The sequence below is a fragment of the Salmo salar genome, chromosome ssa11 (assembly GCF_905237065.1).
Source record: "Salmo salar chromosome ssa11, Ssal_v3.1, whole genome shotgun sequence".
In the NCBI taxonomy this organism is placed as follows: Eukaryota; Metazoa; Chordata; class Actinopteri; order Salmoniformes; family Salmonidae; genus Salmo; species Salmo salar.
This window is the reverse complement of record NC_059452.1, coordinates 69,961,276-70,068,800: the sequence shown is the minus strand read 5'-3', so window position 1 is coordinate 70,068,800 and position 107,525 is coordinate 69,961,276. Positions and strand designations below refer to the sequence as shown.

General features: G+C 43.0%; 2 protein-coding genes and 1 long non-coding RNA gene across 5 annotated transcripts; 2 read left to right on the top strand and 1 right to left on the bottom strand.

The window, feature by feature from the left end:
* The first annotated feature begins 17,271 nt into the window (after positions 1-17,271).
* Positions 17,272-41,016, top strand: LOC106563014 (substance-P receptor). The gene is made up of 7 exons (XM_014128185.2): positions 17,272-17,993; positions 18,197-18,372; positions 27,610-27,810; positions 39,729-39,879; positions 40,283-40,488; positions 40,606-40,708; positions 40,791-41,016. The coding sequence occupies exons 1-7, from the start codon at positions 17,763-17,765 to the stop codon at positions 40,998-41,000; spliced, it is 1,278 nt and encodes a 425-aa protein (XP_013983660.1). The 5' UTR covers positions 17,272-17,762; the 3' UTR covers positions 41,001-41,016.
* Positions 41,017-51,351: 10,335 nt separating this feature from the next.
* On the top strand, positions 51,352-70,240 carry LOC123725256 (uncharacterized). The gene is made up of 3 exons (XR_006757759.1): positions 51,352-52,309; positions 68,318-68,359; positions 68,457-70,240. It is a non-coding gene; the product is annotated as an uncharacterized lncRNA (long non-coding RNA).
* A 1,398-nt stretch (positions 70,241-71,638) lies between these two features.
* Positions 71,639-107,302, bottom strand: sr-bi (scavenger receptor class B type I). 3 transcript variants are annotated; one of them, XR_006757489.1, is made up of 14 exons: positions 106,893-107,301; positions 100,728-100,888; positions 97,945-98,086; positions 97,618-97,821; positions 96,078-96,173; positions 95,124-95,239; positions 94,658-94,824; positions 91,032-91,150; positions 79,164-79,237; positions 78,900-78,951; positions 78,410-78,556; positions 77,351-77,394; positions 76,469-76,527; positions 71,639-75,418 (listed from the first exon to the last, which is right to left on the bottom strand). XR_006757489.1 is itself a non-coding variant. In NM_001123612.1 (12 exon segments), coding segments are annotated over 12 exon segments (1,485 nt in total). In that variant the 5' UTR covers positions 107,007-107,286; the 3' UTR covers positions 75,239-75,325.
* Between the last annotated feature and the right edge of the window lie 223 nt (positions 107,303-107,525).

Here is a 107,525-nt window from a genome sequence, read left to right as displayed (position 1 = left end):
CACACATTCAAATGCAGACACTCAAACATGAACAGACACACAGATGGCTTGGTTTTTCATGTCTGATGAGAGGGCGAGATATGGAGAGGGCATACAATTGAAAGCATCGCAATACACAAACACAAACACACACACCAGAGAGGAGACAGATTAGACACAGTTTTGTATTCCACATCACATCTAGTCGGAGCTGGAGCTGGAGTGAGTAGTCGTGCTGTACTTCGCTCCGCAGGTAATATTACATTACATTTCATTTCATTACATTACATTACAACACGACTACATTACAACGGAACGATTTGATTAGTGTAATGTTAGCTAGCTACATAGTTGTCTTTGCTGTCTTTGTATCAAAGATAAAGGTGTAGATTAGAGAAACTTTCGAGGTTAGCTAGCCAGCTATATTCGTTCGCAGTGACGTCATTTTCCAAACAAAGTCAACTAGCTAGCCAACTTTACCAACTAGCAGTACTGTAGAAACTTAATACATAACAACGGAACGATTTCATTAGTGTAATGTTAGCTAGCTACATAGTTGTCTTTGCTGTCTCTGTATCAAAGATAAAGGTGTAGTTTAGAGAAACTATCAAGGTTAACTAGCCAGCTATATTCGTTCGCAGCGACGCCGTTTTCCAAACAAAGTCAACACCACAGCCACTGCTAGCTAGCCAACTTTACCAACTAGCAGTACTGTAGAAACTAAAAAAAAATGCATGAAATGAAATGTATGAAATGTATGCATTCACTACTGTAAGTCGCTCTGGATAAGAGCGTCTGCTAAATGACTAAAATGTAAATACATTACAACAGAATGATTTGATTAGTGTAATGTTAGCTAGCTACATAGTTGTCTTTGTATCAAAGATAAAGGTGCAGTACAGAGAAACTATCGAGGTTAGCTAGCCAGCTACATTTTCAAACAAAGTCAACAACGCAGCCACTGCTAGCTAGCCAACTTTACCAGCTAGCAGTACTGTATTATTTTAGTCAATAAGATTTTTGCAACGTAAGCTTAACTTTCTGAACATTCGAGATGTGTAGTCCACTTGTGTAGCTAGCAGGACTGACTTTGTGTTAGCTAGCCAATGTTTAATTACTTTTGCGTTATGAAAGGAACTAGACACGGACATGAATGATCCATTGGTAGTTTGTTGTAACCAAGTATTGGTGCTAACCGTGTGTTATTGGATGCTAGCATGCTAGTTAGCTACGGCGTCATAGGACACGGTGCACTGGGTGGGTTTCACGGAAGAATACTGTACCAAGTTATCTAGCTGAATAAACTAAGTTTGAGCCTATTCCTGGAAACATTGAACCACTGTAGTTTACATCAATTATAATTTCTAAAGTGGAAGTTGGAAGAGTTAAATTTGAGTGTTTCAGTGAAAGGTTAGTGAGGGAGGCCCTGCTCTCTAGCTTCCCCAGTTGTTTAGTTCATTTTCATTCCAATCTCCTATGCATTAGCGTAGCCTCTTCTGTAGCCTGTCAACTATGTGTCTGTCTATCCCTGTTCTCTCCTCTCTGCACAGGCCATACAAACGCTTCACACCGCGTGGCTGCTGCCACTCAAACCTGGTGGTCCCAGCGCGCACGACCCACGTGGAGCTCCAGGTCTCCGGCAGCCTCTGGAACTGCCGGTCTGCGGCCAACAAGGCAGAGTTCATCTCAGCCTATGCTACCCTCCAGTCCCTCGACTTCTTGGCGCTGACGGAAACACGGATTACCACAGAAAACACTGCTACTCCTACTGCTCTCTCCTCGTCTGACCACGTGTTCTCGCATACCCCGAGAGCATCTGGTCAGTGGAGTGGTGGCACTGGAATCCTCATCTCTCCCAAGTGGACATTCTCTCTTTCTCCCCTGACCCATCTGTCTATCTCCTCCTTTGAATTCCATGCGGTCACAGTCACTAGCCCATTCAAGCTTAACATCCTTATCATTTATCGCCCTCCAGGTTCCCTTGGAGAGTTCATCAATGAGCTTGACGCCTTGATAAGTTCCTTTCCTGAGGATGGCTCACCCCTCACAGTTCTGGGTGACTTTAACCTCCCAACGTCTACCTTTGACTCATTTCTCTCTGCCTCCTTCTTTCCACTCCTCTCCTCTTTTGACCTCACCCTCTCATCGTCCCCCCCTACTCACAAGGCAGGCAATACGCTTGACCTCATCTTCACTAGATGCTGTTCTTCTACTAATCTCACTGCAACTCCCCTCCAAGTCTCCGACCACTACCTTGTATCCTTTCCCTCTCGCTCTCCTCCAACACTACTCACTCTGCCCCTACTCAGATGGTATTGCGCCGTCGCAACCTTCGCTCTCTCTCTCCCGCTACTCTCTCCTCTTCCATCCTATCATCTCTTCCCTCTGCTCAATCCTTCTCCAACCAATCTCCTGATTCTGCCTCCTCAACCCTCCTCTCCTCCCTTTCTGCATCCTTTGACTCTCTATGTCCCCTATCCTCCCGGCCGGCTCGGTCCTCCCCTCCTGCTACGTGGCTTGACGACTCATTGCAAGCTCACAGAACAGGGCTCCGGGCAGCCAAGCGGAAATGGAGGAAAACTAGCCTCCTGCGGACCTGGCAACTTTTCACTTCCTCCTCTCTACATTTTCTTCCTCTGTTTCTGCTGCTAAAGCCCCTTTCTACCGCTCTAAATTCCAAGCATCTGCCTCTAACCCTAGGAAGCTCTTTGCCACCTTGTCCTCCCTCCTGAATCCTCCTCCCCCACCCCCCCCTCCTCCCTCTCTGCGGATGACTTCGTCAACCATTTTGAAAAGAAGGTTGACGACATTTGATCCTCGTTTGTTAAGTCAAATGACACCGCTGGTCCTGCTCACATTGCCCTACCCTATGCTTTGACCTCTTTCTCCCCTCTCTCTCCAGATGAAATCTTGCGACTTGTGACGGCCGGCCGCCCAACACCGTGCCCGCTTGACCCTATCCCCTCCTCTCTTCTCCAGACCATTTCCGGAGACCTTCTCCCTTACCTCACCTCGCTCATCAACTCATCCTTGACCGCTGGCTACGTCCCTTCCGTCTTCAAGAGAGCGAGAGTTGCACCCCTTCTCAAAAAACCTACACTCGATCCCTCCGATGTCAACAACTACAGACCAGTATCCCTTCTTTCTTTTCTCTCCAAAACTCTTGAGCGTGCCGTCCTTGGCCAGCTCTCTTGCTATCTCTCTCAGAATGACCTTCTTGATCCAAATCAGTCAGGTTTCAAGACTGGTCATTCAACTGAGACTGCTCTTCTCTGTGTCACGGAGGCTCTCCGCACTGCTAAAGCTAACTGTCTCTCCTCTGCTCTCATCCTTCTAGACCTATCTGCTGCCTTTGATACTATGAACCATCAGATCCTCCTCTCCACCCTCTCCGGGTTGGGCATCTCCGACGCGGCTCACTCTTGGATTGCGTCCTACCTGACAGGTCGCTCCTACCAGGTGGCGTGGCGAGAATCTGTCTCCGCACCACGTGCTCTCACCACTGGTGTCCCCCAGGGCTCTGTTCTAGGCCCTCTCCTATTCTCGCTATACACCAAGTCACTTGGCTCTGTCATATCCTCACATGGCCTCTCCTATCATTGCTACGCAGACGACACACAATTAATCTTCTCCTTTCCCCCTTCTGATAACCAGGTGGTGAATCGCATCTCTGCATGTCTGGCAGACATCAGTGTGGATGAAAGATCACCACCTCAAGCTGAACCTCGGCAAGACGGAGCTGCTCTTCCTCCCGGGGAAGGACTGCCCGTTCCATGATCTCGCCATCACGGTTGACAACTCCATTGTGTCCTCCTCCCAGAGTGCTAAGAGCCTTGGCGTGACTCTGGACAACACCCTGTCCTTCTCCGCTAACATCAAGGCGGTGCCCAAAATCTTTAGGTTCATGCTTTACAACATTCGCAGAGTACGACCCTGCCTTACACAGGAAGCGGCGCAGGTCCTAATCCAGGCACTTGTCATCTCCCGTCTGGATTACTGCAACTCGCTGCTGGCTGGGCTCCCTGCCTGTGCCATTAAACCCCTACAACTCTTCCAGAACGCCGCAGCCCGTCTGGTGTTCAACCTTCCCAAGTTCTCTCACATCACCCTGCTCCTCCGCACACTCCACTGGCTTCCAGTTGAAGCTCGCATCTGCTACAAGACCATGGTGCTTGCCTACGGAGCTGTGAGGAGAACGGCACCTCTGTACCTTCAGGCTCTGATCAGTCCCTACACCCAAACAAGGGCACTGCGTTCATCCACCTCTGGCCTGCTGACCCCCCTACCTCTGTGGAAACACAGTTCCCGCTCAGCCTAGTCAAAACTGTTCGCTGCTCTGGCACCCCAATGGTGGAACAAGCTCCCTCACGACGCCAGGACAGCGGAGTCAATCACCACCTTCCGGAGACACCTGAAACCCCACCTCTTTAAGGAATACCTGGGATAGGATAAAGTAATCCTTCTAACCCTCCCCCCCAAAAAAGATATAGATGTACTATTGTAAAGTGGTTGTTCCACTGGATATCATAAGGTGAATGCACCAATTTGTAAGTCGCTCTAGATAAGAGCGTCTGCTAAATGACGTATATATAAAATGTAAATATGGACAGCATATACAGTACCAGTGAAAAATGTGGACACACTTACTAATTCCAGGGTTTTTCTTTATTTGTACTATTTTCTACATTGTAGAATAATAGTGAAGACATCAAAACTATGAAATAACACATTGAATCATGTAGTAACCAAAAAAAGTGTTAAACAAATCCAAATATATTTTGTATTTGAGATTCTTCAAATAGCCACCCTTTGCCTTGACAGCTTTGCAAACTCTTGGTATTCTCTCAACCAGCTTCATGAGGTAGTCACCTGGAATGCATTTAAATGAAAAGGTATACCTTCTTAAATGATAATTTGTGGAATTACTTTCCTTCTTAAAACATTTTAGGGCTAGGGGGCAGTATTCGGAAATTCGGATGAATGACGTGCCCAAAGTAAACTGCCTGTTACTCAGGCCCAGAAGCTAGGATATGCATATAATTGGTAGTATTGGACAGAAAACACTCTGAAGTTTCTAAAACTGGTAAAATAATGTCTGTGAGTATAACAGAACTGATATGGCAGGCGAAAACCCGAGGTGAATCCATCTGGAATCACAGCCTATTCAAATGCTTGTTTATGGGAGATTCAAAGGAATTACCTCCCAGATTGTAGTTCCTATGGCTTCCACTAGATGTCAACAGTCTTTAGAAAGGGTTTCAGGCTTTAAAAAAAAAAGACTTAGTAATTGTAGTTTTTCAAGGTGGCTCTCATTTTGGACTGTAGTCTTGTGGCGCTTGTGGATGAAGGCGCGCACTTTGTTATTTATCTCCGGAATTGAACATACTACATTCCGTCTTAAATTTGATCGTTTATTTACATATTAGGGTACCTGAGGATTGATTAGAAATGTTGTTTAACTTGTTTGGATGAAGTTTATTGGTAACTTTTGGGATTCCTTTGTATGCACGTTGAACGAGTGGAACGGGTGGATTACTGAATCAAACGCGCCAACTAAACTGACTTTTTTGGGATATAAAGAAGGATTTTATCGAACAAAACAACCATTTGTTGTGTAGCTGGGACCCTTGGGATTGCAAACAGAGGAAAATCTTCAAAGGTAAGTGATTTATTTTATTGCTATTTCTGACTTTTGTGACGCCTCTGCTGGTTTGGAAAATGTTTTAATTATTTTGTGTGTGGGGCGCTGTCCTCAGATAATCGCATGGTATGCTTTTCCCGTAAAGCCTTTTTGAAATCTGACAACACGGTTGGATTAACAAGAAGTTAAGCTTTTAAATAATGTAAGACACTTGTATTTTCATGAATGTTACGCTTGAATTTTGCGCTCTGCAAATTCACCTGATGTTGTTGAGGTGGGACGCTAGCACTCAACCTATCCCTTGAGCCAATCAGTTGTGTTGTGACAAGGTAGGGGTGGTATACAGAAGATATCCCTATTTGGTAAAAGACCAAGTCCATATTATGGCAAGAACAGCTCAAATAAGCAAAGAGAAATGACAGTCCTTAAGACATGAAGGTCAGTCAATACGGAAAATGTCAAGAACTTTAAAAGTTTATTTTAAGTGCAGTCGCAAAAACCATCAAGCGCTATGATGAAACTGTCTCTCATGAGGACAGCCACAGGAAAGGAAGACCCAGAGTTTTCGCTGCTGCAGAGGATAAGTTCATTAGAGTTACCAGCCTCAGAAATCAGCAATTAAATACACCTCAAATTACAGCCCAAATAAACGCATCACAGAGATCAAGTAACAGACACATCTCAACATCAACTGTTCAGAGGAGACTGTGAATCAGGCTTTCATGGTTGAATTGCTGCAAAGAAACCACTACTAAAGGACACCAATAATACGAAGAGACTTGCTTGGGCCAAGGAACACGAGCAATGGACATTAGACCGGTGGAAATCTGTAATTTTGCCTGATGGTTCCAACCACCATGTCTATGTGAGACGCAGAGTAGGTGAATGGATGATCTCCCCATGTGTGATTCCCACCGTGAAGCATGGAGGAGGTGGTGTGGGGGTGCTTTGCTGGTGACACCATCTGTGATTTATTTAGAATTCAAGGCACACATAACCAGCATGGCTACCACAGCATTATGCAGTGATACGCCATCCCATCTGGTTTGTGCTTAGTGGGACTAAAATTTGTTTTCCAACAGGACAATGACCCAAAGTTAGGGCTATTTGACCAAGAAGGAGAGTGATGGACTGCTGCATCAGATGACCTGGCCTCCACAATTACCGACCTCAACCCAATTGAGATGGTTTTGGATGAGTTGACCGCAGAGTGAAGGAAAAGCAGCCAACAAGTGCTCAGCATATGTGTGAACTCCTTCAAGACTGTTGGAAATGCATTCCAGGTGACTACCTCATGAAGCTGGTTGAGAGAATGCCAAGAGTGTACAAAGCTGTAATCAAGGCAAAGGGTGGCTACTTTGAAGAATCTCAAATATAAAATATATTTTGATTTGTTTAACACATCTTTGGTTATTACATGATTCCATATGTGTTTTTTTTTATAGTTTTGATGTCTTAACTATTATTCTACAATGCAGAAAATAGTAAAAATAAAGAAAAACTCTTGAATGAGTACCAGACCCCTTGAGTTTTTCCACATCTTGTTATATTACAGCCTTATTCTAAAATGGAATGAATACTTTTTTCCCCTCATCAATCTACACACAATACCCCATAATGACAAATGAAAACAGAGCAAAAACCAAGCCCTGAGGTCGAAGGAATTGTCCGTAGAGCTGCAAGACAGGATTGTGTCAAGGCACAGATCTGGGGAAGGGAACCAAAAAAAATCTGCCGCATTGAAGGCCCCCAAGGACACAGTGGCCTCCATCATTCTTAATTGGAAGAAGTTTAGAACCACCAAGACTTTTCCGAGAGCTGGCCGCCCGGTCAAACGGAGCAATCGGGAGCCTTGTTCAGGGAGGTGACCAAGAACCTGATGGTCACTGACAGAGCTCCAGAGTTCCTCTGTGGAGATGGGAAAACCATCTCTGAAGCATTCCACCAATCAGACCTTTACGGTAGAGTGCCCAGACGGAAGCCATTCCTCAGTAAAAGACACATGACAGCCTGCTTGGAGTTTTCCAAAAGGCACCTAAAGGACTCAGACCATGAGAAACAAGATTCTCTGGTCTGATGAAACCAAGATTGAACTGTTTGGCCTGAATGCCAAACGTCACGTCTGGAGGAAACCTGGCACCATCCCTACGGAGAAGCATGGTGGTGACAGCATCATGCTGTGAGGATGTATTTCAGTGTCTGGGACTGGGAGACTAGTCAGGATCAAGGGAAAGATGAACAGAGCAAAGTACATAGAGATCCTTGATGAAAACAAGCTCCAGAGCTCTCAGGATCTCAGTCTGGGGGCGAAGGTTCACCTTCCAACATGACAACGACCCTAAGCACACAGCCAAGACAACGCAGGAATTGCTTCGGGACAATGTCCTTGAGTGGCCCACCCAGAGCTGGGACTTAAATCCGATCGAGCATCTCTGGAGAGACCTAAAAATAGCTGTGTAGCGACACTCCCCATCCAACCTGACAGAGCTTGAGAGGATCTGCAGAGAAGAATGGGAGAGACTCCCCAAATGCAGGTGTGCCAAGCTTGTAGCGTCATACCCAGAAGACTCAAGGTTGTAATCGCTGCCAAAGGTGCTTCAACAAAGTACTGAATAAAGGGTCTGAATACTTATGTAAATGTGATATTTAAACAAATCATTTAAACCACTTGAGAATAAGTCTGTAACATAACAAAATGTGGAAAAAGTTAAGGGGTCTGAATACTTTCCAAATGCACTGTATACAGTTGAAGTCGGAAGTTGACATACACCTTAGCCAAATACATTTAAACTCAGTTTTTCACAATTCCTGACAATTAATCCTAGTAAAGATTCCCTGTCTTAGGTCAGTTAGGATCACCACTTTATTTTAAGAATGTGAAATTTCAATATAACAGTAGAGAGAATTATTTATTTCAGCTTCTATTCAGCTTTCATCACATTCCCAGTGGGTCAGAAGTTTACATACATTCAATCAGTATTTGGTATCATGGCCTTTAAATTGTTTAACTTGGGTCAAACAATTTGGGTAGCCTTCCACAAGTTTCCCACAATAAGTTGGGTGAATTCTGGCCCATTCCTCCTGACAGAGCTGGTGTAGCTGAGCCAGGTTTGTAGGCCTCCTTGCTCGCACACGCTTTTTCAGTTTTTCCCACAAATTTTCTATAGGATTGTGGTCAGGGCTTTGTGACAGCCACTCCAATACCTTAACTTTGTTGTCCTTAAGCCATTTTGCCACAACTTTGGAAGTATACTTGGGGTCATTGTCCATTTGGAAGACCCATTTGCGACAAAGCTTTAACTTCCTGACTGATGTCTTGAGATGTTGCTTCAATATATCCACGTAATTTTCCTCCCTCATGATGCCATCTATTTTGTGAAGTGCACTAATCCCTCCTGCAGCAAAGCACCCCCACAACATGATGCTGCCACCCCCGTGCTTCACGGTTGGGATGGTGTTCTTCGGCTTGCAAGCTTCCCCCTTTTTCCTCCAAACATAACGATGGTCATTATGACCAAACAGTTCTAGTTTTGTTTCATCAGACCAGAGGACAGAGGACCTGTTCACCGGACGTGCTACCTGTCCCAGACCTGTTGTCCCAGACCTGCTGGAACCCTGACCTATTCACCGGACGTGCTACCTGTCCCAGACCTGCTGTTTTCAACTCTCTAGAGACAGCAGGAGCGGTAGAGATACTCTCAAAGATCGGCTATGAAAAAGCCAACTGACACTTACTCTTGTGTTACTGACTTGTTGCACCCTCGACAACTACTATGATTATTATTATTTGACAATGCTGGTCATTTATGAACATTTGAACATCTAGGCCATGTGCTGTTATAATCTCCACCCAGCACAGCCAGAAGAGGACTGGCCACCCCTCATAGCCTGGTTCCTCTCAAGGTTTCTTCCTAGGTTTTGGCCTTTCTAGGGAGTTTTTCCTAGCCACCGTGCTTCTACACCTGCATTGCTTGCTGTTTGGGGTTTTAGGCTGGGTTTCTGTATAGCACTTTGAGATATCAGCTGATGTAAGAAGGGCTATATAAATAAATTTGATTTGATTTGACATTTCTCCAAAAAGTACGATCTTTGTCCTCATGTGCAGTTCCAAACTGTAGTCTGGCTTTTTTAGGGCGTTTTTGGAGCAGTGGCTTCTTCCTTGCTGATTGGCCTTTCAGGTTTTGTCAATATACAGTGGGGGGAAAAAGTACTTGATCCCCTGCTGATTTTGTACGTTTGCCCACTGATAAAGAAAGGATCAGTCTATAATTTTAATGGTAGGTTTATTTGAACAGTGAGAGAATAACAAAAAAAAATCCAGAAAAACGCATGTCTAAAATGTTATCAATTGATTTGCATTTTAATGAGGGAAATAAATATTTGACCCCCTCTCAATCAGAAAGATTTCTGGCTCTCAGATGTCTTTTATACAGGTAACGAGCTGAGATTAGGAGCACACTGTTAAAGGGAGTGCTCCTAACTGCAGCTTGTTAACTGTAAAAAAGACATCTGTCCACAGAAGCAATCAATCAATCAGATTCCAAACTCTCCACCATGGCCAAGACCAAAGAGCTCTCCAAGGATGTCAGGGACAAGATTGTAGACCTACACAAGGCTGGAATGGGCTACAAGACCATCGCCACGCAGCTTGGTGAGAAGGTGACAACATTTGGTGCGATTATTCGCAAATGGAAGAAACACAAAAGAACTGTCAATATCCCTCGGCCTGGGGCTCCATGCAAGATCTCACCTCGTGGGGTTGCAATGATCATGAGAATGGTGAGGAATCAGCCCAGAACTACACGGGAGGATCTTGTCAATGATCTCAAGGCAGCTGGGACCATAGTCACCAAGAAAACAATTGGTAATACACTACGCCGTGAAGGACTGAAATCCTGCAGCGCCCGCAAGGTCCCCCTGCTCAAGAATACATATACATGCCCGTCTGAAGTTTGCCAATGAACATCTGAATGATTCAGAGGACAACTGGTGCAAGTGTTGTGGTCAGATGAGACCAAAATGGAGCTCTTTGTCATCAACTCAACTTGCCGTGTTTGGAGGAGGAGGAATGCTGCCTATGACCCCAAGAACAGCATCCCCACCGTCAAACATGGAGGTGGAAACGTTATGCTTTGGGGGTGTTTTTCTGCTAAGGGGACAGGACAACTTCACTGCATCAAAGGGACAATGGACGGGGCCATGTACCGTCAAATCTTGGGTGAGAACATCCTTCCCTCAGCCTGGCTCATTGAAAATGGGTCATGGATAGGTATTCCAGCATGACAATGACCCAAAACACACGGCCAAGGCAACAAAGGAGTGACTCAAGAAGGAGCACATTAAGGTCCTGGAGTGGCCTAGCCAGTCTCCAGACCTTAATCCCATAGAAAATCTGTGGAGGGAGCTGAAGGTTCGAGTTGCCAAATGTCAGCCTCGAAACCTTAATGACTTGGAGAAGATCTGCAAAGAGGAGTGGGACAAAATCCCTCCTGAGATGTGTGCAAACCTGGTGGCTAACTACAAGAAACGTCTGACCTCTGTGATTGCCAACAAGGGTTTTGCCACCAAGTACTAAGTCATGTTTTGCAGAGGGGTCAAATACTTATTTCCCTCATTAAAATGCAAATCATTTTATAACATTTTGACATGCGTTTTTCTGGATTTTTTGGTTGTTATTCTGTCTCTCACTGTTCAAATAAACCTACCATTAAAATTATAGACTGATAATTTCTTTGTCAGTGGGCAAATGTCCAAAATCAACAGGGGATCAAATACTTTTTTCCCCCACTGTAAGACTTGTTTTACTGTGGATATAGATACCTTTGTACCTGTTTCCTCCAGCATCTTCACAAGGTCCATTGCTGTTGTTCTGGGATTGATTAGCACTATTCGGCACTAAAGTACATTCATCACCAGGAGACAGAACGCGTCTCCTTCCTGAGAGGTATGACCGCTGCATGGTCCCATGGTGTTTATACTTGCGTACTATTGTTTGTACAGATGAACGTGGTACCTTCAGTCATTTGGAAATTGCTCCCAAGGATGAACCAGACTTGTGGAGGTCAACAATTTCTGATTTCTTTAGATTTTCCCATGATGTCAAGCAAAGCGGCACTGAGTTTGAAGGTAGGCCTTGAAAAACATCCACAGGTACACCTCCAATTAACTCAGATGATGTCAATTAGCCTATCAGAAGCTTCTAAAGCCATGACATAATTTTCTGGAATTGTCCATGCTGTTTAAAGGCACAGTCAGCTTAGTGTATGTAAACGTCTTACCCACTGGAATTGTGATACAGTGAATTATAAGTGAAATAATCTGTCTGTAAACAATTGTTGGAGAATTACTTGTGTCACGCACAAAGTAGATGTCCTAACCAACTTGCCAAAACTATAGTTTGTTAAGAAGAAATTAGTGAAGTGGTTGAAAAACGAGTTTTAATGACTCCAACCTAAGTGCATGTAAACTTCCGACTTCAACTGTATATACTGAGTGTACAAAAAACAGTTTTACAACTTTAAGGACACCTGCTCTTTCCATGACATAGACTGACCAGGTGGATCCAGGTGAAAGGTATGATCCCTTATTGATGTCACCTGTTAAATCAACTTCAATCAGAATCATTGTAGATGAATGAGAGGAGACAGGTTAAAGAAGGATTTTTAAGCCTTGAGACCTTTGAGACACGGATTGTGTATGTGTCATTCAGAGGGTGAATGGTATTCTTTTGAACTTAAATACATGAACTGGGGTATTTAGGGTACTATACAGGTGGAGATCATTGAACAGAACATGGCTATATCAAGAACTACATTTTGACTAAAATGCAGATAGAACCTTCTAGTCCCAAACTCTCGAACTGTTTGGAACTATTGGAGGGATGCGACACCATTCTTCCACATGAAATTCCATTGTTTGGTGCTTTGTTGATGGTGGTGAAAAACGCTGCCTCGGACTCATCTCCAGAATCCCCCAAAAGTGTTCAATTAGGTTGAGATCTGGTGACTGAGACACACGCACACACACACACACACACACACACACACACACACACACACACACACACACACACACACACACACACACACACACACACACACACACACACACACACACACACACACACACACACACACACACACCTCCCACTTTCAAGAGCCTTTCTGTGTGTTTGTGCTAGTGTGTGTGTGCAAACACAAATCTACTTATGTACTTTATATCTATGTATTACTTGATTCTCTGATTGAGCAATCGTTGTTGTGTCTATGTCTTAATCTCACTCACTACAAGAGCAAAATTCTCATTTTGCCTGCACATATCCAATCAATCTTCTCAGGACAAGATTTTATTGCGTTCTCATTCCCTCCTTCTCTCTCTCTCTCAACCCTTTTTTTCTATTTCTCCAGCTCTTAAATGTAATTACCTATGTGTGACTGGGAGGCTGAGAGACTAACCTAAGGTTCCAGGTACTTAGTCTTTCACTCCACTTCTTCATCTTTCTTTCTCACATTCATCTTTCTTTCTCACTCCCTCCATCGCTCTTTTGTACATTCAGATTTGGAGAACTGTGTGCCAAGGGTTTGTCTGGAGGATGAAATATTTGTTTTAATCTATCCCACATCTCTGGAAGAGGAGATGGGTTATCTTTGTAACTTTCTATTACTTCTCTTTCCCCCTCCACTTGTTTATCCCTCCTCGTCTCCATTATTCCCCTCACGCCCACTCCCCTCCTCCACTTCCTTTCACTTCCCATCCCTCTCTCTCCTCTACTCTCCCCATCCCTCTCTCCTTTCCTCTCTTGAGGTGGATTGTGTTGTTGTTCTGAGTAGTACTAGGTGACATGTGAAATTGGCTTCCATTCCCCTGTTGTCCATTCTGATGACAAACCTGTCTGGTCAGAAAGAGAGAGAAAGGGAGAGAGAGAAGGTTTGAGGGAGAGAGAGAGTGGGTGGGTGGGTTAAGAAGAGAGAAATGGATGACAGAGAGATAGGAAATGGCGATGGAGAGTGAGCAGCAAGAGGAAGAGAGCAGATAGACAGAGAGAGAAAGAGAGAGACAGAATAGAGTAAAGTAATAGTAATGTCTTGTAAAATAGGCTTTAAATCGCTCCAGCCTTGAGATCCGGACAACACAATATTTATAGCGGGAACTCACACAGACCACTCTCCCTAATGATGCTCCCTCTCTCTGGTAGAGTGGGAGAGAGGGATGGAGGGAGGAGGAGAGATAAATGAAGGTAAATAGGGAGACTGAGGAGGAAGGGAGAGAGGAAATGAAGAGAAATACTTGAAATAGTAGACTGAACTCCAGACTTCTGACAGCAGGCCCGGGCATTGATCACGACGAGCGGAGAAGGGATTATTTTATTTTAGAGCAGGGGACCCCAATTACATTAAGCCGTGTGTCACGACTTCCGCCGAAGTCGGCTCCTCTCCTTGTTCGGGCGGCGTTCGGCGGTCGACGTCACCGGCTTTCTTGCCTTCGCCGCTCCATTTTTCATGTATCCATTTGTTTTGTCTTGTTCCCTGCACACCTGGTTTTCATTCGCCAATCAATCTACATGTATTTATTCCTCTGTTCCCCATCATGTCTTTGTGAAAGATTGTTTGTGTTACGTGTTTATTGTTGACGCGCCAGACTGGTCTGTTTTTTCCGTGGTATTTCACAACGATTTTTATTGTTAAACATAATTCTTGTGACTGTTTTGCGCGTTTTGCACTTTTGCCTCAATAAAGTGTGCGCCTGTTCACAAATCTCTGCTCTCCTGCACCTGACTTCGCTACCAGTACGCACACACCTGACAGAATCTTACACCTACCATGGAGTCAGCAGGAGCAGGTACCCCGGTCAGAGGAGTCGAGGAGCGTGTCCAGGAACACGCAGCAATGCTGCATCATCTCGGTGCCATGATGGATCGCGTTGTCCAGACCATGGACAGCTGGGAGAGACAGGAAGTCTCTCCAGCGCCTCGACCAGTGCAACCGGGGTTATCTCTACTCGTCCCGTCCAGGTTCCAGCTCCAGTGGGATGCGTCTCTCCCTTTCCAGGAAGTATGATGGGACGGCCGCACAGTGCCAGGGGTTCCTTTTACAACTGGACCTCTACCTGGCCACCGTTCACCCAGCTCCCTCAGGAAGGGAGAGAGTATCCGCCCTCGTCTCATGCCTCTCAGGGAGAGCACTGGTGTGGACAAACGCCATGTAGGGAGAGGGAGATGTGGCGTTGGACCACTTTGAGGAGTTCACCCGTCTTTCACCATCCGCCCGAAGGTAGAGCGGCGGAGGAACGACTCTTCCATTTGAGGCAGGGGACGAGGAGCGCACAGGATTTCGCGCTGGAGTTCCGGACCTTGGCCGCTGGAGCAGGATGGAACGACAGGGCCCTCATCGACCACTATGGATGCAGCCTGCGTGAGGATGTCCGACGGGAGTTGGCCTGCAGGGATGCCACCATCACCTTTGACCAACTGGTGGATCTGTCCATCCGGTTGGATAACCTGCTGGTCATCCGTGGACGTCCTGAGGGGGCTCTGTCGGTTCCATCTCCCAGCACTCCCGCTCCGATGCCCATGGAGTTGGGAGGGGCTGCGCGTAGGGAGGCTGGAGGAGGGGCCTTCACGTGCACCATCTGTGGCCGCAGAGGGCACACTGCCGGTCGGTGCCAGGTTGGTCTCTCTGGGAGTCGAGGCAGCAGGCAGGGCACTCTGGCGTCACCCCAGGTGAGTCTGCACCACTAGACGATGCTATGGAAAACATATGTCTCTGAATCCCTGCGTCAGGGGTACATTCGGTCCTCCACTTCACCTGCCTCCTCGAGTTTCTTTTTTGTGAAGAAGAATGGGGGTCTGCACCCGTGCATTGACTATAGAGGTCTCAATCAAATCACGGTGAGGTACAGTTACCCGCTACCTCTTATCGCCACGGCGATTGAGTCAATGCACGGGGAGCGCTTCTTCACTAAACTGAATCTCAGGAGTGCGTACAATCTGGTGCGTATCCGGGAGGGAGACGAGTGGAAGACGGCGTTTAGTACCACCTCAGGGCATTATGAGTACCTCGTCATGCCGTACGGGTTGATGAATGCTCCATTAGTCTTCCAATCCTTCGTAGACGAGATTTTCAGGGACCTGCACGGGCAGGGTGTAGTGGTGTATATCAATGACATTCTGATATACTCCGCTACACGCGCCGAGCATGTGTCCTTGGTGCGCAAGGTACTTGGACGACTGTTGGAGCATGACCTGTATGTCAAGGCTGAGAAATGCCTGTTCTTTCAGCAGGCCGTCTCCTTCCTAGGGTATCGCATTTCCACATCAGGGGTGGAGATGGAGAGTGACCACATAGCAGCCGTGCGTAATTGGCCGACTCCCACCACGGTAAAGGAGGTGCAGCGATTTTTAGGGTTTGCCAATTACTACTGGATGGAGATTTATCCAGGGTTTTGGTCAGGTGGCTGCTCCCATTACCTCACTGCTGAAGGGGGGTCCTGTACGCCTGCAGTGGTCGGCTCCATTTTTCATGTATCCATTTGTTTTGTCTTGTTCCCTGCACACCTGGTTTTCATTCCCCAATCTACATGTATTTATTCCTTTGTTCCCCATCATGTCTTTGTGAAAGATTGTTTGTGTTACGTGTTTATTGTTGACGCGCAATACTGGTCTGTTTTTTCCATGGTATTTCACGAAGATGTTTGTTGTTAAACATAATTATTTTGACTGTTTTGCACGTTTTGCACTTTTACCTCAATAAAGTGTGCGCCTGTTCACAAATCTCTGCTCTCCTGCACCTGACTTCGCTACCAGTACGCACACCATTGGCACCGTGGGACGCTTTTTCATTGAGCAGATGGTCGGGGGGCTGGAATATAGTTATATATAATTAGTACACTGCAAATTGACTGCAAGAATCCAAAACAGATATAGTATTTGACAAAAACAAAATCATTTCAAACATTGGTTACATTGGGATACGATCACATATGTCTCTTTATTTATGTGTGGGAATACTTTAGAACAGATTTCGTAAATTAAAATCACTTTGAGCTGATTTCCTTATGACTTTGCAGTATTTCATTTCCAACAACGACAATTATAAAAAATATATACATTCATTGTTTTTGCTCAGAAAACTTGGGGGGCCGTGGCCCGCCTATTGGGGAATCCTGAGGGTTGAGATGCAGCCTGGATCGACGTGTCAGGAAGAGAGAGTCATTTAAATGCAAAAATATAGAAGGTCTATGAGCCTGCTATGATGGCAGACCCACTCAGAGGACCATATTTGATATAGATGCAGAAAACATTACTTCCAGAGGGAGAGAGACTTCAATCAACACTTGAATAAATACATAAATACAGTACATAAACTATTATAATACATGCACTTCACCTTAAACGTACGCCTTGCCGTATGTGTGTGTGTGTGTGTGTGTGTGTGTGTGTGTGTGTGTGTGTGTGTGTGTGTGTGTGTGTGTGTGTGTGTGTGTGTGTGTGTGTGTGTGTGTGTGTGTGTGTGTGTGTGTGGGGGGTGGGGGGCATTACGCGCGTGCGTATGTGGCTCAAGTGTGTGTGTGTGTGTGTGTGTGTGTGTGTGCGGCATGGGCATGGCATGCGCCTTCAAATGCTTGGCATTGTGATGGACTCACGAGATTACGTAGTGTTAGTCCTTCCCAGCCCGCGCGCGGAGAGAAAACATTGACACCAGGTTCAGGCCTACCGTTGACGTCAAATTTAACACGAATACAGAGAACGAAGACCATTTCACCGGTAACTCTGATTCCGAGAATTTCGTGTGGATTTGGGAGAGAGAAGTGCGTACACTTGACCAGTGACCCAGGCAACAGAAGAAAGTAACTGCATGACTGCTAAGATATTATCCCAGATCAACATTTCAATCACTTTCTTTTGTCTTTTTTTCTGTCACAGTCAAAATATTTTCGGTGTTTATAACCCTCGGCATTTTTTTTTACATCAGAGCAGTAAAGATTTTTTTTTTTTGTGAAACAACAATCAAAAATTGATTTTTTTTATCACACTAAATTGAGCAACTGGAAATATCTAAACTTATTATTAAATATAATATTTATTATTTTAGCATATAATATCTGGATTCTTACTCTTTCAACATCAAAGCTCTGACATCCGAAAATGGACTTGCTGTTGAACATGACGGATTACTACCCTTCCGTTAACGCCACTAACGGCTCCGGTTTGAACGAAACAGAAGACTATAACCAGTTTGTGCAGCCGGTGTGGCAGATCGCTCTTTGGGCAGTCGCCTACTGCAGCATGGTGTGCGTTTCCATGATCGGTAACCTGGTGGTCATCTGGATCATCCTCGCGCACAAACGCATGAGGACCGTGACCAACTACTTCCTGGTAAACAAACACATCTTATTCAAATCTAAAGAAGGAGATGGCTTTTTTTAATTTTAATTTTAATTATATATATTTGTATTTTAAATTAATGTGTGTGTGTTTGTCTGTTTGTCTGTGTGTCTCTCTCTCGCTGTGTGTGTGTGTCTGTCTGTCTCCCTCTCTCTCCATCTGTCTGTTTGATCCCTCTCTTCCTCTCCTCCCAGGTGAACCTAGCCTTTGCAGAGGCGTCCATGTCTGCCTTCAACACAGTGATAAACTTTGCCTACAGTGTCCATAACGAGTGGTACTTTGGTGTGGGCTACTGTCGCTTCCATAACTTCTTCCCCATCGCAGCTGTCTTCGCCAGCATATACTCCATGACCGCCATAGCACTGGACAGGTGAGCAGTGTGTGTGTGTGTGTGTTTGTTGTCACTGGAATGTAGTCCATGACCACATGACCGCAATAGCTCGGAACAGGTGAGAAACCCTATATACTGTGTGTGTACATGCGCGTGCATGCTTTTGTGAGTGTGTGTGCGTGTATGACCATGCCACAGCCAGCTACAGTAAAGCTTACATAACATGTACGGTTCCTTCAGAAAGTATTCATACCCCTTCACTTATTCCACATTTTGTTGTTACAGCCTGAACTCAACAGTTTTTCTCACCCATCTACACACACTACAGTCAAAACATGTTTTTAGAATTATAGCAAGTTTATAGAAAATGAAATACAGAAATATCTAATTTACATAAGTATTCACACCCCTGAGTCATTACTTTGTAGAAGCAACTTTGGCAGTGATTACAGCTGTGAGTCTTTCTGGGTAAATCTCTAAGAGCTTTCCACACCTGGATTGTGCAACATTTGCTCATTATTCGTAAAAAAAATCTTCAAGCACTGTCAAATTGGTTGTTGATATTTGCTAGACCCCCATTTTCAGCTCTTGCCATAGATTTTCAAGTAGATGTAGGTAAACACTGTAACTCAGCCACTCAGGAACATTCACTGGTAAGCAACTCCAGTGTAAATTTTACCTTGTGTTTTAGGTTATTGTCCTGCTGAAAGGTGAATTAATCTCCGTGTCTGGTGGAAAGCAGACTGAACCAGGTTTTCCTCCAGGATTTTGCCTGTGCTTAGCTCCATTCTGTTCATTTTCTATCCTGAAAGACTCCCCAGTGCTTAACGATTACAACCATACCCATAACATGATGCAGCCATCACTATGCTTGAAAATATGGAAAGTGATACTCAGTGTGTAGCCTAGCGGTTAAGCACATTGGGCCAGTAACCGAAAGGTTGCTGGTTTGTATCCCCGAGCCGGCAAGGTGGAAAAATCTTCCGTTCTGCTCTTGAGCGAAGCAGTTAACCCCCAACCAGAGGTGGGTGTTGATGATGTTGATTAAGGCAGCCCCCTGCACCTCTCTGATTCAGAGGGGTTGGGTTAAATGCGGAAGACACATTTTGGTTGAATGCATTCAGTTGTGCAACTGACTAGGTATTCCCTTTCTCAGTAATATATTTTACTGGATCTACCCCAAACATAACACTTTGTATTCAGGACACATGTTAACTGCTTTGCCACATTGCAGTATTACTTACAGGTCTGGACAATCACACTTTTCCCCCATCCCTAGGAAACACACCTGATTTAAACTAATTGCATTTTTAATTGAAGATCATGATTATTTGAGTCAGGTGTCTTAGCTGGGACAGGGGCAAAAGTGTGACACCAATCAGGCCCCTGAGGACTAGGTTATTGTGGAGTAACTACAATGTTGTTGATCCATCCTCAGTTTTCTCCTATCACAGCCATAAAACTCTGTAACTGTTTTAAAGTCACCATTGGCCTCATGGTGAAATCCCTGAGCCGTTTCCTTCCTCTCAGGCAACTGAGATAAGAAGGATGCCTGTATCTTTATAGTGACTGGGTGTATTGATCAGGGGTTGGAACCGGTTCAAGGAACAGAAACAAAACCGGGAATGAAAGTGGTCCACACTGTTCTGGAACAGAAACGTTATTTTAAAAGCATGGAAAATGGTTAATAACATTATAAACAAAAAACGTAACAAAGTCAACATGCAAAGCCCTCACTGTCCCTCAGAAACGCATTACAGCATCTGCCAGCCAGTTGAAAATATTTGCCAGTGTGTGTGCGTGTTTAGGCTACTTGCCCCACCCCATTTCGAAGGCTGCTGTACTGACGTTACCAAAGGCTACTGTACTGACGTTTGAAGCATGAAAGATAGGAGAGAGATTTTTAATTAGCTAGAGAAGAATGGATTAACTTTTTTCCATGCTACCTAAGGACACTTTAGGCTTAGTTATCACGTTTCACGTTGGATTTATTAACTATAAAAAGGTAATTAGCCAGAAAGCTTGTGAGCTGGCAAGCTCAAAGGACATTCAAAGTTCCTTCATAGAAGCCGCTCATCGTAGGTATAATTCTGTGGACCCAATTCAGATAATGCATGTCATAACAAGATGTCTACCGCTTCAAGCCTGCTCCTAAACCTTCTCTCCCTCTCTCCTTCTCTAAACAACTAGCTTGCCTGCTCTATCCGCACTGATTGGTGATGTAAATTAATGAGCTAAATGTAAAAAAAAAATGATTTCACAGGTTAAAAAGGAACAGAAAGGAACGATGTCAACGGGTACTTTTTTGGGGTTCGAACCGGTTCGGAACCTTTGCTGGTCGGCACAGTGGAACGGATCAAAAATAATAGTGGTTCTGTTCAGAATGAAACAATTGGAAAATAATTTTGATTCCAAACCCTGGTATTGATATAGCATCCAAAGTTGAATTAATAACTTCACCATGCTTAAAGGGATATACAATGTCTGCTTTTTTTTTGTACCCATCTACCAGTCGTTGCCCTTCTTTGCGAGACGACATTGGAAAACTTCTCTGGTCCTTGTGGTTGAATCTGTGTTGAAATTCGCTGCTCGACTGAGGGACCTTACAGATAATTTTTACTCCTGAACTTATTTAGGCTTGCCATAACAAAGGGGTAACAAAGAGGTAACAAAGGGGTTGAATACTATTTTGTATTAATTTGTACAAATTTAGAAAAATATGATTTTACTTTGACATTATGGAGGATTGTGTTTAGGCCAGTCACAAAAACATCTACATTTAATCAACACAGCAAAATGTGGATATGAATACTTTCTGAAGGCAACATGAGTCATAAATCCCCTCTATACTCTTCAGCATTGGCTTCATAAAAAAAATAATATATATATATATTTAACCTTTAATTAACCAGGGAGGCCAGTTGAGAAAAAGTTCTCATTTACAACTGCGACCTGGCCAAGATAAAGCAAAGCAGTGTGACAAAAACAACCCGAAGTTACACATAAACAAACGTACAGTCAATAACACAATAGAAAAATCGATGTACAGTGTGTGCAAATGTAGAAGAATAGAGTGGTAAGGCAAAAATAGGCCATAGAGGCGAAATAATTACAATTTAGTATTAACACTGGAGTGATAGATGTGCAGATGATGATGTGCAAGTAGAGATACTGGGGTGCAAAAGAGCAAGAGGATAATTAACAGTATGGGGGTGAGGTAGTTGGGTGTGCAATTTACAGATTGGCTGTGTACAGGTACAGTGATCGGTAAGCTGCTCTGACAGCTGATGCTTAAAGTTAGAGAGGGAGATATAAAACCACAGGATTAGCTTTTGACTTGTCAAGTCAAATGAAACTTTATTTGTCACGTGCCGAATACAACAAGTGAAACTTACAAGCCCTTAACCAACAGTGCAGTTCAAGAAGAGTTTAACAAATATTTACCAAATAAACTAAAGTAAAAAAATGTAATAAATAGAAAGTTACACAATAACATAACAATAACTTAGGCTATATACAGGGGGTACCGGTACTGAGTCAGTGTTTTGGGGTACAGGTTAGTTGAGGTCATTTGTACATGTAGGTTGGGGTGAAGTGACTATGGATAGATAATAAACAGCAAGTAGCAGCAGGGGGTGTCAATGTAAATAGTCTGGTGGCCATTTGATTAATTGTTCAGCAGTCTTATGGCTTGGGGGTAGAAGCTGTTAAGGAGCCTTTTGGTCCAAGACTTGGCGCTCCGGAACCGCTTGCTGTGCGGGAGCAGAGAAAACAGTCTATGACTTGGGTGACTGGAGTACCTGACAATTTTATGGTCTTTCCTCTGACACCGCCTATTATATAGGTCCAGGATGCCAGGAAGCTTGGCCCCAGTGATGTACTGGGCTGTACGCACTACCTTCTGTAGCGCCTTACAGTCAGATGCCATACCAGGTGGTGATGCAACCGGTCAGGATGCTCTCGATGGTGCAGCTGTAGAACTTTTTGAGGATCTGGGGACCCAAGCCAAAATCTTTTCAGTCTCCTGAAGGGGAAAAGGTTTTGTCGTGCCCTCTTCATGACTGTCTTGGTATGTTTGGACCATGATAGTTCGTTGGTGATGTGGACACCAAGGAACTTGAAACTCTCTACCCGCTCCACTACAGCCCCGTCAATGTTAATGGGGGCCTATTCGGCTCGCATTTTCCTGTAGTCCACGATCAGCTCCTTTGTCTTGCTCACATTGAGGGAGAGGTTGTTGTCCTGGCACCACATTGCCAGTTCTCTGACCTCCTCCCTATAGGCTGTCTTGTCGGTGATCAGGCCTACCACTTTTGTGTCATCAGCAAACTTAATGATGGTGTTGGAGTCGTGTTTGGCCACGTAATCGTGGGTGAACAGAGAGTACAGGAGGGGACTAAGTACACACCCATGAGGGGCCCCAGTGTTGAGGATCAGCGTGGCAGACAGAGCGGCCCGTCAGGAAGTCCAGGATCCAGTTGCAGAGGGAGGTGTTTAGTCCCAGGGTTCTTAGCTTAGTGATGAGCTTCGTGGGCACTATGGTGTTGAACGCTGAGCTGTAGTCAATGAACAGCATTCTCACATATGTGTTCCTTTTGTCCAGTTGGGAAAGGGCAGTGTAGAGTTCGATTGAGATTGCGTCATCTGTGGATCTGTTGGGGATAGGGTATCTAGGAGGATGCTGTTGGTGTGAGCCATGACCAGCCTCTCAAAGCACTTCATTGCTACCGACGTGAGTGCTACGGGGCGGTAATCATTTAGGCAGGTTACCTTTGCTTCCTTGGGCACAGGGACTATGGTGGTCTGCTTGAAACATGTAGGTATTACAGACTCGGTCAGGGAGAGGTTGAAAATGTCAGTGAAAACACTTGACAGTTGGTCCGTGCATGCTTTGAGCACACATCCTGGTAATCCGTCTGGCCCCGCGGCTTTGTGAATGTTGACTTGTTTAAAGGTCTTGTCAGTCACAACTCAAGTGGGTGTTGTGTGTGTGTATATACTGTATGTGTTTGAAATGTGTGTGTATGAGCAACCTTTTCCTCGAGATCCATTCTCCAACCCTGCTTCTCTCTCACATACTGTCATCAGTATGTCGCCACAGCATAAGTGTGTGTGAGCAGCCTTTTCCTTCAGATCATCCCTGCTCCCCTCTTCTCCATCCCTCCTTCTCTCCATCCCTTGTTCTGGGTTCACTGTCAGAACAGAGATTCCCCCTCTCATTAGTCTGTTACCACAATGTCAGAACAATCTGAACATTCCAGCATTATTGAAGTAGTCAGCTTTCAGCTCTCTCTCTCTCTCTCTCTTTCTCACACACATACACACACGACAGAGAGAGAGAGAGAGAGCGAGAGAGAGAGAGAGAGAAAGCAGCCTTTGCCCCAGTTGATGCTCACACAGAGTGCCCAGCAAACCGGGAACATTCTCAGAACATTACCTAAGATTCCCCTTAAGTTCCAGTTAGGGTTTGAGCTAACATTAGGATGATAACATCCCACAAACATTCAACATTTTTTGGGGATTACCAAATCTTTTTTTTAGAATTAAAAGTTGGAAACGAAATATCCTTAGAATTTTCTCCTGACATTCACTAAAATGCTGGTCACAATCATCTGTAAAAACTACCACAGAACATTCCCCTAAGGTTCTTATTAGGTTGCCAGGGAACGTAATAACAAAACGTTCCGGTAATGTTCTTAGAACATATTGCCGCAACAAAATGTGGGAGCAATAGAAGTGTTTCCGAGGAAACATTACAGGAACATTCTGCTAATATTGATGGATACGTTATTCAAAACACCCATAACAACAAGCAGGGAATATTCCTACAATGGTCTCATAAAGTTATAGTGTGACATTATGACATGATGGTTCTAATATCGTTCCCTGAGCATACATCAGAAATTAAGTAATAGAAGTTATTCCAAAAAAGAAAAATCCTGGTATATTCAGCTAATGTTCATGGAGATATTACTACTACCACTTTTAACAACAAACAAGAAACATTCCTACATTATAAAGTATTTTGTAAGGTTTGACAATCCATAATTGTTCTAAAAACATACTTCAACGAAAAGGAACATTGCTTAAACGTTCTTCTAATATTGAAGTGTAGTGCCAGACTTTTAAACAAATGGCATTTCAATCTTCTCACATCATTATATTGTATTAGGGTATTATCCAAAAATAGCTACAGCTTTTTTTTTTTAAGAATAGTATTCAAGTATATTTGAACCTGTGATCTGCCATCTTCAAGCCGTCGGCTACTTAATCTACTGCGCCACCAGGATCATAATGTTTCTGGTGGATATCCCTTTGCACTGAAATCCTTCAATTATGATCTAAACTATGGCTATACAGTATGCCTTAGTGCATATGCACATGTATGTACATCTCACTGAAATCTCCCAGGCAATAATTGAACATGATTTGTGAAATCAAGTTTGTAGGGAAAATAAAAGTCAAAACAACTTTACAGTATATAAAGAAGACGAGTAAATAATAATAGATACTTCTTTTTCTAGATTGAGTTATTCTCTCTTCAACAACCTGGAAGTCAGAGTAAAGGTGCAAACAGCTTTATATTTGTCTTAGTCCAATCCCAGTAGCGCAGTGGCTTTATTCCAGGGATACCATTCCAAAGTACTACGCTATTATACAATAAATGTATAATACATTGTCATGGGACTAACTGATGAAAGAAACCTCCGTGGCCTGTTCAAAATGTAACGTTATCATTCTGGAAAACATAGGAATAACATTCTAAGAACATTGAGGGACTGTTTTGTGCACCCTGATACAAATGCTGTAAGAATGTCATCACAACTGGACAGATTCAGTGTTTTGGGAACCTAACATATATCTCTTGTAATGTACCCACACTGTTCCCACAACCTAATGAAATGTTCCTGGGAATCTTTAAAGAAGTCAGAACAGCTGTTCTGTCAACATTCTTGCAACATCAAAGGAATGTTTTGTGCACCCTGATAGAAACATTAGCTGAATGTCAGCACAACAGGACAGGTTTAGGTTCCCAAAACACTATCTCTTGTCATATCCCCACAATGTTCCCACAACCTAAAGAAATGTTTTAGGAACTTTTTAAAGAACATAAAAAAATGTGTTCTGGGAACATTCTTTTAACATCACGTGAGTGTTTTTTTTGCACGCTAAAAGAAACATTGTATAATCATCCCCACAACTGTACAGTTTTTGTGTTTTGGGAACATATATTTAGTGATATCCCCACAATGTTCCCATCAGACTGTTCGTAAAACCTAATAAAACATTCTGGGAACCTTGAAAGAACAGACGAAATGTGTTCTGGGTACTTTCTTAACAACGTCAGGCAAATATTTTATACAAACATTGTATAATCATCAGCGCACCTGGACAGTTTTTGTGTTATGAGAACCACTATTGGGCTGTGGTTCACAGAGGGTGGTGCAGTCAGCCCAAAGCATCACCGGGGTGCACACTGCCTGTCCTCCAGGACATCTACAGCACCTGGTGTCACAGGAAGGCCAAGAAGATCACCAAGAACCTCAGCCAACCGAGCCACGGCCTGTTCACCCCACTACCGTCTAGAAGGCGGAGACAGTACAGGTACATCAAAGCTGGAACCGAGAGACTGAGAGGCCATCAGACTGGTTAAACAGTCACCACTAGCCTTAGTCACTGTCACTGCACCTTAGAGACTGCTGCCCTATGTACATAGAGTCTTTGAACACTGGACACTTTAATAATGTTTACATATTGTTTTACCCACTTTATATGTATATACTGTATTCTAGTCATGGCTCATCCTATATAACTACTGCTGTACACACCTTTTTTATTCCAATACTGTCCATACTGTCTATACACAACATTATATGTATATGTACACTACAGTTCAAAAGTTTGGGGTCATTTAGAAAAGAACACAGACACTGGACAGAGAAACTCTGCCTAGAAGGCCAGCATCCTGGAGTTGCCTCTACACCATTGACACTGAGACTGGTGTTTTGCGGGTACTGGTGTGGGTGAATGGATGATCCCCGCATGTGTATTTCCCACTGTAAAGCATGGAGGAGGAGGTGTTATGGTGTTATGGTGCTTTGCTGGTGACACTATCTGTGATTTATTTAGAATTCAAGGCACACTTAACCAGCATGGCTGCCACAGCATTCTGCAACAATATGCCATCCCATCTGGTTTGGCTTATCATTTGTTTTTCAACAGGACAATGACCCAAAACACCACCAGGCTGTGTAACGGCTATTTTACCAAGAATGAGAGTGATTGAGTGCTTTCATCAGATGACCTGGGCTCCACAATCCCCCAAACTCAACCAAATTGAGATGGCTTGGGATGAGTCGGACCGCAGAGTGAAGGAAAAGCAGCCAACAAGTGCTCAGAATATGTGGGAACTCCTTCAAGACTGTTGGAAAAGCATTCCAGGTGATGCTGGTTGAGAGAATGCCAAGATTGTGCAAAGCTGTCATCAAGGCAAAGGGTGGCTATTTGAAGAATCTCAGATATAAAACATATTTGGATTTGTTAACACTTTTTTAGCTAATACATGATTTCAGATGTGTTATTTCATAGTTTTGATGTCTATTATTATTATTATTATGATGTATATTATTCTACAATGTAGAAAATAGTAAAAATAAAGAAAAACCCTTGAATGAGTAGGTGATCTAAAACTTTTGACCATAGTGTATGTATATATATTTACATTCCAGTCTCTGACATTGCACGTTCTGATATTAATTCATTATATTTTTCTGTTTTATGTGTATATTGTTTTATAAAAGTTTTGCTAGGTATGACTGCACTGTTGGAGCTAGAAACACAAGAATTTTGCTGCACCTGTGATAACATCTGTAAGTCTGTGCACGCAACCAATAGACTTTGATTTGATTTGCCGCAACCTTGCAAATGTTCTGGGACCTTTAACAGAACCAATTTTGTTTTGCTGGGTGTTTACAAGAGTTGTGTCTGAGGATGATCGATTTTACCTCAACAGGCAGAGGGAAGAAGGGAGAGGAGGATAGAGAGGGAGGTAGGGATAGAGAAAGGCAGGGAGAAAATGAGAATGAAATTGGAAGGGGCAATAATCAAGCGCCTAGAGGGGAGGGGAGGAGAAGAAGAGTGGAGCGGATGGGAGGAGAGGAAGAAGGGGTAGAAAGGATGGAAGGATGAAGGTGGAAAGGATGAAGGAGAGGAAGGGTCTGCATGTGTGTGTGTTACTGATCACTATGTGTGTGTGTGTATGTGTGTTTGTTCCAGATACATGGCTATCATCCACCCATTGAGGCAGAGGTTGTCTTCGACAGAGACCCGTGTAGTGATCGGAGTGATCTGGGTGTTAGCTCTGCTGTTGGCCTTCCCACAGTACTACTACTCAACTACTGAACAGCTACCTGGTAGGACTGTCTGCTACATCCAATGGCCCGAATACACCAACACAACCATGAACTTCATGAAGATGTGAGTACTGACACACACACAAAGGAGTGTGTTTAATGGAAGCATTAGACATTAGAGAATAAACTGCATCATTTTCTGTCTGTAAAATCTGATTTAGTACTCACCTCCTTTTTCTGTCTTTGAGCTAAGGGTGATCCCACACCATGATAGCCCCAAAAAAACTTCAGGGGAAGGAAGTATGTTTAACATGCTTTTTACATTTATTTCACAAACCATATTTAAGAACATCATGATGAAAGTGGCCATTTTAGGTCCTTTTTAGACCTATACGTGCCTCCTGTAAGATCCTATGATGTGGGAACCGTACATGATACATATATCTTGGTGTCATTATACTCCTTATAGTGTGTTCTAATATATGGAGTATGTGTAGATTCTGAAATATAACTACTCACATTCATTTATTCAACATAAAACAAGTATTATTAATACACTATATCAAAAGTACCTCTTTTGATTTAGCTCATTTTTAGACATTGTTTCGAACAATATACCCTTCAAACACATCACATTTCCAGAGTGGGCTCTCTGGTACTTTTGAAGAAATTATACATTTTATACATACAAATTGGCATTATTAGGTCATTAACCAATCACAGCCCTCCTGTAGGATTGCAAATTCAGCAAATCACCAGCAGATGGAGTTCCCTTTGAATCAATTTTCCCATTCACTGTGTTGGTGGTGTGCTTTAGAGTATATTGTTTAAAACAATATATCTAAAAATGAACAAAATCAAAAAGGTACTTTTGAGATATTAATATTCATGTGTTTATTTATTTTAATTTTTATCAATACATGCTCTATATTTTAGAGCACACTATAAGTAGTATAATGACACCAAGATGTTGTCTGTATCATGTACTTTTCACAGATCATTGGGTCTTACAGGGGGCATGTAAAGGTCAAAGAAAGGCCTAAAATTGCCACTTTCATCATGATTTTACGGTAAAAAACCATATCAAACATCCTTCCTCCCAATGCAGCTTCTGTGTGAGAATTGCCAGAACAATCTGAGATACCCAAAAATATTTTCAGCCCATTCTGGAATGGAATCACCCACAAATGTCATTTTATTTGATAATCCCTAACATCATATAGTGCAACCAACCGTAGAAGGCGATTTTCAACTACATAACATGATTTCTGTCCATATGTCATGATATGACATCAACGCCTAAACTGTAGTGGACCCTCCAATTCAGCAGAAAGAAAAACAAATCTCCCACAAATGTTCACAAATTTCACCTCTATCCGCTGTCATGACAGGGGATGATTTTCACTGTCATATGGTTAGGGCCCTGTGTGGCTCTGGATCCGGATTTGGATTTTTTCATAGCGCTAAAGGTCCCGAAGCTTCTGCGCATGTCTTTATTCTATACTTTAGACACTGCTATAATCGTAGAGAACAGGCTACTCTGGCAAATGGTTCTCGTTTCATAAAGTCAGATCAAAGTTGAATCAATGTCTGCACGATCACATAATGATAGTATTCTACCGAACAGAATATAAAAGCATAGTATAACGTTACTGGAAGACAAAAACACCACCACATTTTTCTCTCATATGGCCAAAACTCAACTGCGTGCCACTAGGCAAAAGACACAGGTGGGCTACGCTACAGTTTGTTAACACCCTATGCTATAAAATTCTCTCACTGTACATCATTGAAAACAACACTGTAAGCCCTATGACTCAATAAGATATATATGCAGATCCCTGTTAAACTGATTGAGATCAAATGGTTGATGCTGCAAGGCTGTTTCACCGGTAAAACTTGAAGAATTGTCATTCATGATTGACAGTGAGAAATGTGAAGGGAAAGGAGACCAACAAAATGTGAGTGTAAAGTACAGGTATTAAGAAACATGTGCAGAACGTGATCCCCATATGCACAGAAGCTTTGGGACCTTCTGCGTTTGGAAAAAAAAGTTGGATCCGCAGCCACAGCCTTTAGTTAATCATGTCACATGACCTGTATTTTAAGCCTTTTCCAAATGAGAATTAGATTAAAAAAAATATAAGCAATTGTCTGAGGATGTTGCTGGACCATCTGATATAAAAATAAAAGGGGACAGTTTGATGAAAAAGCTTTAAATAATGGTTCAAATCCAGGTTATGTGACACGATTGGCCAAAACGCAGTGCCCTTCATATGGCATAACCACTAATATAAAATGGTATATAATAAAAACATGTATTTGTTCTTACAAATAAAGGTGCATATGCATGTTTTTCTAAAAACTCCATGACAACCTTTGAACGGAGAGTTAAAAGCCACTTTGTTTCAATTATGCCTGTTTTCAGTCCCTAGGCCACCGAGACTTTATGGTTGCGGTCGTAAATTCACTCTGGCTATCTACTCCGATTTCAGCGCACTCTCGTCTAAGTGTGCCAGAAATCAGAATAACTGGTTAATTTACAAATGAGCAACACCCTTTGAATATGACTGGTGTCGGTAAACGTCTGCAAAAAAACGTAGATAAATTGTTTGCCAGTAGCACAGTTACAGTCACCAGCTCTCTAGATAACATGAAAACAGCCTAACCAGCTTTGCTAGTGTGAGTAAAATGGTCAGAGAAAGGTATTCTCTCATTTGTGTCAGGAAGTAGCTAGCAAGCTAGCCAACTTTAGCCAATTATCTTGGGTGTTTGACTGCATTTGTCAGGTCAGAACGCTCGGATCAACCCTACTCCTTGGCCAGAGCTGAACGTTCCGAGGGCGAAATGCTCTGAATTTAAGAAAAGACAATCTGACAATGCTCTGACTTTACAAACACCCAGAGCGCACTCTGAGCGCACTCTGGCACTCCAGAATGAATTTATGAACACCCCTATGTCAATTAATTTGCATAGCCAGGTAAACAGAAGAGGGGACAGGATAACTTGCAGTGGCAGACTTACTGAGAGGCAGTTTAGGATAATTTACATGACACATTATCAACTTCGATAGCTGTTTACATTTTTTTTTAAATTATTTATGAAATTATTTATATTTATAACATTCCACCGATGAGGCAACTGGAGAGCGATTTGGTCATTTAACTGCAGGAAAGGTGTCTTCCTGCTTGCTTATTGGATAATGTTTTGTAGCTGGTTTGCTAAATAGCTTTCTAGCAAGCTATGCTCAGGGGTGGAAGTTGGCCAGAAACCTCAGTGCTCCTATCTCCTCTGTGCTTGGGGCTACAAACAAATGGGAAAATGCATGCAATAGCCTCTATCCCTAGCCAGTTCATGCAGGATCAGCTGCTAGATAATAATAATAGATTTTATTTTAAGTGCTTTTCACAACACCCAAAGTCACTTTACATACACCAGAAAATCAGCAGGATAAAAATCAATACAATCACATATTAAAATAAGCAAGTATATAAAAGTCCACAGAACATAAGGACAGACTAACCAGGGAAGTGAACTAGACAGAGGATAAAAGCTAAGACAACAGAGAATCCAGGTAAGTCCGTGTGAACAGGTGTGTCTAGTGTGGACACTGAATATGTGTATGGATTGTGAGGTTCTGACATGGACAGGGAGAGAGAGTTCCAGATCTGAGGAGCTGCACAGCTAAAAGCCCGGTCTCCCATGGAGCGGAGCCTGACGCGAGGGATGGCAAGGAGGCCAGTGTCAGAGGAGCTGACGGCATATGTTAGTCAAGAGTGTAGGGTAATCTGCAACAAAATGTTTGAACAACAATATTATGCATTTACCTGTATTTAAATAAGGTTTCTAAATGAAGGAGACGGCGTACCCCTTTCCTACTGTCAAATGACTAAATCGCCCTCTAGTGGCCACATGGGTGGAATGTTATTAATATTTTTTATAATTAATAAACATTATTTTAAAAAACCTTCCTAAAATCCGGTGTTTCCGGTCAAACAGTTTTGTTATATTTCAGTCTTCTGTGATGTGTATATAATGTGTAATATTGGGATGCAATATTAAGCCCATAACCATGTGTGTGAGGTGGATACTTTGGTTTTATAGTAGATTTGTTTAAGACTACCAAGAAACACTCTGTATGACCCTGATTTCGCCCTCTGATTTCTAAGCCTTGAGACAATTGAGACATGAATTGTGTATGTGTGCCATTCAGAGGGTGAATAGGCAAGACAAAAGATTTAAGTGCCGTTGACCGGGGGTATGGTAGTAGGTGATAGGTGCACTGGTTTGTGTCAAGAACTGCAGCACTGCTGAGTTTTTCACGCTGAATAGTTTCCCGTGTGTATCAATCTATCAAATGTATTTATAGAGCCCTCTTTAAACAGCAGTTGTCACAAAGTACCTATACAGAAAACGATCCTAAAACCCCAGAGAGCAAGCAATGCAAAGGCACGGTGGCTAGGAAAAACTCCCTAGAAAGGCAGGAACCTAGGAAGAAACCTAGAGAGGAACCAGGCTCTGAGGGGTGGCCAGTTCTCTTCTTGCTGTGCCGGGTGGAGATTATAAGTGGTCATGGCCATTTAGGCCAGACCGTTCTTCAAGATGTTTAAACTGAGTATTTAGAGGTTGAGCTGAGTATTTAGAGGTTGAGACAGCATGTGCAGGGGGAGGACAGCCAGGAATAGTCATGCCTGGTAGTCCTGAGGCATGGTCCTAGGGCTCAGATCCTCTGGGAAGGAGAGAGAGAGCAAGAGAGAGATGGGAGAATTGGTGGGAGCATACCTAAGATCACACAGGACATCAGATAAGACAGGAGAATTACACCAGATATTGCAGACTGACCCTAGCCCCCTGGCACATAGACTATTGAAGCATAGATACAGGAGACTGAGACAAGGAGGAGTCAGGGGACACTGTGGCTCGTCCAAATGTACCCCGGACAGGGACAACCAGGCAGGATATAACGCCACCCACTTTGACAAAGCACAGCCCCCACACCACTAAAGGGATATCAACAGACCAAATGTCATGGTCCCTCCCTGTATGCAAGCTATTCATTCATTAAAAAAATATATATATATATGTGTGTGTATAAACTTTTTTCAGGACCCTGTCTTCCAAAGATGATTAGTAAAAATCCAAATAACTTCACAGATCTTCATTGTAAACGGTTTAAACTCTGTTTCCCATGCTTGTTCAATGAACCATAAACAATTAATGAACATGCACCTGTGGAACGGTCGTTAAGACACTAACAGCTTACAGACAGTAGGCAATTAAGGTCACAGGTATGAAAACTTAGTACACTAAAGAGACCTTTCTACTGACTCTGAAAAACACCAAAAGAAAGATGCCCAGGGTCCCTGCTCATCTGTGTGAACGTGCCTTAGGCATGCTGTAAGGAGGCATGAGGACTGCAGATGTGGCCAGGGCAATAAATTGCAATGTCCGTACTGTGAGACACCTAAGACAGCGCTACAGGGAGACAGGATGGACAGCTGATCGTCCTTGCAGTGGCAGACCACATGTAACAACATCTGCACAGGATGGGTACATCCGAACATCACACCTGCAGGACAGGTACAGGATGGCAACAGCAACTGCCCGAGTTACACCAGGAACGCACAATCCCTCCATCAGTGCTCAGACTGTCCTCAATAGGCTGAGAGAGGCTGGACTGAGGGCTTGTAGGCCTGTTGTAAGGCAGGTCCTCACCAGACATCACCGGCAACAACATCGCCTATGGGCACAAACCCACCGTCGCTGGACCAGACAGGACTGGCAAAAAGTGCTCTTCACTGATGAGTCATGGTTTTGTCTCACCAGGGGTGATGGTCGGATTCGCTTTTATAATCGAAGGAATGAGTGTTACACCGAGGCCTGTACTCTGGAGCGGGATCGATTTGGAGGTGGAGGGTCCGTCATGGTCTGGGGCGATGTGTCACAGCATCATTGGACTGAGCTTGTTGTCATTGAAGGCAATCTCAACACTGTGCGTTACAGGGAAGACATCCTACTCCCTCATGTGGTACCCTTCCTGCAGGCTCATCCTAACATGACCCTCCAGCATGTCAATGCCACCAGCCATACTGATCATTCTGTGCGTGATTTCCTGCAAGACAGGAATGTCAGTGTTCTGCCATGGCCAGCGAAGAGCCCGGATCTCAATCCTATTGAGCACGTCTGGGACCTGTTGGATTGGAGGGTGAGGGCCATTCCCCCCAGAAATGTCCGGGAACTTGCAGGTGCCTTGGTGGAAGAGTGGGGTAACATCTTCCACCTGGCAAAGACCTGGCAAATCTGGTGCAGTCCATGAGGAGGAGATGCACTGCAGTACTTAATGCAGCTGGTGGCCACACCAGATACTGACTGTTACTTTTTATTTTGACCCCCCTTTTTCAGGGACACATTATTCAATTTCTGTTAGTCACATGTCTGTGGAACTTGTTCAGTTTACGTCTCAGTTGTTGAATCTTGTTATGTTCATACAAATATTTACACGTTACGTTTTCTGAAACAAACGCAGTTGACAGTGAGAGGACATGTATTTTTTTGCTGAGTTTATATATGCACTACTGGTCAAAAGTTTTTCTTTATTTTTTACTATTTTCTACATTGTAGAATAATAGTGAAGACATCAAAACTACGAAATAACACCTATGGAATCATGTAGTAACCAAAAAAGTGGTAAACATCAAAATATATTTTACATTTGAGATTCTTCAAATAGCCACCCTTTGCCTTGTGGTAGCCTACCACTTCTGGGCTGAGCCGTAGTTGCTCCTAGATGTTTCCACTTCACAATAGCAGGACTTACAGTTGATTGGGGCAGCTCTAGCAGGGCAGAAATTTTACAAACTGACTTGTTGGACGTTGAAAGTATTGGACGTTGAAAGTCACTGAGCTCTTCAGTAAGGCCATTCTACTGTCAATGTTTGTCTATGGAGATTGCATGGCTGTGTGGTTGGTTTTATACACCTGTCAGCAAAAGATGTGGCTGAAATAGCCAAATCCACTAATTTGAAGGTATCTCTACATACTTTTGTAAAAACATTTTCTGTTTTTAATGTACTTTCTTTTTCTTTTCTCTGCCCCGCTCTGAAAGAGACTAATTGCTGCAGCTTCATTTCTATGAAATACTTTTTTGCAATCACATTTGCAATTGTTTATACTATCAAAAGAAAAACTTTGATTACATTATAATTAACATGAACAATATGTACAGTCGTGGCCAAAAGTTTTGAGAATGACACAAATATTAATTTCCACAAAGTTTGCTGCTTCAGTGTCTTTAGATATTTTTGTCAGATGTTACTATGGAATACTGAAGTATAATTACAAGCATTTCGTAAGTGTCAAAGGCTTTTATTGACAATTACATGAAGTTGATGCAGAGTCAATATTTGCAGTATTGACCCTTCTCTTTCAAGACCTCTGCAATCCACCCTGGCATGCTGTCAATTAACTTCTGGGCCACATCCTGACTGATGGCAGCCCATTCTTGCATAATCAATGCTTGGAGTCTGTCAGAATTTGTGGGTTTATGTTTGTCCACCCGCCTCTTGAGGATTGACCACAAGTTCTCAATGGGATTAAGGTCTGGGGAGTTTCCTGGCCATGGACCCAAAATATTGATGCTTTGTTCCCCGAGCCACTTAGTTATCACTTTTGCCTTATGGCAAGGTGCTCCATCATGCTGGAAAAGGCATTGTTCATCACCAAACTGTTTCTGGATGGTTGAGAGAAGTTGCTCTCGGAGGATGTGTTGGTACCATTCTTTATTCATGGCTGTGTTCTTAGGGAAAATTGTGAGTGAGCCCACTCCCTTGGCTGAGAAGCAACCCCACACATGAATGGTCTCAGGAAGCTTTACTGTTGGCATGACACAGGACTGATGGTAGTGCTCGCCTTGTCTTCTCCGGACAAGCTTTTTTCCGGATGCCCCGAACAATCGGAAAGGGGATTCATCAGAGAAAATGACTTTACCCCCTAATGCCAATATATACTGCTCAAAAAATAAAGGGAACACTTAAACAACACATCCTAGATCTGAATGAAAGAAATAATCTTATTAAATACTTTTTTCTTTACCTAGTTGAATGTGCTGACAACAAAATCACACAAAAATAATCAATGGAAATCCAATTTATCAACCCATGGAGGTCTGGATTTGGAGTCACACTCAAAATTAAAGTGGAAAACCACACTACAGGCTGATCCAACTTTGATGTAATGTCCTTAAAACAAGTCAAAATGAGGCTCAGTAGTGTGTGTGGCCTCCATGTGCCTGTATGACCTCCCTACAACGCCTGGGCATGCTCCTGATGAGGTGGCGGATAGCCTCCTGAGGGATCTCCTCCCAGACCTGGACTAAAGCATCCGCCAACTCCTGGACAGTCTGTGGTGCAACGTGGCGTTGGTGGATGGAGCGAGACATGATGTCCCAGATGTGCTCAATTGGATTCAGGTCTGGGGAACGGGCGGGCCAGTCCATAGCATCAATGCCTTCCTCTTGCAGGAACTGCTGACACATTCCAGCCACATGAGGTCTAGCATTGTCTTGCATTAGGAGGAACCCAGGGCCAACCGCACCAGCATATGGTCTCACAAGGGGTCTGAGGATCTCATCTCGGTACCTAATGGCAGTCAGGCTACCTCTGGCGAGCACATGGAGGGCTGTGCGGCCCCCCAAGGAAATGCCACCCCACACCATGACTGACCCACCGCCAAACCGGTCATGCTGGAGGATGTTGCAGGCAGCAGAACGTTCTCCACGGCGTCTCCAGACTCTGTCACGTCTGTCACGTGCTCAGTGTGAACCTGCTTTCATCTGTGAAGAGCACAGGGCGCCAGTGGCGAATTTGGCAATCTTGGGTGTTCTCTGGCAAATGCCAAACGTCCTGCACGGTGTTGGGCTGTAAGCACAAGCCCCACCTGTGGACGTCGGGCCCTCATACCACCCTCATGGAGTCTGTTTCTGACCGTTTGAGCAGACACATGCACATTTGTGGCCTGCTGGAGGTCATTTTGCAGGGCTCTGGCAGTGCTTCTCCTGCTCCTCCTTGCACAAAGGCGGAGGTAGCGGTCCTGCTGCTGGGTTGTTGCCCTCCTACGGCCTCCTCCACGTCTCCTGATGTACTGGCCTGTCTCCTGGTAGCGCCTCCATGCTCTGGACACTACGCTGACAGACACAGCAAACCTTCTTGCCACAGCTCGCATTGATGTGCCATCCTGGATGAGCTGCACTACCTGAGCAACTTGTGTGGGTTGTAGACTCCGTCTCATGCTACCACTAGAGTGAAAGCACCGCCAGCATTCAAAAGTGACCAAAACATCAGCCAGGAAGCATAGGAACTGAGAAGTGGTCTGTGGTCCCCACCTGCAGAACCACTCCTTTATTGGGGGTGTCTTGCTAATTGCCTATAATTTCCACCTGTTGTCTATTCCATTTGCACAACAGCATGTGAAATGTATTGTCAATCATTGTTGCTTCCTAAGTGGACAGTTTGGTTTCACAGAAGTGTGATTGACTTGGAGTTACATTGTGTTGTTTAAGTGTTCCCTTTATTTTTTTGAGCAGTGTATATAATAACTAAAATAAAAGTGAAGGACTGGGGTAAACCCTGTACCTTTTGCAGAATATCAGTCTGTCCCTGATGTTTTTCCTGGAGAGAAGTGGCTTTTTTGCTGCCCTTCTTGACACCAGGCCATCCTCCAAAAGTCTTCGCCTCACTGTGCGTGCAGATGCGCTCACACCTGCCTGCTGCCATTCCTGAGCAAGCTCTGTGGTGGTGCCCCGATCCCGCAGCTGAATCAACTTTAGGAGACGGTCCTGGCGCTTGCTGGACTTTCTTGGGCGCCCTGAAGCCTTCTTCACAACAATTGAACCGCTCTCCTTGAAGTTCTTGATGATCCGATAAATGGTTGATTTAGGTGCAATCTTACTGGCAGCAATATCCTTGCCTGTGAAGCCCTTTTGTGCAAAGCAATAATGACGGCACGTGTTTCCTTGCAGGTAACCATGGTTGACAGATGAAAAACAATGATTCCAAGCACCACCCTCCTTTTGAAGCTTCCAGTCTGTTATTCGAACTCAATTAGCATGACCGAGTGATCTGCAGCCTTGTCCTCGTCAACACTCACACCTGTGTTAACGAGAGAATCACTGACATGATGTCAGCTGGTCCTTTTGTGGCAGGGCTGAAATGCAGTGGAAATGTTTTTGGGGGATTCAGTTCATTTGCATGGCGAAGAGGGACTTTGCAATTAATTGCAATTCATCTGATCACTCTTCATAACATTCTGGAGTATATGCAAATTGCCATCATACAAACTGAGGCAGCAGACTTTGTGAAAATGTATATTTGTGTCATTCTCAAAACTTTTGGCCACGACTGTACATACTGTATGTATGGAAATAAATTATTGATCTATTATAAATTATTATTTGTCTGTATGGATTCATTAACCTTTTTGGAGGCCTTTTTGTCAACAATGTGGCCAGGCAAAACAACCCTCCCTCTCCATTTCCAACTTTTAAGCTCCCCACAGATTTTGCTGCTGAACCAACCTGCTGAAGCAAGACAGAATGAAAGTGATGAGCTGAGCAGGTGGGAGAGTTGGAGGGTTTTAGTCATGTAACATGCACTCTTATCCAGAGTGACTTAGAGGAGCAATTAGGGAATTCAAACAAGCAACCTTTCAGTTACTGGTCCAACACTCTCAACCACTAGGCTACCATTAGTTCATAGACAACACTTGTGTGAATATAAAAATGTATTTAAATGTTAATTCATTAACTTTACATTTTTTCACTCGAAAAACCTTATTTCTCAATTGCCCAAGAACCAGAAAGTGGTCTGTTTAGCTATGAAAAAATTCTTCATCCAGAATTTACTCTACTAATTACCTGACGTTATTGATTTAATAGTTCTTAAACACATACACATGTGCATGTGGATGCACATGGTCCTGGCTTTTTCCTAGTTGTCTCGGGCCGGGATTCAATCCGATTGCAGGTTATAGGCATTTCCACTTCTAAAGGAAATGTTCCGGCGTTCGTGGACATCCCATTCACGGTAATGCTTATGTCGGCTCAATCGGAAATTGCCTTTAGAAGCCGCAATGCCTGTAACCCGCGATCGGATTGAATCCCGGCCTCACTCTTTTCACAGTTCTCTCTTTCTCTGTCCCCACTTTTTTTTGCCTCTCTCTCTCACTTGTTCTTGCTGTTTTTCTCGCCTTCCACCTGCCCTCCCTCTCTCAGTGTGTGTGTGTGTGTGTGTGTGTGTGTGTGTGTGTGTGTGTGTGTGTGTGTGTGTGTGTGTGTGTGTGTGTGTGTGTGTTATTTAGTATCTCCATTAGTCTCAGGTGTTGAAGGGATTGAAGTCATTGAAGTTAGGGGCAAGGAGATGACACATCCTCATTTTCTTTCCTCCTTCCTCTTCCGCGTGACCTTTCCCCCTTCCTCTTCCTCATTACCTTGCCTCCTTCCTCTTCCTCTTCCCTACGCCTCTCCTCTCCTGCTCTCAGTTAATTGATTTCATGCATCTTTCAGTGAGTCTCGCTACTCCCTGAAGCAAGACTGATAATCAATCAGCAGACAGTGTGTGTGTGTGTGTGTGTGTGTGTGTGTGTGTGTGTGTGTGTGTGTGTGTGTGTGTGTGTGTGTGTGTGTGTGTGTGTGTGTGTGTGTGTGTGTGTGTGTGTGTGTGTGTGTGTGTGTGTGTGTCTACAGGCGGACGCAGAGATAAGGAAGCAATTCAAGAACTCTGTGTTCTACTAGACTACATCTGAGGGACATTTCTGTCCGACAATCTCATTTGTGTGTGTGTGTAATAATTTGGTGTGCATTATTACGCATGTGTGAATTGGAAACGTTTTTGCATATTCCACTCTCCCTGAGACACCCTCGGAGATTGTGGTCATGGCCAGGGTCTGCCAATATCAATGGCGACACTGGAGAAATTAGGGTTAAGTGCCTTGCTCAAGGGCACTTCGACAGATTTGTGTGTGTGTCTAACTTAGTCTCTATGTGTGCAGGTACTATTTGTCTGTGGTGTTGCTGTACTATTTCCTGCCGCTGTGCATTATGGGATGTGCCTACCTGGTGGTGGGCTTGTCCCTGTGGGCGGGGACTATCCCTGGAGACTCCACCCACCGCTACCGAGAACAGCTCATCGCCAAACGCAAGGTACACACACAATCAACCACACAGACATAACACACTTATGTACACACACACTCATGCAGCCATACACACACACACACACACACACACACACACACACACACACACACACACACACACACACACACACACACACACACACACACACACACACACACACACAAGTAAGCATGACACAGCAGGGAACCTCTTAAGTAGATATTCTTAGGCAAATTACTAAACTGCTTTCTTCTCTCTCTCGCTATTTCTCCCTCCCTTTCTCTCTCTCCCTCCCCTCTCTCGGTAGTGAAGATGATGATCGTGCGTGATTGACGTACGCCCACACGCACACAGCAGGGAACCTCTTAAATTAATATTCTGAGGCAAATCCCTACATTTCTTTCAACTCTCTACCTCCCTCTCTCAGGTAGTGAAGATGATGATCGTGGTGGTGTGTACGTTTGCAGTGTGCTGGCTGCCGTACCACATCTACTTCCTGCTCCAGCATTTCCACCCTGACCCCATGCAGCTGTTTGAGTGGCGCTACATCCAACAGGTGTACCTGGCTGTCATGTGGCTGGCCATGAGCTCCACCATGTACAACCCTATCATCTACTGCTGTCTCAACGACAGGTGGGTTTACGTACATACACAGACATGCACACACCGTTCTGTGGGTGGCACTGAACTGGTCCCGTTTGTCTCTTTGTTCCTCTGTCTGTCTCTATACGTATATGTATCTCTCTCTAGGTTCAGAGCAGGCTTTCAGCAGGTGTTCTGTTGGTGTCCGTGTGTTCCTGCAGGCTCCTACGAGGGACTGGAACTCAAGTCCACCAGCTACCTACAAACTCAGGTGTGTGTGTGTTACAAGTCTGTCTACTTTGTATATGCATGAATGTGTGTATAAACTTTGCCTCCTTTATCTCGGTTTCCAGGTGAGTGTGTACCGAGCCAGCCGGACGGAGACCAGTGTGTCGATGGTTCTGCAGCCCACTGAGGAGGAGTGCTGTGGGGCCGAGCTGCCAGCTAGCCCCCCTATCAGCCAGACCACTCTGGAGCTCACCTCCATGGACTCACAATCAGCCCCAGACACCCCCGACAGCCCTGTTTTTTTGCGGCAGACACAACATGGATTAGTAGCTTAATAAACACCTAACTGGACTAGTGTCTGAAACATTTCTGTAGGTATATGTGCATTAGTACAGTACCAACTAGTTCACTGAGAAGTATTAAACAGGACTAGCGTCTAGAGCGCTTCTGTCGGCAGACATGGGTTTTTGTGGACTACGACCCGTAGTTCTATTATCCTTGTCTAGTATACCAGGCCAGGCCAAGTGTGGAGCACATAAGGATTCTTTCCATCATTCACCACACCGTCCCTGTGTACCCCCTGCCTCACCCCCCTGCGTTCCAGAACCATGGGGCTGTGTATGGAACACTCAGACTCCATCATTCACCACACCGTCCCTGTGTACCCCCTGCCTCACCCCCCTGCGTTCCAGAACCATGGGGCTGTGTATGGAACACTCAGACTCCATCATTCACCACACCGTCCCTGTGTACCCCCTGCCTCACCCCCCTGCGTTCCAGAACCATGGGGCTGTGTATGGAACACCCAGACCACCACTTCCCCTAGCAACAACAGCAGCCACAGGTCTCTCGCTAAGAAAACACTGATGATTGTGTGTGTGTGTGAACAGTGTCAGGCAGAATGTGTGCCTGCCTGCATTTGTTTCTTCATGCAAGCGTGTGTGTGTGTGTGTGTGTGCGTTGGTTCGTTTGTGCAAGCGTGTGTGTGTGGATTTCTGCGAGGTGATGTGTGCAGACCCAGTACTTGTTGTCAAGGATTGCTGCTCAAAGCCGACAATGTGAGGAGCAGTACTCTGTCTGTCTGGTCAGTGCACAGGGCAGATACACTACATGACCAAAAGTATGTGGACACCTGCTCGTCGAACATCTCATTCCAAAATCATGGACATTAATATGGAGTTGGTCCCCCCTTTGCTGCTATAACAGCCTCCGCTCTTCTGGGAAGGCTTTCCACTAGATTTTGGAACATTGCTGCGGGGACTTGCTTCCATTCAGCCACAAGAGCATTAGTGAGGTCAGGCACTGATGTTGGGCAATTAGGCCTGGCTCGCAGTCGGAGCTCCGATTCATTCCAAAGGTGTTATGTGGGGTTGAGGTCAGGGCTTTGTGCATACCAGTCAAGTTCTTTCACACCAATCTCGACAAACATTTCTGTATGGACCCTCATCTTCTGCACGGGAGCATTGTCATGCTGAAACAGGAATGGGCCTTCCCCAAACTGTTGCCACAAAGTTGGAAGCACATAATCATCTAGAATGTCATTGTATGCTGTAGCACTAAGATTTCACATCACTGGAACTAAGGGGCCTAGCCTGAACCATGAAAAACAGCCCCAGATCATAATTCCTCATCCACCAAACTTTACAGTGGGCACTATGGATTCGTCCGTAAGACCGCCAGATGAAAGACTCCTTGTCCAGGACCATTTAAGACCGTTTTTGAACGAGTAGGTAATGGTCAACAATGTTGAATGCCTTGGAAAGGTCTACAAATAGGGAAGCACAATATACTTTATGATCTAGGCAATTTAACACATAATCTAAAACAAGCATTAATTGAGAGTCAGGTGAACTACTGTTCTGTGGTCTGGGGAAATGCAACAGCAAGTGACATTAGGAGGCTGCAGATTGCACAGAACAAAGCAGCAAGGATTGTTTTAAGGTGAAGATATGGTTCTTCTGTTGCAGTCATGCGCAATGCTCTTGGTTGGTCATCAATCAACAAGATAATTGAAAAAAACATGCTTATTTTATTTCCTAATATACACCATTTTAAACAGCCAAACTCAGTATTCAGTTAGTAAGAGACAGTCATTCAGTAAATACTAGGAATAGATTGTCCACCATCTATGTTTTATCCAGACAGAAAAGAGAAATTGGCAAAATAACATTTTGATTTAGAGCAGTAAAGAAATTGAATAATTTATCTGAGCAAACCAGAAACCTTTCAATATATAAATTCAAACAATACAATACTTTGCTGGACTATGGTCGATGAAGAATCAATCTATCTTTTTAGACTGTTAAGAGTATTTATCTGGTCAATATGTCAGTGTATTATGTCTGCTTGTAACAGTGTGTTATATGTGAAAATGTGTTTGTATTATAAATTGTATTTTAATGTTTAAGGACTCTTGGAAGATTAGTCCAAATGAGGACTAAAAGAGATCCTAATCACATCAAAATCAAATCAAAATCTAAAACAAGCATAGTGGCTGAAACAGTAAAAAAAAAAAAAAAAAGAAGGTTATTAGCTGAGAGTTGTTAAGAGATTCTAGTACCTTGGCTGAGCAAGAAAACTTGGAGATTTGGTCGGTAATTATCTAAGTCAGAAGGATCTCCCCCTTTATGTAGGGGGAGGACGTGCCACTTTCCACATTTTAGGGAGAACACCAGTAGCAAATGCAAAGTTAAAACTACAGGTTAAAGGTTCAACAATGAGTGGGGCAGAGAGCTGTAGTAAGAAGGGGTCAAGTGAATCAGCCTCTGTGGATTAAAAAAAAATACATTGTAGACATCAAATGGTTGAAATTAAAATAAAGTATGAGAGTCTGTTAGAGCATCGTTCTCTACAATCTGTTCTGAGGTGACTAAAGGTCTCCTTTTAGTGGGAGGAGATTCATTTTCAGAGACTATCATTTCAAACAAGTGGGCAGCTGAATCAAAAATGGTTATTAAAAGCACTACACATTTCAATTTTGTCTAGTATGGGACCAGAGGCTGTCAAAACCTGCTGAGGTAACGAGGAGATGGAGTTTTGTTTCAAAGATTTGACCACTTTCCAGAAATTTGCTGGATTACTAGCAGTTTCCGATACACAATTCAAGAAGTATGTTGATTTAGCTTTTCTAACCAGAGATAGACATCTATTTCTCAAATGTCTGAAACTCTGCCAATCAGACTTAGAATCAGTCAGTCTAGCCTTAGCCCAAAGCTACGTTTCTTTCCTGTCATTTCTCTTTGTCAATTCATGCATGAACCAAGGATTAGATTTAAAAGAGAAATAAAACAATTAAGGGCCTGATCCGGGTCAGTGATAGTAGACAGCAATTAAACAGATGTGTAAGTATATGTCTATGTTGTAAAAAATTATAATATTAACTTCCACACCCTTGATTTTACCTATGCACATTTCGTTTTTTGATAGTTCACTGAAAAAATTGGGTAAGTGTACTTATTAAGCCCACCAAAATCTAAGTTTAGACATTTCTAACATATACTGCCCTAATTTTTGTAAGAAAAGTGGAGATATAATGAAAGATGAATCTCTTATGTGAGGTTTTATGAATTTACTTACAACATTTAATAAGGCATACAAGTATTTGATAAAATATGTGAAAAGTCTGGACTGGGCTTAATGGGTATTGAGTGTACAGGGGTTCCAAATAAGCCCACCTCTAAAATATTTCTATTTTTTTAATTAACAAATGTTCAAAACTTAGAAACGGACATTTCTTGTGTAAAAATGTGAATATATTTAACTCCCCTGAAGTTATTAAAATAAATGAATCATTGCTACTCATCATGAAAGTAGCACTTATAACAGGGGGGTGTCCAATCTTATCCACAGAGATCAATGTGGACTTATGCTTTTGTTCCCCCCCCCCCCCCGATGGCCCTCAAACCTGATCTTATTCTTCTGTCTCTGCATCAACGACTAATTGTCCACTCCAAACATCTTAGAGAGAGTACAGAGGTTTAACAATTTTCTAAATGGTTTCTAATCTTGGTAAAGACACCATGGCTAGATGAAGAATATGCATAATTGTAGTTTTTGTGTGTTTTAATCAACTTAAATCTTAACACAAAACATATTTATGCTCATGTTCATTGGATATTAGAGAGCTCAACACCCGGTTTCAATGAAAACCGGGTGTCACGACTTCCGCCGAAGTTGGTGCCTCTCCTTGTTCGGGCGGCGTTCGGCGGTCAACGTCACCGGCTTTCTAGCTACCACCGATCTACGTTTCTTTTTCCATTTGTTTTGTCTTGATTGTACACACCTGGTTCCCATTACGTTATAATTTATTCCCTATTTAACCCTCTGGTTCCCACATGGTTTTGTGTGTGTTTGTTCTTTGTTTAGTGTTCTAGACTTCTGTGCGCTGGTGTGTTTTTCCCTGCGTGGAGATTATTGTTTCTTTTCGAGTAAAGTACATCTTTTACTCAGTTCTGTGTCCTGCGCCTGACTCCGTCCTACCGCTGCACACTGACCCCTGACAGCGGGCTTAATAGGAGCCATACTGAGTTTAATTGGACTAACAGTAATTGATGATGAAACAGACGGAATACCAAAGTCTACTTATAAAATATTTGGAAACCAATGGTTTGGGGCATAAATATTCACTATAGATGACAATATTCTGCAAAGTTCGTATTGATCATATTGAACAATATTTATTTATTGTCATTTACATTCTGTATAGAGGGAGTGATTTCTGTGCTACCTAATCCTTTAAGCCCACCTGAGATAAATGTCATATTTTTTTCTAAACGGCGTCTATGCATAACAATGCAAGGTTAATTTAACAGTAAAATATGAGAAAATGTATTTAAAAATGTTAGCTGTGAATGCCTGAAATCTAATATCTTGTAGTTCGCTAAGTTATGTTGCTACTGTGTGACTGTGACAAGCAGGCACGACTGCTAGCATGAAAAACCCATATTTTCAATTGGCAAGAAATAATAACGAATGTTCATGAAATATTCTATCATGTGAATATATCAGCACACAAATCTCTTAATTTGACATAAAGCATAATCACTTATCTGAGGGTAGCCTCAACACGAAAGTTTTTTATTTTCATCTTTGAAATTGTCCACTAGTGAGAACTTACACATAACTGTCAATAACTTAGAATATAACAAGTTATGGATATAACAACCAGATGTATAATTTGAAACATTAAACAGGAGAAAACCTTCGTTTTTTTGTTTATTAATTGAATACAAAAGATGGAAGTGGGCTTAATGGTTATGTGGGCTTAATAGGTACGCTTACCCTAAATGTGCAGAGATAACATCGAGAAACACGTGGTATTATGTGACTTAGTATGTGTCTGTGCTTTCATGTGTGTATGTGTCATGCACAGTATGTATGTGCTGTATATACATGCTTGGTTGACACAAACAGTGGCACCGGAAGTCTCTGCCACAGCTGTGAGGGTAGGGACTGTTGTCCCTCTGTGTGTTGGTGGAAGACGTCTACCACAGCCAGGTATGACATCTCAAGTGTCACCCAATGCCCAGGTCTGTCTGTCTGTGTGTCTGTGTGTGTCTGTGATTTGCTTTGAACACCTGACTGAGTATCCAGTAGCTGCAACTACTCCTTCCCTACACTGTGTGTGTGTAAGGCAGAACATGGGTGCACAAACACACACACACACACACACACACACACACACACACACACACACACACACACACACACACACACACACACACACACACACACACACACACACACACACACTGACCACATTGTTATGCCTACTGGTTCAGCTGTCTGTGTGTGTTGAGTACATGACGATAAGTAGCATAGTGCGATTGATGCATGATTGTCACTATTTCATTTAGAAGGTAATCCAACCATTTAAATACCCGAAGAGCTGAGAACGTTATATCCTCCGTGATTGCCATTTCACACAATGTTTTATAAGTCATGGTCACGGTTATTTATTCTTATTGAGTGTGTTTACATAAATGAACATGAAATGTTGAACTGTTTTATGAGTCATGTCATGTTATGTTAACGTGACTCTGTACTGAATATACAGCTGTATCCATGTTTGGTTTTGTCGTGCATCAGAAGGTGTTGCCTAGAGCTTTACGGTGTTCATATTTGTGGTGTATTGAATTAAATTGTGACCATTATTTTCAGCCCCCTGACTGTAGTATGAATACACATTATTTACTGCATCAAACAGTAGCCAGACTTCCTTCTGTCAAAGTTGTGAACTATCTGAAGAATGCTGCTGATACACACAAAATGTACGTATTTATGATACAGAAAACTTTACTTCTAAAGTTGTGTATTATATGTTGGACAACATCAGGAAAGTTAACTTGGAAATGTCTAAATGGGAAGTTCACTTTCTCTAAGTGTTTGTCTCGGCAGACAGCCTGCATGACAATCCATTCAACAGGATGGGGAGATGCTGTAAACAGCCTGCTGATCAGTCTGACGAGAACACTTTAACTTCAAAATTAGAGCAATATATAGGGAATAAGGTACCTGAGTAACCTGAGGAAAGTTAACTTAAGTCAAATTTACACCTTGCACTAATATGTGGGTTTTGTGATCTGATCAATATTGATATTTTAGTCATTTAGCAGATGCTCTTATCCAGAGCAACTTACAAGAGCAATTAGGGTTGCTCAAGAGCACATCGACAGATTTTTCACCTTGTCAGCTTGGGGATTCGAATCAGCGACCTTTCAGTTACTGGCCCAGTGCTCTAACTGTGTCTGCATTGTGACCAGATTTTCTGGTGCTCACCTATCTGCAAATTATTTTTTGATATTATTTTAAACGAATATGAATTTATTTATTTTTAAGCTGTCAATGGTTTTAGAGGTTGGTATAGTGATGATTTCAATGGTTTAAGCCAGATCTGTTGACACTTTATTGATATCCAGATACAATGGGTCCCTGGCTACCTCTAGAGGTTGTCAGGGAGATCTGATCACAATCAGATCACAATCCCTCTTTTAATCATCTACACCTGTCAAAAAAATTCAAGACCAAGGACACATGTTAGAACCAGGTATAAACGAGGCTTGAGTTGAGCTCTGACTGTCAATAGGTGCCACCAGAGCCTCTTTTACACCTTGAGAAAACGTGAGTTTCATGATCTAAACAACATGATCCAATCACTATCTGATCAAGGTTTGTCGCGTCTACACATTGTAATAAAATGTGTCGCTTATCTGTTCACTGTGTTTGCATTGTGACCAGATTAGATGGTGCCTCCCTGTTTGCATATTATTTGAGAGGTATTCTTTCAAACTAACATGGACGTATTTTAAGACAATTACTGATGCCGTAAGTCAATGGTGCTACCTGTCAATGATTTTAGAGAACGTTATAATGATGATTTAAATGGCTCAACCATCCAGATCTGTTTACACAATGTGTGCCTGACTACTTCCGGAGGTGGTCAGAAAGATCTGATCCCAATCAGACAATGTGTATTTTAATCATCTACACCTGTCTAAAATGGTGGGCACAATCAGAATGTGGACAAGATCAGGACAAAGGATGAACATTAGCACCAGATATAAATGGGGCTTGTAGGTGAAAATTCATGACTATGGTTGATTTTCAGTAACCTATACTGTTCTCTTTGAAGTAGAAAGAATAATCGATATAAGTTTAAATATTAGACATGTGTAAACAGAATGAAGGCTGAGGTCATGTTAGTGTTCAAAGCTGGATCAACATCGAATTGACCATTGGACATGTAAATAACAGAACGTAAGCAGAATCTGTGTGTATTAGGCAAGATAAACCAGCAAGACGTGTCTGGTCTGGGCCATGTCTGATCTTGTGAAGGCTACTGGACACGCACATGGGTTAACCTGTTGGGGCTAGGGGGCAGTATTTTCACGGCCGGATTAAAAACGTACCCAATTTAAACTGGTTACTACTCTTACCCAGAAACGAGAATATGCATATAATTAGTATATTTGGATAGAAAACACTCTAAAGTTTCTAAAACTGTTTGAATGGTGTCTGTGAGTATAACAGAACTCATATGGCAGGCCAAAACCTGAGAAGATTCCATGCAGGAAGTGCCCTGTCTGACAATTTGTTGTCCTTCTAGGGCATCTCTATCAAAAATACAGCATCTCTGCAGTAACGTGACATTTTCTAAGGCTTTCATTGGCTTTCAGAAGGCGCCAGAAAGTGGAATGAGAGCTCTGCAGTCTCTGGGCGAAAAAAGCAGGAGATTTTGTGAGTGGTCAGGCAGGGAACACTGACACTGGAGCGCGCATGCACGAGAGGACTCCATGTTTTCTTTCTCTCTTTGAACGAATACAACGTCACCCAGTTGGAATATTATCGCTATTTTACGAGAAAAATCGCATAAAAATTGATTTTAAACAGCGTTTGACATGCTTCGAAGTACGGTAATGGAATATTTTGAATTTTTTTGTCACGAAATGCGCCCGCGCGTCACCCTTCGGATACTGACCTCAACGCACGAACAAAACGGAGCTATTTCAATATAACTATGGATTATTTCGAACCAAAACAACATTTGTTGTTGAAGTAGAAGTCCTGGGAGTGCATTCTGACGAAGAACAGCAAAGGTAATCCAATTTTTCTTCTAGTAAATCTGAGTTTGGTGAGGGCCAAACTTGGTGGGTGTCAAATTAGCTAGCCATGATGGCCGGGCTATCTACACAGAATATTGCAAAATGTGCTTTCGCCGAAAAGCTATTTTAAAATCTGACACCGCGATTACATAAAGGAGTTCTGTATCTATAATTCTTAAAATAATTGTTATGTATTTTGTCAACGTTAATTGTGAGTAATTAAGTAAATTCACCGGAAGTTTGCGGTAGGTATGCTAGTTCTGAACATCACATGCTAATGTAGAAAGCTGGTTTTTGATATAAATATGAACTTGATTGAACAAAACATGCATGTATTGTATAACATAATGTCCTAGGAGTGTCATCTGATGAAGATCATCAAAGGTTAGTGCTGCATTTAGCTGTGGTTTTGGTTTTTGTGACATATATGCATGCTTTGAAAATGGCTGTGTGATTATTTTTGGCAGGGTACTCTCCTGACATAATCTAATGTTTTGCTTTCGCTGTAAAGCCTTTTTGAAATCGGACAGTGTGGTTAGATTAACGAGAGTCTTGTCTTTAAAATGGTGTAAAACAGTCATATGTTTGAGAAATTGAAGTTATAGCATTTATGAGGTATTTGTATTTCGCGCCACACGATTCCACTGGCTGTTGACTAGGTGGGACGCAAACGTCCCACCTTGCCCAGGGAGGTTAATCATACATAGACAACATCGGTCTGAACTTGTGAAGACCTTTGGACAGGAACATTAGCTAATCAGTGATAGGCAACAGTAGGAGTATGCATGTCACGCCACCAATAGAATCTATGCCCCAATGTCTGAGCCAATAAGAGAATGGAAACTAAGTAAGAAAACAAGATTCATAAAGTGAAGTGACGACGTTATGTAAGGGTAAGACTGTATAAAAACCAAGCACTAAGAATGAAGATTCAGTTCTTCCATGGAATTGCTCGGCTTTGTTACTCTCTGTAATAAAGTCTATTTGAATTCACAAGCTCCGGTATCTGAGAAGTATTTGATTCAATATTTTCCACAACAGGCTCTGGTGTCTGGAGGAACTCCACAGGAACAACAACTTCACTGATCTCATAATAGGTCTGCGAAAATGAAATCAGTTGCTAATTAATCTAAACCGTGCAGCTGATATTATGGCAGTTAACACATCTGATTGAGTGTTAACAGTCTGAGTGAACACACGTTTGAATTTAAATTCAATTGAGAGTAAATAAGGATATTGTAAGCCCTCATCAGCCACCTGTGACTGCATGTTCTGCAATGATGAGTGTGTGTGTTGAGTGTGTTGACTGTGTGTTGACTGTGTGTTTACTGTGTGTGTGTGTATCAGAGAGAGAAACATAACTGACATATAACTCCTTTGTGTTCCTATCCAATAACGACAGATCAATTTTATTGCTCCTCTGTATTCAAACTGGTGTTTGACAGCGCTGGTATTAACAAAAGAGAGGGAGGGAAGAGCGGAAGGGAGAGATGCAGTGGGAGCAAAAGCAAGGTAGACAAAAGAAAGAGACAGATCGAGACAGAGAGAAAAAGTGACTGAGCGAGGGGAGGAGAGACAGAAACAGGTCATAGAGATATAGACACAGAGAGAGGTTGTTCTGGTTGGCCAGGTTGTTATGGTTACAGCTCCCCTATGTGAGCCCATCTGCTTTAGGATGTGTGTGTGTCTGTGTGTGAGAGAGAGAGACAGAGTGTGTGTGTGTGTTGTGTGTGTGTGTGTGTGTGTGTGTGTGTGTGTGTGTGTGTGTGTGTGTGTGTGTGTGTGTGTGTGTGTGTGTGTGTGTGTGTGTGTGTGTGTGCCTGTAATATGTGGCAAATTGATGTTTGATCAATATTAGCAGCTTTCTGTCTCTCTTCTCCTCTCACTCTGGATGCCATTAGGGCCTATAGGAAATTACCTGTAATTTTCTTGCCATTACGTGTTCACACACACACGTACTGGCGAGGAAATTGCAGGTAATTTCCTATCCAGAGTGAGAGTAGAAAGGAAGCTGCTGATAGCTGAATATTGATCTCATATCAATGTGCCACATATTACAGACACACAGACACAGACACACACGCACGTTACAGCAAATAATAATGCAAATCATTTATTACATAAGGTAAAGTGCTTTTCAATTTACAGAACAAAGTGCATAAAATAAAACATTTGACGCGGCAACTAGACATAGCAACGGACACAAAGAACACAGCTGACACTACAAATGACAAGGACACCAAGGATGACAGCTATCAACAGACAGCCTTCCTGTCACACCCTGATCTGTTTCACCTGTCTTTGTGCTTATCTCCACCCCCCCACCAGGAGTCTCCCATCTCCCTCATTATCCCCTGTGTATTTATACCTGCGTTTTCAGATGGTCTGTTCCCAGTTCGCCTTGTCCCGTCAAGTCTCACCAGCGTGTTACAGTGTTTCCTGTGCTCTAGTTTTTGTTTTTCCTAGTCTTCCCAGTTCTGACCTTTCTGCCTGTCCGACCTGATCCTGCCTGAATCTGATTTGGATTATGACTCTTTGCCTGCCTTGACTTACCTTTTTCCTGCTCCTTGTTATATAATAAACTCTGAGATTCGTACTATCCACCTCCTGTGTCTGCATTGGGGTCTTAGCCTGAGCCTTGATACTTCCTAAAGAGAAAGGTCAGTTTTAAAGGAGCCCAGAGTCTGTGGTGCCTTCAGGTGGTCCGGGAGGGACCTCGGTGCTTGGTCCTGGGGGCGTGACCTGAAGGTGGGGTTATGGAGGGAGAGCAGTTCTTTGCGATAAGGATTGGGCCGAGGGGCATTGCCATGAATATACTGGAAAGTCAGCAGGAGGGTTTTGAATTCAATCAGGAATTAGACGGGGAGCCAGCGCAAAGGTGCCAGGATGGTGGTGATGTGATGGTGTTTCCGTACTCTCATCAGGATACTGGCAGCACAGTATTGGAGCTTCTGGAGACTTCTGCCAGGGATTCCGATGAACAGTGCATTGCAGTCGTCCAGCATTGAGGACATAAAGGCATGGACAAGCTTATCTGCATCAGAGTGAGTGAGGGTGGGATGGCGTTTGTCAATGTTCTTGAAGTGATAGATTGACGCTTTACACAGTTGTTTGACATGGCTGTCAAAGGTCAGGGAGGAATCAACCTTTACACCCAGATTGGAAACTGAGGGGGAAAGAGAGATTTTCTTGTCCTGCAATGGAGAGGTGTGTTTTTGGTGCATGCTGGACCTGGTGGTGGGTGCCAACAAGTAGGGCCTCAGTTTCCCTGCTGTTCAGTTGAAAGAAGTTTCTGTTATGTAGTTTATGTATATGTAGTTTATTTTTTATGTCGTTTATTTACAGATTTTCAGATATGAGAACAGAAACAAAAACAGTACAACAACCCCAACCCCTCATTCACCCACCAATCCCATCCCTCCATTCAAATATACAAGTTATACTAAGTAAAAGACAGGCTCCGCGTATTGTATGAATGGGGACCAGGTTAAGTCTAACTTTTGTCTGGACCCATGCAAAGTGTACCTAACCTTTTCTGGAGGCAGAGATGACATCACCTTCTTAATTAACCCACTGCATAAAGGAAGGCGGCTCTGCAGACTTCCAGTGAAAGAGGACAAGACGGTGAGCTAGCTGCGGTGCAAATTCTGTCGCATTCGCCTGATATGTGATAACATTCTGGTCTAGGGGAAGTACTACAAAAATAGCAGTGAACAGGTTGGGGCTAATAGTTTTAATACACATATAGTACCAGTCAAAAGTTTAGACGCCTACTCATTCAAGGGTTTTTCTTTATTTTTTACTATTTTCTACATTGCAGAATAATAGTGGAGACATCAACACTATGATATAACACATATGGAGTCATGTAATAACCAAAAAAGTGTTAAACAAATCAAAATATATTTGAGATTCTTCAAAGTAGCCACCATTTGCCTTGATGACAGCTTTGCACACTCTTGGCATTCTCTCAACCAGCTTCATGAGGTAGTCACCTGGGGCCGGATTCACAAAACATTACTACCGAAAAAACGTAAGAAGTTTCTTAAGGAAAAAAATAAGAAGTTCATAAGATAGTTCATAAACGCAATTCCTCAAAATGTTCTTAGGAATTCGTAGTTTTCTTAGGAACTTCGTAAATATCTTCTTATGTGTCATTGACATTAGTGACGTGCTTGAAACCAATAAATAAGCTTATGTGACAGGGATGATAGGATTTGGTTATTTCGTTATTTTTCACACATTATAGCCTTCAAACTAGCTATATCAAAATCAGAAATGGCTAACCAAGGAAAGCACAATGAAAACTTCAGAAAATAAGAGCTTGAAGTGATGGTGGAGGAAATAGCAGCCAGGAAAATGTTGCTGTTGGGGAGACTTGATAGCTGCGGGGTTGCTGCAGAGACCAAAAAGAGAGGATGGGCAAGTGTGGCCGAGTCTGTCTCTGCCGTCGGGGGTATGGCAAGGGGCAGTGATGCCGTAAAAAAGCAACATTATAGCCAACAACATAGCTAACGACGTTAACGTTAGCTAAGTTAGCCAAGTTCTTCTTTGCAAATTTACGATATAGCGCTAGTTATTTAACACTTCTAGAATATTGTAATATATTGTTAATTACTAGTTAACTAGATAATGCATGTTTAATTTGTTTTCTTGCTGTATTTAAATATCCAGTAGCCAACTGTGTCTGTGGCGCAACAAAACGTTCATGTTTACAAAAGTATCCATTCGTCTCAAAACAAGGTTTTAGCTGTCCTAAAATTATGTACATTTCCAAGAAGAAATCCTAAAACATTATTTTCAAGAATCCCATTTCTTCTTAATCTTACATCTAGACGTTCCGCTAGCGGAACACCTGCTCCAATATCCAACGATAGGCTTGGCGCGAATTACAAATTCCTCAAAAAACCCAAAACTTCAATTTTTCAAACATATGACTATTTTACACCATTTTAAAGACAAGACTCTCCTTTATCTAACCACACTGTCCGATTTCAAAAAGGCTTTACAACGAAAGCAAAACATTAGATTATGTCAGCAGAGTACCCAGCCAGAAATAATCAGACACCCATTTTTCAAGCTAGCATATAATGTCACAAAAAACAAAACCACAGCTAAATGCAGCACTAACCTTTGATGATCTTCATCAGATGACACGCCTAGGACATTATGTTATACAATACATGCATGTTTTGTTCAATCAAGTTCATATTTATATCAAAAACCAGCTTTTCACATTAGCATGTGACGTTCAGAACTAGCATTCCCACCGAACACTTCCGGTGAATTTACTAAATTACTCACGATAAACATTCACAAAAAACATAACAATTATTTTAAAAATTATAGATACAGAACTCCTTTGTGCAATCGAGGTGTCCGATTTTAAAATAGCTTTTCGGTGAAAGCACATTTTGCAATATTCTGAGTAGATAGCCCAGCCATCACGGCTAGCTATTTTGACACCCACCAAGTTTGACCCTCACCAAACTCCGATTTACTATTAGAAAAGTTTGATTACCTTTGGTGTTCTTCGTCAGAATGCACTCCCAGGACTGCTACTTCAATAACAAATGTTGGTTTGGTTCAAAATAATCCATAGTTATAGTTATATCCAAATAGCGGCGTTTTGTTCGTGCGTTCAAGACACTATCCAAGGGTGACGAAGGGTTACGCGCCCGACGCGTTTCGTGACAAAAAAATTCTAAATATTCCATTACCGTACTTCGAAGCATGTCAACCGCTGTTTAAAATCAATTTTTATGCCATTTTTCTCGTAAAAAGCGATAATATTCCGAACGAGAGTGGTTGTTTTCGTTCAAAGAGAGAGAAAGTAAACATGGAGTCGACTCGTGCACGAGCCTCAGTCTCATAGTACTCTGACCGGCCACTATCCAAACGCGCTAATGTTTTTCAGCCAGGGCCTGCAAAGCCACGATTCAGCTTTTGCCGCCTTCTGAGAGCCCATGGGAGCCGTAGGAAGTGTCACGTAACAGCAGAGATCCCCTGTTTTGGATAGAGATAATCAAGAAGGCCAAGAAATGGTCAGACAGGGTACTTCCTGTACAGAATCTTCTCAGGTTTTGGCCTGCCAAATGAGTTCTGTTATACTCACAGACACCATTCAAACAGTTTTCTACCCAAAGCTAATAATTATATGCATATTCTAGTTTCTGGGCAGGAGTAATAATCAGATTAAATCGGGTATGTTTTTTATCCGGCCGTGAAAATACTGCCCCCTATCCATAACAGGTTAACGTTTTTCTTAGGAAGAAACATTTCCAATAACTTTATTGAGGAATAGCGACTTTGCTTAACTTTCTTCATGTCTATAGTTAAGAAAGACATTTCTTCTTAAGAAGGTTTTGTGAATCCGTTCCCTGGAATGAGATTAAATTAACAGGTGTGCCTTGTTAATGGTTAACTTGTGGAATTTCGTTCATTCTTAATGAGTTTGAGCCATTAAGTTGTCTTGTGACAAGGTAGGGGTGGTATACAGAAGATAGCCCTATTTGGTAAAAGACCAAGTCCATATTATGACAAGAATAGCTCAAATAAGCAAAGAGAAACAACAGTCCATCACTACTTTAAGACATGAAGGTCAGTCAATGCGGAAAATTTCAAGTGCAGTTGCAAAAACCATCAAGCACAATGATGAAACTGTCTCTCATGAGGACCGCCACAGGAAAGGAAGATGCAGAGTTACCTCTGCTGCAGAGGATAAGTTCATTAGAGTCAACTGCACCTCAGATTACAACCCAAATAAATGCTTCACAGAGTTCAAGTAACAGACACATCTCAACTTGAACTGTTCAGAGACTGCGTATATCATGCCTTCATGGTCGAGTTGCTGCAAAGAAACCACTACTAAAGGATATCAATAAGAAGAAGAGACTTTCTTAGGTCAAAAAACACGAGCTATGGACATTAGACCAGTGGAAATCTGTCCTTTGGTCTGATATGTCCAAATTTGAGATTTTTTCGTTCCAACCGCCGTGTCTTAGTGAAATGCAGAGTAGGTGAATGGATGATCTCCAAATGTGTGGTTCCCACAGTGAAGCATGGAGGAGGATGTGTGACGGTGTGGGGCTGCTTTGCTACTTACACTGTCTGATTTATTTTGAATTCAAGGCACACTTAACCTAGCATGGCTACCACAGCATTCCGTAGCAATACGCCATCCCATCTGGTTTGCGCTTAGTGGGACTATCATTTATTTTTCAACAGGACAATGACCCAACCCACCTCCAGGCTGTGTAACGGCTATTTGACCAAGAAGGAGAATGATGGAGTGCTGCATCAGATGACCTGGCCTCCGCAATCACCCGACATCTACCCAATTGAGATGGTTTGGGATGAGTTGGACCGCAGAGTGAAGGAAAAGCAGCCAACAAGTGCTCAGCATATGTGGGAACTCCTTCAAGACTGTTGGAAAAGCATTCCTCATGAAACTGGTTGAGAGAATGCCAAGATTGTGCAAAGCTGTCATAAAGGCAAAAGGTGGCTACTTTGAAGAATCTCAAATATAAAATATATTTGGATTTGTTTAACACTTTTTGGGTTGTTGTCTCCACTATTATTCTACAATGTAACCAAATCCTATCATCCCTGTCACATAAGCTTATTTATTGGTTTCAAGCACGTCACTAATGTCAATGACACATAAGAAGATATTTATGAAGTTCCTAAGAAAACTATGAATTCCTAAGGACATTTTGAGGAATTGCATTTATGAACTATCTTATGAACTTCTTATTTTTTTCCTTAAGAAACTTCTTATGTTTTTTTCGGTAGTAATGTTTTGTGAATCCGGCCCCAGGTGACTACCTCATGAAGCTGGTTGAGAGAATGCCAAGAGTGGGCAAAGCTGTCATCAAGGCAAATGGTGGCTACTTTGAAGAATCTCAAATATATTTTGATTTGTTTAACACTTTTTTGGTTATTACATGACTCCATATGTGTTATATCATAGTGTTGATGTCTCCACTATTATTCTACAATGTAGAAAATAGCAAAAATAAAGAAACCCTTGAATGAGTAGGTGTGTCCAAACTTTTGACTGGTACTGTGTGTATTAAAACTATTAGCCCCAACCTGTTCACTGCTATTTTTGTAGTACTTCCCCTAGATCAGAATGTTATCACACATCAGGCGAATGCGACAGAATTTGCCTTGCAGCTAGCTCACCGTCTTGTCCTCTTTCACCGGAAGTCTGCAAAGCCACCTTCCTTTATGCTTTGGGTTGAGGAGGTGATGTCATCTCTGCCTCCGGAAAAGGTTAGGTACACTGCATGGGTCCAGACAAAAGTTAGACTTAAACTGATACCGATTTTTCCCCCCCATTGTTTTTATTTTGTTTTTCTTTCTATTATTGGTGTGGATGGATGGGATTGGTGGGTGAATGAGGGGTTGGGGTTGTTGTACTGTTTTTGTTTCTGTTCTCATATCTTAAAATCTATAAATAAACTACATAAAAAATAAACTACTTATAGATAAACTACATAACAAAAACTTCTCTGCAGATCCTCAAGCTCTGACAGGTTTGATGGGGAGCGTCGTTGCACAGCTATTTTCATGTCTCTCCAGAGATGTTCAAGTCCGGGTTCTGGCTGGGCCACTCAAGGACCCCTGCGTTGTCTTGACTGTGTGCTTAGGGTCATTGTCCTGTTGGAAGGTGAACCTTCAACCCAATCTGAGGTCCTGAAAGCTCTGGAGCAGGTTTTCATCAAGGATCTCTTCGTAGGGTATCTCTGTGCATTGAAATTGCTATTGTTAATATGCAATTGTGTTCGTTGTTCGTAGCTTATGCCTGCCCCACCACCACCATGAGGGACTCTGTTCACAACGTTGACATCAGCAAACTGCTCACCCACACGTAGCCATACACATGGTCTGCGGTTGTGAGGCCGGTTGGACGTACTGTTAAATTCTCTAAAACGACATTGCAGGCAGCTTATGGTAGAGAAATTAACATTCAATTATCTGGCAACAGCTCTGGTAGACATTTCTGCAGTCAGCATGCAAATTGCACTCTCCCTCAAAACTTGAGACGTCTGTGGCATTGTGTTGTGTGACAAAACTGCACATTTTAGAGTGGCCTTTTATTGTCCCCAGCACAAGGTGCACCTGTGCAATGTTCATGCTGTTTAATCAGTTTATTGATATGCCACACCTGTCAGGTGGATTGAATATCTTGGCAAAGGAGAAATGCTCTCTAACAGGGATGTGAACAAATTTGTGCTCAACATTTTGATAAGTACGATTTTTGTGCGTATGGAACATTTCTGGGATATTTATTTCAGCTCATGAAACATGGGACCAACACTTTACATGTTGCGTTTATATTTTTGTTCTGTGTAATTTCTATGACTATGCCTAATTCACGTACTCTAGGCTCCACTAGCTTTATCAGCTGGAACTTAAAAGGAATGAATCATGTGGTCAAGCATAGCCGAGTGTGTGCTCATCTTAAGTCTTTAAGTTTGGACATCGTTTTTCTCCAGGAGACCCATCTCCGGTCCAGCGACCATGATAAACTAAGGAGAGGATGGGTGGACCAAATATTTCACTTCAACTTTAGTGCTAAGGCCAGAGGGACAGCCTTCCTTATCAGAAAAGCCACCCCGTTTGTCTCCTCCAAAGTCATTTCAGATACTAATGGTAGATATGTTATCTGGCTAACCTCTCCGGTCCTAATTGGGATGACGCAAACATTTTCCTGACTTCATTGCAACACTTCCCGACCTCAACTCTCATCATTTGATATTGGGCAGAGATTTCAATTGTGTACTACATCCAAGTCTAGACAGATCCAGACCGATGCACAACAATGTAACTTCAAAATTGAGCGCAGTAATCAACTCATTTCTAGAATCCCATAATTTGTCTAATCCATGGAGGAGGAGCAATCCCACTGCTAAACAGTTCTCATTTTTTCTCCAGTCCACCTCTCATACTCTAGGATTGACTTCTTCCTGCCGGACAATAGAATTCTTCCTTTTGTAACTAATAGCCAATATCACAGCATCTTTATCTCAGACCATAGCCCTGTCCAGCTAGATATCCGCTTTCCGGACAGTATTACTACTATCATGTAGTGCCTTTAAAAATATATACACTGCTCAAAAAAATAAAGGGAACACTTAAACAACACAATGTAACTCCAAGTCAATCACACTTCTGTGAAATCATACTGTCCACTTAGGAAGCAACACTGATTGACAATACATTTCACATGCTGTTGTGCAAATGGAATAGACAACAGGTGGAAATTATAGGCAATTAGCAAGACACCCCCAATAAAGGAGTGGTTCAGCAGGTGGTGACCACAGACCACTTCTCAGTTCCTATGCTTCCTGGCTGATGTTTTGGTCACTTTTGAATGCTGGCGGTGCTTTCACTCTAGTGGTAGCATGAGACGGAGTCTACAACCCACACAAGTGGCTCAGGTAGTGCAGCTCATCCAGGATGGCACATCAATGCGAGCTGTGGCAAGAAGGTTTGCTGTGTCTGTCAGTGTAGTATCCAGAGCATGGAGGCGTTACCAGGAGACAGGACAGTACATCAGGAGATGTGGAGGAGGCCGTAGGAGGGCAACAACCCAGCAGCAGGACCGCTACCTCTGCCTTTATGCAAGGAGGAGCAGGAGAATCACTGCCAGAGCCCTGCAAAATGATCTCCAGCAGGCCACAAATGTGCATGTGTCTGCTCAAACGGTCAGAAACAGACTCCATGAGGGAGGTATGAGGGCCCGACGTCCACAGGTGGGGGTTGTGCTTACAGCCCAACACTGTGCAGGACGTTTGGCATTTGCCAGAGAACACCAAGATTGGCAAATTCGCCACTGGCGCCCTGTGCTCTTCACAGATGAAAGCAGGTTCACACTGAGCACGTGACAGACGTGACAGAGTCTGGAGACGCCGTGGAGAACGTTCTGCTGCCTGCAACATCCTCCAGCATGACCGGTTTGGCGGTGGGTCAGTCATGATGTGGGGTGGCATTTCTTTGGGGGGGCCGCACAGCCCTCCATGTGCTCGCCAGAGGTAGCCTGACTGCCATTAGGTACCGAGATGAGATCCTCAGACCCCTTGTGAGACCATATGCTGGTGCGGTTGGCCCTGGGTTCCTCCTAATGCAAGACAATGCTAGACCTCATGTGGCTGGAGTGTGTCAGCAGTTCCTGCAAGAGGAAGGCATTGATGCTATGGACTGGCCCGCCCATTCCCCAGACCTGAATCCAATTGAGCACATCTGGGACATCATGTCTCGCTCCATCCACCAACGCCACGTTGCACCACAGACTGTCCAGGAGTTGGCGGATGCTTTAGTCCAGGTCTGGGAGGAGATCTCTCAGGAGACCATCTGCCACCTCATCAGGAGCATGCCCATGCGTTGTAGGGAGGTCATACAAGCACATGGAGGCCACACACACTACTGAGCCTCATTTTGACTTGTTTTAAGGACATTACATCAAAGTTGGATCAGCCTGTAGTGTGGTTTTCCACTTTAATTTTGAGTGTGACTCCAAATCCAGACATCCATGGGTTGATAAATTGGATTTCCATTGATTATTTTTGTGTGATTTTGTTGTCAGCACATTCAACTATGCAAAGAAAAAAGTATTTAATAAGATTATTTCTTTCATTCAGATCTAGGATGTTGTTTAAGTGTTCCCTTTATTTTTTTGAGCAGTATATATCAACTCACATTGATTTTTTTTACAGGTCAACTGCACCCCTGACATTTCTCATTCTACTGTGTAGGAGTTGTTAAAAGCGTATCTAAGGGGCCACATTTTTTCATACACAGCGCATGACAACAAACAGCGCACTAAACGCATATCGAAGCTATCTAAACCCATTCTAGATGTGGACAACAGATATGCCTCTTCTCCAACTCCGGAACTCTACAAAGAGAGACTGCTACTTCAATCGGAATTTAATTTTTCTTCCACAAAACAAGCCGAGCAGCTTGTGTTAAAGTCGAGGCAGATATTTTATGAACACGGAGAGAAAGCTGGCAAGTTATCTCACCAGCTTCCATAATCCACTGCTAGCAGCACCATACCTGATATCGGTGTTGCAGCTGATTTAACTTCTACCAATCCCAAAGAAATCAACAATCATTTTAAGCAATTCTACTCTTCTCTTTACTCGTCAGAGTAAAGAGCAGGTCCTCTCGCGCAGTTTACAGACAGTGATTCCTAGCATAATTAACTCTCACCAAACTGGCTATATCTCAGGTAGTTAATCTTTCTATAATATAAAGCTGCTATTTAATGTTCTTTATTCTGCCAACTCAACTCTACAGCCAGAGGTTGTCATCTCTCTTGATGCTGAGAAGGCTTTTGACCGGGTTGACTGAGAATATCTATTTACAGTACTAGAGAGATTTGGGTTTGGTCTGTCATTCCTTTCCTGGATTAAGATTTTGTACTCATCCTCAGTGGCTTCTGTTCGCACCAACAATGTTACCTCCAGCTACTTCCCTCTCCACAGGGGGGCCAGGCAGGGTTGCTGTTTATCCATTTCCTATTTGATATGGCTATTGAGCCTCTTGGAGGAAAGGCTCAATAGGAGGAGTAGGAGCCTCTCGGAGGAGAGGATTAAGGGAATACTAAGGGGCGACATAACTCACAAGGTGTCCTTATATGCAGATGATGTTCTTCTATATATCTCAAGCCCTGTGGAGTCTATACCCTATCTCTTAGTCATGCTACAAGGTTTTGGGAAATTCTCTGGTTACAAGTTAAACCTTACAAAAAAAGTGTGCCAGTTAGCAGAGGGTATTGAGCATGCCAATTTCCTGTTTAAAGTGGAGCATCAGGTCTTTACTTATTTAGGGATAAAGATCACACGCTCATTAAGGTTCTGTTTAAACATCACTTCAAAACACTCCTGGAGCGCACTCAGCAGGATTTCATACAGTGGTTGTCTCTTCCCATTTCATTAGCAGGGCACATTCATTCTGTCAAGAAGACTATACTATCTAGGTTTTTGTACTTATTTCAAAGATTCACATTTTTCTGCCAAAGTTGATGTTCAAACAACTGGACAGCTGCTATTTCAACTTCATTTTGAATAAGTAAAATCCACGAATGAGAAAAGTATATCCAGAGAGATCTAAACCCACAGGCGGGCTGACTACTGGTCAGCATATATATCTAAATGTGTTTATTGGGTTTCTACATTTGAAAAAAAGTTTGGTCCAACTTGGGCTATCATGGAGTTACTGTCAAGCCTCCCACCTTCTCCTGTCTCATTACTGTGCTCTACCTAAGAATCTTGGCACCCATGTTTTGAATCCCATTGTCAAGAACTCCCTTAAAATCTGGTCCAAATTCCGAAATCACTTTAGCCTTAACCAAGCAAGCTGCTTCTCCCAATTAACATCTTAACATCTTTCCCCAGCAACTCAGATTGACACAATATTCCAGTTCTGGCATAGGAATGGCCAGGTGGTTTTTGTGACCTATTTGCTGATATCACATTTGTCTCATTCGATACTTGGATAGTTGACCATAATATTCCCAATACCCACTTTTTTAGGTACCTGCAAACTCACACGCGTTCTGTCTCCTAGAGATGAACGTACTTTGGAGCGAAAAGTGCCTAATCAATCCCAGAACAACAGCAAAGGACCTTGTGAAGATGCTGGAGGAAACAGGTACAAAAGTATCTATATCCACAGTAAAACGAGTCCTATATCGACATAACCTGAAAGGCTGCTCAGCAAGGACGAAGCACTGCTCAAAAACCGCCATAAAAAAAGCCAGACAACAGTTTGCAACTGCACATGGGGACAAAGATCGTACTTTTTTGGAGAAATGTCCTCTGGTCTGATGAAACAAACATAGAACTGTTTGGCCATAATTACATCGTCATGTTTGGAGGAAAAAGGGGGAGGCTTGCAAGCCGAAGAATACCATCCAACCGTGAAGCACGGGGGTGCAGCATCATGTTGTGGGGGTGCTTGGCTGCAGAAGGGACTGGTGCACTTCACAAAATAGATGGCATCATGAGGGAGGAAAATTATGTGGATATATTGAAGCAACATCTCAAGACACCAGTCAGGAAGTTAAAGCTTGGTGGTTGGATATTGGACTGTAATTGGCCAGCAATTCCGGGTCCAGGATGGGCTTCTTCAGAAGGGGCTGATGACAGCTGTCTTAAATGCAGGTGGGACACTGCCAGATTGGCGGGAGTGGTTAGCAATCTGGGTTATCAGAGTGCTGAGTGTAGTATTGATTGACACCATGCCATTACTGGAGACAATTACTAATTGGAGAAAACATCCATTAATCTTAAGGCTAGGTGGCAGTATCCTGAATTTCCGGATGACTGACGTGCTGTTACCCAGGCCCAGAGGCCAGGATATGCATATAATTGGTAGAAGTGGATAGAAAACACTCTGAAGTTTCTATAACTGTTAAAATAATGTATGTGAGTATAACAGAACTGATATGGCAGGCAAAAACCCAAGGAAAATTACATCCATATTTTTTTTTTGAGGTCACAAGCCTTTTCAATACTAGCCTATGGGATTTACAAAAAAATAGGACCCAGATTGCAGTTCCTTTGGCTTCCACTAGATGTCAACAGTCTTTAGAAAGGGTTTCAGGCTTGTTTCTTGAAAAACAAACAAGTAGTTATAGTTTATACAAGGTGTTCTCATCAGGACAGGTAGACTTTTGGCGTGCGTGAACGAGGGCGCGCTCTTCGTTATTTTCCTTTTCTATTGAACACCGTTCTTTCCGTCTGAAATATGATTGTTTATTTACATATTAGGGTACCTGAGGATTGATTAGAAACATTGTTTGACTTGTTTGGACGAAGTTTACTGGTAGCTTTTTGGATTCATTTGTGTGCATGTTGAAGAAGTGGATTACTGAAATCAATGGCACCAACTAAACAGACTTTTTGGATAAAGGACTTTATCGAACAAAACAAACATTCATTGTGTACCTGGGACCCTTGGGATTGCAAGCAGAGGGAGATCTTCAAAGGTAAGTGATTTATTTTATCGCTATTTGTGATTTTTTTGTGAAGCCGGTGCTGGTTGAAAAAGTTGTTTTATGTGGGACGCTGTCCTCAGATAATAGCATGGTATGCTTTCGCCGTAAAGCCTTTTTGAAATCTGACAAAGCAGTTGGATTAATGAGAAGTTAAGCTTTTAAATGATGTAAGACACCTGTATTTTTCATGAATGTTTAATATTTAGGTTTTCTTATTTTGATTATGGCGCTCTGCAATTTCACCGGATGTTGTCGCAGGTGGACCACTAGCGGTCCGCGATCCCTAAGAGTTAAATTAGCTGTTCTATTACCACTCTGTCCAATGCTTATGTTGTTATGTACTTTGCTAGTGAATTACAAATCCGTTTCATTGCATAACCTGAAAACCAGGGATTGTGGCATCTGTGTTGTGCTAACAAAAACACTTGTTTGCAAATTGTACTGACAGAGAGGGCTGCCTCGCTTCTAGATGTTAAGAAACCTTGCAGTATTTTGTTTTGTTATATATTATTTCTTACATTGTTAGCCAAGAAAATGTTATGTGCTATTACATACTCTATACTCATACTCTATAGAACTATTGGATACAGGAAGTACCCATGCTAAGGACTATTCAACGCAATCCACGCTTCAAGATTGTTTTGCTCACGCGGACTGGCATATGTTCCAGGTAGCTTCCGAGAATAATATCGACAAATATACTGAGACGGTGGCTGAGTTTATCAGGAGGTGTATAGGAGATGTTGTACCCACTATTAAAACCTACCCTAACCAGAAACCGTGGATAGATGGCAGCATTTGTTAAAAAGTGGAAGCGCGAACCATTGCATTTAACCATGGCAAGGTGACTGGGAATATGGCAGAATACAAACAGAGTAGTCATTCCCTCCGTAAGGCAATCAAACAGGCAAAACATCAGTATAGAGACAAAGTGGAGTCGCAATTCAACGGCTCAGACACAAGACCTATGTGGCAGGGTCTACAGAAAATCATGGACTACAAAAGAAAAACCAGCCACGTCGCAGACACCGACGTCTTGCTGCCAGACAAGCTAAACACCTTCTTTGCCTGCTTTGAGGATAACACAGTGCCACCAATGCGACCCGCTACCAAACACTGTGGGCTCTCCTTCTCCGCGGCCGAACTGAGTAAGACATTTAAACGTGTTAACCTTCAAAATGCTGCCGGCCCAGACGGCATCCCTAGCCGCGTCCTCAAAGCATGCGCAGACCAGCTGACTGGTGTGTTTATGGACATATTCAATCTCTCCCTATCCCAGTCTGCTGTCCCCACATGCTTCAAGATGACCACCATTGCAAACAATGCAAAGGTAACTGAACTAAATTACTATCGCCCCGTAGCACTCACTTCTGTTATCATGAAGTGCTTTGAAAGACTAGTGAAGGATCATATCACCTCTACCTTACCTGTCACCCTAGACCCACTACAAGTTGTTTACTGCCCCAATAGGTTCACAGATGATACAATCGTCATCACACTGCACACTGCCCTATCCCATCTGGAAAAGAGGAATACCTATGTAAGAATGCTGTCCATTGACTATAGCTCAGATTTTTAACACCATAGTACCCTCCAAGCTCATCATTAAGCTCGTGGCCCTGGGTCTGAACCCCGCCCTGTGCAACTGGGTCCTGGACTTCCCGACGGGCCAACCCCAGGTGGTGAAGGTAGGAAACAACACCTCCACTTCGCTGATCCTCAACACTGGAGCCCCACAAGGGTGCATACTCAGACCCCGCCAAGCACACCTCCAACTCAATCATCAAGTTTGCAGACGACACAACAGTAGTAGGCTTGATTACCAACAATGACGAGACAGCCTACGGGGAAGAGGTGAAGGCTCTGGGAGTGTGGTGCCAGGAAAACAACCTCTCACCCAACATCAACAAAACAAAGGAGATGATCGTGGACTTCAGGAAACAGCTGAGGGAGCACCACCCTATCCACATAGACGGGACTGCAGTGGAGAAGGTGGAAAGTTTCCAGTTCCTCGGCGTACACATCACTGACATACTGAAATGGTCCACCCACACAGACAGTGCGGTGAAGAAGGCACAACAGCATCTCTTCAACCTCAGGAGGCTGAAGAAATTTGGCTTGTCACCTAAAACCCTCACAAACCTTTACAGACGCACAATTGAGAGCATCCTGTCGGGCTTTATGACCGCCTGGTACGGCAACTGCACCGCCCACAACTGCAGGGCTCACCAGAGGGTGGTGCGGTCTTCCCAACGCATCACCGGGGGCAAACTGCCTGCCCTCCAGGACACCTACAGCACCCGATGTCACAGGAAGGCCAAAAAAGATAATCAAGGACAACAACCACCCGAGCCACTGCTTGTTCACCCCACTATCATCTAGAAGGCGAGATCAGTACAGGTGCATCAAAGCTGATAAAGAGACTGAAAAACAGCTCCTATCGCAAAGCCATCAGACTGTTAAATTTATTTTATTTTATTTTATTTCACCTTTATTTAACCAGGTAGGCAAGTTGAGAACAAGTTCTCATTTACAATTGCGACCTGGCCAAGATAAAGCAAAGCAGTTCGACAACATACAAAAACACAGAGTTACACATGGAGTAAAACAACATACAATCAATGATGCAGTAGAAGAAAAAAAAAAATAAGACTATATACAATGTGAGCAAATGATGTGAAATAAGGGAGGTAAAGGCAAAAAAATGCCAATCTGGCAAAGTTAATAAAGTATAGCAAGAAAAACACTGGAATGGTAGATTTGTAGTTTGAAGAAAGTTCAAAGATAAAATATAAATAATATGGTGCAAAGGAGCAAAATAAATAAATACAGTAGGGGAAGAGGTAGTAGTTTGGGCTAAATTATAGATGGGCTATGTACAGGTGCAGTGATCTGTGAGCTGCTCTGACAGCTGGTGCTTAAAGCTAGTGAGGCTAGTGAGTAAATAGCCATCCCTAGCACAGAGAGGCTGCTGCCTATATACACAGACTTGAAATCACTGGCCACTTCAATAAATGGAACACTAGTAACTTTAATAATGTCACTTTAATAATGTTTACATATCTTGCATTAGTCATCTCATATGTAAAAATAAGCGACGCTGTTGCCAGTGATGTCTGGTGAGGACCTGCTTTACAACAGGCCTACAAGCCCTCAGTCCAGCCTCTCTCAGCCTATTGCGGACAGTAAGAGCACTGATGGAGGGATTGTGCATTCCTGGTTTAACTCGGGCAGTTGTTGTTGCCATCCTGTACCTGTCCCGCAGGTGTGATGTTCGGATATACCGATCCTGTGCAGGTGTTGTTACACGTGGTCTGCCACTGCGAGGACGATCAGCTGTCCGTCCTGTATCCCTGTAGCGCTGTCTTAGGCGTCTCACAGTATGGACATTGCAATATATTGCCCTGGCCACATTTGCAGTCCTCATGCCTCCTTGCAGCACGCCTAAGGCACGTTCACGCAGTTGAGCAGGGACCTTGGGCATTTTTCTTTTGGTGTTTTTCAGAGTCAGTAGAAAAACCTCTTTAGTGTCCTAAATTTTCATAACTGTGACCTTAATTGCCTACTGTCTGTAAGCCGTTAGTGTCTTAACGACCGTTCTACAGGTGCATGTTCATTAATTGTTTATGGTTCATTGAGCAAGCATGGAAAACAGTGTTTAAACCCTTTACAATGAAGATCTGTGAAGTTATTTGGATTTTTACGAATTATCTTTGAAAGACAGGGTCCTGAAAAAGGGACTTTTCTTTTTTTTTGCTGAGTTTATATACTGTATTCTATACTATTCTACTGTATCTTAGTCAATGCCGCTCTGACATTGCTCGTCCATATATTTATATATTCTTAATTCTTTACTTAGATTTGTGTGTATTGGGTATATGTTGTGAAATTGTTAGATATTACTTGTTAGATATTACTGCACTGTCGGAGCTAGACACACAAGCATTTCGTCACACCAGCAATAACATCTGCTAAACACGTGTATGTGACCAATACAATTTGATTTGATTTGAATAGTTTATTTTCATGTTTGTTTCAGACAGTTACTACATCAGTGAAGCACCTGGACATCCACATCAAGGTGTGTATGTGAGTCTGTTCTGTTCTGAACCAGTGTTCAGACTTCTAAAGCCTGTGGGGAGACCTGGGTTATATGCTCTGTTTGATGTCCCATATAGGACTGTCATCCCTGCCTAACATCAAACCTCAGAGGAGAGGAATGGAGGGAAGAATGGATAGAAGGATGTAGGGATGAAGGGATGGAAAAAGGGTTCAGAGAGAGGGCAAGTTAAAATAACATACACCTGCATACAAAGAAACACCTGCATGCACACCGATAGACAAACAAACAGACACACACACAGACACACAGAGCCAAAGTAAGACATACATTGTCGTGGTAACAGCCAAACAAAGTTTAGCCGCTCTAAAGGTCACCAGACAGTTAATTCATCCCATTTTTCTTCCATAACTCCGCACTCTGTTCCTCTCCCTCCCTCTCTATTTTGATCTCTCAGCTTTAATAGATTGCTCCCTCGCTTGTTTACCTGACTGCTGTCTTGTTTCATTTCCCTCTCTGTTAATCTTGTTCCCCCTGTCCCTCTTTCTTCTGACCTCTTATGTCATCTCCTCTTAGACTTGCTCATCTCTTGTTCACTGACGTACACTCCTCCAGGTGTCTCTCTCACTTTCTCTCTCCTTCTCTTTACCCCCCCCTCTCTTTTTTTTAAGGCCATCTCAGCCCTCTGGCTCACATCCATCTGAGAGGAGGCAGAGGGGAATGAGGACTGGTTCTGTCCCTCAACAGCAAGCATCTGTTTCACTCTGGTGCCATCTAGTTGACCAGACTAAAACTGCAGCAGACTATATTCTCTCTCGCTCTCGCTCTCTCTCTCTCACTCACACACAAACACGTGCACATGCACACATGAACACATGCAAATGCAAGCATTTATTCAAAACAACAGCTGACTCGTAGAGTGGTTAGCAGTTGCAGTGGAAATATGTAGAAAAACCTGTCTGAGAAGGAAGAGAATAGGAGAGGGAGAGTTTGGTGAGTGATTAGGGGGTGAATGGATAAACTGTAGTAGTCAATGGGCCACCCACCAATAAATGCTTCAGAAAAGGCATTGCAAAGTTTCAACATAATTACGTAGATAATTTAATGGAAATTAACACTGTGTGGTTTAATAATGGTACAAGTTGCAGATTAATTAAATATTATAAATCAAAAGGTAACATTTTTAAATCATAGCACATTTTGGGTAATTTCCCCTAATGCATTTTGGGTAATTTCCCCTAGCAACATTATGAGGTTGCTATTTTACACCTAGGTTACAATTGTTAAACATGTTCCATTGTCCATGCTTGCAGGAAGCAATTTAAGTGAAGGACCAGAGGAATCCTGAAATAACACGAGATTAGAAGCTGTTGAAAGGTGCTAAAAGCATTTTTCTCAGATGCCAGAATAGCAGTCTATGCAGCTTTCTGGACCTTGAATGTTTTGAGAGCTGTTGTTAGCTAGCAAATTGCTGTCTTTAGTTTGGATAGCAGGCAAACACAATGGTGGCCCTTGTAGGCTAAATATATCTGGCAAAATGTCTTATATTAACTGAGAACACCACTACATGGTTAAAACATATTACCTAATTTCAGGGTTAATCTGGATCAGTGAAGGACTGGTAAGTGCTGCTTGAATTTATGCAAGGACAAACATGAATAGTGAATAGTGTGACTAGTGTGTGTAAGTACAGTAGTATTTTTGTTGTGTCTTTCCAATATTTAACTATTTTCTTCTTATTTTTTTTAATGTTTTTGATTATTATTCTAATAATTGTATTTAATGTCCTTGTCTATAACTGTTCTGTACTTTGTCATGTTCTGTGAGTTTGTGTGGCCTACCACTTCGCAGCTGAGCTTTTTTGATCCTAGATGTTTCTACTTCACAATAACAGCACTTACAGTTGACCGGGGCAGCTCTAGTAGGGCAGAAATTTGACGAACTGACTGGAAAGGTGGCATCCTATGCCGGTGCCACGTTGAAAGTCATTGAGCTCTTCAGTAAGGCCGTTCTACTGCCAATGTTTGTCTATGGAGATTGCATGGCGGTGTGCTTGATTTTACAGGTGTGGCTGAAATAGCCGAATCCACTATTTTGAAGGGGTGTCCACATACGTTTGTATATATAGTGTAGTTGAACCACACAGTGTTCATATTCATAACATTATCTACATAACGTTGTTGACATGTTACAGTTTTGTTTCCAGGGTAACTGAACAACACATGTTTGGTTGGTGGCAACATAGAAATAGAATGAAGAGAACGGGCTTGGAAGCTCTAACCCTGGCAATTTGACTGGTAATCTCGCAATGGCTGCCTGATATTGTGATGCAATAATTTCCATGGTGTTACGTTCTATGGTGTTTCGTTCTATCAACTGATGCTGGATTGATGCATGGTAATGTAGAATGTTCATTCAAATTATGCCAACTAATTTGGCTCATGCAATGGAAAGTGCTTTTTGTAATGTCATTGGGTCAATAAATCACAGCACATATTGAAGGGTACACTTCCTGCTTTTACTTCCTGGCATGGTTACACTCACACTGGCTGGCAGTCCACCCAATATACCATTATCATCTTGAATGGAGACATCCTTTCTATTTCTATGGGTGGCCCTGGGACTATAAGAAAGGACTAAAGAATCAGGAAGATGTGTAAATATCCCAAACCAACTCTCTTACTCTCTATGCCCCTTCTTCCTCCCACCTCTCTCTCTTTCCTTTCCAAGTTGTTGCATATCAAGATGTTGTTGATCGTTTGATATTCTGAGCATCTATAGGGACTATCCAAACAGTGGGATCTTGGCAGTTCAGCATATGCCATAGACTACATTGCATGTTTTACCATTCTCTCTCTCACCCCTCTCTTTCTCTGGTGTGTGTTTACAGTCAAAGCTCTTTGAGGAAAAAGAGTGAAAATGTGGCTCGTTCCTGATTGTTGGCATAGTAACCGCTGTGATCGTTATCATCTTCATTCTGTTGACCACTGGAGTCATTCCCATGAATGTCACACCACCCTGAGACACATGCATGGACACACTAACATTCACACTGTGTGTAATGCAATGTCTTTGTATGCATTATAAATAAAGCACACACAAAATCATGCATACCCACTTTTACAATGCATGCATACAAACATGCGTACAGAGCAAACACATATCTGAAGCATCATGGGTTATATTGCACTTTAAGTATGAACAGGTCTTTGTGTTAAAAATCAATAAAAGTATGTTTACAGTCATCACACAGGCACGCACACACCTGATGGAAAATACCACAGGAGACCAACCCAGCAGTGGAAGTAATGTATGCCAATTCATGGCACATTTATTCACTTATTTACAAAGTTATTCTCACCACTTAAAGGAGTATGACGGCATAAATTCACAAATCTCAATCTCATTCAAAGAGCCTGTGTTGTCAAAAAGCACACCCAGACCCTTGTGTGCATCCCCAAAGACACCCTATTCCCAATATATACGTCCCAAATGGCACCCTAATAATACACTACCTTTGGCCAGAGTGCACTATATAGGGAATAGGGTGCCATTTGAGACACAGCCATAGTTTGGACACGAGCATTTTAGGTACTATGCTCTTTACATTCACAGAATTATTACTGTGTACAGTATGGTCTATGGCAGGGCCGACAACGTTTGGTTTGGCCTCTCATGGTAATGTAGCCCATGTCGGGTAACATTCTTTTGTATTGCTAGGTAAGGTAGTCTAGCCAGCTATTTAAACCTTGTAGGAGGCTATTCATCACCAACTTACCAACTGGGCATGCAGGGCATGTGCCCAGGGGCCCTAACCACCAGGGGCCTCTCACTGATTGAGTGACTAAGTAAACACTCATATGAACATGGCATAAGTCATGGCAACATTTGTTTAATGGCCCCTGGGGGGGAGGGTACACACTAAATTGTCTTGCCTGTGAGGTGGTAATCAGAATGTGGTTAGGTTTCAAGTTATATGGCTACAATGTTTGAAGTGTGATTTTATGTTTGCTTACAAAAAGCTATTGTTTACTTTTTAAATTCTTTTATAAATACTTATACGTTCAGCCCGTGGCCCACCACTTAGATTATATTTTGGCCCACCAAGCCCAAAAGTTTGAGCACCCCTGGTCTATGGCCACAATAGACACAGGACACACCATAAACAACAACCCAATTCCAAATGGACCCCTGGCCCCTAGCCTTGGACGCCCATGAGCATTTGCTGTATGGTGAAAATCCAGAGGGCAAGGTGGAGCTACCAGAGCTATCCAATCCTCTCAAATCTACATGGAGTGGCAAGGGTTTAGGAGTCAATTTGGGCTTGGGCAAAGGAGAAGTTTCCAATTGAAAAGGCACATTGGTGTAGTAAAACGTCAGTCATTATTGGTGCCTATGCCATCAGCAGAGGGACATTTCTAGATCAACTAATTTACTCTGAGGCGTTATTCCTAACATTGCAACAAAAAAATAATGGGTTGAGGCAGTGGCATAGGCAGAAATCCATTAATGGCAGGGCCCGCTAAAATTTAGGTGGGCAAAAAAAAAAAAAAAGAAACTCAGACCTACTACACATAATAAACCGTAGACCTATAATTAATAGACTGAGACTAGAACATAAACGCCCTGATATAGCAGTAATAATCACAACAGGCTTGGCACATTTCCTGGATCAGCAACCACGAGATTAGTAGATTAGGCGGCCACAAACGTAACCCTTTAACACTAGGAGAGCCGAGAGTCATTTTGACCGGAAAATCACTTTTTCAATTACTCTGCCATTTTTTTTTTAAAGCTGTCACCCCTGTCCTTGACTTGTCCTAAATAAGTCCAACACATGATCGTTGTTAGAATCATAATGCTTTTAACCTAAATTCTGGTTGATATTAAGAGGATGTCATTCCCCCCCCTTTGCCCACCAGGTCTGTGCAGCCGACAGCCCAACGAAACTACATCAAAAGTAAATTTGACACACAGTTAGCATAAAGAATAGATTAAATTGACAATAATGTAAATTGGTGAGAATACTATTAATTGTATATGAAGAATCTGATGAACAATTAAATGATCAATAGCCTATAGGGCCTAACTAATGCATGGGCAGGGAAACACAGGGCACAGTTCTACTTCCAATTAAATTCCTAAAAATCATTGACTGGAAATACTGTTTGACTGTTCATGCATTTGCCCATTTTCATATATAAATAACAGATCCAGTTTTATCCATGTAGGCCTACCCTTATAAATAACGTAGAATCCCTTCTATTTCAAAATGAGTCTCAAGCTAGACTATTAACACGGGTAAGACAATAGCCTATTATTTGCGAGGCACATCGGAGCATACATTTAAATAACTTCATTTCACCGGACTGATGTCCATGAGTCGAAGTGGAGAAGAGCGTTTCATCATTTCAAAAAAATAAAAAGGGTTGAATGAAAACAGCATTGTAAGCGCCGATTGGATTTACTGAAAATGTCTTAAAGGCCCTTAAATTAGATCCGTGAGTAATATAGGAGGGGGACTGGAAGCCCTTCATGGTGAAATCACTAATATCAAACATGGCATATGCTCCAACATCCTCTTCTAGAAATGGCATCTTAAAAAACAAAAAAATGTAAACAGTGAGCTTTGTTGGCTAGTGAGTCTTCGCTGGCTCACGGTGAGTATCCTACACAGCCTAGCCTACACAGCTATTGCTACGGTTTACTGCACATGGTATCAGTGTGAAGTGACACGTGCAAGAACCCTCCCCATTATTTTGAAATTGGTAAGCTGACAGTCTTACTTCCCGGTAAATAATTCATTCAAATTCATCACATAGGCCTAAATGAAATGGATTTTATGTACAGCACCAGATTTTATGTAAGATGTCCTTGAGTGTCCTGAAAAGGCATCTGCCAAATAAAATGTATTGTAAATATATCCCTTTTGTTTTCACACGCCCTTCCTTCTGTTTGCTATGAATCCCATCTGATGGTATAGACATGTTTAGGCCAGTGTTTGACTTGCCAGTACTCATTTTGGGTGCAGGTACAGTTTATTTTTAAGTGCCGGAACTCCTTAATACTTTGGAGTTAATATTCAATAGGAGGTGCAGGAATTCAAGCAGAAGAACATTTGAGTTGCCAGTACTCAGTTCCAGTGAGCTCCTGCCCAAGTCAAGTACTGTGCTTAGGTAAACAGACAAATAATATCTCCTTTGCCCCTGGGTTGGGGGTAAATCCCATCTAAATTACAGTCAATTCAGAAAGTAAACCAAATTCCAGTTTCCCCTCATTGAAAAGCATGGACGATAGTTGGAATTTCAGTCTACTTCCTGAATTGACTGTAATTTACCCCAGAAACAAGTTCACTTTTTGATTCTTTGGTCTGGTGAGATATTGTAGAATGAAGTTGCTTTTAGGTGCTGATTTGGGGGTCACTTTTCAATTTCTTCCCCTAAAAGGCTAAGGGTAGGATTTTCTGATCCTAGCTCTGTGCATACAGGCAACTTCTACACAGACCAGAGGAGAGGAAAGCAGAACAATACAGATAGTGGAGTGGTTTTCCTGTTGCATTTCAGGAATAGTAATAAACACATAATACTAAGTTGTTAAAACATTGGAAGAAACGGAAGGACAAACAGACGAGGAAAAAATTCACATAACAGCGAGTGAGGATGCAGTGACGTTCCATGATGTATTCCGAGAGTGAATCCTCATTGGAGGGTTGGATGGGACACCACCACCAACCGGGGTGGTCCTGCCCTTCCCTGTTGACCGGTGAGTCCTGAACAGAATGAAGGTCTCCAAAGTCTCCCGGAGCAGATGCAGGACCAGGTGAGAACTGTACCAGGTGAGAGAGTTTATAGCTGAGAGAAAGAGAGAGATATAGATAGCAGGAGAGAATCAGTGGTTTTGGGGGTTCCAGTGATCATCAGTCTCAATAAAACGCATGCAGACAGAGTCCTGCAGAACTGGGCTAGGCAGCTCTGCCCTACATGCGTGTTAGTCCACGTGGTCCTGTATTAGAGGGGTTTGCTCGCTGGATGAAGTGCTCACGCTGGCGTCCGGTATGACAGTCCTCTCACATTTTATGATCTGTCAGGAGAAAGAAACGGGATGGGAGAAGTCAGGAGAGGCAGCGAGGGTATAAGAGAACGGATGTTAGAAGCACAACAACAATGTCAACGTAGTGAGGATCAAGTCTGTTTCGGAGCCGAACCAGGCAGCTGAGACCACTGTCATTTCATTCAGTTAATGTGTGCATCACAGGCGGCTGGTGGCACCTTAAATTTGGAAGAACAGGCTCATAGTAAATGGCTGGAATGGTAGACATGGTTTCCTTGTATTTGATACAATTCCATTCACTTCATCCCAGTTATTATTATTATAATTATGAGCCGTCCTCCCCTCACCAGCCTCCTGTGGTGGGCATAGAGCAAACGTTTTAATGATCTATCAAACTAACGCACCAACACCTTTTCACTACAAAAGGCCCATAAACATAATGCCTCGTCCCAAACAGACATTTTCAGACACTTCTTTCAGTTCATTTCACATTGAGTGTATTCATTCCGCTGATTCTGTTGTAAACAGTTTCTTAAACTGAAGCAACCGGAACAAAAATGGAGGAACCTACCTGAATATGTTCAATAGAAACTCTTGTTGAGTTGTTTACCTTTTAAGAACCAAATGGAAGCAAACTGTTTCCGTAATGAATACACCGGTTTGACTACAGAGCGTCACCTGTAATCCACATTCTGTTAATGTCATTTAAACTCCCAAAAACATTGATCCTAATCGTATAACAGCAGTATTCAACCAGAGGGTCTGCTGCAAGAGAATGTGTTAACTGTGGCCTGTCAGAGTTCTGGCTCAAACCATGCTCAGATTTCCAGACTGGACACTTAAAAAAAAAAAACATGGGCAGACCACTGGGTTGTATGAAACATGGCACAACAGCAGTGGATAAGAGAACTGTTGATTTTAAATGATAGTGATGTTTATAAATTAAATATGGGTGAGCGTGTTGCCTCGTGTGAGTCCTCAGTTTGTGTTCGTGTGTGACCTGTAGAAAAAAGGTGTACACACGTACACACACACAATATACAGGAAAAGGGTGAGTGTGTATGTCAGCTTGAAACCTACCTGTGTCATTCGTGATAAATGTGTCCATCTGTGCCGTTTACTGGGTCTTTAACCGTTGCCTAAAAGATAGCCAGACCTTTACTAATGAGCCAGTCAGAAGCAGCTACAGGAAATCATTGACCAACCTGATTGGCTGTCAGGTGGTTGATTTGACAGACAGGAAGTGCAGTATTTAGTCACTCAGCCATTGGGTCATTTAATCATGGGCTGAATGTGTGTGTTCATGCAGTGTGCGTTTTAATTGTTGCAGTTTGTGTGTGTGTACGCAGATTCAAAACCGAGAAAGACAACAGATTGAAGGTGGAGCAAGCAGGGTTCATGCGATCGGTTAATGACGCACCTCAGACAGTCTTGACCAATCAATTGTGACATTTGGATTGATTGACACCTGACCCAGTTGAGAAGGGATGATCAGATTCCATATTCCTCTGATCAAATCAACTTCGTACAGTAACACAATCAGGCTGAAACAGACACGTTATACGCATCTTTCTCCCCCATGATCAGGAGAACTCCAGTCCGGTTAGGCCAGCGTGTGCAGGCCTTTTGCGACAACCCAGCTTCCACACACACCTGGTTCAGCAAACAGTACGCACGGTCTTCATTCTCCATCAACATGACCAACAGAGCTTTACTAAAAATCTAAAGACCATGAACACTGTAGTGTGTAAGCGCTTGGCTGGAGCAAAAGCCTGCACACGAGGAGCAGCCCCCAAGGACCAAAATTGGCCTTCCCTCCCTACTGATGGGTCCTTATCAAATCAAAGCCGATCAGAATCTGTCAGGGTATATCATTTTATATTCATATTGCCATCACATTCTTCTGATTGATAGAGGCATCTTTTCTGGAGGGATTGGGAACAGTTTAATGTGTAGACCAACCCCATGGTTTTCGATCACTGTAGGCAGATCTTTTTCAACAACACCTGCAAGAAAGAAAACCATTCACGCCACACTAGTCATAACCACATGACCTGAAATGCCTGTGTGTGTGTGTGCATGCCATAACCATATACTGTATGTATGGGTAGTCTTTACGGTCCCTGGGGAACATAGCGTTCCAAAACTAAAATAACCTTGAAATGTGCATAGAAATGACTTGATACACCAAATAACCCCATACTTAATCCTGAAGTATGCTTTTAAGAATATTGGCAATGAGGCCCTTTATCTACTTCCCCAGAGTCAGATGAACTTGTGGATACCATTTGTATGTCTTTGTGTCCAGGCTGAAGTCAGATAAGGTACTTTCGTGAGCCAATGCTAAACTAGCATTAGCACAATGACTGGAAGTCTGAGGGTATCTGCTAGTATATACACCCATAGACTTCGTCATTGCGCTAATCTAGCGTTCTCGTATATACCCATAGACTTCCAGTCATTGCACCAACTCTAGCTAGCATTGGCTTGAGAGTTATGTTCATGTGTTTATCAAATTAACTGGCTAACGTATAGAGTTAGCTATGTAAAATACAACATATGCCTTTGGATGAGTGTGTGCTAAGGACATCTCTCCCGTGATTAGTCTAACGAGAGCAAGGCGGTGGGGGTGGCACTGTGTGCGTCCCCAAGTGGCACCACTGTACAGTATAAATCACAGTCTACAGCAACTCAGAGGGAGATGGGGGGGGGAGACCTCACAGCACCCTTACTGGTGGTTAGAAAGGGGAGCGCCAGTGTGTTGGTTTGTTAGCCGAGGCTGTGGGAAGAGCCTCTTCTCTGGTGGGTAACAGAGGGCTGCTCAGGACTGTGCAAGAGTCACAGTACCTAGTACCCATGCAAACCAAAGAATGACTCTTTATTTCGCTCCCTCTCACAACTACTTGCAGCACATTCAGTTTTGTGAACACACATACTCTCACTCTCTCCCATCCAACACCACACAAAACGTTCCCATCCACACAGGCAGGGAGCGGTGACCATGTGCTGTAGAGGCCTTACCTTCCCTCTGTAGTGTAGTAGTACAGCTCCCAGAGCGGTGGCCAGGCCCAAGCCTAGGAAACAGTACTGCATGTACACCATCACCATTGGCAATAGCACCAGGTTGGTGTGGAACGTTTTCACGGTGGCATCATCCATATAACCATTCTACACGAGAGAGAGAGATGTAGAGAAAGACAGGGAACACAAATCTGATGAGCGGACAGAGTTATGAGGTTGTTAAAAGGGTTACACACACACGTTAGGGCGGTGTTGCTTAATCCTGGTCTTTGGTGAGTTGATTAGTGGAATCAGGTTGGTAGTGCCATTGCAAAAACAAAAAGGTTCACCCCTTTGGGTCCCCAGGACCAGGATTAAGAAACACTGATCTAGGGGTATGGGTGAGAGATAGAGTGTGTTGGTTAGGTTTGGAGAGTTGGGGGGGAAATAGAGGTATAGAGCAGGTTAGGGGGGGGTAAGCGAACCCAGTAATAGTCTAATCACCACTCACCTCCTCAAACCAGATCATGGGCATCACAACCTCTGAGATCTTCCCTGTTTCCCTGCAGACAAATAAACAGTCACTCACAGAGACGCACACAAATACATTCTAAATAAAGAACTGAAGCTTCCAGATTGAATGGGATCCTTCAGCTTCTTGGCCTTTGGGGTTAAAGGTCAGGGATAAGGAGTTGTCAACATGTGAGGAGTGCTGGGTTGGGGGGGGGGGTGAAGATAGTGGTTATAAATAAGAGGGGTTGAGGGTTATCCTTACGTGATACCAGACACCTCCTTCATGTACAGGTTGAGCTGCAGACGGATAGACACATTCAGAGGCACACCAGTCTCCTGCAGAGAGGGAGGGAGATATCTATACACAAACTGAGAGTCCAAAACATTAATACTGCCTAATATTGAGTTGCACCCCCTTTTGCCCTCTGAACAGCCTCAATTCATCAGGGCATGGACTCGAGAGCATTCCACAGGGATGCTGGCCCATGTTGACTCCAATGCTTCCCACAGTTGTGTCAAGTTGGCTGGATGTCCGTTGTGTGGTGGACCATTCTTGATACACATGGGGGAAAAAAAAAAAAGGGCAAAATGTAAAAAAAATATAAAAACTGCAGTACTTTTGAACAAGGTATGGTAGTAGTTGCAATCTTTTTTGTTGTCCATTCACCCCCTGAATTGCACACAAACAATCCAAAAAGTGAGAGGGAGAGAAAGGATAGAAAAGAGAAAAAGGATAAGAACAGGAGAGCGAGTGTCAACGCAAAAATACTTGCTATAGTAAGCAAGTAAACAAATGCTCCGTTGAAGGAGAGGAAATGCACATCTAATGAGAAAGCAGATGTCTACACTGCGCGTCCTCTAAATACTGCGGTGACCAATGGAAAAATATTTAGTATTTGGACAAAGGCTCTCTGCCCTCTTAGTTGGAGAGACAGTCATTACGCTTAGGGAAAGAGCTAGAACTATACATCTAGTCCTGCCAGGATAATTTCATTCCACTCACTTGTTTCCGCATACGGACACAACCACACCACTATGAGCTCAAACGGAGAATGAGCATCAGTCCAACCTCACAAATCAACTGATTTGTTCAGTTCACTGGCTTATTCATTTTAAAAATGACAATGAAAAATGTGTAAAAACGCCAACGGTGATTAAGATAAAGTCCTGAACTCAAAGATACAGCATATACAGTGCCTTCAGAAAGTATTCAGACCCCTTGACTTGTTCCACTTTTTACATTCCAGCCTTAAATCTAAAATTGATTAAATTGTCCGTCCCCCCCACCCCAATCTACACACAATAGCCCATAAATGACTAAGCAAAAACAGGTTTTTAGAAATGGCAAAAAAAAAAATTTAAACATAAAAACTTAAACATCAGAAGTATTCAGACCCTTTACTCAGTACTTTGTTGAAGCACCATTGGTGGCGATTACAGCCTCGAGTCTTCTTGGGTATGACGCTACAAGCTTGGCACACCTGTATTTGGGGAGTTTCTCCCATTCTTCTCCGCAGATCCTCAAGCGCTGTCAGGTTGGATGGGGAGCGTTGCTGCAGAGCCATTTTCAGGACTCTCCAGAGCTGTTAGATTGGGTTCAAGTCCTGGCTCTGGCTGGGCCACTCAAGGACATTCAGAGTCTTGTTCCGAAGCCACTCCAGCGATGTCCTGGCTGTGTGTTTTGGGTTGTTGTCCTGTTGGAAGGCGAATTTTATCAAGGATCTGCCTGTACTTTACTCTGTTCATCTTTGCCTTGATCCTGACTAGTCTCCCAGTCCCTACCTCTGAAAAACATACATACAGCATGATGCTGCTACCACCATGCTTCACTGTAGGTGGCAGGTTTCTTCCAGATGTGATGCTTGGCATTGAGGCCAAAGAGTTCACTCTTGGTTTCATCAAACCAGAGAATCTTGTTTCTCACGGTCCGAGGTGCCTTTTGGCAAACTCCAAGTGGGTTGTCATGTGTCTTTTACTGAGGAGTGGCTTCCATCTGGCCACTCCACCACAAAGGGCTGATTGGAGTGCTGCAGAGATGGTTGTCCTTCTGGAAGGTTCTCTCATCTCCACAGAGGAACTCTAGTGCTCTGTCAGATGAACTCTGCACTCCGTCACCTCCTTGACCAAGGTCCTTCTCCCCCAATTGCTCAGTTTGGCCGGGCGGCCAGCTCTAGGAGATGTGTGGTTCCAAACGTCTTCCATTTATGAATGATGGAGGCCACTGTGTTCTTGGGGACCTTCAATGCTGCAGAATTTTTGGTACCCTTCCCCAGATTTGTGCCTTGACACAGTCCTATCTCGGCGCTCAACGGACAATTCCTTCGACCTCATTGCTTAGTTTTTGCTCTGACATGCACCATCAACTGTGGGACCTTATATAGCCCAATCAACTGAAATTACCACAGGTGGACTCCAATCAAGTTGTAGAAACTTGAAGGACGATCAATGGAAACAGGATGCAGCGGAGCTCATGAGTCTCAGAGCAAAGGGTCTGAATACTTATTTACATAAGGTATCAGTCTATTTCTAAAACCTGTTTTCACTTCATCATTATGGAGTATTGTGTGTAGATTGATGTAATCCATTTTAGAATAAGGCTGTAACGTAACATGTGGAAAAAGTGATCTACTTTACTCCTTGCCCTGCTGTCCTGTTTCCATTGCGCTGAACTTTGTGGGGAAATATTTCCTGTACATTCTACTGTAAGTGATAGAAAAATCTATGCAGCCAGAATACACCAGTCAAAAGTTTTAGAACACCTACTCATTCAATTTATTTTTGTCAATTTCTTTAAAACCATCTTCTACATTGTAGAATAGTCAACACATCAAAACTATGAATTAACATATGGAATCATGTAGTAACCAAAAAATAAAGTGTTAAAAACATATTTTATATGTGAGATTCTTCAAATAGCCACCCTTTGCCTTGATAGCTTTGCACATGCTTGGCATTCTCTCAACCAGTTTCACCTGGAATGCTTTTCCAACAGCCTTGAAGGAATTCCCACATATGCTGAGCACTTGTTGGCTGCTTTTCCTTCACTCTATGGTCCAACTCATCCCAAACCATCTCAGTTTGGTTGAGGGATTGTGGAGCCCAGGTCATCTGATGAAAGCACTCCATGACTCTCCTTCTTGGCCAAATAGCCCTTAAAAAAACAAGCTGGAGGTGTGTTTTGGGTCACTGTCCTGTTGAAAAACAAATGAGCACACTAAGCGCAAACCAGATGGGATGGCGTATCGGTGCAGAATGCTGTGGTAGCAATGCTGGTTAAGTGTGCCTTGAATTCTAAATAAATCACTGACAGTACCTAGCAAAGCACTCCCACACCTCCATGCTTTACAGTGGGAAATACATACGCGGCGATCATCCGTTCACCCACACCACACAAAGACATGGCGGATGGAACCAAAAATCTCCAATTTGGACTCCAGACCAAAGGACAGATTTCCCACCGGTCTAATGTCCATTGCTTGTGTTTCTTGGCCCAAGCAAGTCTCTTCTTATTGGTGTCCTTTAGTAGTGGTTTCTTTGCAGCAATTGCAGTCTCCTCTGAACAGTTGATGTAGAGATGTGTATGTTACTTTAACTCCTTGAAGCATTTATTTGGGCTGCAATTTAAGGCTTGTGACTAATGAACATATCCTCTGCAACAGAGGTAACTCTGGGTCTTCCATTCCTGTGGCAGTCCTCATCAAAGCCAGTTTCATCATAGCGCTTGATGGTTTTTGCAACAGCACTTGAAAGAAACTTCCAAAGTTCATGAAATAACACATGGAAATGTGGGTGGACTCTACATTGTTGTTGAGTGGATTGTTAACCAGCTCCAGATTTGCAAATTGAATAAGTTGTTTTGAGAATACACTCTTCCTTTCTGGGAAAAGTCCATGGCAGGCATCGTTGTCACCCTGTGAGACCCATCTCAAACTAAGAGCATTGTATGTGGTACAAATCATTCCTTAAGTGCTAGACCTCAGCTGAACCTGGTAATGAATGGTGTGGCTGTTGAACAAGTTGAGGAGACTAAATTACTCGGCGTTACCTTAGATTGCAAACTGTCATGGTCAAAACATAGAGATTCAATGGTTGTAAAGATGGGGAGAGGTCTAGCTGTAATAAAGAGATGCTCTGCTTTCTTGACACCACACAAAGCAAGTTCTGCAAGCTCTAGTTTTGTCTAATCTTGATTACTGTCAAGTTGTGTGGTCCAGTGCTGCAAGGAAAGACCTAGTTAAGCTGCAGCTGGTCCAGTACAGAGTGACACATTTTGCTCTAAATTGTAATCAGAGGACTGTTTTAAATACTATGCATGCCAGTCACTTGGCTGAGACTTAAGGCTAGACTGACAGCATCACTTTTCATAAGAAACATTTTATTGAAAATCCCAAATTGTTTGCATAGTCAACTTATACACAGCTCTGACACACATACTTCTCCCACCAGACATGACACCAGGGGTCTTTTCACAGTCCCCAAATTCAGAAAAGCGTACAGTATTATATAGAGCCCTTATTGCATGGAACTTCCATTTCATATTGCTCAAATAAATAGCAAACCTGGTTTCAAAAACAGATAAAGCGACACGTCGCAGCACAATGCCCCTCCCCTATTTGACCAAGATAGTTTGTATATATGCATTGATATGTAGGCTACGTGTGCCTTAAAAATGTTTACAACAAAAAGTATGTTCTGTCCTTGAGCTGTATTATGTTTCATGTGGACCCCAGGAGGAGTAGCTACTGCTTTTGCAACAGCTAATTGGGATCCTAATAAAAAATGTAAAATACCTTTTGCTTGCTACATAACTTCTGAGTGACATGAAGCACAAGCGCCAATCAGCCTACACCACTGCGCACTCACCTGTCTAGAAAAGCCACGTCAGCAAATGACTGCTGTTTGAACACAAACAGCTCCGATTTGGTCACTTGTAACTTGCTGTTTGGACAGTCAGTATTCCAAACCTGATTTGAGCAAAAAGGCCTGCAGTTTGATTGTGAAGAAGGCGTCGTTGTCCAAGCAGACACCTACCTCTGCCTACTTTCACAACTTAAGTCATGAGTCGTTTTGTCAACCAATCTGAAACATCAATACCTGCCTATCACGTCACACCATATGCCTTAACAAAACAACCCAAAAAGTTAGTAATATTTTTTTTAGATGATATCGATATGACTCAATTTTGTTTACGGTAGGTAGCGTTAGCTAGCGCAAGTTAGTTGTACCTGAGCCAAAACTCCAGTATTTATCATATAGCTTGTTCTGTAGCTTCTTTTTAAACCCTGTGAGACCCAACTTTGCAAAAACACACTTCCTAAACTAAAAGTCTAACACTACAGAGTGCAGCTCATTAGGCCCACGTATCACTCAGTAGTATTTGTTGTGTGTCAGTATGATTACTGTGGCATCCGCAGCCTCTGAAACATTGGAAAACTGTCCACGCATCTGACACCACACTGGTCACCTACACAAGCTCATGTAGTAAGTCATCCTCACAAGTAGATGACTTGAAAATGTGTGTTCCTTTATGTTAAAAAAATTATAATAAATGAAAAACTCCAGAAAGAAACATTCCGAGCAAGAGTTAGTTTTGTAAGTGTAGAAAAAAACATTACATTGGGCTTAAAGGGTTGCCAAACAGACATTGGGTCAAGATCATATATTGATAGACAAGTTGGAGAGATCGTTTCCCTTCCAAATATGGACAACCAAATACTTCCGTTACTTTTCACATTAAAATAAATGTCATGGATATATCCATCTTTGAAATAATTGTGGTTTTCGAGACCATTAATTTTATGGTAAGTAGTAAGGTTCTCTTCAAATTAAGTCAGAAACACCAACCGAATATTACTAAAAATGTGTTAGATGTTCTCCATACATAGAAAACACACAAAATAGTTTGCTTACTTTTTTTTGACAGTATTTTTATTCTAATATTTGGATTGGTCAAATTGATCAATTTGGCTATTTCAAATTAAATATGACTTAATTTCAAATGTATACACCATTAGACAATATTTTCCATTGCATGTATATGCTTTTGATCCATTTTCATGTGATTTTAATATAAATTTCACAGTTATCTTAAAATGTTTTTTTTTACCATTGAAGCCCAATGTTGCATTTTTGCAACACTTCCAGCAGATTGTCTTATAAAAATGACTTTGAATTTGAAATTTGGAAAGAGGCTTATTACAAGTATTTGATGAGTAATACGTTTTTTTCCCCTTCATTTGGATCTATGCTTGGGTCTCACAGGGTTAAATAGTGAGTCAACATGTCAGCACTTTTACTTCCCTGACTGATCAAAACTCGTTTTCAGCATTCTTTGTCCCTCTGCAGCAGGCATATAGTGAGCAACACGTTTCTAACTTAAATCGCAAATACATATAGAATCGCACTACATATCTCAGCAACTAAGTATCGTGATAATATTGTATCGTTGAGGTCTCTGGCAAGTCCCAGCCCTAATATGACTGGACAACATGAGACTTTGGTCAATAAGAGCAATCGCCCCACCATTGTCACATTCAAATTGTACTGCCTATAGCCATAAAACAGTCCGCTAATTCAACATTATCGACCGAGTCCACTAACTAACATCAGTATATCTATAAGTTACATTCATATGCAATGTTACATATGTGAACATTAACAGATAAAATCAATAGATGACTGAAAACAGACTGAAGGGAGGTCATTGATCTGTCATTATCTCAACCTGAGTTTAGATAGTGACAGACCCTGACTGTAACACACAACCACCCGACCCACCCACCTTCTACCCCCAAGCCATAAGACAGTTACATAAGTTAACCAATAGCTACTCGGACTATATGCATTGGCCCTTTTTGCACCAACTCTTCATTCACACACACTGTTGTTACTGTTTATTGTCTATCATGTTGCCTAGTTACTTTATCCCTACCTATACACTACCGTTCAAAAGTTGGGGTCCCTAAGAAATGCCCTTGTTTATGAAAGGAAAGCACATTATTTTTTGTCCATTAAAATATCAAATTGATCAGAAATACAGTGTAGACATTGTTAATGTTGTAAATAAACAATTGTAGCTGATTTTTTTATGGAATATCTACATAGGCGTACAGAGGCCCATTATCAGCAACCATCACTGTGTTCCAATTGTGTTGTGTTAGCTAATCCAAGTTTATCATTTTAAAATGCTAATTTATCATTAGAAAACGCTTTCGCAATTATGTTATCACAGCTGAACTGTTGTGCTGATTAAAGAAGCAATAAAACTGGCCTTCTTTAGACTAGTTGAGTATCTGGAGACTCAGCATTTATGGGTTCGATTACAGGCTCAAAATGGCCAGAAACAAAGACCTTCCTTCTGAAACTCATCAGTCTATTCTTGTGCTGAGAAATGAAGGCTATTCCATGCGAGAAATTGAAAAGAAACAGAATCTCTTACGTATGTAGTACACAACGTATCTTGTCTGAGCAGCTTGAATTGCGACTCCACTTTGTCTCTATACTGACATTTAGCCTGTTTGATTGCCTTGGAGGGAATGACTACTGTTTGTATTCGGCCATATTCCCAGTCGCCTTGCCATGGTTAAAATGCAGTGGTTCGCACTTTCAGTTTTGCGAATGCTGCCATCTATCCACCGTTTCTGGTTAGGGTAGGTTTTAATAGTCACAGTGGGTACAACAACTCCTATACACTTCCTGATAAACTCAGTCACCGAATCAGCGTATTCGATGTTATTCTCAGAGGCTACCCGGAACATATCCCATTCCGTGGGATCAAAACAATCTTGAAGCGTGGTTTCCGATTGGTAAGACCAGCGTTGAATAGACCTTAGCACTGGTACTTCCTGTTTGAGTTTCTGCCTATAGGAAGGGAGGAGCAAAATGGAGCCGTGGTCAGATTTGCCAAAAGGAGAGCGGGGGGAGGGCCTTGTATGCATCGTGGAAGTTAGTAACAATGATCCAGTGTTTTTCCAGCACGAGTGCTACAGTCGATAGAACTTCGGCAGCGTTTTCCTCAAATTTGCTTTGTTAAAATCCCCTGCTACATTAAATGCAGCCTCAGGATATATGGTTTCCAGTTTTCAGAAAGCCCAGTGAAGTTACTTGAGGGACGTTGTGGTGTTGGCTTGAGGGGGGGATATACACGGCTGTGACAATAACCGAAGATAATTCTCTTGGGAGATAATACGGTCGGCATTTGATTGTGAGGAATTCTAGGTCAGGTGAACAAAAAAGGACTTGAGTTCCTGTATGTTGTTACAATTACATCTCAATTACCTCGTACACCTGCACATTGACTTGGTACCCGGTTTATATAGCCAAGTTATCGTTAGTCAGTGTGTGTTTATTCCTTGATTTCTAAAATATAATCCCTGCATTGTTCTGAAGGGCCCATAAGTAAACATTTCACTTTTAGTCAAACACCTGTTATTTATGAAGCATGTAACAAATAACATTTGATTTGACATACACAGTTCTGTCGGGAAGGAGTTCTATGAGAGTTGTGGCCCGGGGCTGTGGATGGGACCACTAGGTGTCAAGCTGCAATCCAACCCCAGATGGTCAATCCCACATCGGGGAGCCTTCATCTCTCCATATCCTCTCCCTCCTGGAACTATGCATTGCTCAACAGTCCACGTCTGATCCCACTGCCAATCGTTATAACAGCAGTTACAAACCATGTCTTCACTTATATAACGACGCCTTCTTGTATGGAAGTAAACTACCAAGAGACCTGGCCCTAATTGGCACAGTTGGTAGCACACCACGTAAGCATTAGCCCTGGACCCAAAAAGGTAACTGGCTCAAACTCTGCTGTGGTCGTTCCCCCCTCCGCTGCCCTTAAAATTGCTACACACCAACAGACCGGTCATATAACCAATTACTGGGCAAAGCTTATTGCCATGTCTGCAATGCTTTTATAATTGTCAGTGGTGTGATAGTACAGTTACCTAAAACAAGTGTGTGATTCTTGCTTAGTCAGCAATCATAAACCAACTTTATTGGGGCAAATACTAGCAGATCAGACGCACAGTCTTATCTGTACAGCCATATTGTGACATGGTGCCAATAATTAGTTGCAGTGTTTTGGCCAGCAACAGTACAGGACCACCAAAAGCACCAGTCAGCTTCACATCTGGCCTTAATCTATTTATAGGAGCAATCATGACACCATCATAATACCCATTTCCTAGTACAGTAATACACAGAAAGGCTGCAATTCCAATTAGGCCATCGCTAAAAAAGGTCACTGACTTCGTGTCCTGTGCCAGACAGTTTACCAATAGCATGCACACGTTTTAGATATTTAGCTGCTAATGTCTGTTCCAGAGAATTTCACTTTGAGACTTGGGAACTGTTATAGTTTCATCATGGACTGGGTGGATTACTGCATGGCAGGCAACCTAAACCACATACATGACCCCCAGGCCTTAGAGGATTGTTAAGATGGCAGCTCTGTATGTTTTTTGGTGCAATCTATAGAGGACATTTACACTAACTGCTGCCACAGAAAAGCACTGTATATAATTAAGGACCCCCAGCAACCACGGTCACTAATGGCCTTCAGCCCTACAGAACTAATCATGCTGTGGTCAACAGCAAGTCATCACGAGTTGACTAGGTAAACCATTTTTTTTTATTTTAAATCTGTCGATGTGCTCTTAGGCAAGGCACTGAATAACCTTTTGCTCCTGTAAGTCGCTCTGGATAAGAACGTCTGCTACATGACAAATGTACTATGAAAAGAGTATAGTACAGCCTGTACACCATATCCAACTTGGCACAGGAGCCTGACAAAAAAAAGAATTGGATGATATCTGCTCTCGTTGGCTGTCCCACAAGTGTATTTTAAAATCAAGCTTTCTGTGATTGCAGTTGATGAAGATCACGATGTTTGCTGCAAACATTGAGTGGATATGAACATTTTTCTACAAATGAGTCCAACACACACAAAAAAAATGTAAATACGAGAATGAATGTCCAACAAGTTTTTCGCCCTCAGCCAGGGGACAGTAAATTGTATCTAAAATTAGAGGACAATTCTAAGAAATTGCTATGGCCAAGCCTTCTGTGTATGCGTCAAGACAGGCTGTACGGTGTACGTTCGCTACGGCTATGAGAGCAGATGTGTTTACACAATCAATTTAGATAAGGGGAAATGGCCTCACTTTTACTGCCGGAGTTATACGTTTATAACATTAACGTGAATGGGCCCAATTCGCACCATTAAAAGCACACACACGGTCTATAAATGGGAGAGAACTTGGCACAGATGCTTCAGGCTGTCAGACAATGTGGCGCGCCGCCCCCCGTCAGATATATGGAGAGTCGTAAATCAAGTCATCATTCAATTACATTTCATTTGACCTTTGACGCCAAGGGGCGACTGTGTCAAAGACCACCAAACACTTATGCACCCGATACAGACCAGGGAGGCTAAAAACCATCATCGCAAATCTAACTGGAACTCAATGCATCTGTCAGAGAAGTGACATTCTTCATCTAAATAAAACCCATCAGGGTATAGTTCAGGGGTTAATTGATTGACTGCGAAACTGGAGCCACATTGGAGCCGTCTTGTCTCTGGATGATAGCCTGTCAGAAACCCACTGGTCTTTGACCCTAATAGATCATAAAGGTGTGTGTGTTTGTTGTGTGCATCGCCGTCCACTAATCTGATCTAATCTTATCGAAGACCTATTAGAACAAAGGGGACGAGTCCATAGTCAAGGGACACAATTTCCTCTTACTAAACTCAGCAAAAAAGTAACGTCCTCACTGTCAACCGCGCTAATTTTCCGCAAACTTAACATGTGTAAATATTTGTATGAACATAAGATTTAACAACTGAGAAACTGAACAAGTTCCACAGACATGTGACTAAGAGAAATTAAATCATGTGTTCCTGAACAAAGGGGGGTCAAAAGCAAAAGTTAGTCAGTATCTGGTGTGGCCACCAGCTGCATTAAGTACTGCAGCGCATCTCCTCCTCCTGGACTGCACCAGATTTGCCAGTTCTTGCTGTGAGATGTTACCCCACTCTTCCACCAAGACATTCCTGTCTTGCAGGAAAACACACACAGAACGAGAAGTATGGCTGGTGGCATTGTCATGCTGGAGGGTCATGTCAGGATGAGCCTGCAGGAAGGGTACCACATTGGGGAGGAGGATGTCTTCCCTGTAACGCACAGCGTTGAGATTGCCTGCAATAACAAGCTCAGTCCGATGATGCTGTGACACACCGCCGCAGACCATGACAGACCCTCCACCTCAATCCCACTCCAGAGTACAGGCCTCGGTGTAACGCTCATTCCTGCGAAGATAAACGCGAATCCGACCATCACCCCTGGTGAGACAAAACCGCGACTCATCAGTGAACAGCACTTTTTGCCAGTCCTGTCTGGTCCAGCGACGATGGGTTTGTGCCCATAGGTAACATTGTTGCCGGTGATGTCTGGTGAGGACCTGCCTTACAACAGGCCTAAAAGCCCTCAGTCCAGCCTCTCAGCCTATTGAGGACAGTCTGAGCACTGATGGAGGGATTGTGCGTTCCTGGTGTAACTCAGGCAGTTGTTGTTGCCATCTTGTACCTGTCCTGCAGGTGTGATGTTCGGATGTACCGATCCTGTGCAGGTGTTGTTACACTTGGTCTGCCACTGCGAGGACGATCAGCTGTCCGTCCCGTCTCCCTGTAGCACTATCTTAGGCGTCTCACAGTACGGACACTGCAATTTATTGCCCTGGCCACATCTGCAGTCCTCATGCCTCCTTACAGCATGCCTAAGGCACGTTCACACAGATGAGCAGGGACCCTGGGCATCTATCTTTTGGTGTTTTTCCAGAGTCAGTAGAAAGGCCTCTTTAGTGTCCAAAGTTCATAACTGTGACCTTAATTGCCTACCATCTGTAAGTGGTTAGTAACTTAACGACCGTTCCACAGCTGCATGTTCTTTAATTGTTTATGGTTCATTGAACAAGCATGGGAAACAGTGTTCAAACCCTTTACAATGAAGATCTGTGAAATTATTTGGATTATCTTTGAAAGACAGGGTCCTGAAAAAGGGACATTTCTTTTTTTTGCTGAGTTTATAAGTGTTCCACTTCAGGACAGCGTGTATTTGTTACTCACAGGGTGGATGTCTATGAATAGTCCGTGTTCGTCCTCAATAGGCTGAAGTCCCTGTACGTAGTCCAGCAGCACAGGGTCAGCATTGTAGAAGTGGGGTTGGGAAATGAACACTTGGGCGTCTGGAACACAATATTAATACAACGCCACCTTTACTTGTATTATCATAATCAACATCATCAATACCACTATTATCATTCACCATCATACATTTCCTTTTTAACAAGTACGCTACCGTTCAAAAGTTTGGGGTCACTTGGAAAACAAGAATTTCTAAGAAAACATACATGAAATGAGTTGCAAAATGAATAGGAAATAGTAAAGATGTTGACAAGGTTACAAATAATAATTTTTAATTTATTATAAATGAGACCTCAACTTTGCTTTCATTAAAGAATCCATCATTTGCAGCAATTACAGCCTTGCAGACCTTTGGCATTCTAGTTGTCAATTTGTTGAGGTAATCTGAAGAGATTTCACCCCATGGTTTCTGAAGCACCTCCCACAAGTTGGATAGGCACTTCTTACATACCACACGGTCAAGCTGTTCCCACAACAGCTCAATAGGGTTGAGATCCGGTGACAGTGCTGGCCACTCCATTATAGACAGAATACCAGCTGACTGCTTCTTCCCTAAATAGTTCTTCCATAGTTTGGACCTGTGCTTTGGCTCATTCTCCTTTTCTAGGAAGAAATTGGCTCCAATTAAGCACCGTCCACAGGGTATGGTATGGAGTGATAGCCTTCCTTCAAGTTCACTTTTACCCTGTACAAATCTCCCCCTTTACCACCACCGAAGCACCCCCAGACCATCACATTGCCTTCAAGCACCTTTATTTTTTCTGTGTCTCACAAATGTTCTTTGTTATCCGAACATCTCAAACTTAGATTTGTCTCTGCATAACACTTTTTCTTTAATATTCCTCTGTCCAGTGTGTGTTCTTTTGCCCATCTTAATCTTTTTAATCGGCCAGACTGAGATATGGCTTTGTAACTCTGCCTAGAAGGCCAGCATCCCGGAGTTGCCTCTTCACTGTTGACGTTGTTTTGCGGGTACTATTTAATGAAGCTGCCAGTTGAGGACTTGTGAGGAGTCTCTCTCAAACTAGACACTATAATGTACTTGTCCTCTAGCTCAGTTGTGCACCGGGGCCTCCCACTTCTTTCTATTCTGTTTAGTTTGTGCTGTTCTGTGAAGGGAATAGTACACAGCATTATAAGAGATCTTCAGTTTCTTGGCAATTTATTGCATGGAATAGCCTTCATTTCTCAGAACAAGAATAGACTGACTGTTTCTGGCCATTTTGAGCCTGTAATCGAACCCCCAAATGCTGATGCTCCAGATACTCAACCAGTCTAAAGGCTAGTTTTATTGCTTCTTTAATTAGCACAACAGTTTTCAGCTGTGCTAACATAATTACAGAAAGGTTTCTAATGATTAATTAGCCTTTTAAAATGATAAACTTGGATTAGCTAACACAACGTGCCATTGGAACACAGGAGTGACGGTTGCTGATAACAGGCCTCTGGTACGCCTATGTAGATATTCCATTAAAAAGCAGCCGTTTCCAGCTACAATAGTAATTTACAACATTAACAATGTCTACACTATTTCTGATCAATTTGATGTTATTTTAAAAAAGTGAAAAGAAAAAAAATGTTTGCTTTTCTTTCAAAAACAAGGACATTTTTATGTGACCCCAAACTTTTGAACTGTAGCGTATTTGTGAGACGAGGTTGAATCATAACTTTGAACTTAGTTTAAAATCAGGGATGGGCAATTGGTGGCCCAACTTTTGTAGGCATGCGGATCAATTCTGAGAGTTAGAATAGTAGAATTTCAAAATGTGGATGTGCAACAGCAGTTTCTCTTGTTATGTCAGTCACTCAATAAACTCATGACAGCAAAAAAAATAAAAAATATGGCTAGACTAACTTACCAATCTATCCAAACTTTTAGTAATCATGGTCGAATAACAGACTATCGGGCCCCACTTGTTTTAGTTAATCACTTACTCAGATATCACATTGAACTGCAAACATTTCTCTCCACTCTATGGCAAAATGTGTAGAATTGCATACAAATTTGTTACAGGCTTTGGTTTTTCCATTTATATTTCGAGGTTGGACGTTAGCACACCGATTGGTGTCACCTCTTTAGTCAGAATGTGTTATACTTATGCTGGTTTGTCAACTTGTTAGTGGAAGGTGTTTCATCAGTGCTGGCCCATGTGATATTTAAGAGTGGCTGGCCCAGTACTCCAGGTGTCTTGAGAGATGTGGAGGGTTAACACCTTTAGTTGCCCCCCTCCGCATTTGATTTCTAAAAGAACACAATACTTTGGTTAACGGTTTTTGTTTTGCACCACTTTTTGGTTTGGGTTTTCATTTTGTTTGCCTGTTCTTGGGCAAATTTAGTGGGTGTCTTAGGTCCCAGGTGTTGCTAGTCAACTTTCAGAACCCTTCCTAAAGTCACCTGTTTAGATTTGGTTGTTAATTACTATTTGTTAGCTCCCCTTCTGTTTGAATGACAATATTGGGTTTTCTTGCTGGGGAATGTAACAAATTACAAACTCTTCTCTCTGCCCATGGCAAAAATGTGTAGAATTGCCGCAAACGGCAACGTTTTCTCTTTGTAGAATTACAGGAAATTAACTCCAAAACGTGGAGCTCTGTGCTGTCGAAAGGGGGGTATGCTAAAACGTTTTGCTCTCAAGGTGGGGTGCGGGGACCAACAGAATTTCACTTAGGGACCCAAAAAGGCTAAGGCCAGCTCTGACTGAATTTGTGTATGGATAAGGACATGCCGACCACTGTGGCCCATCATGATGAGTTCAGATTGTGGCCCCCACTCCCATCAAAGTTGCCCATCGCTGGTTTAAAATCTCCCCTTGACAGTGAATCAGGATTTATACAAAACATTCCTATAGTATGTGGGCATTTCTCAAGCTACAATTCAGCCCCAAGTGCTCGTGTGATCTTGAGATGTGATGTTCTATGGGGTGCTATTGGGAACATAAGTGTGTAATGACTCGTGTTGTCTCATGCCCAAGTGTTTCTAAAATGTGTTTATACAGCGGCATGGCTCCTCGGTGTGTGTGCCATACTTCCTCCACCAGTCTGTTTACCAGACAAGGCATGTCGGTCATGACAAAAAAAAAGGGTAAAACGGCAGCGAAATGTGTGCTCAGAAACATCTACTCACTTAGAAATAATTACTCCAGTCATCATTCAGTTCCTATTGGGCAAAACATAACCCCCCAAAAAATACAAATAAAATCGCAAGTTTGTAGAGTCACAAGCTTGATGTAGTCGTTGCGTGCTAGAAACATGGGACCAAATACTAAGCGTTTGACTACTTTAATACACTAATCAGAGAATTTGTCCAAATACTTATGACTTCCTCAAATAGAACTTGATACATAGTGCTTTCATTTCTAAACAGTAAAACATATGTATGAAAATACCCTCAAATAGTAATAGGTGACATTCTGTCTGTACTGTCGCCTGATATGAAACACTTGATCTCAAATTTAAAGTGCTGGAGTATAGAGCCAAACTACAAGTTTTAGCTCCACTGTCCAAATAAATACATAGGGGAGAGTATATGCATCCGTGTCTGCACTCACTGGCTCTGCAGCTGCTGACGTTGAGGAGGCCAGATTGTCTGCAGGGACAGAAGCCCTCATTGGGAGCGTAGTCTGAGCCATTAGCGAACATAGTCTTAGGAGCCACAAAGCGATAGAGGGGAATCCCTTTCATTGTCCCCTCACGCTGGTACACCAGCTCCAAAGACCTATAGAGAGAGAGGGAGAGAAAGTGCATGAGGGAAAGGGGGATACCTAGTCACAACACATTCAACTGAAATGTGTCTTCCACATTTAACCCCAACCCCTCTGAATCAGAGGTGCGGGGGGGGGGGCTGCCATAATCAAAATCCATGTCGTTGGCGCCCGGGGAACAGTGGGTTAACTGCTCAGGGGCAAAACGACAGATTTTTACCTTGTCAGCTCGGGGATTCGATCCAGCAACCTTTCAGTTACTGGCCCAACGCTCTAACCACTAGGCTACGTGAGTGTTTGAGAGCATGTTTACCTGCAGACGTCAGGACTGTAGAAGGGCAGTGTGGACTCTTTGGTCATGAAGGGAGGCCACATTTGTCCTGCTGTACCGTTGATCATGTTACACTGGGGAGTCCTCCAATATATCAACTAGAGAGACAGAAGGTAAACATTCGTTACACATTGAGCTCTCCTTCTAGAGCAGGAAAGAATTTAAAAAAAAAAAGTTCATTCAGGATTTGACTAAAGTCAAACTTTATATTTTTATATTGATTTAGCTGAGATAGTCAGATTCAGAGTTTAATAGTGACATGTACATGGTTGTCGGTGTGATTGCAGGGTACAGTGAAAATCTTAGGCTTCGAGCTCCAACATGCAGGACAAGTAAAATAAAATAATGAAAATGGTCATAAAAACATTAGAAATCGCACTATATATACACACACACACACATAATAAGCACTGTGGCAGTGATGAATAAATAATGTCCATTGGTGTGGAGGCAGAGTAAAGCCTGTTGAGGCGGTGGGGCGGAATGATCATAGGGGGAGCACCATGACCATTGAGGGGGTTGGGAACCAAATGAAAAAAAGTCCATCCACTCTAACAGTAGCGGCAGGTAGCCTGGTGGGTAGGAGCGCTGGGCCAGTAACCGAAAGGTTGCTGGATCGAATCCCCGAGCTGACAAGGTAAAAATCTGTCGTTCTGCCGCTGAGCAAGGCTTTTAACCCACTCTTCCCCGGGCGCCGATGACGTGGATGTCGATTAAGGCAGCCACCCGCACCTCTCTGATTCAGAGGGGTTGGGTTGAATGCGGAGGACCCATTTCAGTTGAACAACTGACTAGGTATCCCCTTTCCCATTGTTTTTCATTTACAAAAGTCCCAGATTTGTTTTCCCTCATCTGTGCGTCTAACCGCCCCTCTCAAACCAATCTGTAAATGTGAAAGGTCACGGCTGTGTGATCCCTAAACTCCAGACATCTCACCTTGGTCAAGCCGTTCCATGAGTTCACTTTGTGAATCAGCCGGATGTCATCCTTCCCAGTGTGGACGGTGAACAGACCAGTGTTGGAGTTGTTGAACTGATGGGAGAAAACAGAAAGATTGATATTTAACCAGTCACTAAAACTAGACAGCCAACTTAAAAACAGGCTGTAGATAAGCGGTACTTATATACTATTTGAGAAAGTCACAAACACACTTCCTATGTGGCACAAGTTAGGATGGAGTCATTTATCAGCGTAGTAACAGTGGAGAACGACTGCCCCCTCTCATTGAAGCTGCCGAGCGGCTCAACGGTCTAAGGCACTGCATCTCAGTGCTAGAGGCGTCACTATAGACACCCTGGTTCGATTCCAGGCTGTATCACAACTGGCCGTGATTGAGAGTCCCATAGGGCGGCGCACAATTGGCCCAGCGTCGTCCGTCAATATAAATAAGAATTTGTTCTTAACCGACTTGCCTAGTTAAATAAAGGTTAAAATGTTTTAAAAAATGTAAAAAAGCCACAGAAGTTTAAGGCTGACCTCAGTACTGCAGGCATGGTTAACAAAACAGGATGCCCCACTAGAGAATGGAAAAAATGGCAGTCTTCGTGGCCAATCTAAATAAAAAAAGGTTTTTGAAGACAATCATGGTACCAGTAATTGCTTCTAATACACCAGATAAGGTTCTTGAACAGATCATTTTTTTATATACATTAAAAAGAACCCCCCCAAAGAAGAAGTTAAAGGATTATTTTTATGCCAATTGAAGCCTTGAACTTGAGTTACTCAATGGAGGGGGCAGCACTGAGCTAGCCTGCAAAGTCATTTCCAGGAGTAACTCAAACTGCACCTACTAGGTCTCCATGAAAACATTATCTTAACAGCGCATTGAAGCCAAATAAATTCAGTTAAGTCTTCACGTTGGAATGAAAGGTGACACGTGAGCGATGGCTTTGTCCATTCATACATAGTCATTGCTCACTACCCCTGCAACCCCAAACTGTTCAAACTGTCCCCTGGGGATGGAGTGTAGAAGTGGTCATGTAGTGTCCATCTACGTTCCAAAACTAAACTACCTCCTGGGGGATGAGGCCACTGGGCACATTATTTGGCGCTAGGTTAACTACAAGATTTAGATAGGTAGGTAAATTAGGCTAACCAGCTAACACTTGATCAACTGGACATTTCTGACAGGGTATAAATAGTGCTTTAAGGTCTGTCTGTGAATTACATAATAGGGAAACTGCCCACGCACTACATAATTTCAGAGCCTGACTGAGGCCTTGATTAAATTAGATCAAGCATTAAAGGGATACTGTGATCCTAGCAATTGTTTTTCTACTTACTCAGCGTAGATATGAACTAGTGAACAGCATTTTTATGTCTCCGTGTGCAGTGTGAAGGAAGAACGAGGTGGTTTCGCAAGCCAATGCCAACTAGCGTTAGCACAATGGCGAAGTCTAAAGGTACACTACCATATGCTACTGTACCTGTAGACTTCCGGTCAATATGTGCGCATCTTCTTCACCCGCTCACTCACCGCAGAGAAGAGGCCAAACTTGCCAGTGGAGGGCAGCATCCCAGGGAACCATTTATTGAGGAAGTCCACCAGCTTGCTGTCGTAGCCCCACATCAGCTCTCCTACAGACTTGCTTAGGAAGGGTCCCTCCTTAAAGCCCTTAAAGGTGGCGCTGAGCAACAGACGCACTGCGATTGGCATGTTTTCCATCATCACCGCCGCACCCTGGAAGACAGAGGGGAGAGGGAAAAAGAGGATGGGGAGAAACGGGATGAAGTGGGGGAGAGATGAGGGGGGCAAAGCGATAGAAGTCCAGTTCATAGTGTGTGTGCAGCAGTGCTGTCTTACCAACACCAGCATGTTGGGGATGGTGACCACATCCGACTCATTGCCCACTGACATGCTGGGCTCAAAGTAGTAGCTCCTGTATTCAAGATACGACACTGTATCGTTGGGATGGAACGTGATGTTCTGCTTCTGAAGACGCTTCCTGAAACACACAACCACAAAACTCAGTTCGACCACCAACTGACAGATGCAAATGGAGACACTTGACAACATTAGAAGGTTTATAGACTTAATAGTTAAGATGACTGGAGATCTGATTGAATAGCTGATAAAGAAAAGAAGCAGAGAAAAAGGGGATCGAGAGTTAACCTAAAAACGGACAACTTGCAGGGGTAGGGTTTCTTATTAAATCACAAAAGGGCATTCCACTGACACTGGCTTCCTAAATCGCTTACTGAGATGAACAGGGTAGAAATTCTCAGAGATAAGTTATTCAAGAATACAGAGAAAGGGAGGTAAGGTAATGAGAGAAGGAAGATCAGTTCGAGAACAGAGTAGGGCTGCCCGATATGGACAAAAAAAATGTAATTGTGATATATTTTTAACCAAATATTGCAATGCTGATTTTTTTGTAGGTGGAACGCAGCATCATTCTTGTTTGGAACAATCAGCTGACTGCATTTGCCCTAACAGAAGAGCATGCAAACTTAGTGAATCTAACAGCGAGGAGGAACTGCGCTGCTTGGGTGATGGGGCGGGGCATGACATGTGCTGAAAGCAGCCGCAAAACCAGAAAAAAAAAATAAGAATATCAAAAAAGGTAGTTACATGCGGCTGATGAGCATTTCAAAATATTGCATGCAATATGGATCTCTTGCACGTCAGTATTGCAATTTTGATGCGAATTCAATTAATTGTGCAGCCCTAGAACAGAGAGACTGGATAGATCAATTGGATACATTACAGGGTGAAACAGGCAAGATCCATAAGGAAAGGGGTTCAATTTGGGGAGTTTCTCCCATTCTTCTCTGCAGATCCTCTCAAGCTCTGCCAGGTCTCTCCAGAGATGTTAGATTGGGTTCAAGTCCTGGCTCTGGCTGGGCCACTCAAGGACATTCAAAGACCTGTCCCGAAGCCACTCCTGCTTTGTCTTGGCTGTGTGCCTAGGGTCGTTGTCTGTCGGAAGGTGAACTGTCGCCCCAGTCGGAGGTCCTGAGCAGGTTTCATCAAGGATCTGCCTGTACTTTGCTCCGTTCATCTTTCCTCAAACCTGACTAGACTCCCAGTCCCTGAAAAACATCACCACAGGATGCTGCCACCACCATGCGTCACCATAGGGATGGTGCCAGGTTTCCTCCAGACTTGACACTTGGCATTCAGGCCAAAGAGTTCAATATTGGTTTCAGACCAGAAACTCTTGTTTCTCATGGTCTGAGTCTTTAGGTGCCTTTGGCAAACTCCAAGCCGTCTCACATGTGCCTTTTACTGAGGAGTGGCTTCTGTCTGACCACTACCATAAAGGCCTTATTGGTGGAGTGCTGTACAGATGGTTGTCCTTCTGAAACGTTATCCCATCTCCACAGAGGAACTCTGGAGCTCTGTCAGAGTGACCATCGGATTCTTGGCCACCTCCCTGACCAAGGCCCTTCTCCCCCAATTGCGCAGTTTGGCCGGGCGACCAGCTCTAGGAAGAGTCCTGGTTGTCCAAATGCACTGTATATTGCAGAGGCTTTTGGTGGATCAGAGCAGAACACTTGTTTGGGAAGAACTGATGGCACAAACGTACAATATTGCAGGACACAATCACACGTCAGGGCGTTCCTGCATTTGGGCATCCCCCCCTCCTCAAGCGTCCCATTGGTTCCTGGATGAACGTCCCCCTGAGCACACCATCTTTATGCTTGTGGCACTTGATTTCCACTGATCGTCTAGGCAATTAAAACGTGGGTCAAAAATGAGTTCTTCAGGGGTGAAGGACACGGTCTACCGGTGTTGCCCCCATCTCCAGCCTGCTGTGTACTGGAATTCTACTAGCGAGTAGTGTCTTTCGCTCACGCCTGCCCTCGCCATCGTTAACAGAACTGCGGGAAAACAGCGCCTGAGAGGTGGGGGCGAAGTCCATCATCTAACAGTGTCCTAGCTATTGTTAGCTAGCTACTCATCACACCTGTTGTGTACCAGAGTCCTAACTAGCACAGTGTCCTTCGCTCCCACTTGCCGAACACCTGCCCTCGCCATCATTAACAGAACTGCGAGAAGCTTCTTCTGTGGGGTTTACCGGCGGTTGGTAACGAACGTTATGGTGTATTACCACCACCTACTGTACTGGAGGGCTCCCCGCCTCCCACCTGTGTACCAGGGTCCTAGCTTAAAAAATAAAATTGACCAATAGAAATATAAGAGAGGTTCATGCAGATTCTGGAATGCCCCAAACTTCAGGCCGCAATTGTATCCTTCTCCAAACGTACAGGAGTTCAGTCAACACACCATCATAGAATATCGTAAAAAAGACAAATTACCACAAGATTTTCTAAAGTAAATTGGTGTCCATCACATGTTATTCCAATTTGTGGCTGATGTTAGCTATGCTAGGGGTTAAGGTTAAGTTTTGGAGTGTTAAATTGTTACATGCTAGCTAAGGGTTAGAGCAGCCTTCCCCAAACTTTGGGTCACACTAATTGAAAATGGGGAAACAAAAAGGCACTCACAAATCTGAGCTTATTGTTGCAGGTGCATGGTAACAGTTGAATAAGTTGAGAAAAAAAAGAAATCCGCACACTACTCCTGCTAGTATCACTGCTCTTTCTTAAACTTTACATAGCCGGTCAGGTGTGAAAGCCTACCTGTATACGTAGGGTCCTCTCTGCTCCACCATGGGTTTCTCTCCCGCAAGGACTTCGGTGGGGTTGAGGATGTTGAAGAAGTAGACAGACATGAAGAAAGGGACAGGGATGTCCTTCCACATGGTGTAGGATATCTCATTCTTAGGGTCTATTACTAAGTTCTGAGAGAATAATGATAAAGGCATATTATTATACATAACATATACAAGGTGTTCAGTATGACAGCTCGTTCCTCTCTGCAGGATGGGATCACTGGCAGTCATATTCAGTGTTCCTGATTCATGTGGGAACCAAACCCATAACTATGTGGCTGCCAGTACTTTGCGGCAACCAGCTGAGTCTTTGGAACCAGTGTTGGCAATAAAGGCTAGTGGATGCAGTATAAAGTGACATTATCCCTAAGGGGGAAATTGGTTATGGCACAATCATCCTTAAAAACAGGAGCAACATCTTGGGAAAGCAAGCTGTACCGTAGGCCTATAAACTATGTGAAGTCAAACACGCAATATACAGGGCTCCCTGCTGGCTGGGGCTTCTGTATGTCATGATAGGAAACAATACATTTAGGTAATAGGGCGTGAAGTGCATTGAAAATATACTGAACAAAATTATTTTAAAAAACGCAACATGTAAAGTGCTGGTCCCATGTTTCATGAGCTGAAATAAAAGATCCCAGAAATGTTACATAGCCACAAAAGCTTATTTCTCTAAAATGTTGTGCACAAATTTGTTTCCATTCCTGTTAGTGAGCATTTGCCAAGATAACCCATCCACCTGACATATCAAGAAGCTGATTAAACAGCATGATCATTACACAGGTGCACCTTGTGCTGGGGACAATAAAAGGCCACCATAAATGTGCAGTTGTAACAACACAATGCTACAGATATCTCAAGTTGAGGGAGCATGCAATTATCATGCTGATTGCAGGAATGTCCATCAGAGCTGTTGCCAGAGAAATTTGAATTTCTACCATAACCCAACATCATTTTAGAGAATTTGACAGTAAGTCCAACCGGCCTCACAACCGCAGACCACGTGTAACTATGCCAGTCCAGGACATCCACATTTTTCACGTGCGGGAATGTCAGACCAGCCACCAGACAGCTGATGAAAGTGATGAGTACCTTCTTAATAAAGCCCTTTAAGGGGCAAAACATATTTGGCTTGCCCTCCCATGGCCTCGCCCCTACCAGTTATGTGAAATACATACATTAATTTATTTGTTTCAATTGACTGATTTCCTTCTATGAACTGTAAATCAGTAGAATCTTTGAAATTGTTGCATTTATATTTCTGTTAAGCTTAGGCAGTGTGGTTAGGGTTAGGTTTGAAATCAGATAATAAATACATCTGAGAAATAGGTGGGGTTTATAACCTTGTGACAGTGGTAGCTAGTGACGACAACTATACTGCTCAAAAAAAATAAAGGGAACACTTAAACAACACATCCTAGATCTGAATGAAATAAATAATCTTATTAAATACTTTTTTCTTTACATAGTTGAATGTGCTGACAACAAAAATCACACAAAAGTAATCAATGGAAATCCAATTTATCAACCCATGGAGGTCTGGATTTGGAGTCACTCAAAATTAAAGTGGAAAACCACACTACAGGCTGATCCAACTTTGATGTAATGTCCTTAAAACAAGTCAAAATTAGGCTCAGTAGTGTGTGTGGCCTCCACGTGCCTGTATGACCTCCCTACAACGCCTGGGCATGCTCCTGATGAGGTGGCGGATGGTCTCCTGAGGGATCTCCTCCCAGACATGGACTAAAGCATCCGCCAACTCCTGGACAGTCTGTGGTGCAACGTGGCGTTGGTGGATGGAGCGAGACATGATGTCCCAGATGTGCTCAATTGGATTCAGGTCTGGGGAACGGTCGGGCCAGTCCATAGCATCAATGTCTTCCTCTTGCAGGAACTGCTGACACACTCCAGCCACATGAGGTCTAGCATTGTCTTGCATTAGGAGGAACCCAGGGCCAACCGCACCTGCATATGGTCTCACAAGGGGTCTGAGGATCTCATCTCGGTACCTAATGGCAGTCAGGCTACCTCTGGCGAGCACATGGAGGGCTGTGCGGCCCCCCAAAGAAATGCCACCCCACACCATGACTGACCCACCGCCAAACCGGTCATGCTGGAGGATGTTGCAGGCAGCAGAACGTTCTCCACGGCGTCTCCAGACTGTCACGGGCTCAGTGTGAACCTGCTTTCATCTGTGAAGAGCACAGGGCGCCAGTGGCGAATTTGCCAATCTTGGTGTTCTCTGGGAAATGCCAAACGTCCTGCACGGTGTTGGGCTGTAAGCACAAACCCCACCTGTGGACGTCAGGCCCTCATACCACCCTCATGGAGTCCGTTTCTGACCGTTTGAGCAGCCACATGCACATTTGTGGCCTGCTGGAGGTCATTTTGCAGGGCTCTGGCAGTGCTTCTCCTGCTCCTCCTTGCACAAAGGCGGAGGTAGCGGTCCTGCTGCTGGGTTGTTGCCCTCCTACGGCCTCCTCCACATCTCCTGATGTACTGGCCTGTCTCCTGGTAGCGCCTCCATGCTCTGGACACTACGCTGACAGACACAGCAAACCTTCTTGCCACAGCTCGCATTGATGTGCCATCCTGGATGTGCTGCACTACCTGAGCCACTTGTGTGGGTTGTAGACTCCGCCTCATGCTACCACTAGAGTGAAAGCACAGCCAGCATTCAAAAGTGACCAAAACATCAGCCAGGAAGCATAGGAACTGAGAAATGGTCTGTGGTCCCCACCTGCAAAACCACTCCTTTATTGAGGGTGTCTTGCTAATTGCCTATAATTTCCTCCTCTTGTCTATTCCATTTGCATAACAGCATGTGAAATGTATTGTCAGTGTTGCTTCCTAAGTGGACAGTTTTATTTCACAGAAGTGTGATTGACTTGGAGTTACATTGTGTTGTTTAAGTGTTCCCTTTATTTTTTTGAGCAGTGCATTTATTTTCTTGAGCGGATAGTCAGGGGCCGGTACATAATTACAAATCATTTGTAGAATCGAAATTGGCCACAAGAAGCCCAAACTGATCTTTGACTAAAACAATTTCCAACCTTACATTTGTTTGCTTATTCCTCCATATATAATCTTCCCAGATCCTTGATTTCCTTTGTCTGCGCTTATGGACTGCCCTCTTCAATTCAAACCACATGTTTCTAATGGGGTTCAACTAAGTTCAGAGACTGATGGCCATGGCAAAATGTTGATCTGTGTGGTCAGATAACCATTTATTTGTGGGTTTTGTTGGTGTGTGCTTGGGGCTGTGGTCTTGCTAGAAGATCCAATTGCAATCAAGTTTCAGCCTCCTGGCAGAGGATACCAGGTTTTTGGCTAAAACGTCCTGGTACTGGGTAAAGTTAATGATGCCGTTGACCTTAACAAGGGCTCCAAGACCAGTGTCATGACTTCTGGGAGGATCCAAAAGATCAGGTTACAGTGCATCCGCTCTACAGAACTCTCCCGCAGAGGGAAGGGGGGGGGTGTGGGATTTTTTTTTTTTCACACCTCACACCCATCGGAAATTGTAAGGCAGCAGACGATTCCTTTCTGCGCTAGTTGGAGAGATTGGAAAGTCGGTGTGCCTTATGAAGAGTTCACAGCCCAAAGCTATAACATTAAAACAATGGACACGAGGACAGATAGATATCTCCATCATCCTCCAAATGCTGGTAATGACAAGAGGTGGAATGTGGAAAATGAACGTTTATTTCGTGATGTCATAGAAGTTATATGAAGACGTTACGACAAAAACACTAACTTGAGTTTGTGTGCATCATCATTTTTTATATATGTTACATTGTGTAGAAAATATCCAGATGAAAGAGAACGTTTGTGACAATAAGACTGATCTCTTTTAGATAAATAGAATCATAGTAAATTGGGATACCTTGCCCTACGCCCCAGGGAACCCAGAGAGTGTGTCAACAAGACTTAAAAACATATAAAGCATTAGAGTTAAGAATTAACAGACTAGGATGACCACTCGCTGCAGCAGGGGGTCTACGATTAGTCACGACCCCAAAAACACAACACGAGGTTGAAGACAAAAGGAATGTCTTTAACAAGCAATGTACTGCATCTAAGGTGAACTTAAGCTAGACTGTCCGGTTATTCTCTTCAAATCATCGGTTGTCTACACAGTTTACACCCGAGAACAAGGCCCCACTAAAACGGAACTCGGCCCGCGAAGGCCCTGGCCCAACAAAGACCTTAAACGCGTAAATACATACATTACACTTCTTACCCATAAGAGCGGCAGTTCGGGGCAAGGTATTAGGGATACACTAAGCATAGTTTACAAATGTATCCAAGTGTTGCTTCTCTTTCTCTTTAAATCTCCATCTTGTGTAAAAGGTAAATGATCAAGAAAGAACTAGCTTAACATTTAAAGGAAGTTGTGGGACAAAACCAATCTATGACCTCAGAGAGTCGGGACACCCGTTTAACGTCCCATCCGAAAGACGGCACCCTACACAGGGAAATGTCCCCAATCACTGCCCTGGGGCACTGGGATATTTTTTTCGACCAGAAGAAAGAGTGCCTCCTGCTGGCCCTCCAACACCACTTCCAGCAGCATGTGGTCTCCCATCCAGGGACTGACCAGGACCAACCCTGCTTAGCTTCAGAAGCAAGCCAGCAGTGGGATGCAGGGTGGTATAATAAATAGTATAGATTACAACACTGAACCTTTTTTGACTTTATCTAGAGTAAACCACCCATTCGCTGATTTAATTATTTTGTGGGTAGAATGTTTGGACAAAATATCTATACATACACACGAGAATTTGGCTATTTCGGTCACACTCGTGAACGACAGGTGTATAAAATAGAGCACACAGCCATGCAATCTCCACAGACACATATTGGCAGTAGAAAGGCCTTACTGAAGAGCTCAATGACTTTCACCGTAGTACCGTAATAGGATGCCACCTTGCCAACAAGTCAGTTCGTCAAATTTCTGCCCTGCTAGTGCTGCCCCGGTCAACTGTAAGTGTTGTTATTGTGAAGTGGAAACGTCTAGGAGCAACAACAGCTCAGCCAGGAAGTTGTAGCAAGCTCACAGAACGGGACCTCCGAGTGCTGTATGGTGTAAAAATCATCTGTCCACGGTTGCAACACTCACTACCGAGTTACAATCTGCCTCAAAGCAGTGTCAACACAAGAACTGTTAGTTGGGAGTTTCATGAAATTGGTTTCCATGGCCGTGTAGCCGCACACAATCCTAAGATTACCATGAGCAATGCCAAGCGCCATTGGACTCCGGAGAAGTGGAATCGCGTTCTCTGGAGTGAGGAATCATGCTTCACCATCTGGCAGTCCGATGGACGAGTCTGGGTTTGGCGGATGCCAGGAGAACGATGCCACTGCCAACTGTAAAGTTCAGTGAAGGAGGAATAATGGTCTGGGGCTGTTTTCATGGGTTGGGCTAGGCCACTTAGCTACAGCACACATTCTTACGATTCTGTGCACAAAGCGAGGTCCATACAGAAATTGTTTATTTAGATCAATGTGGAAGAACTTGACTGGCCCTGCATAGAGCACAGCCCTCAACCCCATCGATTATCCTTCTGAATAAATCGACACCAAATTAAAGATAAGCGAGTTACTTAAGTAAATATAAAACCAAGTAACTTTACTGAAGTCTCAAATGTAAAACTAATTGCTCAAATACACTTAAAAATAAATAATTTCAAATTCCTTACATTTAGCAAAACAAGAAGGAACTATTTTATTGTTTTTTAAGTCACACCCACAGAAGTATCGACCCACAGAAGTATCGACCGCAACCAGCGGAGTACATTCTGGCTTGTAGAGAAATAGGAAATGTTCCAAACAAATGTACGGCATTAATCTCAGACTGCAACCACGTGGTAGGTATTAAGCATAGTTAAGCCCTACAGTAAAATGCCTCGCTTGTTTGCGCTTTCCCAACAATGCAGTAATCAATATAAATCAAAAAGATTTAAAAACACGAGAAATACCAGTAATAAGTCAGCTTCATTCTTCGCTATACGTTAGTCGTGACTGACCAGGAGAAAACGAAGCCTTTTCCATTAGACGTAGGCCTACAACAGAAGTATACAACTATAGGAAAAAGCTACATTACATCCCTTTAATCTCAATCGCTTACCTTTACTATTTGGTCGTCAATGATGATTGGTCCAACGAATACAATAACTAACCCAAACACTGCAGTCAGAGTACCTGCGACAAAAAGTCCGATCGCTAATTTAGATTTATTCATTGTTATGGACACAGCTTAACTGTTTACCAATAAAACTGTAGGCCTAATGAAATGTATAGATTAAAACAACGCATGTACGCTGTCTGCAAAGTCAAATTCACTGGCGTTTGTTCAGAGCGCTGACCGGCTCGTTGCAGATCTAGACAAGGCAAGAAGATGACGGACTGTCAACCAACTCACAACAACACATCAAGTGTTGATGGACCTTGCCACTCTCCAGAATATGATCTTAAAGTCCAAAACCAGGTACATGAATAAGGCTTGTCTTGAAGTCGAGTGTAAGCGATCATTCGCGGAACCGCAGTGTTTATATTGTACAAGCCACGCCCTCCTACACGCTGAGGCTGGTGGGGGCTGTAGTTTATTTGCGTTAACAGAGACGCATTTCATTTATAAGTCATAACGTTCCATGCAAAATCTAAGAAAATGTGATATACACATTATTCGTGTATATAAATATTGTATGAATAGCGTTTCCTCACATTTTAAGAACTGATCATACACTAACATTTAAAAAAC

Excerpts from the sequence above, each read along its gene's own strand:
- LOC106563014 (XM_014128185.2), top strand. The coding sequence starts at position 17,763 with ATGGACTTGCTGTTGAACATGACGGATTACTACCCTTCCGTTAACGCC. Across the intron at positions 40,489-40,605 it reads TACTGCTGTCTCAACGACAG|GTTCAGAGCAGGCTTTCAGC; the intron begins GTGGGTTTACGT and ends ATCTCTCTCTAG. Across the intron at positions 40,709-40,790 it reads CCAGCTACCTACAAACTCAG|GTGAGTGTGTACCGAGCCAG; the intron begins GTGTGTGTGTGT and ends CTCGGTTTCCAG.
- sr-bi (XM_045688798.1), bottom strand. The coding sequence starts at position 107,006 with ATGAATAAATCTAAATTAGCGATCGGACTTTTTGTCGCAGGTACTCTG. Across the intron at positions 91,151-94,657 it reads CGTCAGCAGCTGCAGAGCCA|ACGCCCAAGTGTTCATTTCC; the intron begins GTGAGTGCAGAC and ends ATTGTGTTCCAG. Across the intron at positions 79,454-91,031 it reads TATTCATAGACATCCACCCT|AATGGTCCACCACACAACGG; the intron begins GTGAGTAACAAA and ends ATGTGTATCAAG.